The 129,848-nt window shown below is 38.8% G+C and overlaps 3 protein-coding genes, 1 long non-coding RNA gene and 1 pseudogene across 7 annotated transcripts; 4 read left to right on the forward strand and 1 right to left on the reverse strand.

Annotated features, from left to right (window-relative positions):
• Window positions 1-17,273: 17,273 nt before the first annotated feature.
• Window positions 17,274-72,447, reverse strand: LOC126611854 (DEAD-box ATP-dependent RNA helicase 20-like; annotated as a pseudogene).
• On the forward strand, window positions 69,034-70,725 carry LOC126609564 (uncharacterized). Its single transcript, XR_007618199.1, has 2 exons — window positions 69,034-69,701; window positions 70,162-70,725. It is a non-coding gene; the product is annotated as an uncharacterized LOC126609564 (long non-coding RNA).
• Window positions 72,448-81,691: 9,244 nt separating the features above from the next.
• On the forward strand, window positions 81,692-82,789 carry LOC126611855 (uncharacterized). Its single transcript, XM_050280186.1, has one exon. The coding sequence runs from the start codon at window positions 81,692-81,694 to the stop codon at window positions 82,787-82,789; it is 1,098 nt and encodes a 365-aa protein (XP_050136143.1).
• Window positions 82,790-103,538: 20,749 nt separating this feature from the next.
• On the forward strand, window positions 103,539-107,516 carry LOC126610850 (uncharacterized). Of its 3 annotated transcripts, none has more exons than XM_050278995.1 (6): window positions 103,539-103,559; window positions 103,682-103,822; window positions 103,939-104,013; window positions 104,108-104,203; window positions 104,603-104,679; window positions 107,207-107,516. In XM_050278995.1, exons 1-5 carry the CDS (start codon window positions 103,554-103,556, stop codon window positions 104,675-104,677), a joined length of 393 nt encoding a protein of 130 aa, XP_050134952.1. In that variant the 5' UTR covers window positions 103,539-103,553; the 3' UTR covers window positions 104,678-104,679; window positions 107,207-107,516. The 3 variants fall into 3 exon arrangements, with proteins under 3 accessions (XP_050134952.1, XP_050134953.1, XP_050134954.1); XM_050278996.1 differs by lacking the exon at window positions 107,207-107,516 and adding an exon at window positions 104,927-105,138; XM_050278997.1 differs by lacking the exons at window positions 103,539-103,559; window positions 107,207-107,516 and having other exon boundaries at window positions 103,581-103,822; window positions 104,113-104,203; window positions 104,603-104,892.
• Window positions 107,517-121,961: 14,445 nt separating this feature from the next.
• Window positions 121,962-123,532, forward strand: LOC126610851 (syntaxin-22-like). 2 transcript variants are annotated; one of them, XM_050278999.1, is made up of 4 exons: window positions 121,962-122,127; window positions 122,507-122,699; window positions 122,805-122,905; window positions 123,129-123,532. In XM_050278999.1, the coding sequence occupies exons 1-4, from the start codon at window positions 122,125-122,127 to the stop codon at window positions 123,192-123,194; spliced, it is 363 nt and encodes a 120-aa protein (XP_050134956.1). In that variant the 5' UTR covers window positions 121,962-122,124; the 3' UTR covers window positions 123,195-123,532. The 2 variants fall into 2 exon arrangements, with proteins under 2 accessions (XP_050134956.1, XP_050134955.1); XM_050278998.1 differs by lacking the exon at window positions 121,962-122,127 and adding an exon at window positions 122,295-122,367.
• The last annotated feature ends 6,316 nt before the right edge of the window (window positions 123,533-129,848 follow it).

Below are 129,848 nucleotides of genomic sequence, written 5' to 3' on the forward strand. Positions count from 1 at the left end.
ACCCACGCCACTGAATATTTCTCCGCCATTCTTCGTGTACCCAGCAACCATGGTAGTCCAAGAAGCCACATTGCGCTGCCCCACGATATCAAATAACCTCCGCGCTTTCCCCATGAGTCCCATCTTCCAACACCCACAAATCATGGCCGTCCAAGCAACCAAATCTTCTTCTTCCATCCGGTCAAAAATATCCCTTGCGTCCCTTACTAGCCCACATTTTGCATACATGAAGAAGCGCAGTTTGCACTATCTTGTTTCCCAAGAAACCACACTGCACAACCCTCGTGTGGACTTGTTTCCCTTCAAAAACAGCCAGGACACGAGCACAGGCATTGAGAACGGAAGAGAAGGTGAACCCAGATGGCAATACGCCAACCCGCTGCATTTGCGCATATAAAGTGATGGATTGACTAAACCGGTCGTGAAGGTATTTCGTTGAACAGGTTGTGGGCATAACGGAGATTGTTGCCCCAGGGAGTTGTAGGAGCCGCTGGAGCAACTGAACCAAGAGATGGTAATGGCGGTTGGGTCTCGTTGGGGTTTTGAGTAAGAGAGTGGGTTTGTTTCAATTGGTTTAAGGTATTGCTAACACAAAGATAGTGGGAGAGAATATTGGATTCCCAAGTCATGTCTATGCTAATAATTTGAACATTGTGAGTGGCATTCGATTGTCATGTGCCCAAAACTCTTTATTTTATTTTTATTTTTATTTTTATTTCAAAAAAAAGGGGACAACTGGTGGAAAGCCACAATTATCCCCTCTTTCGGGCTCAGAGAAGTTATGGGAATTTTAGTTTGTCCGTGGCTACAGTCAAGCAGAGTCACCAGCTCGGAGCGTCAAACTCGGGACCTCTCACATTTTTTTATTTATTGGAGTGCCGCAGTTCGTGTCGCAGTCTGCGCCCTTACCACTGGGTCACTTGATGTGGTTCCCAAACTCCAACACCTTCATTTGTGTCCTTTTTTGTTATAAAAAATGTGACTCTTACCACATATTTGTATCAGGGTAATGCTAGGGAGACTAAATCTTTAAAACCAAATTTGAAAACCAAATGATGTGGTTGTAGGTGATTGGATTATTAACTAAGCGTCAAGTAACGTGCTTGTTTCTTATTGGTGACACATCATTTGGCTTAAAAATTTGGTCTTTCTAGCATTACCCTTTGTACAATCTTTCAAATAGGGATGAGATCACATGCGTTTATGGAACCTACCTCTATTAAAGAGAACGTACAAATGATGGTACAAATATGTGGAATGAGTTAAATGGTAGGTGAACTACTTATAAAAAAGTTGGGTGCCAACAGAGCCACGCAAACCATCTCTATAGTACGATCCTTCGGTAATGCTAGAGTTAACTGTATCAAACTCACTATCAAAGAAAATTAAATTAAGACATCACACTTACAAATGTTAGTGATAGCATCTTACCATTTTACCACCTCACATTGTCGTCCATAATTTTCTCTCTTTCTTCAAGGGGGAAAAATGGAGGTTTGAAGATTCTCAATTTAAATATTTATTCACCAAAAATAAGAATTGTTTTTCTTAAAAGAAATAAATTTATTCATCAAAAAATATTTTTGTCAACCCTGTCACATTCACGCCCTTAATTCTAAGCTTGCATCGACAATATATAAACCAACTAAAAGCTGGTTTATAAGTTCTTTTAAAATGACAAAAAACGATTTTGGTGATTGCTTTTTGAACCAATTCTTAGTAAAAATGAAAGTGGATACTGAAAAAGCACTTGAAGTGTTTTTGGAAGCCATAAACATCTTCTTTAAAAGCGGTTTCAGCCATTTTAAAAATATTTCCAAACAAGCCCCATGTTCTCCATATCATTGTTCTTATTGGATCATATTATTTAATAATTCTTTTATATTTTATAAAACAGGTTTTTGAAAAAAAAAATATGGCTTATTTTTAGTTATGCTGAAACAATGGAGTACGAGAGGATGTCAATCATCCAAATTTGTGTAAAGTGCTGGGAAATATTGGTGCACTATTGCAAAAAGAGGATGCCAGCTTTATGACCAAAATGAAGATGATGATGAATCTTTATATTGTAAAACTAGTACTACTATTGAATGTGTCGTGTGCTTGAGAGGCTTGGAAAATGAAGAAATTGTGAGGTAGCTACCAAAATGCAAGCACATTTCCACTCACCTTTGTATTACAAGTGGCTTGACTACTCTCATTCCGGCTGCCCCATCCGCCGTACTCTCATCGACCGACTGCCTTCCGGCGATAACCTCGAATTTACACCTCGCAAGGATCAAGAGAATTCCATGGAGGTCACACTTACAGCAGTAGATAATATCAGAACCTCAATGCTATATCCCAATCATGTAAAATCATTTTTTTTCTTTGGCTAATTTCTCTCTTATATGAATCTCTTGTTAGCCCCTGCGAGAGTTGTTCTCTTGAATGTTTCCTAAGTGCCACTGGAGGCCGCAGAGAGGCCTAAGGCTCCTCAGATGAGTTGTATGTGTGATAGGCATGTCACTGTTAGCAGTTGGTTATTAATGTTAGAAACTTGCACCACAAGTAAAAGGACTTTTAATCAAGGGATTGTGCAATGATCGGTGGGGTACTGGGTCATTCTTGATCATTTTATTTGCGTTGCTTGTTTAGGACTCCAACATTTTCTTCCTGTACCAAATAACCACCTCTCTTTAGATTAAAAGTTGATCTTTATCTAGTAATTACAATTCTTATACAAGCTTTGGTTTTTTGAAATAAACGTTGAAAAGAGAATGACGTGGAAACTTAAAAAGGCACGGTATATAAAAGATTGGGCAAGTTACAGGCATTGTGATAACGCAAGTACTCCGACAATGACTTCCTAGTTAGCAAAAATGCAAAAGTGAGGGATTGCTCTAGTAGATAGATCATTTCTCCTTCATTTTGGATTAAAATTCTTTCCTCCTCCCCTTAAATAGTTTAGAATATTAATATCATTGCAATCGAAAATAGTAAAATATTTACCGAAGTTATTGAAATTAATTAGTCATAAACTATAGAAACTAATTCATGCACTAGACAAATGGTGGATTGCCCTAATAGTTAAAGAGTCTTCTTCTCCAACCGACTACATTCAAGTTCAAACTCCTCCTCTTCCTAATGTAAATTACAAGTAGTAGTATTGATGGTATTAAAAAAAAAAAACAAAATTATACATGCACCAGCGTTACCAACATTCATATCCTTGCAGTTACTTTGGAGATTCTTATTCTAAATATGTTTGGCTGAGAAGCTACAATAAAAATATGAAAATAGTGAGTTGACAGTTCCCTTCTATATATAGGTCGGCATCGACAAGAAATAAATAATCGGATATCAACGATCCATAATTTAATCTCCTCGAAAACTTTTGGGTTACTTAGACACTATATCAAATTCCACAAATGCTACTCTTATCACATTTTTTATACCATATTTGTACAACTTCTCTAATAAAGATGAGACTCACATGTGTTGGTGGGCTTACCTCTATTGGAGAGGTGATACTTTGTTATGAAAAATGTGATAAGTGTAACATTACTTTATAAACCCTTACAAAAGCATCCCTGTTATGGCATATTTAATCTGACAAGGGAGAAAGAGGCGCGGTAGAGAGTGAGAGTGAAGATATGTGTTGTAGTGAGGGTGTTAAGGGTGTGTTATTTCCCCTGCGTGGTGCTTTTATTTATAGTAATAAGAGAGGAGAAGAATCCTTATCCTCCAAGGAAATACAGTCCTAATAGGGAGGGAATAACCAGTAATCAAATATAATCTAGGATTTAGAAATCACACTTTAATATGTTATCTATAACACTCCCCTTTGAGTGTGTAAATACTCAAGTAGATTCGTCATCAGGTAGAGTTGAGGAAATCGACTCGTCGACACTAATTCTGGGAACACGCTAGTCTTAGACAAAGGAATTTTCATATGGAACTAAGTCTCACAAAAAACACAACAGCTATGGTAAAACTCGAAGCTGGACAAAAACCCATAATTTAAGGAAAAGTGCATGCGAAAATACAAAGTCAAATGAAACGTTTACGTCCCGTACATCAGGAATATGACCAACCCAGGATGGGTGTCTCGTCAAAACCTCATTAGGTAGCAAAAACCCAAAAGGAAAAATGTTCTAGGGAAAAATGGTACATTAAGATCAAGCGAGTATACTTCGGGATACTCCCCCTTAGTTTGACATATTTCCCAAGATAACTAACAATGTTACAACTCAGGAAGTTTTCGCATACCTTTTCCTTCATCAAGCTTATGAAACGTCATCTTTGGCATTGATTTGGTGAATAGGTCTGCCAGGTTGTCTTGGGAACAGATTTGCTTGACTTCAATCTTCTGATGCTCTTGTTGTTAATGTGAGAAGAAAAACTTCAGCGCAATGTCCTTGGTGTTGTCTCTTTTGATGTAACCTTTCTTGAGTTGTTTGATACATGCTACATTATCTTCATAGATTATCATAGGGATGTCGACGACGGGAAGAAGATCGCAAGTGCTTCAAATATAGCCCACAACTGCTCTCAGCCAGAAGCATTCTCGAGTAGCGTCATGTAAGTCGAGTACTTCGGCATGGTTCGAAAAAGTGGCAACTAAGGTCTATTTGGTTGACCTCCAAGGTATTGCGGTGCCTCCAACGTTAAAGATGTAACCCGTTTGAGAGTGCGCCTTGTGTGGGTCAGATAAGTACCCAGCGTCGGCATAACCAACAAGGCGGGAATTGACTCAAGAACCGAGGGGGTTGCGGCACCTCTCGAGGATTCGTAGGGATAGAACAAACCCAAATCCGTCTTACCCTTAAGGTAGCGGAAGATATCTTTAACACTAGTCCATTGTGTGCGTGTCGGTGCATTACTGTATCTAGCCAAAAGATTAACAGCGAAGGAGATGTCGAGTCTAGTGCATTAAGCTAAGTACAATAAAGCGCCTATCGCACTTAGATAGGGAACTTCAGGTTCCAAATCTCTTCTTCATCCTCATTCGAACCTATGGGATCTCGTTTTGCATCTAGCGATTGAACGACCATAGGAGTACTCGAAGGCTTTGCTTTATCCTCATTACAACGGCGCAAAACCTTCTGGGTGTAGTTCGATTCATGTACTAAGATTCCATTCGAACAATGCTCTATCTCAAGACCGGGACCGTATCGAGTTTTCTCAAGATCTTTCATCTCAAATTCCGACTTCAGGGGCACGACAATTTTCTTAAGCTCTTCAGGAGTTCCAATGAGATTTATGTCGTCGACATAAACTACAACAATCGTAAAATCGGAATACAACTTCTTAATGAACACGCATAGGCATAGTTCGTTGTTCACATATCCCTGACTTATCAATTACTTACTCAGACGGTTATACCACATTCACCTGGATTGCTTCAATTCGTAGAGTGAATGCTTCAACCGAATGGAGAGCGTGTTCCGTGGTTTAGAACTATTTGAACCAGTCAATGTAAGTCCTTCAGAAAACTTCATAGAGATTTCCATATCAAGATATCCATAGAGATACGCACCCACTTGTAGCCAACATACTTCACATATGAAGGAGTAAGAGCTACATGCCCAAACACCTTATGTTTCACAAGCTAATCGAGTTCGACTTGGATTGCTTTTCAAGTTTGACCAATCAATTCTACGTCGAGATTCATCAATGGAACGAGGTTCAATGTCATCGCTCAACATGATCTCAGTAGCTACTGCGTATGCTAATGTATCGTCAATTATCATCTCATTTCTACACCAAACATCATCCAAGCTAGCATAATGGACCGAAATCTCACGATTCTCGGGATGAGGATTTGTCTCTTCTAGAATTTCCTCATGCATTGGATAGAATGAGTAGGTAATGGTCGGATTCACGGTACGCTCAATAACTTGTGCTGTGGGTTTCCTTTTCCAAGGTTGTGAATCATTTGGACCAAGGGGTCTGCCATGCTTTTGGAAGGAACAAATGATTGGCTAGCCGTCAATGTACGTGGATCAGCCAAAGTAGCATCCCGGGCCTCCAAGAGGGAAGTGCGTCGTACATTTGGTACATTCATCTTTGTAGGCACATTTGCAGCTATTATATATGATCTCGTTACTCTTGCTAGATCATTGAAAGCATTTGGCATGCTCTGAGCTATGCTTTGAAAATCTAATATACGTCGCACTTTAGTTTCAGACTGAGTGGTGTAGGGATCTAAATGAGACAAAGTGGAAGTTATCCTCGATAGTTGGTGTCATTCTTCAGGAACGTTGACGTTCTAATCTCCCCCTAAGGATGTGAAGACTCTCTCATATAATTGACAATATGCGAAATGAGCAATAAAAAGATCGTTTGTCAAAGCATTGAATGATAGAAGGAGAATCATAACTGACATAGATTCCCATAATTCTTTAAGGTCCCATTTTTGTACATAAGGGTGGCCCAATCGGCACATAGTCCACACAACTAAAAACGAGGAGATGCGATATGTTGGGTTTGTATCTGGTAGCTAACTGAGTGAAACTATATGGTTGGGTCACGACGAGCCTCAGGCGAACCAACATGGCTGCGTGCAATATTACATGACCCCAAGTAGTGATTGGGAGCTTGGTACGTATGATCAACGATCGAGCAATTATTTGTAAGCACTTAATGAATGCCTCTGCTAGGCCTTTCTGGGTATGAACATGAGGTACTAGATGTTCAACTTCAACCCCAACCAACATGTAATAGTCATCGAAAGTTTTCGATGTGAATTCTCAAGCATTATCCAATCCAATAGATTTGATCGTATAATCAAGGTGGTGAGTCCTGAGCTTGATAACCTGAGCCAACAGTTTGGAGAAGGCAGCATTTCTTATGGACTACAAACACATGTGTGACTAACATGTGGAATCGTTAACCAATACCATAAAGTATCTAAATGTTCCAAAGGGAGGTTGAATCGATCTACAAATATCCCCCTGAATCTTTTGTAGAAAAATATGAGGATTCGAACGAATCTTATCATAAGAAGGCTTAATGATAATCTTTCCCATGGAGCAGGTTTGGCATGCGATACCTTTCTGAATCGAACCTAAACTTTAGGTAGAGGATGCCCATGTAAAGATTTGAGGATATGGCACATTACTGTTTGTCCAGGGTGTCCCAAACGATCATGCCAAAGTGTAATTTCGTGTGCAGTGCCTGAGGTTGAGTCGGCCACATAATGGCTTTCAATAGGGCATATGGTTGTAGTATACAAACCACTTGGGATCCACTTCATCTTCTCTATAATACGCTTCTGGCCATATTCGTAAGAAGCGATGCACATAAATTCAACTCTGATTTCTATATAGGTTTCAGCATGATAGTTATTGTCTCGAATCTTTTTAAAGCTCAACAACGTTCTTCTGGAAGGTGGAGAAAGTGACTCTTGATGGTCAAAATAGTGTCATTAGACAACATTATACGAGCTTTACCGTATCCTTTGATCAAATTGGATGGACCTGAGAGGGTTGTCAGAGGTGCATTCTTAGGCACGAAATTAGTGAAATAGATGTGTTCATGCAAAACGGTGTGTGTGGTTGCACTATCTGCCAAACAACTAACTTTCCCACTAGTCATGCCTAGAAATAAAATTAATGACATCGGTCACATGCATAAAAGTTTAAAAAACATATATCCATTCAATTCATTAAGTATTCGAGAAAGGTAATTCATAAACTTAGTATCCAAAATTAAAATAAAACACCAACAAATAATCCAAACATAAAGGAAAATTGCTCAAAACTCAAACCAAAAAACAAAAAAAAAAGGGGGGGGGGGCTTTCGGCCTCTTAGTGGAATTCAGCCCCAGGGGTCTAAAATTCAACTAAAAATGGTCCATGTCTAAGTAACTAATCTTCCATAAGGGTAACGGCCTCTTGAAAATTAGAAACCTCCATCTTTGTATCCTCCGGTTGCTCCACTTAACCAAAGTTTGATTCAAACTTCTTATGACGAGAATGATAATCAGCTACAACCTTCGGGAAAACGCGGCAAACAATGGACCAATAGTCATTTGAACGTGCGTACGCACCTCAAGTAGGGTTGGATACGAGTTCGTAGGAGAAATTTTGGGAAGACCTTGGAGACTTGGTGCAAGGAATTGCTCAGAAGGAGAAGTTATTTATAGGAGGAGATTTAAATGGACACGTGGGCAGGGAGACAGGCAACTATGGAGGTTTTCATGGTGGCCATGGTTTTGGGGAGAGAAACGAGGATGGGGAAGCTATCTTGGATTTTGCAATGGCATATGATCTCTTCTTAGCCAACACCTTCTTTAAGAAGAGAGAAGAACATGTGATCACCTACAAGAGTGGGTCGTCAAAAACACAAATAGATTTTCTTCTAATGAGGAAAGGGGATCGTATAACTTGTAAGGATTGCAAAGTTATACCAGGGGAGAGCTTGGCTAATCAACATCGCTTGTTGGTGATGGATGTACATATCAAAAGAGTGAGAAAAAATAACAAGACTTGGAAGTGCCCAAGGACTAGATGGTGGAATCTAAAAGGAGAAAAACAAGCCATTTTCAAAGAGAAAGTAATCACTCAAGGTGTGTGGGATAGAGAGGGGGAAGCTAGCCAAAGGTGGGATTCCATGGCTAGCTATATTCGAAAAGTAGCAAAAGAGGTATTAGTAGAGTCCAAGGGCTTTTCTCCACACCAAAAGGAATCTTGGTGATGGAATGAGGAGGTACAAACAAAGGTGAAGGCTAAGAAGGAATGTTGTAAAGCCTTATACAAGGATAGGACCGATGAAAATGGTGAAAGGTATAGAAGAGCGAAGCAAGAGGCGAAGAAAGTTGTGAGAGAAGATAAGTTAGCGGCTTATGACGATATGTATAAGCGACTAGATACCAAAGAATGAGAGTTTGATATCTATAAACTAGCTAGAGCAAGGGAAAAGAAGACAAGGGACCTAAACCAAGTGAGGTGCATCAAGGATGAGGATGGAAAGGTTCTTGCTACAGAGAACGCGGTCAAAGACAGATGGAGAGGTTATTTTCATAATCTTTTCAATGAAGGACCTGAAAGGAGTATTTCTTTAGGGGAGTTGAGTAACTCAGAAGAGTGTAGAAACTACTTATTTTACCGTCGAATCAGGAAGGAAGAAGTGGTTGTAGCTTTGAAGAAGATGAAGCATAGAAAAGCAGTGGGCCCAGACGATATACCGATTAAAGTGTGGAAAGCCTTGGAAGAGACAGGTATAGCATGGCTTACTGACCTTTTCAATAGGATTTTGAAAACAAAGAAGATGCCAAACGAGTGGCGAAAGAGCACTTTGGTGCCTATTTACAAGAATAAGGGCGACGTACAAAATTGCATGAACTATAGGGGTATTAAGCTAATGAGTCATACAATGAAGCTCTGGGAGAGAGTCATTGAGCATAGATGAGGCAAGAGACACGGGTTTCAGACAACCAATTTGGGTTCATGCCAGGGCGCTCAACCATGGAGGCAATCTATCTCTTACGAAGATTGATGGAAAGATATAGAGATGGGAAAAAGGATTTACACATGGTTTTTATAGATTTGGAAAAAGCGTATGATAGGGTCCCAAGAGACATTCTTTGAAGAATTTTAGAGAAGAAAGGAGTACGAGTAGCATATATCCAAGCTATAAATGATATGTATGAAGGAGCAAAGACTGCTGTAAGAACTCATGAAGGACAAACCGAAAGCTTCCCCATAACTGTAGGATTACATCAAGGCTCATCCTTAAGTCCTTACCTTTTTGCGTTGGTAATGGATGAGTTAATAGGACATATTCAAGATGATATTCCTTGGTGTATGCTTTTCGCAGATGATATAGTGTTGATAGATGAAACTCAGGAAGGGGTAAATGCGAAGCTTAACCTTTGGAGAGAAGTGTTGGAATCTAAAGGTCTTCGCCTAAGCCGATCAAAGGCAGAATATATGGAGTGCAAGTTCAGTGCAAATGGAGGCCAAAATGAATTAGGGGTGAGGATCGGAGATCAAGAAATACCAAAGAGCGACCGTTTTCGCTACCTAGGATCTATCTTGCAAAAGAACGGAGAATTAGATGGAGATCTCAACCATAGAATACAAGCTGGATGGATGAAGTGGAAGAGTGCATCCAGCGTGTTGTGTGATCGTTGTATGCCACTGAAGCTCAAGGGAAAATTTTATAGGACGTCAATAAGGCCGGCGATGCTGTATGGCACATAATGTTGGGCGGTGAAGCATCAACACGTATACAAAATGGGTGTAGCGGAGATGAGGATGCTTCGTTGGATGTGTGGGCACATGAGAAAGGATAAGATTAGGAATGAGGATATCCAAGGTAAAGTAGGAGTAGCCGAAATTGTAGGAAAGCTGAGAGAAAATCGGTTACGGTGGTTTGGACATGTGCAAAGAAGGCCTACTAACTCTTCGGTTAGAAGATGCGACTACGGGATAGAGGTTCAGGGTCGAAGGGGTAGAGGAAGACCTAGGAAAACTTTGGAAGAGACTCTAAGAAAAGACTTAGAGTACTTGAATCTAACGGAGGACATGACACAGGACCGAGCACAATGGCGTTCTAAGATTCATATAGCCGACCTCACTCAGTGACTTGGATTTTTCAAGTTTCCAACCGAGAAGTTTTCCTCACTCGAGAAATTAAGGGAACACTACCTCAACCTACATGCTCCACTCACAAAGCTTCAACATACAAGCTTCAACAAAAGAAAAATTCAAAGAACTTAGTGAAGAAGGCTTTGGTGTATTTAACACAATACGTTGAAATGAAACAAAGCTTATTTATTGATATCTTCGATAAGTTACAAATATGTACATATACATGAGTCAAAATAAACAAACAAGAGGGAGCCTTCACAAAGGTTGCTTAGGAGAAATCTCAGCAGTCGGTAGAGCCCCAGAAAGAGAAGGCATCGGAGGAGGATCATTCGGAGCCACAGTACTGGACAGAACCTTAGAAGGAGGAGGCATCAGAGGTTGATCATTTGGAGCTTCATTACGCGGTACAGTACCAGAAGACGAAGGCAATAAATGCCTTTGGAACAAACCCACAAACCTCTGATGATCATGTAAAATCTGACCATCAGATTCCTTCATCTGGTCAAGCTTCCCCTTCATGTTTGTAGCATAGTCATGTGCGACCCGGTGTAATTGTTTATTCTCATGCTTGAGCCCTCTAATCTCCTGTTTGAGACTCATCACTTAAGCCGCCAATGATTCAACTTGGCGGGTTCGAGCAAATAGGTGTTGGGCCATATTAGACACAGAACCTGCACACTGAACACTGAGAGCCAGAGAATCCTTAACAGCCAACTTATCAGACCGTTTGGAAAGTAGTATGTTATCTTTGGGAGTGAGAAGGTTCCTGGCCACCACCGCAGTGGTCATATCATTCTTCATCACGGAATCCCCAACGGTAAGAGGACCAATAAGGGATAAGAAGGATGGGCGCCATATGTTGTCTGGAGAAGGCGTGGCTGCCTCTTCAACAAGGTTCAAGTCAAAACGACGATCGGAGGGGCCAGACATTTTCAAAGGTGTTGAAGAGAAAAGAGGTCGGACAAATCAAGATCTTAGAAATGTAAGAATGGAGCTTCTACTGGTGGAGATTCAAGTGTGCTTTGGAACTTAATGCCAGCCTCTATAAAAATCTGCACTCAACGGAGCTTCAGAAATCGAAGAGGCACCTGCTCAGAAATCGAAAAGGCGTTTGCTTTCTCAAAAGTTGGGCTGCTCAGAGACCACGAGGGCCGATCTCAGAAATCGACGAGGCGTTTGCTTTCTCAAAAGCTGGGCTGCTCAAAGACCACGAAGGCCAATCGCAGAAATCGAAGATGCGCTTGCTTTCTCAAAAGCTGGGTTGCTCAAAGACCACGAGGGCCGATCTCAGAAATCGAAGATGCATCTATTTTTTCAGCCTTGTCAGCACCTGTCACATGCACACTCAACTTTGCGGAAATTACGGTCATTCTGTCGAAGATTTCTGGTGAAGTAGAAAGCACGTGAATGTTACTTTTCAATCATCCACTTTCCACACGCAACATCAGCTCACGGGTACCACAGATAACTTTTCCAAAGATCTCTGACAAAGTTTAGACACGTGAAACTTGCAGCTCCCATTACATCACTATGACCAAGAAGGGTAAAAGAATAGCAAAGAAACAGCACTAACAAAGTTTAGACACATAAATTTTGAAGATCTAGCTACCATATTATTACCTACAAGGGTACAGGAACAGGACCACTGCTGGATAATTGGAAAGTCCCTATGTGTCAGCCTCTGTGCTCCGTGGCAAGGTAGACTAGCAAACAGGCCCAACCTTTACTCACATTCGAAAAACACTCCCAACAAGATTGCTTGCTTCAAGATCGAAGAGGCACCGCCTTCTGAATCTCGAGAGCCAGACTCCCAACATGATTACTTTATAAAAAATCGAAGAGACACCGCCCTCTGAATCTCGAAAGCCAGACTCCTAGCAGGATTGCTTTCTCAAAAATCGAAGAGGCACCGTTCCCCGAATCTCGAGAGACAGATACCTGATAGGATTGCTTGTTCGAAAACCGAAGAGGCACCGCTTTCTGAACTTCGAGAGCCAGATCTCCTTGGATAAAGCTTGTCTGTAATCTTCACACGCAACATCAGTTTTCCAGATACCACAGACCACTGTTTCAAAGTGCTCTGACAGAGTTAAAACACATGAAGATGGCAGCTCCCACTACCGTGCTATGACCAAGCAGGGTAAAGGAATAACATTACTACTTGTTGTTAGGGAGACTCCTATATATGTCAACCTCCATCCTCAACGGACAGGCAGACCTGCAAAAATGCTCAACCTTTCCTCATATCTGAGAGGGCACTCCCAACGAAGCCTCTCAAAATACTCAGCTTTCTTTCCCCCCGAGAATACCTCTACAAACAAGCTACACCAGAGCAAGAATATCTCATATCATCAAGGTTAAAAGTAAGAGTATCTCATATCATGCTTTTTCCCTGTCTTTTCCTTTGGCCTTATTTTTACCTGCAAAACAAGGAGAAAGAGAGCAATCAGTCAGCACTTGGAATCAAGCTTCCAGTCAGGAACTGACTGCCTGGAACCCCTTACCTGATTACTTACCTGGCATTGCTCTCGAGTACTCATCTTCAACATCTTATGCTTCTAAAAAAGATACCACATCTCCCTGAGGAACAGATAGGGCAAGTGAGAAGGGTACAAGGAAGCATGTGGAGACAAGCGTAACAGAACACGTGCCAATACATCCACTACTTTGTCAACAGCAAAAGTATCTCATATCAGTAGGGTCGAACGTACTCTAGATTTGATGGACTTGTTTTGACCCTCAAATTCTTCAGTCGACCTTATACTCTGGAGGAAACCAGAAAACCCTCCAGCCCAGTTCAAGAATAAGCCTGTGGAAAGTTACTTCTTCAAAAGCAAAAATATCTCATATCACCTCTTCTCATTTTCTTCTCTTTATCCTTCATGCGGCCTGCAAGATAGGGAGAATGAGAACAATCAGCCGGAACTCGAAATCAAACTTCTGATCTGGGACTGATTGCTTGGAGCTCTGATTGCTTACCTTGTCTGTCACCTCTTTCAGCAAATCCCCTAGCTCGGCAACTTGAGGGACTCCTAATACATGGTTTGTATCGCGCTTGACCAAGCCTGAAACTAAAAGTAAGCTTCAAGTGAAATTGATACATTACCTTGTGCATCTACACCAGTTAAAGATACCACCCCTGGATGGAGGAAGAGTACTTCCAGAGAAGATGTCATATCTACCTATGAGACAGATAAGGCAAGTGAAGACGATACAAAACTTTGGTACTTAGAAGTTTCGTGATTACGAGATCATTCTCCCACAATATTTTCTAATGTCATTTGTACTAAATCATTCACTTGTACTCACTAAAGGAGAGCTTGAACCTATGTATTGTGTAAACTATTCACAATTAATGAGAACTCATCTACTCCGTGGACGTAGCCAATCTGGATGAACCATGTACATCTTGTGTTTGCTTTCCTGTCTCTATCCATTTACGTACTTATCTACACTAATGACCGGAGCAATCTAGCGAAGATCACAAACTTAATACTTTCTGTTATACCAAAGTCCTCACTGCTTTTGTGCATCAACAATCTGTAAGTCCTTACCTTTTTGCGTTGGTAATGGATGAGTTAACAGGACATATTTAAGATGATATTCCTTGGTGTATGCTTTTCGCAAACGATATAGTGTTGATAGATGAAACTCAGGAAGGGGTAAATGCGAAGCTTAACCTTTGCAGAGAAGTGTTGGAATCTAAAGGTCTTCGCCTAAGCCGATCAAAAACAGAATATATGGAGTGCAAGTTCAGTGCAAACGGAGGCCAAAATAAGTTAGGGGTGAGGATCGGAGATCAGGAAATACCAAAGAGCGACCGTTTTCGCTACCTAGGATCTATCTTGCAAAAGAATGGAGAATTTGATGGAGATCTCAACCATATAATACAAGCTGGATGGATAAAGTAGAAGAATACATCCGGCTTGTTGTGTGACCGTTGTAGGCCACTGAAGCTCAAGAGAAAATTTTATAGGACGGCAATAAGGCCGGTGATGCTGTATGGCACAGAATGTTGGGCGGTGAAGCATCAACACGTAGGTGTAGCGGAGATGAGGATGCTTCGTTGGATGTGTGGGCACATGAGAAATGATAAGATTAGGAATGAGGATATCCGAGGTAAAGTAGGAGTAGCCGAAATTGAAGGAAAGATGAGAGAAAATCGGTTACGGTGGTTTGGACATGTGCAAAGAAGGCCTACTGACGCTCCTGTTCGAATATGTGATTACGGGACAGAGGTTCAGGGCTGAAGGGCTAGAGGAAGACCTAGGAAAACTTTGGAAGAGACCCTAAGAAAAGACTTAGAGTACTTGGATTTAACGGAGGACATGACACAAAACCGAGCGCAATGGCGTTCTAGGATTCATATAGCCGACCCTACTTAGTGGGAAAAGGCTTTGTTGTTGTTGTTTTTTTTTAATATTGTAAAATTGTGTTTTCTATAGAGTGAAAGTCGAATAGGTGGGAATTATATATATATATATATATATATATATATATATATTATTTTATTTTTAGATTTTGGTGTCTCTTAGGGTTTTATTCTGGAGCTTGCAAGCCATTTTTGGGTCAGGTATATACTTTATCTCTTTGCTGTTAAATTTATTTTTGAAGGGTATTTTGATTGTTTGTGGTTCAAATTTTCCCTGAAAATTTAAAAAGAGGAATGGTCATGATTAATTTTTCCGTATTGAATGTCAAATTATCAGTGTGTAGATACAAAAAAATGATTTCAGTGTATGTAGGCAGGCAAGATAAAATTTCTATGTCAAATGGTGAAGTATCACGACTTGGTTTCCAGTTTTAATGTTCTTTTTATGTGTTGTCTTTGCTTTCATAGATCGATGCTTTATTATTGATAAAACAGATTTGGTTTTGCAGACCATAATTTTTAAGCAACAAAATTAAGCTGGAAATTAAATTGAGGTATGAATGCTTCCACTTATTCAAGTTATTCAATTGATCTCTTCTTTTACCATATTTTATTTTTGAATGTTGTTTGATAAAACTAATTTGGTTTTGTAGATTAAGATTTTTAAGCGAGAAAATCAAGTTGGAAATTCAATTGAAATTGTAATGAATTTGCAAATTTCTCAAGTATATCTTACATTCGTGGTTCCATATTCACTTTACCCATAACTATTGAATTTTGTCTCTTGACTGGATGGATTTTTATAGTTTCCAGGATCTACAGTTGCAATGTCTTTGACGGATAAAACACAGAGGACCCAACTACTCATATAATAAGTTAAAATTGCATATCATTTTTTTTGCTTCATGGAATTCATTATGTTTAATAGCATACGAATTATGTGATACCAATTGTTATCTTAGCAGTTTATGACAATTTGTAAAGCATGGATAAATGTGTAGAGGTTTGAATTTTACATATGAAAGTTTCATCTGTTATACTCTTTTACTATTTTTTGTTACACAATCAATCATTCATAGATAATGCTATTCAGAGTGGTTCAAAGAATTTCAAGAGTTTCATTCATCCAATTTATGTTCTTCATGAAAAAATTCTTTCAATAAGTTCAAACATCTTTAGGTGTAGATAACATTAACATTCTATAACAATAAATTATAGCTTTGAAACATTTTTTCATACTGTTTCTAATCCCGCAACAATGCGGACAATATTTCTACTGAATTTCTAAAGTACTACCAACCATCACTATTTGGGGTAGGGCAGCTAAACAAGTTTGGTGGCAAGAGAAGTGTCAGATCAAAGCAACAAAATTTATATAATACCCTAAGAAATCACATGAAAGCATCTAGTCTACGGGGTGTGCGTAGGACAGGAGGGCAACGTGCGGATCGGGTTTTGACGTGTCATCACTATACCCAAAATCGTTTATTTTCTTTGAACTCAAAACCGGAGAATCCCTGAACGGGTTTTTGCGTAATCCAACCCATCAGATGACAGATTTTTCATTGGGTAACAGTTTTCCCCATTATGGTATTTTTATATTTATTATATACTAATTAGATAGTGGATTTTACACAAAAATGAGATTAAATATACTACTACTAATACAATTGATATAAGGAAGTTTTAACGAAAAGTCTGTGGTACTGTTTACTTTAACGAAAAATCACATTTTTACATTAAAAAAATCAATCTTGATACTATTTATTATACTTTTTATTTTGTCTTTATCATTAAAACTCAAGCTATTTTCATTAGTTTTCCTTACTTATAATAAATATTATTAAATATTTATTACCAAGAAAATAATTACTGATAATTGATAAGCATATAATTTATACTAATAATGATATAATGCATATAATTACTAGCATGGACTTCCAAATTTAATAATACATGATTATTGATAACCAATTCTCTATAAAATAAATGTTTATATTCTTTTATTAGAAAATGAAAACGGTTTCGTTTCGGTTAAGAGTTCTGGGCGAATACCACAGTAACCATAACTGAATCTAAAATTGAATAATTTATCCATCGCATGTGTATATGACAAATGTGAATCTGAAACTGAATAATTTATCAAGCAAAGCCTAGGTTACTACATGATTTTGGAAAGGGGGATGTCGACTAGTAAATCAAATAAAGCCTTCAACTGTGACGAGATTGAAGAACGTAAATTTCTTTCTAAATAAAATTATAATAGTAATAATAGATGCAACTGTTGAGGCACAACCAAAAAAGAGTTCATTTCGAGTCTTTCACAAACTAAGAGAAATTCTATTGATACCTAGAACACGAGCGGCTACATCTGTTGCAATCATTATGGGGATCTTGCCAGCTTGAAACTCAGAGACAATCCGGACCCTTTCCGCTTGACTTTCGTTTTCATGAACCAAGACTGCATGCTGACCGTCCGTGCAAAGCTGCAGGGCGATCTGATCATGTGATTCACATCCTTTCTTTGTATCCATGAATATCACTATTCTGCTGTCATCCAATATACCACCTAGCAGCTCGACCAACCTGAAAATTTGAAATAAATCGGAGTTATATATAACCTCAAACAAACTGCACAAGATCAACCATTAGAATGTCCCATACTTGTTATATTTCTGATCTTCAGTAAGGACGTAAACAATTTGGTTGACCGGAGGTGTCACTTTTGAGAACTGGAGAAACTATTTGAACCTGTTGTACATCCAAAGATTAATATCAAATATGTATTGGGTATTGCACATAAAAAAATACGCCAAGAGTACTATTGCAATCACAAGATAGAATTAAAAGAACTTTATGTGACTACCAATTTCATCCAGTAACAACAATTAAAAAGGAATATGTGATGGAAAAGAAAATAGTAAGATATATTACTTTGCATGCGTTGTGAAGGAATAGTTTTGCCCGTTTATCAAGCTCTTTTGGCCAGCCAGTACACCAGAATGATTTTTGACAGTCTGAGCAAATCTGTATTCAACAAACCCATAGATAGCAATGGCAATTTCAACTAAACATAAACTTTGTTTGCCAGTCAAGTCAAGTCCAGTAAAGTCAAAATAAGCAGATGCGAACTGGCTCCATTAGGCAGACTGACATGCATGCAAACTTGACTTGACTTGACTGGCAAATTGGCAAACTTAACTTGATTCTTGACTTGACTGGCAAATTGGCAAACCGGTTCTTGATTCTTGATTCTTGATTCTTGATTCTGGCTGGCAAACTAGCTAGAGTTGAGAGTATGGAAAGAACCCGTCACTAAACGGACGAGATTAACATATCTCAATTGTATCAACAAACGAACAAAACAATTCCAAACAGGCCGACAACTCGTGTGGGCCTCAAAGACATCAACCAAAATGGGCGGCAAACAGCCCACAACCCGTTTTTCCTCTTTTTGCCCGTGTGGGCCAAAACAACAGCAAACAATTGTTTTTCTTTTACCTTCTCTTTTTGCATTTTTTATTTTTCTTATGTGCAAACAAACAATACCAACTAACAAATCTAAAATGAAAACACAAACAGCGGAAAATGATGGAAACAAAACTGATACAAACAAATTGATACCAACGAGAACGGATTGAACCCTAAGGATCGAACCCGCTCTGATACCAAGTTGAATATTAGAGTGCACAACGAACGAGATTAACAAAATAATAGAATTATTAAACTAACGAGAATGCCGGAACGACTACAAAACCCTAAGAAACTACATTGTGGCTAACTTGTTCTCAAATGAATAACAAGCATGCTATTTATCATAATCCTAAAAGGTAAGAAATCAAAACCCTAATGCTAACGGGCTAAGCCCAAAAAACCAAATATTCAAATAAACTAAAATCCTAATATTTTCCAACAGCGCACACTTACACACATGTGTGTAAGGGAATTTCAAAATGCTAAAGAGTTCATCTGACCCTTTAATGGAATCCAATAATCTTTTCCATTAAGGGTAACATGTCAAACCTGATGAAGAACCAAGTAAGGGTAATATGTCAAACCTGAGATAATATATTTCGTATTTGAGGCTCATGCGTACGTGTCTGATAGCATCCAATCAGCACCATCCAACACAAGGTATGTGACGCTTTTCAAGTTCGTACTTTTGCTCTTTAACAAAACAAGCAAGCTACGAAGTGTGTCGATTAAAATCCCACCTCCTGAGCAAAAAAATGAATTGCAATCAATAAGTAGAACAACAGTATACTCAAACAGGAAATCCCCTTAAAATCATCACCTACACAAAATTGCATGTTATCATAACCAATGCCTATAACAGGAAAAAAAAAAACCTAGCAAAACAATAGCAATCGATAGTAAAATGTAGTTTACCGCTACCACCACCTACCACAAGTCTGACCAGAATTTTCATGCTTAAGCAGGTACAAGCCGGATAAGACTTTAATGTTGTAAGCTGCAACAAATTTAGCACCCTCATGTTGGATTTGTTCAGCGCGCTGAGTTGTTGAAGCTAAAATCAATACTATTGGGCCATCTCCACCACGAGCTGAAGAAAAAAAATTATAAAATGGAAAACTTTATTCCTGACTTACTAACGTGCCTATCTTCTATTGGTCTATTAGAACACCCTATAGACCAATTGGCAGAATCCCGTCCTACATTTATCTTTATTTTATTTCCCTAAACGCCCTTACCGGCTAAGTGGAAATCCTACACGGATTTTAGGCGTGGACATATGAGTCCTTATTACTCTTTGTATCATGTCTTTCTAGGTAGTGTGTGTTCTTACGAACATGTGTGCCCGAATGAGGCATATATCGCACGATTTATGCATTTTTTTTTCTCTGATGAGGTGCAAAATGGTAATTTTGCATTCTCGTAGTAACATTACTGGTTTATCGAGATAACAGTTGGTTGTCAGTATTGCAGGCTGTAGATTGTGATATTGATGACCTATTTGTTGTGTTCGTTAAGCAAGTGGGTAAGTAGGCCTGTATTCGGTAATATTTTAATTAGGCATCGTGCCTAATTAGTTACTGTTTGGGTTTGACCCAAAGACACATACACACACACACACCTACTCTCGTAATGCTCACCATTATGATCATGTGGATGCAAGCGATACGGAATTCGAAGATACCACTCTGCTAAAGAGGCTACATAGGAAACGGAGAAACATGTAAGAAACTTGTATCTGTACTTCTTTCTTGATTAAATTCTGTTGTTTCGAATTTCGAGAATGAAATTTTCTTAAGGGAGGTAGATTGTGAAATTATCAGTAGTGGTGAAATTATCAAAATGCTCTTCAGATGTCACGTAGGTCTTCTACGTGGACCTCAAATTTTCCTTTCATTTTTCCAATCATATTTTACTATTTTCGAATAGTATTTATTTTCACGAACACGTGATCGCATACAGAATTCAATTCAAAGTTCTAACGAATAAGTTATGTTCGAAATTGTGTAAAAATATCCAAGATAAATTCAAAACTTGGAATTTCTTGTGCAGTGAAATCTGCCTTCGCGCAGAGATTTTTTTTATTGCATATGCTGACCACTTTGGTTGGTGTGTGCAAGTGGATCTTTAAAATAATGGTTTATTTGGATTTTGTAGAACCCACTTTTCCAACTATATCAGATACTATCATTACTTTCCATTATTAAATTAATTCCCACTTTCTTTTCACTTTTACCAGGGCCGGTCTAGAGATTTTTAAGGCCCAGGGCGACGTAAAAAAAAGTGCCCTAACTTCATGTAAGAAAATTATTTATTTTCACACATAAGACATCGAAAAAATGATACTTAGAAAAACACTTCAAACTCAATAATTTAGAAACACAGAAAGACTAATTTATTTTGTATTGAGAGAGGGAAACAAAAAAACTTCGGGCTTACAAGTAGATAGATGATGAGTTTTGATTTTCATCTGAACTTTGAATGTGTTTTTGAATAAATCGTGAGATGTTTTTTTTCTTATTTACTAACCTTGTCAATATGGGACTAAAAAATAATGATGTTTTCGAGTCTTTAATTGATATGTATTATTAATGAATGGCACTAAATTAAACATTTTGATGACACGTCATATAATTTGCAAATTTGGTTTACATATTATTCTTTGTTGAAGATTAGACTTGAATTAAAACGAATATTTAAAAATAACAACCCACATAGCTACTAGATAGTAACTAAAAATAAATTAACAACCAAACAAAAATTTGTAAAAAATAAACATGCACATAGCATTTCGAACTTAAGACCTCTTGTTAATTTTAAACAACAAAAATCAATGTTTCTAATTAAACTTCTTGATCTTATAACCAAATTTTATAAATTTATACTCTTATAAAAAGAAATTTGTAAAAAATGGAAAGTAAATAAGCACACATGGTGTTTTGAACCCAATACCTCCTCATTATTTTCAAATGACAAACCACCACTTCTAGTTAAATTTCTATGTCTCTGAACCAAATTTTATAAATTTATACTCTTATAAAAATAAAAATATATATAAATATACCATCCTAATAATTTTGGTGCCCCTAATTTTTTTGGGCCCTGGACGGTCGCCCTGCCTACACTGGGCCTGGGCCGGCCCTGACTTTTACATACTCACCTTTCTCTCTCATTTACAACCGGTTTCTCTCTCTCTCTCTCTCTGCTCAATTCCTTCACATCTCTCCTTCTCTTTATCTGACACACACAAGCCATTTCCCATCTCCCTCATGTCACTCCCTCTCTCTTTTCACTCATCTCCCTCACCTCTTAAACTCTCTCAAACCGTGGCTCTCTCTCTCACACACACATGCATCACTTCATTATTTTCTTTTTGGATAAAAGACTGTTTACTACCCTCATGTTTCATGGTTTTCAACATTTAGTACATCAATTTTTTTTCGTCCCAGAGTCATACCTAAAGTGTAAATTTTGGGATAGTCTCATACATTCGTTAGTCAAACTGTTAAGTCAGCCGTTAACTGTGACGTGGCGCCCATGTGGCCAATGATTGGGCGCCACGTGTCATCCACGTGGAAATTTAAAAAATATATATATAAATATTATAAAAAAAAAATAAAAAAAAAACTGAATCTGGGCAGATTCGGAAGAAGAAGAAGAAGGAGAAGGAAGAAGGAGGAAGAAGAAGGAAGAAGAAGAAGAAGAAGAAGAAGGAGAAGGAAGGAGGAAGAAGAAAAAAAAAGGAAAAAAACTGGGCAGATTCGAAGAAGAAGAAGAAGAAGAAGAAAGAGAAAGAAGAAGGAGGAAGAAGAAGGAAGGAGGAAGAAGAAAAAAAAACTGGGCAGATTTGAAGAAGAAGAAGAAGGAGTAAGAAGAAGGAAGAAGAAGAAGAAGGAAGAGGAAGAAGGAAGAAGAAAAAAAAAACTGGGCAGATTCGAAGAGGAAGAAGGAGAAGGAAGAAGAAGGAAGAAGAAGAAGGAAGGAGAAGGAAGGAGGAAGAAGAAGGAAGAAGGAAGAAGAAGAAGGAAGGAGAAGGAAGGAGGAAGAAGGAGGAAGAAGAAAAAAAAAACTGGGCAGATTCGAAGAAGAAGAAGAAGAAGAAGAAGGAGAAGGAAGAAGGAGGAAGAAGAAGGAAGGAGGAAGAAGAAAAAGAAAAAAAACTGGGCAAATTCGAAGAAGAAGAAGAAGGAGGAAGAAGAAGGAAGAAGAAGAAGAAGGAGAAGGAAGGAGGAAGAAGAAAAAAAAAACTGGGCAGATTCGAAGAAGAAGAAGAAGAAGAAGGAGGAAGGAAGAAGGAGGAAGAAGAAGGAAGGAGGAAGAAGAAAAAAAAACTGGGCAGATTCGAAGAAGAAGAAGGAGGAGGAAGAAGAAGGAGAAGGAAGGAGGAAGAAGAAAAAAAAAAAACTGGGTAGATTCGAAGAAGAAGAAGGAAGGAGGAAGAAGAAAAAAAAAAAATGAATTTGCTACCCAGATTCAGAGGAAGAAGAAGGAAGAAGAAGAAGAAGAAGAAGGAAAAGGACGGAGGAAGAAGAAAAAAAAAAAAAAAAAACGTTTTTTTTTAAATTTATTTATTTATTATTTTATAATATATATATATATATATTTTTTAAATTTCCACGTGGATGACACGTGGCCCCCAGTCATTGTCCACATGGGCGCCACGTCACTGTTAACGGCAGACTTAACAGTTTGACTAACGTATGTATGAGACTGTCCCAAAATTTACACTTTAGGTATGACTCTGGGACGAAAAAAACTTGATGTACTAAATGTTGAAAACCACGAAACATAAGGGTAGTAAACAGTCTTTTACCCTTTCTTTTTCCCCTCTCTCTCTCTTGATTAAATTCTGTTGTTTCGAATTTCAAGGACGAAATTTTTTTAAGAGAGGTAAATTATGACATTCTGTTTCGATATTTATCATATTTTATTCTCAATAATGATGAAATTATCAAAATACCCTTAAGATGCCATGTAAGCCTTTCACGTGGACCTCAAATTTTCCTTTTACTTTTCCAATTATATTTTACTATTTTCGAATGGTACTTATTTTCACGAACACGTAATCGCTTACCGAATTCAATTCGAAATTATAACGACGTTCGAAATTGTGTACAAATACCTTAGTTAAATTCAAAACTTGGAACTTCTCCTTGTGCAGTGTGCGCCACTGCATGGGTGTTTTGGGACACTAAAATCTGCCTTCGCGCAGAGTTTTTTTTTACTGCATGTGCTGACCACTTTGGTTGGTGTGTGCAAGTGGATCTTTAAAATAATGGTTTATTTGGGTTTTGGACAACCCAATTTCCGTCTCCATCAGATACTATCATTACTTTCCATTATTAAATTAATTCCCACTTTCTTTTCACTTTTACATACTCGCCTTTCTCTCCCCTTTACAAAGGTCAATTGTTTTCCCTTTCTTTTCATTTTTTTTGTTTGTATAATTACGGTTAAACTACGTCAATATTTTATATTAATTTTTTTTATAAAAATAATAAAACAAAAAGTAATAGTAATATAAAATGTTAAAATGATTTAACCGTGACCACACAAACAGAAAAAAATGAAAAGAAAGGGAAAACAATCGATCTTTGTAAAGGGGAGAGAAAGGTGAGTATGTAAAAGTGAAAAGAAAGTGGGAGTTAATTTAATAATGGAAAGTAATGATACATCAACATATTATATTAATTTTTTTTTATAAAAATAATAAAACAAAAAATAATAGTAATATAAAATGTTGAAATGGTTTAACCGTGATCACACAAACAGAAGGAGATGAGAAGAGTGGAAATGGGAGGGCAGACAATCCACCTCCTTACATCTGCTGTCCCGAAAATGGTGTCTCCTCTATGTCTCCTTGTTTATTTTTTTGATATGTGTCATACCATTAACTCTAATTTAACTCTGTTAACTTTTAATAAATTAAAAAATATATATAATAAAAGTAAAATCAGTTGACTGTTCATCTTCTAGATCTGTTCGTCTTCTCTCCTTCGCCATTTTCTTGTCTGTTCAAATACCCAATTGTGATCGACCCAGCCCGACAAACAAAAAATTTTATGTAAATTTTGGTTTGAAGAAGGAAGAAATCTGATCGATCGATATAAACCCGATTTGAATCGACTCGAAAACAAAAAACGTCGAGAGCTGAATTGATCGCAAGGTTCAATTCATTCATCCTATGCGGTTTCGTTGGTTCGAGATAGAAAGAGAGAGTGGAAATGAAGCTTGAACGGCGGTGAGAATTGCCGTGGACAACAACAATTGGTTGGGCTGTTGGGGTTACTGTTTTTGCTGGGAAAAAGATTGGAAGGAGCTGCAAACTTCCTATGTTGGGTTTTGGTGTGTTTATTGTTTTGGTTTTTTTTGTTGTGTTTATTGTTTTGGTTTTTTTTAATGGAAGAGGAGAGAAAAAAAAGAGGTTTCGCCAAGGATAAAGAGGATTGTTTCATGTTTGTTTGCTGAGAAAAGATTGGAGGAAGTTCCAGACTTCCATTGTGGTTATTGTTTTGTATTTCTTTAAAGGAATAAATTTTTGTTTTGAAATACATATTAGGAGAGAAGATGAACAGTCAATTGATTTTATTTTTATTATATATATTTTTTAATTTATTAAAAGTTAATAGAGTTAAATTAGAGTTAGTTGCATGACACATGTCAAAAAAATAAACAAGGAGACATAGAGGAGACATCATTTTCGGGACAGCAAATCCGCGGCCAATAATCCACCTCCTTACATACTTTTTCTATTCTTTCCTGTTTGTATGATCACGGTTAAACCATGTTAACATTTTGTATTGATTTTTTTATAAAAATAATAAAACAAAAATAATAAAAATATAAAATATTAATATGATTTAACCGTGACCATACAAACAAGAAAAAATAAAATAATATAGAAATGGAAGTGCATGCAACCCACCTCCCCCATTTACAACCGGTTTCTCTCTCTGTCTCACTGCTCAATTCCTTCACATCTCTCCTTCTCTTTAGCTGACACACACAAGCGCCATTTCCCATCTCCCTCACGTCACTCCCTCTCTCTTTTCACTCTTCTCCCTCACTTAAGCTCTCTCATACCGTAGCTCTCTCTCTCTCTCTGAAACATACATGCATCACTTCATTATTTTCTTTTTCCTCTCTCTCTCTCGCTCCCTCTTTTATTTTTGGAGAAATTAAGTTCTTATCGATCTTTTTTCTACTTTATTGATTAAAATCTTATTCCTTTTTAATTTTTGATCAAGATCCTTAGGTTAATAACATCATTAATTATTTCAATAATAAAATATTTTTTTTTTCTAAATATATTCATTTAATGTTAAAAATGTTACAATTCGTATATTTATATTTATGACTAAATTTTTTTCATATATTTTTAGTTTTAGTTTGTACCCATTTTTAATTTGTAATCTTTTTTAACTTGTATCAATTTTTTTTCAGTTTTAATTTGTACCCATATATTTTTTTTTTTGTGCTCATATTTTTTGAAGTTTATTTGTATTTGTACCCATTTTTTTTTATTTGTATTTTTTATTTTGCTAAATGTACCCATGCTAATTATATGTACCCATTCATGTAAAACTTTTTAATCTTAATATGTACTCATTCTTAAATATACCAATTTGTTATGTGTAAAATGTACCTTTTTTTTATATAAAATCTATTCAATTTTTTTCTAATCCATTTTTAAACTTATATAGGTACATTTTTTTTTCTTTGATTTTAAAATGTATCCATGTCAAGTTTAATCGAAGAAATTTACTAATGTTATTAAGCCTAATATATATATATATATATATATATATATATATATATGTATTTCTTTTTTTTGTGATTTTGAAGAATGTACTCATGTTTTGATACAATAGTTTTTTTGGTTAATTTCCCATGTATATATACATACACATAATAATATATTTATATTTTAATATTTCTAATCCCTTAAATTATGTTTTTTTAAATTTAAAATGTTATTTATATAAACAACTAAAATTTCTAATTTTTAATTTAAAAAATATAGTAACATACATAGAAATAAATTATCACATTAATTTCAGAGACCTCGATCAAAAATTAAAAACCAACAAAGTTTCAATTAAAGAACATTCATACCTAAAAACCGCATCCAAAGTCTTCCTTTTTTTTTTCCTCCCACCCCAACCCCCCCGGGGTAGCTCTCTCTCTCTCTCTGTTTTTATTTCTTCTTTCCTTCCCCCTTCCCCTTCACCCTTTACCCCACCCACAAAAAGCCCCCCCCCTCCTTCACCCTTTACCCCACCCACAAAAAGCCCTTCTTTTTTCCTTCCCCCTCCCCCCTCTGAAGATCCGAGAGCTTCGAGCTCTTACTCTCGATCTCAGCCCGATTATCCTCTGCATGTGCATGCATACCTTCCCCGACGACGAACTCCGGCGACCTCTGCGGCTTTCGAGCCATTTTCTGACCAAACCACTTTCATCTTGGTAAGCTTCAACTCTTTCTCAAGGTCTTCTTCAAGTTATAACAAGGTTTCATGCATGCATGTGTTTCAGTGCGTTTGAGGGATGAATATCTAACCCACCATTTTTCCGGCGAGTTTGTAGGACTTCCGTTCAAAACACGGCCAAATCTCTTTGGTTTGGTCGAGTTTGAAATCACAGAACTCCTTCCTTAGGTCCAGAGTACTATGTTCGAGTGAAACTCAAGTTTGGCCGAGAGCCCTATGCCATTTTCTGATCACCTCCGCCTAGCTTTTGGTCCCAAGAGGTATAAAAATGTTCTCCTCGTCCTATGCTTCGTGTTGATACCTTTTGTGCGTAAAGTGGTTGAGAAATGACATGGTTGTGTTATTTTAGAATTTTCTAACAAAAATCGAATTCTTGTGCAAACAAGGGAAAATTAAGTTTTAGTGCGCTAATTATTATTAGTTTAGTGATTAGTTTAATAACTTCCCGTATAGGAGATGATCACCCGGAGGAGTACTGCGAGCAGAATAGTTGGACGGTTAAAACCTATGTGTATCTGTGAGTCAGGCTTTTTGTTTTTACGTGTACACACACACACACACACGTATATGGAATTTTTCCCAACAACTGATTTAAAATAGTTACCAAATAAGTTTACAAAATAAAAATCAAAAATCAAAAACTAAAAATTAATAAGAGCAAGTCCATCGGAGTGGTTTTTGCCCAGCACCTTGTCCAAATAACAAGTTGAGGGCCAGGGAATTCACTCTAGCCCGTCGGGCTGCCTGGCACACAGCCCATGCCAGTCAACAGACCAGCCCATTTTTGATAGACCCAAGAGCCGACCTATTTGGTTGGTGCGTGGACTACACGCGCGCTTGGCAGCGAGTAGGAGACAAGCCGGCAGTCGCTGTCAGCCCACTTGTGCTGCAGCAACGTGGCTCTCTTAAAGCCATTGGATTTCCAACAGCTAGTTTTTCTAGACCATTGGATTTCCAACGGTAACAAAAATTTAAATTTAAATTTTAAACTGGACCATTCGATCATAGATCAACGATCCACGTTTTATCCATCCCCCTCCAAAAAAAAAGGGTCTAACAGTCAGATTTATGATCGTTGGCCATGTGGCAGATCCTGGGCTCTTGGATTTGAATATTTTTCAAATCCAACGGTTCAGATTAATGAACTACATTAAAATTAATTAAAAAAATATAAAAAAATACAGAATTTTTTTTTAAAATACAGTAAAATTTTAAAAAAGTTTTTTTTTTATTTTTATAAATACCTAACCCTCATCTTCCACCTTACACCACATTTCAATATTTTCTATACTTTCTACCAAAGCTTTCATATACTTTTTGTGTGAAAAAAATACCAAAAAACTTGTGGTTGAAGAATAAAGTGTATTTGATGAGTTTATGTAATTTCATTTTAGTGTGTTTTTTTTTATAGTTTATTTGATGAGTTTATGTAATTTTATTTTAGTGTGTTTTTTTTTAAGTTTATTTGACGAGTATATAATTTTATTTTATTGTATTTTTTTTTAAGTTTATTTGAAATTTTATCCGAAATTGGTTAAAAATCTTATCACTTAAAAAAAAAACACACCAAATAAATGCGTTGGGTGCCAACGCATTTTTTTAGGGGTGGAGATGCCTTGGCCTATTACTGTTCACTCCAGTCTATTACTGTTCACTTGAGTGGATAAATACGCTGGGTGTTGGCGCAAAGTCCTTAGGGGTGGACTTGCTCTAATGGACAGATTTATCAAACGACCCGTAAATGTTCATTATAATTCTTTAAGATTAGAAATTTAAGAATTCGTCTGAAAACTATTTTATTTTCATGTTTAAAAAAAATGAAAATTGAAGACCAAATTTTAAAAACTTTAAGAAAGTGGTTTCAGATTTTTTTTTTAATTGAAAATACTTATCAAATTTGATTTCAAATTTCAGTTATCAAGAAGGTAAAAATAAAAATTGAAAACAAGTGTTTATCAAATAACCCTTAAATATTTCTTTTTGAAACCCAAAAATATTGCAATAATTCAATTTCAAATTGTACAGTCACTTTTTCTACTATTGTTTGTCACTTATTCTTTACTTCAATAACTCCCTTCGAGATACATTATATAGAGTTACTAGTTCTGTATGTGATGGAATACATGATAATTAACAAAATGAGAATTCAAGTTTAATTAACAGAGTCGTTTGTACGAGCCAACATTGAAGCAAAAAAATCGAAAAATAATTAAGACCAATATTTTGTTAATTGAAAATTTGCTCTAAATAATTTTGGGATTATGATCAATAATTTAAATTTGGAAAAATTAGTATCCGGTCCCTAGTTTTTACTGTTCATTGACTAAGACCTTATTAGTTCTCAAATTTTGATTCAAGTCCCTAGCATTAATGTGATAATGAATTTACTTGTTTATTATATAATTTTTTAATATAAAAATTAGTAATTAATTTAGGGTTTAATACTCACACCTCTATTAAACTTCTAATTAATTTTCAATTCAAACATTTCCAAAATAATAAAAAATTAAATTAAATTAAGTTTGTACCTATTAGTTTTTTTTATATATAAAAAGATTCTCAATTTTTTAATCTTAAATGTACCCATTCATATAATTTTTCAATTTTTTTAATCTTAAATGTACCATTCTCAAATATATCAATTTTTTATATGTAAAATGTACCCTTTTTTTAATATAAAATCCATTCAAATTTTTTAATCCATGTTTAAACTTATATGGGTACATTCTTTTTCGTTGATTTGAGAATGTATCCATGTTTTGGTACAATAACTTTTTTTGTTAATTTTGGTTAATGTACCCATGCATATATGTATATACACACACACAATATAATAGAGAGTATAATTTATATTTTATTATTTTTAATCCCATAAATTATGGGTTTTATTTAAAATCTCATTAATATATACAATTACAAATTTCAATTTTTAATTTTTAATTAAAAAAATATAGTAACTTACATTATTACATTAATGTCAGGGACCTCAATCAAAAACTAAAAACTAACAAGATTTCAATCAAAGAATATTGATAGCTAGGGACCACATCCAAAGTGTCCCTTTAAATTTTTGGGTATTATGATCGTCCAACTAGAAGAGTTTAAATTCTTTCAAATGAACGATTTGAAAGCCTATTAGTCTCAACAACTTCTTGCAAAGTTGTTCATTCAAATCTTTGAACTCATAGATGCGGATCTGCAGCGTATGAACTTATCATTTTGCTTTGAAGTTTTATATTTTTTCTAAGAAGTAAAAGCTCATCCACGCCTACCTGACACCCGTTCCTCACTCCTCAACCTATATTACTACCATGCATTGCATGCACTTCCTTTTTCTGTTCCTTCTAGTTTTAAGGAAACCCGCGAGGCCACGTAGGCCACCATTAAAATCTGTAGAGCTGAATTATTTTCTATCGTTAGGTTGGGTTGGTGCCATAAATGGTCGAACCTGCAAAGAGCCTTTTTTCACCCAGCCTCGCTTACTCCAACCCTTATCAAACACATTGCAACTCCGCCTATTGGCTAATACTTTTCAATTCTTTTCCCACACAGTTGTGTTTGTACCTATGGATATATATTTCATGTAGTTATTATCCATTCATTTCACTAAAGGATTTGGGTCCCATCAGGATCCTAGAAATCCTCATATCGATTTTATCCGTTTATTGTACATTATCCGGTTAGAAATTATTTTGAATTTTTTTATTTAAAATTAAACACAAACAGTGTATAACGAAAATTGACCGACGATATATGATAATATATAGGATGTGAGGATCAGAGGATCCTCATCCCTAATTAAATACCACATACTAGAGTTCAACACCAACAAATCAAACACATTGAAACTTCAATTTAGTATCTAAACCATGTGTATATTAAATCATGGTGTATTTTCATTAATAAATGGTGGTGTACATATCAACACATTAACTCTTTATGCATGTGACCATTTATTGATCTGGAAATAATTCGCATGAACCATAAGGGCTGGTTTGGTATTGTTGAGCTTTGAAAAAAAACTGTTTCTGCTGTGTTGTGAGAATAAGCAGCTATAAAATAAAGCAGCAGAGTGTTGGTAAACTTTTTTGTAAAAATGATTTTCAAAAAAAAAAAAAGCAATATTATAGTTTTTGGTAAACTTTTATGTAAAACAGTTGTGTCTGTGTGAAATGATAAAAAAGATTATAATACTAGATATGCCATTAATTTAATTTTCTTAACAAATAAAGATGAATTACTAAATATTCTTATTTTTAAAAGAAAAATATTTATAAACTTTATCTTAAATATTAATTAGTATAAAAAATATTTATAAACTTATTTTAAGGGCATGTTTAATTATATAAAATAGGAATTCATAGGTTTTCATCATATGTACATATTTATTTAAAAAAAAAAAGAAACGAAAACGGTTTTTCAACTCCATTTTTCTCCCCTTGCATTCTTCCATTTCATTTTCTAGCATTTGAATTTAATATATCAAAACATAATAAAGGGACAGAAACGTGGTGAAACAAGGAAATGACAACAAAAGAAGAAAACAAGGATGTAAAAATCCCTACCCTTTGAAACTTACAGAAGAAGCATGCTCTTAATTGAACAAGTTAAAAACTGACCTTAAAAGAGAGCCAGTATTTGCCAATATCCAAACTTTCATTGATTCATCATTTATACGTACAAAATTAGTCAGTTTCACAAGAATAGTAAGACTTGTTCTTCATAGTTGAGTCTGCAGTTTTGCTCGTTGCTACACGTACACATTAGTTGTAATTATCAATAAAAGGAAAACTAATGAAAAAGATTTGAAAATTTTGAATTTTAATAATAAGGACAAAATAAAATGTAAAGTGAATAGTATCATGATTGATTTTTTAGTGTAAAGATATAATTTTTTGTTAAAATAAACAGTACTGCAAACTTTTTGTTAAAAGTCCCATCAATAAAAGAGATATTTTAAGTGTATTGAAAATATGGTTCGCTGTAATAAGTGTACCAATACTTTTTATCTAAAAATTTGAAGAATAAAATTCTAAGTAATTGTATTATTACATTGATCGCACTGGTCTATGTTTTCGACACATTAAAATATTTCTTTATTTTTCAATTTTTTAAGAAAAGCAAAGGATAGGGTGATCATTACGATGAACCTAAACCCACCATATATGCAGGAACTTTCGTCTTTCAAACATCAGTTTTCATTGACATAAGCAACAATGAGGAGAGAGTGAGAAACCCAACAGTGAAGAAAGAGATTCTCAAATCAAATTTAAAAAACTAGGTTAGAACTGAAACAAAACTGTCCTAAGCAGCCACAGTGCTTTTGCTTTAAGTTGAAACGGAAAGGGGAACTTGGGCGAGAACTCGAATACTCTCAAAGATGCTGAAACTATGGATCGAAGAGATCCGAGATTCCTTCCTCCTTTGAGAAGCATACAAGACGTCAGTATTTTTTAAGGAAAACTAATGAAAAGAATTTGAAAATTTTAAGTTTTAACGATAAGAACAAAATAAAGGGTAAAGTGAATGATACCATGATTGATTTTTTAATGTAAAAAATATGATTTTTCGTTAAAATAAACGGTACCGGAAGATTTTAGTTAAAATTTCCTATTTTTTAACGACAATTGTTTTGATTTTTAACCAAGGATATGAAAGTTTATGGGGTAAACTCACTTTCTGTCCCACTTTTTTTACTTATTCTCCAATATCGTCCTAACACGCGTATAGGTTGTTAGGTCATCTCTAGCCGAGAGCAAGTCAGAGTGCTTGTTTTAGTCTTTTGGCCCTCCAAGATATTAATATTTTATTTGCCTCCATCTTCAACGAAGGGCCAAGGGACCATAGGGCTCGTTTTAGAGATGATCTATGTATTGTTCATTAAAATATTAATATCTTTGAGATCCAGAGGGCTAAAACGAGCCCTTCGACCAGCTCTCAGTTAGAGATGACCTAATAATCTATACGCGTGTGTTTGGGCCCAAAATAACAGTTTGGGCCGAGTGTAGGGTCATTCTCGGCCCGGGAGGCCTTGCGGCAAGAATACCACGGATCGTTCAGTATGTGGGCCTCCAAACCTAGGTCGGCTAAGGTCATAACGCAAGAGGTCGAATCCTAGTGCAATAAGGAGTCTCGGCAGGACCCGGAAGCGAATCCGGCTCAGGTAAAGGACTAGGTTCACAGTCCTAATAAAGGTAGAACTGGTCGAGTTGATGCTGATCAGGGAAAGGAAACCTAGTCCGAGTAGGTTTTTAACTCGACTTTGAGGGGAGCCATTGCTATAAATAGAAGAGGTTGCACATCATCCCAGCCCCCTGCAAATCAATACAAAATTGCCCTGCGCAAACTCTCACAACTTGTGATTTTTCTTTTTCCTTTTTCGCTGACACATCTTCCGTTGGCATCAACAGCACTGTGGAAGCAACCGGTGATATCTTAAGTCGGCATAGATAGCTCTGTCACCGTAGAGTCAGTCGGTCTCGCAGTATCTTCCGTTGGCATCAACAGCACTGCGGCGAGAACGATTGATTACCTATCCAAGTCTCGGTCGAGAAGGGTTTCTAAATCCTTATTGGTCGAGGTCATCTCATTAGCCTTCTCGGCGAAGTGAGGTGTTACAGTTATTACATTCGGCACATTGAAAGCCGAATTTGATATCGAACTTCGTAAGAATAGTAACCTTGTCTTCAGGTTCGAGAGCCCAAGAGGCCGAGACGTGTTCCTTTCTCGACCGCAATCGCAAGACGCAGAAGTCAGTAGCGCGACCCAACGCAACATCAACAAATTTACTCCTCGACCGAGCTCGGCCGACGAGTTGGCACGCCCCGCATTCACCGAAGGACGTAGTTAGCTCATTAATTACTCGGCCTGCGCGCCACGTAGGCTTTGTAATTTCTAGGGTCAACATTTTGGTACGCCCAGTGGGACCCAGTGCTAAACTACGAAGTTCATGCCAATTGAAACACGATCGGTAAAAAAGAAAACAGATATGGGAAAGTCGACAGCCGATTTGCCGAGTCAGAGCATATGACAGAGTGTGCCACAGGCGCAGAATCCCCTTAGCACTACGACACCTGAGTCCACGAGCGCGACTCGCCGAGAGAGAGAAGTTAATCTCGGTGGTCAACTTCGTGGTTTAGAAATCCCTAACAGAAACACATGCGTTCTCAATGAAGGGATAGTGGAGGAGTGTGACGAGGATGGTGGTGAAGGATCTGACCCACCAACGAGGTCGTTTCTCCGAAAGCGACTAGACGAGCAGTCTCGGTCAGTCGAGCAGACGTTCAGTCGAGGCATTGACAAGCTGTATGACGCGATACTCAGTTCCAATGATCGACAAACCAGGCTGCTCGAAATGCTAGTTAGTAAAGTTGGTGGCAGCAGGCCTTTCGAGCTTCCCCAACAGTGTCCACCAGGAAATAACCCGGTACCGATTGTACTGGCCGAGCCTATTCTTGCTCCACTCAAACCAATTAACCTGGAAAAAGGAGGAGGGTCGAATAGTAGGTCAGACGGAACCGACCAGAGGATCGAAGCAACACCTGTTGATATGACCGAAGTTCAGCGGATGATCGACTCGGCCATGAAGAAAGGGCCGAAGTTTCCCAAGTTTATTCACCCGTACCCAGCTTACGTAGAAACGTTTGGATGCCCGAAGGGTTTCAAGATCCCAGATTTTAGTCTTTTTGTCGGTGAATCGTCCCTGTCTTCGTTGGAACATGTGGCTCGTTTCACCGCGCAATGCGGAAATGTTAATAGTGATTTCCATAAGTTACGGCTGTTCAACTTTTCATTGACCGGCTCGGCATTTGCCTGGTACATCAATCTTCCTCCTAATTCCGTCCAAAACTGGGAGGAGTTGGTCGAGAAATTCCACGAGCAGTTTTATCGACCGAGGATGGAGATGTCAGTCTCTTCATTAGCACGGATGGCTCAAGCATCTGATGAGTCACCAATGGATTATCTTACCAGGTTCAAATCAGCTAGGAATTGGTGCCGAGTGCCTTTACCCGAAGTCGAATTTGTCAGGCTTGCTTTGAACGGCCTCGACGTTGAATACAAAAAGAAATTCTTGGGGGCAAATTTTCGGGATATGTACGAATTAGCCTAACATGTCGAGCAGTATGATTATTTGCTCCGCGAGGAAAAGACTTCGAAGACTCCAACTCGGGGAACGATTTACAAGAACCCTACTGTCAATTATGCATCAACCGAGGATGAATGCGTTAGTGTGGATGCGGCTGAGATAGTGATAGATAAGCCATACATTTGCAAGGCATTGACTCAGGTTGATTCTAGAGAAGCCAAAAGTCGCTCGGCCACTGAAGGAACATCGAAACCGTCAAAGGTTTATACTTTTGATATTACCAAGGCTGACACAATTTTTGACCAACTGTTATCAGCAAGAATCATTAAGCTTCGGCCTGGTCATAACATTCCTAAGGCCGAAGAGCTTAAAGGAAAGGTGTATTGCAAATACCACAATTCGAGCAAACACACGACAAACAATTGCGTCGTATTTCGCGATAACGTCCAAAGCTGGATTGATAATGGCAAACTGAAGTTTCCCGAGAAGAGGATGAGTGTTGATACTGATCCGTTCCCTACGGCAACAGTAAATATGGTCGACGCGTACCTACCCAAGGACAAAGGGAAAGGCAAGGCCAAAGTGGTTGAGACGCAACGCCCACAGAATCAGAATTTTCGGCCACGGTTCATGGTCGATTTTCGTTCAAACAAACCACCTACGGCTTTAACGGGGCCCGCTATTGTCAAACCTATGATGGATTATAGCACCAATGAAGACAGTAGGACGGCGGTTTTGTGCAGGAAATGTAGAGCGAAGGTCGATAGTGAACCAGAGGAGAAGCCCTCTTCGCAACCTGTGGCCGTAACTCGGCAAAAGGTAGCCAATGAAGGCCAACATCACGGGGTTTTTGAGAGGCTCGGTCCTAAAGTACGGATGGAAGAGACACCCCCGGTCAGGCGGCGCCTCGATTTTGATGCTTCATTTTATGACGATGATTACTATAAGCGTAATTCTAGCAGTTCAGGATCATCGCGGAGCCAAAAGACCTTCAAGCCTCCCGAGCCTAGAGATCAACGTTGGTATACATACCATTATTCGAAGGGCATCTACACCGCGTTGTCCAAATCTCAGAAACGCCGGCATCAACGGATAAATTGCATGGCTCGCCGACGAGCAGCCCAAGAAACTTCGGCCCCTAAGTGGCTGCCGAAGGACACAGTTGCCACTGATGAGGAGCGACCACCTCCAGCAATTGTGACAGGGTTGGCTCAAGGGAAACGGCTTGTCGATCAAGATGTCGAGACCATGTTTGAAGAAGCTGATAAACGGATCAAACTTCTCATTCGACCAGGGGAAATGAAGGCACGCTTTGAACATTTCAGGTAAGAGGTCGAAAGCAAATTATCCCCGCCAGTTATACAAGAACCTTTGGTCAAAATTCGACGGAATTTGCATCCCCCGTTCCTTGGGGAGTCTTTGGAATATATGCGAGAATTTCATAAGAAACATTCGGCCAACGATCTGTATGGTTTGCCGAAGGCATGTCAGGACACCATTGATCTTGTCCTGACTTGTCCGGATGCTGAGCGGATCATCCAGAAGACCTCAGATCCAGGATTGAAAGCAAGGTTCCAGCACATACGAGAAGCTCGTGTCTTTGGATTTGAAGTCGACCCGTACACCGATATCGATGTCACCGACCTTCCTTTCTCGCTGGAGGACCTTCAGTATTTACGATATCACTTTGAAGTATTTTCAGCGGTTTCTCTCTTCGGCCTTACGACCAATGAAATCGCACGTATTGCCCATCTGGATGCTTATCTCGACACTAGGGATGCTCGGCTACATTACCAGGAGCAGGTTCAGGTCCTGATCCCAAGTTCATTGTCAATCTCAACCTTACCTGAGGCGGTCACGCAGAACCAACAAGTCGCCGAAGCAGCTCCACCAAGTGACGTCATTGAAGAAGGGACAGAAGAGTCTCGTTGTCCGACTCTGACGACAACTGAGTCCGTAGTCGCCGACCAACCGAATGAGGGGGGTCTTGACCAGATGGGCCCTTCAGTCCTGGATAATATGGAAATCAGTATGGTCCATGTGTTACCTGCCGATTTTCAATCAAGCACGGCTCAACCAAATTTCCTTGATGGAGATGTGGTTGCCGAGGAACCCGGCCATGTTGATTTTGTATCGATTGCTGAAGGCGAGTCAACAGCAAAAGATGATAGTCTAAAGGCCGCTTTGGCAGAATTGTTCCCTCGTACATCGTCGGCCAAGCTTCACCATTTGAAGCCACTGTATGTGACGGCCCACATCGAGGGATATCCAGTTTCTAAAGTTTTTGTCGACTGTGGAGCTACCGTTAATATCATGCCTCTGAACATCATGAAGGCCTTGCGCCGTTCAAATGACGAGCTTATTCCGTCAGGAATCACAATGAGTAGTTTTGTCGGTGACAAATCCCATACCAAAGGAGTACTACCGTTAACTGTAAATATTGCCGGTCGCACCCATATGACCGCCTTTTTCGTGGTTGATTCCAAAACCGAGTATAATGCACTGCTCGGCCGAGATTGGATTCATCAAACCAGTTGTATTCCTTCATCATTGTACCAAGTGCTTGTCTTTTGGGACGGTAAATCGGTCACTGTTCATCCGGCCGATAGCCAGCCCTTCGAAGCTAACATGATCCAAGCACGGTATTATGACGATCACGTCGGCTACATTACTTTGCAAGGCTTCAATGAAGAGGGACGGCCGACTCGGATTTCCGTTCAGAAAGCTATCGAGGTTGGCGCCGAGACTGTCCAGCAGGATTCGGCGAGACTCGGATTAGCTAACTTCCTCCCCGAAGCCGATGTTTGACACCGATCGAGAAGCACGCAGGGCCGCGGTTTCATTTACTATGGAACGACTGCTGGCCCATTGGTATACGATATCTAAACAACCAAATTCGGGCGTCAACCTCGTCGAGTTCCTTGCTGAGGGAGATAATGGGCCTGTATTATCTTTTGATAAAATTCGAGCCGCCCCGGCCGAGCTCGAAGATCATCGGCCCCTTGTTAAGGACCCTTTGGAAGAGATTAATGTTGGGACGGCCGATGACCCACGGCTTTTGTTTATTAGTGCGTTACTTCCCCAACGAATGAAAGACGAGTTTCGTACCTTGCTTACGGAATTCAAAGATTGTTTTGCTTGGAGTTATCATGAAATGCCCGGCTTAGATCGTACTCTGGTCGAGCATGAATTACGCATTAAGCCCGGATTTAAACCTTTCCGTCAGCCACCTCGTCGATTCTCGACCGAAGTACAACTCAGTGTCAAGGACGAACTAGTTCGGCTTTTGAAAGCCGGATTCATTCGGACAGCTCGATATGTCAAATAGTTGGCAAATATCGTTCCTGTATTAAAGAAAAATGGGGCACTGCGCATCTGTACCGATTTTCGCAATCTGAATCTGGCAACTCCCAAAGATGAGTATACAATGCCGATTTCAGATCTGTTAATCGATGCCGCGGCAAATCACGCGATCTTATCCTTTATGGATGGACATGCCGGGTACAACCAAATATTTATTGTCGAAGCCGATGTGCACAAAACTGCTTTCCGTTGCCCGGGGGCACTCGACACTTACGAATGGGTTGTCATGCCATTCGGCCTCAAGAATGCCGGCGCCACGTACCAACGGGCGATGAACACCATCTTCCATGATTTAATTGGTACCATCGTCGAAGTTTACATCGACGATGTTGTCGTCAAATCTAAACGCCGACGGACACATCTGGACGATCTCCGACAGGCTTTCCTTCGCATGCGTCAGCACAACCTCAAGATGAACCCTGCCAAGTGTGCATTCGGTGTATCGACCGGGAATTTTCTTGGTTTCCTCGTACATCATCGTGGGATTGAAGTTGATGAGAATAAGGCACGTGCAATCATCAGTGCTCCACCACCGACTACGAAGAAACAGCTGCAGTCCTTACTCGGCAAGATAAATTTTCTCCGCCGATTTATAGCTAACTTGGCAGGAAAAATGAAAGCGTTTTCCACGCTTTTGAAACTTAAGGACTCGGAAACATTTGCGTGGACGACCGAGCATCAGGCGGCATTCACACAAATCAAAGTCTCCCTCATAACGCCGCTTGTTCTTGTTCCACCTCGGCGCGGTAAACCCCTCAAACTATATATTTCGGCGGCTGAAGAGTCCATCGGTTGCCTCCTTGCCCAAGACAATGATGCCGGGCGAGAGCAGGCTATTTTTTACCTCAGTCGAAATCTTAATCCACCGGAAATCAATTATTCCGCCGTGGAGAAGCTCTGTCTTGCCGTGTTCTTCGCCGCCTCTAAACTCCGGCATTACATGCTTCCGTCGGTCACACAAGTCATTGCCCAGACCGACGTCATCCGGTACATGCTTACCCGGTCGATCGTAAAAGGGAGAATTGGGAAGTGGACGATGGCGTTGTCCGAGTTTAGCCTACAATACGTGCCTCAGAAAGCTGTCAAAGGCCAAGCATTGGCCGATTTCTTGGCTCACCATCCTTCCCCCTATGGTTTTGGGGACACCGATGTCGAAATCGGCATAGTTGAGGCACGCGACAACTATTGGACGATGTACTTTGACGGGTCCAGTACTTCATCCTCGGCCGGCGTTGGAGTTGTCATTCAATCTCCTAATCATGATCGTTGGTATTTTTCGCTTAAGTTGGATTTTGACTGCACCAATAATCAGGCCGAATATGAAGCCTTAATCATCGACCTTGGCCTCCTTCATGACTTGCGGGTCACCCGTGCCTTCGTCCTCGGTGACTCTGAACTTGTGATCAACCAACTTAATGGATCTTTTCGATGCATGAGTTGTACCCTGGCACCCTACCATATGGTTGCCAGCTATTTGGCCTAGTCCTTTGACGGTATTACATTCGAGCATGTTTCCCGGATCCATAATACCGACGCAGATGAGTTGGCTCAAATTGCCTCTGGCGCACAACTCCTGGGGGGCAAGCTAGGCCGAGAAATACCGGTGCTACGACAATTATACCCGGCCTTGGTCAACCAGCAAATCCTCCGGCGCGACGATGTAATACGCACTCGAGTCATGTCTTTACCTTCGTTGTTAGACCGACAAGATACTATAGAGGTTTGCATCGTCGAGGCAACACCAGATGATTGGAGAAAACCCATTATGCAGTACCTTGACAATCCCAGTGGAAAACATAGTCGCAAGACACGAGTTCACGCCACAAACTATGTCACGTACCAGAACGAGTTATATCGAAAAGGGGAGGATGGATTACTACTGCTATACCTCGGCCCCCAAGAGGGTGCTCGGGCGATCTTGGAAGTCCATGAAGGGGTTTGCGGAGCTCATCAATCCGGACGGAAAATGCGATGGCTACTTCGACGACACGGCTATTTTTGGCTGAGAATACTGAAAGATTGTATCGAGTTTGCACGAGAATGCATACAGTGCCAAATCCATGGGCCTATACAAAGGGTCCCGGCCGAGTCACTACATTCGGTCATTAAGCCATGGCCGTTTAGAGGATGGGCCATGGACGTAATCGGCAAAATCACGCCGACTTCTGGAGCTGCTAAGCATGCATGGATAATAGTTGCAACTGATTACTTTACTAAGTGGGTCGAAGCAAAGTCATATGCCGAGTTAACATCTAAAGAGGTTTGCGACTTCGTAGAGGAACACATTGTGACCCGGTTCGGTGTACCGGAAACGATCATAACCGACAATGGAACAATCTTCACAGCCGAAAGGTTTAAAGAATACACGGCAAATTTGAAAATTCGGCTGGAACAGTCCACACCGTATTATCCACAGGCGAATGGGCAGGCCGAGGCAAGTAATAAAGTGTTGATCGGCATCCTCGAAAAAATAATAAAGGAAAGGCCTGGCATGTGGCATTTGAAGTTGAACGAGGCATTGTGGGCATACCGAACGTCGCCCCGGTCGGCGACTGCGACAACCCCGTACGCATTAACCTACGGGCACGATGCAGTGCTACCAGTCGAGTTGAGCATAAATTCGTTGCGATTAATTGAACAAAGTAGTTTGTTTAGCGCCGAATATAATCAGTCCATGAGACAGGAGCTAGAAGATTTGGAAGAAGCGCGACTTGACGCTTATAACTTGTGGCGCAAAAACAGATTGCCGAGCGAGCCTATAATCAAAAGGTATGACAGAAAACATTCAGCGAGGATGAGTTAGTGTGGCAAACGGTGTTGCCCGTAGGACTAAAAGATCCTAGGTTCGGCAAGTGGTCGCCGAATTGGGAAGGGCCGTTCATTGTGCATAAAGTATACGGAAAAGGGGCGTATCATCTTAAAGACCGAACCGGTGTAGTTCACAGATTACCGATCAATGGGAAGTTTTTAAAGAAATACTATCCGGTCACATGGGAAATGCGAGAATAAACAAACTTATTTCATTAAGATTGATGAGCAAGTACAAGCTAAGTTAGTCAGGTTAAAACTAAGTACATTTAAGGGGAAGAAGGTAGAAGAGTGCTAAGCAGGGCCTTTAACTCCAACCACCGCACGTCGGCCATGATCATTTCAGCTTGCCGATTCTTCTTATCCAGCTTCAACCGCTCGACCTGCTTTATTGTAGCCGCGTACTCAGTGAGGCAATCCTTTCCACCCGACTCAAAGTCTTTAGCAAGCTCCGAAGCAATGGCCGACCGACGTTTTGCCAGTTCGGCCATCTGACGGTCGAGCTCGGCTAGTACTTCTCATTTTGCCCTCAGATCATCGATTTTCGGGCGGAGAGTGTCTTGAACGGCCGTGGCAGCCTGTAGATCCTGTTCGGCCTTTAGAACGGTCTGGAAGACACTAAATGTCTCCCGAACCTGCTCCAAGGCAGACGACGCCCGAACGATGGCCTCTCCACTTAGGCGACCGTCGGCCCCAAGATCGTTCAGACATACGCCAAGCCGATCAAGACCATTGCGCTCTAGCACTTGCTACGCGGAGAGCGACAGAACTTCGCGCAGCTGGGTTAAAGCGTTTGGATCGGTAGCTTCAGTCGGAGTGGCCGAAGGACCGGACCCTGCAGTTGTGCTGGAGATGAGGGCTTTGAATTCGACCACCCACGAAGCCTGCACGTACAAATAAGGTTAGGCTTAAAGGAAGTCATGACAAGAATAGCAAGAAGGTTTCATTTTTTTGACCTGCCGAGAGGAGACCTCGGCCATGTCCCCAGGATCGTTGCTCGAACCTAAAGAACTCAATGGCCGAGCCCAGTGTCTCAGATTGCTTCTCAATTCACGCGGCCGATGGAGGTTATCTACGTTTGATGGCCACTGAGGCGGCCAAGAAATATAGATAACGCCCTTCGACGCGTAGAATTGGCGGTGAAAAGAATGTAAGGGCACCTGACATTTAGTATTGTCCTCGTTTAGAATTCTAAAGTAGAAAAGCAATCAAGGAAAGACGTAAGAAGATACTTACGAAGGCCGAAGTAGCCTCTTACGGAGGAATGTGGAAGCCCTGGTCTTGAGGATGAATGGGCGAGTCCGCCGTTGCCTCAGGTTCCTCGAGCGGGCGTTTGCCCCGGTCGGCTGCAGATGGGCCGACTGGAACAGCCGTTTCGGAGGAGGCAGGGACATCCTGGTCCTGAGAAGGAGCGAGGGGTTCGGCCACCGCCGTCGGTTCCTCGACCGGGCGCTTGCCACGATCATCCGTGGAGGGGCCCGCTTGAGCCACCATCTCGGACCTTGGGAGAGGTTGTCGACGAGAGTAAGGACGGTCTGCTAGCTGGACCTCGTCGCTCCCCTCACTCTCTTCCAGAATGAAGACCGAGGGTTTTGGATTTTCAGGGGCTGTTCCCTCGGTCGTAGAAACCACCCTTTTTGGAGCTGATGCTTCCTCGACGGAGGGAGGCACAACTGGTGTACCAGTTCCAGAGATAGGCCGCGTTCGAACTGTCGCTGCGGCCGGGGCAGGCTGTTTTTCGACCGAGGATTGAACAACGGTAGGAGGAGGGGAAACACTGGGAGTCGTCACCCCTGTAGTTTGACTGGAGATTACGTGGATCTCCCGTGCGCCCTTCTTTGCCAGCTGTTTTACCCGCTTGGCAGGCGGCGGAGGTTCGATGACCGGATCGGCCTCTGGGCGAGGTCGTTTGGTCAGCACTGCCCGACCAGCAGCTTTATCCCTTTTAACCACGGCCGATTTTTTCTCGACAGTGGTCGCGGCAACAGCCTCCGCTTTTCTCGAAGGCCGACTACCTAAAAGGATAAAAACAATTCAGTAAGGCAAATCAATATGTAAGGTTGAAAAAAAAAAAAAAAAAAAAAAAAAAAAAAGAAATAAAGCAACTACCTTGGGGTTGGGGGGCAGAAGACTTTTTAGGTCGACCACCAAAAAGTGTGTCCACAATGGTATCGACCGAGACCCCGAAAAACCGTTGGGTATAACTGTCCCACCAATCACCGAAGGTGTCGGTGCAAAGGGTTTCTGGAGTGGCCGGTCGAAGGCGAAATTTCTGGCACCGTTCCTGGAACTCCTTCTTGGCGTCGGCGCACTCCTTCTCTGAGGAGCCAGGTTCGCGTCAACGACTTAGGACGGACCGAGAGGAGAGAAGGGGGACTGGGCTACCTTGGAGGTAGCCAAGCTGCCGAGCAAGGAAGTTGGGATGATACACTTCCCACCCCGCTCGTTTTCCATCGCAACCGAGGGGGAGGTCGCGAGCAAGCACGAACGACCCCCAAGACTGACGAAGGTCGGCGTCTTCATCTGCGCTCCACGCCGATATAGGTAGCCTGACCGAGGAAGGATATGCCCGACGACGACATATCAGGAACTCATCATTGGAGAGATCGTCGAGGGCGAAAAAGAATTTAAATATTTCTTCGGCTCGGTGAGGGGGTATTGGTCGAGAAGCCAGCTGAGGTCCAAGTGCCTCTGTGGGTGAGAAATCGACGATTGCTGGCTGAAGGGAGGCGAAGTACACTTGGAGCCAGAGTTGAAAGACCCAGAGAGGACCATGGTATGGGTCAATTTTGTGCAGGGTCGTCTCAGCCAGGCAACGGAAGAGATTGGCCAAGATGTTGGGGCCAAGTGCCAGGACATGACCGCTAGCCAGGGCCTCGGCCACTGGCATATTCTCGACCAGGCATTTGTTCGATTTGGTACAACAAATGTACTTGTTGTACCAGTAGAAAAGGAAAGTTTCATGTTCCCCTTCCCGCAGGGCCTCTTCTCCTCGGCCAGCGAAATGGAGATAAAGGGTGTTGTAGTTGAAGAAGTTCTTGTGGAGTTTCTGAACGTCTTCTTTTAAGGGGATATGACCCTCACGGCTCAACGTCTCAAAAGCTCGTCGGTCGAAGAACGTCTTCAGGTCGAGATTCGACCGATATCCGGAGAGGGCAGCATCGATGGGGATTCCAGTTGCTGAAGTCCCCAAGATGGCAGTGACATCAAGAATGGTGGGGCCGATAGGACCAAGGGGGAGAACCATGGTGTTGGTGGCCGAACACCAGAAGCATATGGCGGCTAGGAGAAGCTCCTTGTCGAGAACGATGTCCATAGACGAAAGAAGGATGGCGTCGTAAAGGCCGAGGACTTTCCATTGCTCGCCGAAGAGCTTCTCCATTCGAACGACCCAGGCTGCCCAGGTTGTAGTGGTCGAAGGCCAGGAGCCTTGGGGTTTCGATGCCTCCCATCTTGACCATTCAAACCCTTGGAACAAGGGTGACAAGCAGTGTTCCTGAAGAAGTTCGGTGATAGTTCATGTCACTTTCAAACCGTATAGTCTTGATCGAGCTCCGATCAAGAATCTTCTGATGCTGGTCACATTCCTTGGAAAGCTTGGAGATGAAGGACGCCATTGTAAGAAGGAAGCACGGTGTAAAAGGGTTTTCTGGGTAGGGAGATTTGAAGACGAAGACTTGAAAAAGAAAGGTACTGGAAAATAAGAGCGAGAGTTTTTCAGAAAGTTTTGGGAGCGTAAAGTGCGAATGAGAGATTTTCAGTATTTATAGGCTTTTGGCAGGAAGGGTAATCGTTTGAAATTCAAAACAAAGGGGCAAAATCGACTGAAAGAATCGCTAATCATGATGAACATTTGGGAAATGCAGTTGAGAAGACCGAAGGTTTCAGATGTTGGGGGCGCACGATTGCGTGTGACGGCGAAATTAATGGCGGAAGACGTTTCGACGCCTGCACGATGACAAGTGGGCTCACGAACTGAGAAAGTGGCTCGCGGATTGAGATAGTGGTCATAATGTCGACGGTTCAGGCAGCCGCACGCCTTGGACGTCATCATTGGGGTTGGCCGTATTAAAGGACGCCACGTGGCAAGTTTGGTTAGCAGGATCAAGATCGTGCAATCGTGTTCAATAAATGCGCCTTGGAACTCGAGCATTAGGGTTCTGAGTGACAGATTCGCTTCTTCAAGGCCGAAACTCGGCCAAAGAATTCAGGCCGAGGACCTCAGAAGCGAGGGGGCAATGTTTGGGCCCAAAATAACAGTTTGGGCCGAGTGTAGGGTCATTCTCGGCCCGGGAGGCCTTGCGGCAAGAATACCACGGATCGTTCAGTATGTGGGCCTCCAAACCTAGGTCGGCTAAGGTCATAATGCAAGAGGTCGAATCCTAGTGCAATAAGGAGTCTCGGCAGGACCCGGAAGCGAATCCGGCTCAGGTAAAGGACTAGGTTCACAGTCCTAATAAAGGTAGGACTGGTCGAGTTGATGCTGATCAGGGAAAGGAAACCTAGTCCGAGTAGGTTTTTAACTCGACTTTGAGGGGAGCCATTGCTATAAATAGAAGAGGTTGCACATCATCCCAGCCCCCTGCAAATCAATACAAAATTGCCCTGCGCAAACTCTCACAACTTGTGATTTTTCTTTTTCCTTTTTCGCTGACACATCTTCCGTTGGCATCAACAGCACTGTGGAAGCAACCGGTGATATCTTAAGTCGGCATAGATAGCTCTGTCACCGTAGAGTCAGTCGGTCTCGCAGTATCTTCCGTTGGCATCAACAGCACTGCGGCGAGAACGATTGATTACCTATCCAAGTCTCGGTCGAGAAGGGTTTCTAAATCCTTATTGGTCGAGGTCATCTCATCAGCCTTCTCGGCGAAGTGAGGTGTTACAGTTATTACATTCGGCACATTGAAAGCCAAATTTGATATCGAACTTTGTAAGAATAGTAACCTTGTCTTCAGGTTCGAGAGCCCAAGAGGCCGAGACGTGTTCCTTTCTCGGCCGCAATCGCAAGACGCAGAAGTCAGTAGCGCGACCCAACGCAACATCAACAAATTTACTCCTCGGCCGAGCTCGGCCGACGAGTTGGCACGCCCCGCATTCACCGAAGGACGTAGTTAGCTCATTAATTACTCGGCCTGCGCGCCACGTAGGCTTTGTAATTTCTAGGGTCAACAGCGTGTTAGAGGACGGTATTGGAGAATAAGGTTAAAAAGTGGGACAAAGTGAGTTTACCCCATAAACTTTCATATCGTTGGTTAAAAATCAAAACAGTTGTTAAAAAATAAAGAATTTTAACAAAACACTTCCGGTACTGTTTGTTTTAACGAAAAATCACATTTTTACACTAAAAAGTCAATACAGGTATCATTCACTTTATCATTTATTTTGTTCTTATCTTAAAAATTTCAAACCCATTTCATTAGTTTTTCTTAAAAAATACTGACGTTTTGTATGCTTCTCAAAGGAGAAGGGAATCCCGGATCTCTTCGATGAATAGTTTTAGCATCTTTGAGAGTAGGTTCGGGTTCTCAACTCAAAGCAAAAGCTTTGTGGCTGTTTAGGACAGTTTTGTTCCGGTTCCAACCTAGTTTTTTTATATTTGATTTGAGAATCTCCTTCTTCACTGCTGGGTTTCTCACTCTCTCCCCTCATTGTTGCCTATGTTAGTGAAAACTGGTTTTTGAAAGACGGGAGCTCATGCATCTATAGTGGGTTTAGGTTTATCATAAAGATCATCCTACCCTTTGCTTTTCTTAAAAAATTGAAAAATAAAGAAATATTTTAATGTATCGAAAACATAGACTAATGCGATCAATGTAATAATACAATTACTTAGAATTTTATTCTTCAAATTTCTATATAAGTATTGGTACAGTTATTATAGCAAACCATATTTTCAATACGCTTAAATTATTCTTTTATTGATGGGAGTTTTAACGAAAAGTTCGTGTTATTGTTCATTTTAAAGAAAAATTATATTTTTACACTAAAAAATCAATCTTGATATTATTCACTTTACATTTTATTTTGTCATTTTTATTAAAACTCAAAATGTTCAAATTATTTTCATTAGTTTTCCTTTTATTGATAGTTACAACTAACGTGTACGTGTAGCAATAAACAAAGTTGCAGACTCAACTACGAAGAACAAGTCTTACCATTCTTGTGAACCTGACTAATTTTGTATGTATGAATCAATGAAAGTTTGGATATTGGCAAATACTGGCTCTCTTTTTAAGGTCAGTTTTTAACTTGTTCAATTAAAGGCATGCTTCGTTTGTAAGTTTCAAACGGTAGGGATTTTTACACCTGTGTTTTCTTCTTTTGTTGTCACTTCCATGTTTCTATCACGTTTCTGTTCCTTTATTCTGTATTGATATATTAAATTCAAAGGAAAACTAATGAAAATGACTTTAAAACTTTGAGTTTTAATGATAAGGGCAAAATAAAAAGTAAAGTGAATAGTATCAGGATTGACTTTTTAGTGTAAAAATGTGGTTTTTCGTTAAAGTGAACAGTACCGGGTGCTTTTCGTTAAAGTTCCATAAATTCAAAGGCTAGAAAAGAAATGGAGGAATGCAAATGGAGTTGAAAAATCGCTTCCGTTTCTTTTTTTTTTTTTAATAAATATGTACATATGATGATAACCTATGAATTCCTATTTTATATAATTAAACATGCTCTTAAAATAAGTGTATAAATATTTTTCATACTAATTAATATTTAAGATAAAGTTTATAAATATTTTTCTTTTAAAAATAAAGTATATTTAGTAATTCATCTTTATTTGTTAAGAAAATTAAATCAATGACATTATACTCTTTTTGGTCATTTAACACAGTAACTGCTGTTTTACATAAAAGTTTACCAGACACTATAATACTGTTTTTTTTTTCAAAAGCACTTTTACAAAAAAGTTTACTAAACACTCTGTCGCTTATTCTCACAGCACAGCAGAAGTAGTTTTTTTTCGTTAAGTACTGTTTGTGTTTAATTTTAAATAAAAAAATTCAAAATAAATTACTGCATAATGTACAATAAACGAATAAAATCAATATGAGGATTTCTAAGATCCTGATAGGACCTAAATCCTTTAGCGAAATGCATGGATAATGACTACATGAAATATATATCTAAGGAAAACTAATGAAAAGGGCTTGAAAACTTTGAGTTTTAATGATAAGGACAAAATAAAGAGTAAAGTGAATAGTACCAGGATTGACTTTTTAGTGTAAAAATGTGGTTTTTCATTAAAGTGAACAGTACCGGGTGCTTTTCGTTAAAATTCCCATATATCTATAGGTACAAACACAGTTGTGAGGGAAAAGAGTTGAAAAGTATTAGCCAATAGGCGGAGTTGCAATGTGTTTGATAACGGTTGGAGTAAGCGGGGCTGGGTGAAAGAAGGCTCTTTGCAGGTTCGACCTGTCATGGCGCCAACCCAACCTAACGACAGAAAATAATTCAGATTTTGCAGGTGGCTTGCGTAGCCTAGCGGGTTTTCTTGAAACTAAAGGGTGCGTTTGGTACGCAGACGGAACGGAACGGAACGGGACGGGACGGGACGGAACGGGACGGGACGGGACGGAACGAAGGTGTAATTTTTGAAAAAGACATGGGGTATATTTGTCTTAAAATGGTAAAACATTGCGTTCCACAAACGTGGAACAAACCTGTTCCAGGGGGGGAGGTGGAACGCAAAAACACTCAAAATCTGTCCCGTGGAACAGCCCGTTCCACCCATTTTTGGCGCACCAAACGCGGGACGGAACGCCTCGTCCCGTTCCGTCCCGTCCCGTCCCACGTACCAAACGCACCCAAAAGGAACAGAAAAAGGAAGGGCATGCAATGCATGGTAGTACTAAAGCCTGAGTGGGGAACGGGTGTCAGGTAGGCGTGGAGGAGCTTTTACTTCTTAGAAAAAATATAAAACTTCAGAGAAAAATGCTAGGTTCATACGCTGTAGATCCGCGTCTATGAGTTGAAATATTTGAATGAACAACTTTGCAAGAAGTTGGAATTAATAGGCTTTCAAATCGTTCATTTGAAAGAATTTAAACTTTTCTGGTTGGATGATCATAATGCCCAAAAATTTAAAAATTTTATCATAATCCCAAAATTATTTAGAGCAAAACTTCAATTAACAAAATATTGGTCTTAATTATTTTTCGATTTTTTTGCTTCAATGTTGGCTCGTACAAACGACTCTGTTAATTAAACTTGGATTATCATTTTCTTAATTATCATGTATTCCAACACATATAGAACTAGTACTTCTATGTAATGTATCTCGGAGCAAGTTATTGAAGTAAAGAATAAATGACAAACAATGGTAGAAAAAGTGATTGTACAATTTGAAGTTGAATTACTGCAATATTTTTGGGTTTCGAAGAGAAATATTTATGGGTTATTTGATAAGCACTTGTTTTCAGTTTTTATTTTTACCTTCTTGATAACTGGAATTTGAAATCAAATATGATTAGTACTTTTAATTAAATAAAATCTGAAACCACTTTCTTACGTTTTTAAAATTTGGTCTTCAATTTTCAATTTTTTAAAACATGAAAATAAAATAGTTATCAGACGAATTCTTAAATTTCTAATCTTTAAGGATTATAATGAACATTTAGGGGTCGTTTGATAAATCCGTTCATTATTAGTTTTTGGTTTTTATTTTTTAAACTTGTTTGATAACTATTTTAAATCAATGGTAAGTAGAGACAATATTGTGGAGGAGTTTTCAGTTTTTTTTTTTTAAAGTGGAAATTATAGCAATGGTTCCTCAATTTTAATCTAATTGGAGTAATGATCCCTCAACTAAAAATCTATGACCATTGGTCCCTTAACTTCTCAAAATAAGCAGCTATGGTCATTTTTGTCGATTCCGTTAGAACTTCCGTCAAAATGAGTTACGTCCCACATGGTGAGGCTTAATCAAGGGGCAAATATGAAAAACAAAATGAGAAAAATTGTAGTAGTGGTCCCTCAACTTTAACCCACTTGAAGAAATGGTCTTTCTGTGAACACAAAAATTTCCTGAAACGAAAGAGACAAGAACAACGTGCACAAAATAATATTTGTATTTGATGATTTTGGGTTACAATCTCTCTTTATTTTGATCCTCTGATTCGATCTCCGTAAGGTATTGATTTGTGGATGTTTCGTTGATCCAAGGGCCGTCGAGGCTTGATCTTGGATGAACTATTGGAAGTTTCTTCAAGGGGCCGTGGGCTTGATCTTTGAAGGTTGATTTGAGCGGATCTTCAAGGAGCTGTTGGGGCTTGATCTTGAGGATGAGTGTTTCTTCAAGGGCCGTTAAGGCTTGATCTTGAATAACGGTGATGAACGGATCTTCAAGGGCTTTTGGGCTTGATCTTGAAGAACGGATGGATGTGTGGATTTGTTGATGTTGTTGATCCAAGGGCCGTTGGGGCTTGATCTTGGAAGAACGATGAACGAAGAAAACTTTCTTCAAGAGCCGTCGGGGCTTGATCTTGGAAGAACGATGAACGAAGAACGAATAACACTTTCTTCAAGGGCCGTCGGGGCTTGATCTTGAAGTGGTGATTGTTAATCCAAGGGTCGTCGGGGCTTGATCTTGGAAGAATGATGAACGAAGAACAAAGAACGCTTTCTTGATTCTTCGGGAACCTGGATGCTTGAGAGCTTCGGAGTTTTAGAGTTTCAGAGCTTCAAGGTTTTTTGCCTAATATGAATTCCTCCCCCAAATGAATGAAATTGGCTTCTATTTATAGAATTTTCCAAGGCCTAATTTTGAATATAATATTCCAGATGAAATAAGTCGTTTCTGCCAGGTGTTGACACGTGTCCTGTTTGATGACTTTTCCGATGATTCTCGATTTTTTGTTTAGACACACGCTACGTGTAAAATTTATGTAATACATGAGCACTGAAACTTTGATTTATCGGTCAACATTTATTTACCGAAATTTCGATGTCTACAAATGCCCCCACTTCAAGGCGCGTCGTATACATGTGCTTGTCATGTGTAGGAGATGTGTTTTGAAGTCCCTTATTGTAGATGTCGCTCCAAGGGCCGTTGGGGCTTGATCTTGAATTGGGCTGGAAATTTCTTCAAGGGCCGTTGAGGCTTGATCTTGAATTGGGTTGGAGATTTCTTCAAGGGCCGTCGAGGCTTGATCTTGAAGGTTGAAATTGGACCACAAGGAGCTTCATGTGGTAGATGATCTTTGGCTTTGGTAGTGGATGAATTGGCATGTATTTTGTTGCACTTGTTGACTTTCCACAGCTTTGATCTTGAACTGGATTTGATTCAAATATGGTGGACGCTTGATCTTGAATTAGACTTGTGATTTCCTCAAGGGCCGTCGAGGCTTGATCTTGAATTTGGCTGGAAGCTTCTTCAAGGGCCGTTGAGGCTTGATTCTTGAAGGTTGACTCGAACACATGGCAAGCAGGCACGAAGTGAAGGGGACGACTTGTTGCCTTGTTCAATCTTTCTAATTCACACCTGAGCAGTTTGGTCAACGGTATGATCTTCAAGATTGATGAGTTCTTCTTCCAGTTGGTGACTTGATCTTTAAGGATTTGATTCAAGGGTGGTGAATCGGCACGTGCAGCCCACAACGCCTAGCGAGTCGACCCAAGAATTTGAGGGTCAAAACGAGTCCACTACCCAGAATGATTGCAACCTTGATGATATAAGATACTTTTGATTTTGAAGAAGTAGCAGATGAATCAGCACGTGCTTTGTTGCACTTGTCTCCACATGCTTCAAGGTATCATTTTATTTCCTTTATCTGTTCCTCAGGCAGATGTGGCATCTTCTCGAGTTCCTCATCTCAGACTCCTTCTGCTGAGTTGACTGTGCAGGCTGCATTCTTCTCTGCTTGTTTCTTCTGCACGTTGTCTCCACGTGCTGCAAGGTATCATTTTCACTTGCCTTATCTGTTATTCAGGCAGATGTGGCAGCTTTTTTTGGAAGTACAGCAGCAGTGGGAGACGAGTACTCGAGAGCAGTGTTAGGTAGGCAATCAGTGAAGGGTTCCAAGCAGTCGGTTCCTTACCCGAGTTTGAGTGGAGGTTCTGGCATATTGTTTTCTTTATCCTTGTCTTTGTAGGTAAGAACAAGGACAAAGGAAAGGACAGGGAAAAAGCATGATATGAGATACTCTTGCTTTCTACCCTGGTGATATGAGATACTTTTTCTTTGGAGTCATTTGCTTGCAGAGGTACCCCAAGGAATAAGGAACACTGAGTGACTCGAGAGGCTTCGTTGGGAAAGCATTTTTGGAGATGAAGAAAGGTTCTGTATGTCTGCCTTGCTATGGAGGGTGAAGGTGGACAGTTATAGGAAGTCCTTTAATCCCTGTAGAGGTACTATTCTTTCACTCGTGTCGGCAACCATTGAGTGATTGATCAGTATGGCTTCACGTGCTTTCTTCTTTATCAGAAATCTTCGACAAATTGTCCGTAATTTCCGCCAAGCTGAGTGTGCATGTGACAGGTGTTGACGAGGCTGAAAAAGACTGGCGCCTCTTCGATATCTGGGATCGGCGCTTCGACAAATTGCCCGTGATTTCCGCAAAGCTGAGTTTGCGTGTGACGGGTGCTGACGCGTCTGGAAAAGCAAGATGCCTCTCCGATTTCTGAGCTTGCCTTTTCGATTTTTGAATTGGCCTCTTCAAATTCTGAGCTCGCCTCTTCGATCTCTGAAATCCCGTCGAGTGCTGATTTTTTGTAGAGGCATGCAGTTCGTTTCAAAGCACATTTGAATTTTTTGCTTGTAGAGACTCCCTTCTTGCACTTCTTCAACACTTTGAAAATGTTTGAACCCTCCGACCGTCGTTTTGACTTGAATCTTGGTGAAGAGGCAGTCTCGCCTTCTCCAGACAACATATGGCGCCCATCCTTCATATCCCCTACTGGTCCTCTTACCGTCGGGGACTCGGTGATGAAGAATGATACGACCGCTGCGGTGGTGGCCTGGAACCTTGTCACTCCCAAAGATAACAGACTGCTTTCCAAACGATCTGATGAGTTGGCTGTTAAGGATTCTCTGGCTCTCAGTGTGCAGTGTGCAGGTTCTGTGTCTAATATGGCCCAACGCCTATTTGCTCGAACCCGTCAAGTTGAATCATTGGCGGCTGAAGTGATGAGTCTCAAACAGGAGATTAGAGGGCTCAAGCATGAGAATAAACAGTTACACAGGCTTGCGCATAACTATGCTACAAACATGAAGAGGAAGATTGACCAGATGCAAGAATCCGATGGTCAGATTTTACTTGATCATCAGAGGTTTGTGGGTTTGTTCCAACAGCATTTGCCTTCGTCTTCTGGGGCTGTACCGTGTAATAAAGCTCCAAATGATCAACCTCCGGCTCCTCTTCTTCCCGGAGTTCCGCCGAGTGATAAGGCGCCATCTGATCAATGAAGGCCCCCTTATATTTGCTGCTTGCACATTTGTAAAAATTTTTTTTTTTGTTTGCATGTAGAATGCAATGTTATGTAATCTTTCCAGAGAAATAAATAAAATGGATTTTACTTCTCTCAATGCATTTTTTTTTAATTATGCACCACCTACTATTTTTTTTTATATATTTTTCTTTTCAGATGGTGCAATCCGCACCATCCCTTTCTTTTTTTTTTATTTCTTTTTTTATTTATTTATTTTTTATTAAATCATGCACCACCCACTATTTATTTTTATATATATTTTTGTTTTCAGATGGTGCAATTCGCACCATTCCACCTATTATTTATATATTATTTTTTTATTATTTTTTTTCTCTTTTTCATATGGTGCAATCCGCACCATCCCACCTATCATTTCTTATATATTATTTTTTTATTTTTTTATTTTATATTTTTTATTCTTTTTCATATGGTGCAATCCGCACCATCCCACCTATTATTTCTTATATATTATTTTTTTTCATATGGTGCAATCCGCACCATTCCTGAAATCGTCCCATCACCATCACTATTTGCGTCCTTTCAAGCCATATATATATATATATATATATATATATATGTATGTATGTGGAAGTTTTGAACGTCCTGTTCCCATTATTGTGTACACATTATATATATTTGTATATGGAACTTGGTTGCCGTGTCTTATATATATATATGCACACACACCCATATACGCACACACATATAATACCATATAATGTGTCTATTTTTATGCACAGTGTGTTTGTGCCCTCACTGATGGATTTCTTTGCTGTGATGCCGGGAATCCTTAATTTTAAAAAAAAAGGCAGAGCATTATGCTGGGACCCTCATGAAGCTTTCAGAGGTGTGATTGTTGGTGGCGGAGTGAGCAAGTTGCCTAGTGCTTGTGCCAGAGACTGCAACGGAGTTTCGCTGTGTAGTGCCTTTTGATTACAGTTTTCCCTCGGTGGTGCGCTGTCGTGTGGTGCTGTGCAAGAGACTGCAGCGGGGCTTCGCTGTGTAATGCCTTTTGGTCACAGTTTTCTTTTGGCGATGACATCGCCATGCGGTGCAGGAAACTGTTTGCGTAGTCACTGCGCGGTTGCGTAGTGCGATTGTGTGACATTTTGGTTTCTTTGCTACTGTAACGTGCTTTGAAGGACCGTCTTGTAGCTGCCCACTTTGCCGTGCCTATTCAAGCTTTGTGGCTGACTTTTCCGTTGCAGTCATGGTGTTTCTTAAGTGCTTTAAAAACAACACCATCACCATTCTTGCGAAGGAAGGCGATCCACAAGATAGTAGAACGACATTGAAGCTTTATGCGCCACTGACTGGCCCTAAGGCACTTGTTCTTCCCATAAAAGACAACTCCATGCATATTAAGTCGTGGTCTTCTGAGGTATCTTGGGAGCTGGTAGACTCCGTTCGACCAACTACAAAAAGGAAGGTGTGCAGATCGAGGATTCTTATCTTGAACTCTTCGCACCATGATCGTGCCAACCCTTTGGTTAAGTCTAAGCTTCTTGGTGATCGTATCCGTAGCGAAGCTATAGCTTGGAATAGCACCCTGTCGACTACTGGAGGAGCCGCCTTCGTTGAGTTTTATTGGGAATGGCTTGAAGATGTCTTGAGCCGCTCCAAAGATGTACTTACCAACACATGCCTTTATCATGCTGTATACACATCTTTGTTTAGTTATGATCGCCATCCTTCCGTCATTCGTGCATTCTTTGAGCATTGGTGTTCAGCGACTAACACGCTTCACACGGCTCGAGGGGAGATGTCTATTTCACTTAGGGATCTCCACAAGCTAGGGGGTCTGCCCATCCAGGGAAAATTTTATAACGAGGTTGTTCCTAGTGTGGAGGAGTTTTCTTGTCGCAACAGTCGAGGATTGCTTACGAGCTGCCGCTATTTGTTCTGGGAGTACCATAAGCTTTTCCAAGAGGCCCCCGGTAAGTCAGGCGTGAAGATTTCTTCGTGGATCCGGTTTTGGTATTGGGATGCCGTGAAGTACAAGAGGCCTTCGAAAAAAAATGGTCGTAACAAAACAACCAGGCCTAAGGGAGATTCTGATCCGTCAGGCGTCATTGGTCTAGCTGGGCGCCGTACCCCTAACGAGTTAAGGACATTTGAGGATCTCGGCGTGGCGTTAGAGCACTTGGAAGAATCTTACTTAGCTGCATTCTTAGCTTGTTGGCTTTGTAAGTTTGTCTTCCCTAAAGACGATGTCAACTTGATTCATCCTGGAGTCTTCAAAGTTGTTAGCAAGATGGCTGCAGGCGAATCTTTTAGCCTTGCTATACCGGTCTTAGCCAATATTTACGACGACTTAAGAGTTGTTTCGGACTTGGCAAGCACTGAAGATCGTGATGCGGTATTTCCTTACCATTATGTGTACGGTTGGTTGGGTGAGTACTTTGGTACTCATTTTTCTTCGTCAACTTTAGACAAGTCTGGGCCTTCCGTAGTCAAGCTAGGACCTTTGATGATGAAGTATTCTGGCGTGTTTTCTGCGAAGAGTCTCGACGATGGATCGCCTGGCGAGGTTTGGCACGGTGCGGCGAGACGACCGATGTATGTTTCTTTGCGGCAAGAAGACCGATGTATTATTCAGCCGTACAGTCCTCACTGCTTTAGTAGGCAATTTGGTTTTGTCCAAAATGTGCCAGGCACGTTGAGGGAGAAAGCTCGATCAGAATCCTTGCAATCCGTGTATATGCATTGGGAGTCGTGTACCCGTGCATGTACAAATGCTTCTATCACCCTGCCGACCAAGGACGAGTTCAAGAGTAATCCAATAACCCGTGTTTACGTACATTGGTGGTCAAAGGTATATTATGAGAATTTAGGGACGGCAAGTGGTACCAATTCTTCCCATTCACATCATGATGCGTTAAAAGAGGGTTGTTCTGTGGTTCCTACACAGTTGGTACCTTTTGATTGTGCGAGTGTCACTCCTTTGGGAGATAGACTTGTAGCTTTAGCTCTTCAACGCCCATGCTTGTCTCCTCAACATTCGGATGCTTCTGAAGAGGCAGGAGATGAAGGTGACTAACACGAAGATGGATTTATTTTGCAGCAGCGTCAACAAGTTTCAAACAAGCGACCACTTGAGGATGCTCAGGCTGATAGTGATGTCAATTTTTGTCATAAGAAGAAAGAAGTGTTTAGACCTCCTCAATTCGATGACCGTGCGCCATTTGAGAGAGATGTATGTACTTTATTTTCTCTCATGATTTCTTCTGCTTTTATGATTTTGGCTTTTGTTTCTAACATCTTTCTTTGTTGTCTTTAGGTTGGGCCTTCCCGTCATTTTGATTTGGCAACTGCAGATGTTTATTCCTATATGGAGATGCTATTTGTAGGCAGCCTACCTACAGACAGGGAGATCGGGGATCCGCCTGGTGTAGAGCTTGTTCCAAATCCGCCGAACTTCCCGAGTTTGCCATGTGTAGGTGGAGGTATGCAAGAACCTGTCATGCGTCCAACACCTTTGCCAGCTAGCTCTGAGATCTCTTTGAGAGGGCCGAACCTTAGCGGTACTAAGCGACTCATCCATCGCATCAGTCTTGGTGCGGCAATGGAGATCAAGGGTCATATTGAAGCGAGGATTTCTAAGTGTCCACTGGAAGACCTTACGTTGCTCAATGAGGATTTGTTGAAGTTTATTTCTGTGATTGACAACCTTAATGTTGATTCCTCATCCTTGAAGATCAAGATTGCCGAACTTATGTCTGCCTCGACTGAGTATTCTTCCTTGCGTGCTATTTCCTTAGAGAAGTTGAGTCCAGATGTTAGAGCTCATCAGCTAGCAACGATAAACTCGTCACTGGCTCAAGTCCGGTCTTTTCAGCAAGCTATTTCAGGAAATTATCAAGTCACGGAGACTTCTTTAACTTCTGTCCAGGGGCGTTTAGATGCATTGGTGCGAGAGCGGGAGCAGTTGGTAATCGAAGCATTGCAACTTGAAAGTGTTCTTGCGGAGCAGGGAACTGCACTTTCTCAGTACCAAGAGGAGATTTCACGCCTAGAACGAGAAAAAGGCATGGCTATGGAGTTGCCCATCTTGTCTCCCACCGAGGTAGAGACTTTGAAGACTTTGGAAGGCTCGCTTGAAGAGCGCCTTCGTAGTTTTAAGGACATAGTTTTCAAGTAGTACCTTATGTTTTTTTTTTTTAATAATAAGGCTTTGGAGCCGACTCATTCTTCTAAAGAAATAAAGCACTTATGTTCTTGAATTTGCTTTTCAATCTTCAAAGTGTTATATATATATATATATTTTTAGATGGTGTGACTGTACTTGAAGTTTTCATGCTTCAAGTTGCCTACGTACCCTCTGTTGAGGAGGGATCAAGTCATAACGTAGTTCAAATGAGTGATGAATTTAACAGTGATTTTGATGATGATTTTACTGTACACAGTTTTGCTCTTGCGGGCCAGGAGCTTTGGTTCATGCAGTTTAGGCTCGTGCGAACAAAGAGCATGAGTTGTCGCCTTTCAGGGGTAGTAGCGCTTCAAGAATCTGCCATTGATAGGGCCGATCTTCAAGCCGTCTTCCGCCATGATTAAGTAGGCGCCATTGGTGTAGACTTCTTGGATTACGTATGGTCCATCCCATTTTGACATGAACTTGCTCTTTGTCTTGTGAGTTGTGATGATAGGCCTACGTAATGAAAGGACGAGATATCCCATTTGAAAAGAACGAGGGAAAACTTTCTTGTTGAAGGCCTTGGAGAGTCGTGCTTGATAACACTCCAAGTGTTGCTGGGCTTCGAGTCTTTTCTCATCCAGCGCTTCCAGCTCTTGAAGGCATAACTTTGCATTTTCTTCGTCAATCAAGCCTTCTTGTATAACCATCCTTAACGAGGGGATTTGACTTTCGAGCGGTAGAACAGCTTCCACGCCATATACGAGAGAATAAGGTGTAGCTTGGGTAGGCGTTCTATATGTCGTCCTGTATGCCCAAAGTGCTTCGCCTATTCTTTCATGCCAGTCTTTCTTTGTTCTGCCAATTACCTTCTTCAGGAGGTTGCACAATGTCTTGTTAAATGCTTCTGCAAGACCGTTGGCCAGAGCATGATACATGGAGGATTTGTGCTACTTGAACTTGTATTTCTCGCAGAGCTCGTCCACGACTCGGTTGGAGAACTGTTTTCCGTTGTCAGTGACAATGTAGCGAGGCACACCATATCGGTGGATGATATGTTCCTTGATGAAACGGACGACAGTTTCCTTCTTGACTTCCTTCAGGGGTATGGCTTTAGCCCACTTGGAGAAGTAATCTGTTGCAGCCAGGATGTAAGCTTCTCCTGCAGATGACTTTGGCACAATTGGTCTTACTACGTCTAATCCTTATGCATCGAATGGCCATGAAGTAGCTGTAGGGTGTCATGGTTCAGGCGGTTGATGTATGAAGTTGGCGTGAAATTGGCAGGCTTGGCACATTTTGGCGTGTTCTAGACAGTCTTTTACCATGCTTGGCCAGTAGTAACCCATTCTTTTGAGCTGGAAATGAAGTTTTGGTCCGGACTGATGCGCTCCACATATTCCTGAGTGTGCTTCTTCCATGGCTTGATTGGCTTCTTCCTCGCCTAAGCATCTCAGAAGTACTCCTTCAAAAGATCACCGGTAGAGTGTCCCTTTGTAATAGAGGAAGCGATGCGCTCGTCGACGTACTTCAGAGCAGTGTTTTGGATCATCTGGGAGTATTCCATGCTCCAAGTAGTTGATCAGCGGCTGTCTCCATTCTTCAACGTTGACCGGAAGTATGGAAATAACATTTGTATCACTTAGTACCATTTCAGTGACATGCGGGATTACCCATCTTTGGCAGACTGGCACGTTTGTGGCTTCGCCTTCTCCTAACGTTATGCTCGAGGCTAGGTTGGTGAGAGCGTCTGCCATTTGATTCTCTTTTCTTGGCACGTGTTCTAGTGTTACGGCCTCAAATCTTTGTAGCAATTACGTTGCCAGCCGGAAGTATGGGACGAGATCATCTTTCCTAACCTCATATTCAGTCAAGAGTTGATTGATTATGAGCTTGGAGTCGCCATATATCTCAAGGGCTATGATTTCCATGTTGATTGCCATTTGGAGCCCGATGATCAGTGTTTGGTACTCAGCGACGTTGTTGGAGCATAATTCGCTTAGTTGGAATGAATAAGGTAGTATTTGCCTTTGTGGCGACATGAATACTACTCCTGCCCCCGCTCCGTCTGCTCGTGCAGATCCGTCGAAGAACATCGTCCATGTCGGGAATATGTCGATGTAGAACACCTCTTCGTCAGGCAAGTCGTCTAAGATTTTCCAATCGGTTGGGATTGGATGGTCGGCAAGGAAGTCTGCTAGCGTTTGTCCCTTGACGACTTTAGCTGGGACGTAGATGATGTCGTATTGATTGAGAAGCAATGCCCATTTAGCTAGTCGTCCTGTCAAAACTGGCTTGGACATGACATATTTGACCGAGTCAACTTTAGCAACCAAGTGGATGGTGTAAGCATGCATGTAATGTCTGAGCTTTTGGATGGCAAACATCAAGGCAAGGCACATTTTTTCTATTGGGGAGTAGTTCAACTCAGCGCCGGTGAGCGTTCGACTGAAGTAATAGAGCGCTTCTTCTTTCTGGGATTCGTTTTCTTGTGCCAAGAGTGCTCCAACTGAACTTTCCTGAGCAGCGATGTACAATATGAGCGGTTTCCCTGGTACAGGTGCCCCCAGGACAGGTGGACTTGATAAATACTTCTTTATGCTTTCAAAAGCATTGTTGCATGCTTTGTCCCATACGAATGGAACATTTTTCTTCATGAGTCGACTGAACGGTTGACAATGCCCTGCAAGGTTGGAGATGAAGCGTCTGATGAAGGCTAGCCGTCCTTGTAGACTTTTCAACTCGTGCAGGTTTCTTGGCTCGAGCATGGTTTGAATGGCCTTGATCTTTGATTGGTCCACTTCAATGCACGATGCTTGACAATGAAGCCGAGGAACTTTCCAGATGTGACGCCAAATGCACATTTTAACGGGTTCATCTTGAGGTTGTATTTTCGTAACCTTTCGAACACTACTCGCAAATCCTTCAAGTGATCTGGTCTTTTCTTTGTCTTAACCACCACATCGTCTACATAGCATTCTACATTCTTATGTAGCATGTCATTGAAGATCTTCTGCATTGCGCGTTGATATGTAGCTTCAGCATTCTTCAGGCCAAAGGGCATCACCTTGTAGCAGTAGATACCTTTTGGAGTGCGGAAGGCTGTTAGTTCCTCATCTTCAAGAGCCATACGAATTTGATTGTATCCAGAGGAGCCGTCCATGAATGATAATGCCTCATGGTCAGTGGTCGCGTCCACCATGATTTCAATGATTGGCAAGGGGAAGTCCTCCTTTGGGCAAGCATCATTGAGGTCTCGGAAGTCTACGCAAACACGTATTTGTCCAGATTTCATAAGAACTATGACGATGTTAGAGATCCACTTAGGGTATTGCACCTCTCGAATGAAGCCTGCTTCGATCAACTTGTCAATCTCAGCCTCGATTTGTGGGATGAGCTCAGATCGATAGCGTCTTTGAGTTTACTTTATTGGTCGCGTTCCAGGCTTGACTGCAAGATGATGCATAGCAATGATAGGGTCGAGGCCGGGCATTTCCTTGTAGGTCCAAGCAAAGATGTCCTTGTACTCTAATAGCAGCTAGTAATACTTCTCTATCTCGTCTGCACTTAGTAATGCACTTACAAAGATAGGCTTTGGTTCCTCACTTGTGCCTAAGTTGAGTTCTTTGAGATCGTCAACTGTGGCTTGCCCCCCATCTTCGAGTTGTGACGGTGCTGCAATGACATCTTCCTCGAGGATTTCATCTTCTTCACCTTCTTGGATTGTGATGTGGAAGACGTCTTGGGCCTCTTCTTCGGTGTTGACCTCTCGAGCTTGTTGGCATGAAGATTGTCCAGTGTGGATGATGGTGCGCCTTTTCACTTTCAGTGATCCAACTGTGTTAACCTCCAAAATTGCTTGGCGCTTCATTCTTGAAGGAATGGAACTTCGAACGTCATCCTTTTCTGCCAGACGATCGATCTTTTCTACTTCAGGTGTTGTCTTTCTCCTTTTGGAAGGCTCTTTGGCTTCTCCAAGTCTTTCCATAACTGACTGTCGTGGAGGAAAGCTAGTCGTATTGCTTTGCTTCTTAGGTTTCGATAACCTTTTGAAAACAGAGCTTTGAGATACTGACGTGTTAAGCCTTTTGAAGACGAAAGTTCTGTTTTGACCGCCAATGAGTTTAGGTGCCGAAACTCTGGTCCTTGAACGATTCATTCTATCGAATACTGACGTCTGAGGGGCAGTTCGAGGCTCCTTTTATCTTGTATAATGCTCACGTTGATGTGTTGAGCGCTAGCATTTTTTGCCTTGCTGGAAATCTTCACCGGTGCATTTGGTGTGAAGCCAAGTCCAACTTTGTTGTTGTTGACCCCGTAACCATGCTCCTCCAACTTCTTCTGAGTTTTAGTAAGATCACGTTCGTTGTCTTTGATGGTGTTCAAATCATTCTTTCCCAAATTTGCAGATGAGGTGAAGTTGTACCCAGCTTTCGACATGAGTTTGTAGGCGTTTGGATCAAAACCTTCTTCGGTCCTCTTGGTTGGGAGAAAGCTTGGTTCTACCCCCTTTGGCAGGCCTTTTATGAAGCCTTGTGATGGCCTTGCAACCTTAATGTCGCTTAGCTGTGTCAGAGGCAAAACTGCATTTGTTTTGAGCAACTTTACATTATCCATGTGCCGCTGTGCATTGCAGTTTCAAACGGGGATTGACCATTCTTTCTTCTCGACGTTGGGATGTATAGGAAAACGGGTATGTTTGGTCCATTTGAGGGCGTCCTATTCCCTCTGGTTGTTGCAGGTTTAGCAAGCTCATCGTCGTTTTTGCTTGAAGATGGCATAGCTTCTTCTTCTTGCTTCTTGGGCACGGCTTGCCACTCCTGTTTTTTAGGTGTTGCTTTGCCCATGGATTTGATCTCTTTTGGAAGAGTTTCGGGCACCATGTCTTCATCCATGTAGAACTTGGCGTCTGCGAAATGTGATTCGGCTTCGGTGAATGGCTTGGTGTCGCCATAGATCACCTTTACTCCTTCTCGGTAAAATTTTAAGCATTGGTGAAGGGTGGACGGTACTACTCCATTCGCATGGATCCAAGGCCTTCCTAAGAGCAAACTATAAGAAGTTCTTGCATCAATCACGTGGAATATTGTGCTTGACTTGAGTTCACCAATGGTCATCTCTACTCAGATCATGCCCATCGCTCTTTTTCCTCCTTGGTTAAAACCTTGGATTAGTAGACGGCTTAGGGATAGTTCATCCACCTTGATGCCGATTGTGGTCATTGTTGACTTTGGCATGATATTTATGGCTGATCCGCCATCCACAAGCATGCGGTTGACTTTGTGCTCCCTTACGTAACCAGAGATGAAGAGAGGTCGGTTGTGAGGCTTGGATCCAAGCAGCAAGTCTTCGTGGGTGAAGTGGATTGCGTCCTTGGCGGCACAGCATGTGGCACATTCATGTGGTCGAAGCTTCAAGCTTTCGTTCTTACTTTCTTGCACTTCATGGTCGTCGGAACTTGCCAAGACCGCTGCCAGTGCTTTTCGCATCTTTTTTGGCAACCGGAGCGCTCCCTCGATGCTAAAGTGTGTTGGCAGACCTTCTTCAGTTGTATGAGTCTTTTCCCCCTCAGTGGTGATAGCTTTTCCTTTTGAGGGTTCTTCCATTTCTACTTCGACCATGTGACATGCAGTGATAGTGCACTGTTGGAAGAAGTCATCCGGGAAGTATTCGTGCAAGGAGACGGGAATACGTGGCTCTTGCTCCATAGGTTCCCCAGCATATGTTGACTTAGCAGCTCTTATACTTCTTTTAGGCTTCCTATTGTTGCGACGGCGATGCTTTCTCGCTTGCTCCCCCTTTAGCTTTATAGCTTGTGGTCTTGGCTTCCTCGTCTTCTTATAGGTCACCAATGTCCACCCTTCTTCATCATCGATAGGTGCATCCTGGTCGTTTGCCCCCAATGATGGTTGTGCAGAAGGTGCCGTGTAGCTTGTGCATTGATAGGAATGGTCGGGTATTTCTTGAAGAGGCACGGGATCAAAGGATCCGAACACGATTGTAGTGGTATGCGTTGCGGCTGTGTCTTCTAGGTCGAGCTCAATCCGCCCTTGTTGTGCCAACTTCATGATGAGTTCTTTTAGGATGAAATATTTGCCCACATGATGACCCACGATACGATGGTACTTGCAGTACTTGGGATCGTTGGTACGATTCATCTATTCAGGGCGTTTGCATTCAGGCAACTCAATCACCTTCTTCTCCAGCAAGTCGTCCAGCATTGCATCCATGTCGGAGTCCAGAAAAGGGTATACCTTCTGCTCCAGTTCCCTCAAAGTGTTTTTGTACCTATCTTGGGTGTGGGAAGGCTCACTTCTTTTTATCTCCTTTGCTTTGTTATTGAAGGAGATTTTGACGGGTGCGGACGAGGTCTTGATAGGGGTTGTATTGGTGGTAAAACCTTTATTGGCGGGCTTTTTTCCATGATTGTCTGCTCTTGAAGTAAACACCTTATCCCTTTTGAAATCGATGATTGGCTCCTTCTTTCCATGGTGGGCGATGCTCAGTTCCATGTATTGTAAACCCCATTGCATGCCCTGGATGCACATCTCAATTGAAGAAATCTCGGAAAGCTTGTCCTTACAATCGAGGCTTAGATTACGCCATCGGTTTATGTAGTCCATGACTGTTTCCTCCCTCTATTGCTTCGTGCTCGTCAGCTCTAGCATGCTCACAGTGCGGTGGGTACTGTAGAAGCGGTTAAGGAATTCCCTTTCCAACTGTTCCCAGCTGTTGATGGATTCGGGCTCCAGGTCCGTGTACCACTCAAAGGCGTTTCCTTTTAACGAGCGCACAAACTGCTTGGTTAGGTAATCTCCCTCTGTCCCTGCATTGTTGCAGGTTTTGACGAAATGTGCGACATGTTGCTTCGGGTTTCCCTTTCCGTCAAATTGCATAAACTTCAGCGGTTAATAGCCCTTCGGCATCTTTAAGGCGTCGATCTTCCTGGAGTAAGGCTTCGAGTACAACATGGAGGCATGTGAGCTCCCTTCGTACTGCGCCTTGACGGTGCTGGCGATCATCTCCTGCAACTGCTTGATGGAGAGAGATCCCATGAGCGTTGTTGTTGGGTCGAGCTTCAGCTTTTCTTCAGCTTTCTCCACTATAGGCTCATCTTCTTCATCGTCTTCCTTCTTTAGAGGATCAATCTTCGGGTTGGGTTTCTCGCCATCCTGCGCCTCTAGTCGGTTGACAAGTGCTGCAATTTGCAAGTCTTTTTCTTCCACAGTTCAGGTTAGCCTTGCGATTGCTTCATTCATCTGAGCCAGCTGCTCATCGATTGAAGTTGCTCCAGTGGTCATAACTTGCATGGTTGAACTGCCGCTTGATTCGGCATCAGAAAGCATGGATTCGGAGTACTTCCTTGGGCTCTCCTCCCCTGGTGCCCTTAGTGGGGCTAAGGTGATTATAGGCTCGTACCTTGGGTGCTCTTGTTCCCTTGGCAGAGTGGATGCAGAGGTGAAGGAGGTGGCAAAAGTAGCTCTTGTCTTGCTTCGAGTCGTGATGCCCAAAGTGACACCACTTGTGACGAGGACGCTCTTGTTCTTTGCGCCGGTTACGGGAACAGTTTGAGCCTTCCTTGATGCCATTACTTTTGGAAGTGTGTTTAAATTTTTTTGAACGGGGAAAGAGATGAGAGGTAAAGATTGTCCCACTGGGCGTGCCAAATTTGTGAACACGAAAATTTCCTGAAACGAAAGAGACAAGAACAACGTGCACAAAATAATATTTGTAGTTGATGATTTTGGGTTACAATCTCTCTCTATTTTGATCCTCTGATTCGATCTCCGTAAGGTATTGATTTGTGGATGTTTCGTTGATCCAAGGGCCGTCGAGGCTTGATCTTGGATGAACTGTTGGACGTTTCTTCAAGGGGCCGTGGGCTTGATCTTTGAAGGTGGATTTGAGCGGATCTTCAATGAGCCGTTGGGGCTTGATCTTGAGGATGAGTGTTTCTTCAAGAGCCGTTAAGGCTTGATCTTGAATAACGGTGATGAACGGATCTTCAAGGGCTTTTGGGCTTGATCTTGAAGAACGGTTGGATGTGTGGATTTGTTGATGTTGTTGATCCAAGGGCCGTCGGGGCTTGATCTTGGAAGAACGATGAACGAAGAACGAAGAACACTTTCCTCAAGAGCCGTCGGGGCTTGATCTTGAGTTGGTGATTGTTGATCCAAGGGCCGTCGGGGCTTGATCTTGGAAGAATGATGAACGAAGAACGAAGAACACTTTCTTCAAGGGTCATCGGGGCTTGATCTTGAATTGGTGATTGTTAATCCAAGGGCCGTCGGGGCTTGATCCTGGAAGAACGATGAACGAAGAACGAAGAACGCTTTCTTGATTCTTCGGGAACCTGGATGCTTGAGAGCTTCGGAGTTTTAGAGTTTCAGAGCTTCAACGTTTTTTGCCTAATATGAATTCCTCCCCCAAATGAATGAAATTGGCTTCTATTTATAGAATTTTCCAAGGCCTAATTTTGAATATAATATTCCAGATGAAATAAGTCGTTTCTGCCAGGTGTTGACACGTGTCATGTTTGATGACTTTTCCGATGATTCTCGATTTTTTGTTTAGACACATGCTACGTGTAAAATTTATGTAATACATGAGCGCTGAAACTTTGATTTATCGGTCAACATTTATTTACCGAAATTTCGATGTCTACACTTTCAACTTTAACCAATTGGAGAAATGATTCCTCAAATTTAACCCAATTGTAGCAATGGTCATTTCAACATGACTCATTTTGACGGAATTCTAACTAAGTTGAAGAAAATGATCATAGTTGTTAATAATCATGCATTCTTAAAATGAAAATTAATTAATGAGTAGGGATGGCAATGGGGCGAATTGAGTTCGGATGTGCCACTTAGTATTACGGTCTAGTGATATTCCTCTTCACTTGTAAGTGAGAGGTTTTAGGTTTAATTCACGCCAAAATCGACAGAAACATTTTTTTTTTAAATAAAAACCGACAGAAAAAATTCATTACTGTCGGTTATAACCAACAGAAACAAAATGGCGGCAAAATTCCCTTTGAAAATTTTAAATTTTCCCTTAAAATTTTAAATTCCCCCCAGAATTTTGTTACGATTTTAAAAAATAAAATAATAATTGTTTGGTTTAATAAATAAATAAATAATATGTATTTAAATAGAATATGTTTTTAAAAATTGAATAAATAATTGTTTGGTTTAATAGATAATTTTTACACTTTTGGTTTAATAGAGAATAATGCATGTAAAATATGTGATAAAGAAACAAAAAAAGAATTGTACAATGAAAATGTCATCACACAAACTAAATATTGTCTAATCAATACTTGAAAAACATAAATAAATATTGTCTAATGAATAAATTTGATATTCAATTTAAAATATTTACAGTTATACTTAATGGAAGTATAACATTAACTCTAAGTGTTTGTTTAATTTACCGTTTTCATGCGATACGCATTCTACGGAGTGTTTTTCAACGATCCAACCGTCAAATTTGTTTGTACACACTCTGAGATCGCATACGTAAAAAATCACAAAAAACAAACATTAAGAGATTAGGTAACAAAACAAAAGTTTTCAACGGTTATAAACGAAAAATCACAATTTAACGGTTACTTTAGCTCCGATTTTGATGATTTTTTACAGCTACACTCCTCGACCCTATAAGAATGCATTGAACGAATTCGATCTTCAATTTAAAATATTTACACTAGTGGATAAATCTTATTTTATACTTAACGGAAGTATAAGATTAACTCTAAGTATTTGTTTAATCTACCGTTTTGATGCGATACGCATTCTACGAAGTGTTTTTCAACGATCGAACCGTCAAACTTATTTGTACATACTTCAAGATTGCATACGTAAAAAATCGTAAAAAACAAACATTCACAGATTACGTAACAGAACAAAAGTTTTCGACGGTTATAAACAAAAAATCACAATTTAATGGTTATTTTAGCTCCGATTTTAATGATTTTTTACTGCTACACTCCTCGACCCTATAAGAATGCAATGAATGAATTTGATCTTCAATTTAAAATATTTACACTAGTGGATACCACAAAATCTTATTTTATACTTAATGGAAGTATAACATTAACTCTTAAGTGTTTATTTAATCTACCGTTTTGATGTGATACATATTCTACGAAACTTTTTTCAATGATCTAACCATCAAATTTGTTTGTACACACTTTGAGATCACATACGTAAAAAATCACAAAAACAAACGTTCAGAGATTAGGTAACAAAACAAAAGTTTTCGACGGTTATAAACGAAAATCACAATTTAACGGTTATTTTAGCTTCGATTTTGATGATTTTTTGCTGCTACACTCTTCGATCCTATAAGAATGCAATGAATGAATTCGATCTTCAATTTAAAATATTTACACTAGTGGATAAATCTTATTTTATACTTAATGGAAGTATAACATTAACTCTTAAGTGTTTGTTAAATCTATCAATTTGGTAGGATATACATTCTACGAAACTAGTTTCAACAATCCAACCGTCAAATATCTTCTTATATACTATCAGATAGCATGTGTAAAAAATCACAAAAAATATAATATTTAAAACATGTGTTTATTTATTTTTAATCAATATAATATTTTAAAATAATAAAATCAGACATGATAGAGTACACCAGATGTTCATGTGTGTTTATGTGCCAAACAATGTGCATTGTGACGCATTGGAAAAAATTGTTTAAATTTCTTTGTATCTTGTTGTTTGCCTGTGAGGGAGCATAATCCTTATTACAAAAATGATAGAGCTTTAGATTGTAGTCCGTTGTTATTATTCTCTCAGAAAATTTATGGCTTGTGGGAATTGGGTTCATTAGACTTTAGGGTCATGAGTGAAAAAAAAATTTAAAATATGTGTTTATATATTTATTTTTAATCAATATAACATTTTAAAATAATAAAATTTTCATTTATGTCGGTTATAACCGCCAGAATACTAAAATAATAACTGCCATAAAGTAAAATAATAAAATAGTCAATTTATGTCGGTTATAACCACTACCATTAACTTAAAAACCGCCAGAATATGTAAAAAATATTAAAAAAAAAAGATTCAAAAATACCGCCAGTAAATATCTACCAGTATTTTCTTGATATCCGCCAGTAAATATCCGCCAGGAATTTATATCGGATATAACCGACAGGATTTTTCTAATATCCGCCAGTAATTAAATAATGTGTCAGATACAATTTATCCGACAAAATTTTCTAATATCCGCAACTATCATCCACCACCTAAAGCTAATATTGTAGTAGTGATATGGTGTACGGACTCGACCCCTTCTTCTCGTTCAGAGCCATAAGTGCTTCCATTATCATCTGAAAGTATGGAGGATGAGCGGTGGTTTTGGTTTTGGGTTTTGAAGACCTGCATGGTTTCAAAAATTGGGGATATGAAATTCGAAAGAAATTAAGGATTTGAGAGAAATTTGGGGACAATGGGAGAGAATTGTTCAGAAATAGGGGGGATTAGTTCTTTCTCTTGATACCTCTTCCAGGTGCAACCAAAGACGAAGTCCCACATGGCGGAGCAGTGGCAATGCCTACAAGCCTACTTGTATGCGACACCACAGGTTCAGTGCTTGCATCATCTTCTTTGCACTGCTTCTTCAACCTTGTAAAATCTTCTAGAGAATAATGCGATGTAAGGGCTGATGATCTAGAATTGCATGACTTCGATGTCACATCTTCCGCCTGTGATGTCACATTTTCCAATGGATCTGGGTACGGGTCAGCCTCACCGCCTTTCATCTTCTTCCTCATCAATTCAGAGTAACAAACTACCAATATCCGTCACATTTCAGAGTTGTTCAGAAATAGGGGGATTGTTTCTTTCTCTGTTTATTGCTTCAAATGACAGAAAATACCCATGTTCTTTCTTTCCGGGTTTTCTTGAATCTGCTGTGAAAAGATCCAAGCATTTTCATGAAGGTAAAACCGAATTCTTCTCTGGGTTGTTGATTATTACTTGTCTGCGAATTTGATCAGTGCTCAAGATCAGTGTTTATGATATTTAGCTTGGTGCTGTGACTGCACCTGCTTCGCTTGCTGTTGCGAATTTCTGCGATTCTGTATCTGTGATGTGGGAGGGATTGGTGATTGCAGAAGGAAGTTGTTTTTGTTGTTTTTTTTTTTTTTTTTTTTTTTTTTTTTTTTTTTTGTAATTTTTGAAGATTTGTGATGAAATTTCTTGTTGTTTCTGGGTCTCAGGAGTGTCAATCTCCTTGGTTGATTTAGTTTCTTGGAGTGTCATTTTTCTTGGTTAATTTTGGTGTTAGTCTTTGGGAAGATTTAGGAAGATCTCAGGAGTGTCATTCTCCTTGGTTGATTTGGTTTCTTGGACTGTCATTCTCCTTAGTTGATTTGGTGCCAGTCTATGTGTATTGTGCAGAGCATTTTCAGCTGCAACATAAATTTCAGCAAGCCTCATGGGTTGATCAATTGAGCTCTTAGAAATTTCTGGTGAAGAGTTAAGATTATATAAGGGATTGGAGAGAATGGAGTTTCTTGCGGCTTCTTTGAAGGGCAAGTGGGAGATTATGATCAGAAGCAGAGGTTTGGGTAACTTTGAAAGAGAATAAGAGATTTCTTGTGGCGCAATTTTCGAGGGGAGAGGCGGTTATTGGCACCCAGTGGTATTCATTTGTTTAGGTTCTTGCAGCATTGAAGACATCTTGGTCTTGCAGTTTCATATCAGTTTCAGAACTCTAGCTAGTTCAAACTTCACTTGGCTACACCAAGTTCAGTTTGAAGGGGGAGTAATAACAGAAATGTTTAGTATAATAACAGAAATGCCACATGGCACTATTATAGTAGTGGAGTTTGTTAGTATAATTAGATATTGTAATTGAGATACATGGCTATAAAAAGGATTGTATAGCTATCATTTCCTTAAGTTCATTTGTATACATTTTCTCTAATCAATCAATATAATCTTGTTTGTTTCTCTCTACCATTTCTTTATCTTCCTCTGTACCAATTCTTCATCATTGCAATGTAGTTAATATGAAGGAATAGTTTTGCCCGTTTATCAACCTCTTCTGGCCAGCTAGCACCCCATAATGATTTTTGACAGTCTAAGCGGATCTGCATTCAACAAACCCATAGATGGCAATGACAATTCAACTGAACTTAAACTTTGATATATAAACACACGCGCACAAATATGTACACGCGCACACATATGTACACACGTACACACTGTGTGTGTAAGGGAATTTAAAAATGCTAAAGAGTTCATCTGACCCTTTAAAAGGAATCCAATTATCTTTTCCATTAAGGGTAACATGTCAAACCTGATGAAGAACCAAGTAAGGGTAATATGTTAAACCTGAGATAATATATTTCGAATTTGAGGCTCATGCGTGTCTGATAGCAACCAATCAGCACCATCCAACACAAGGTATGTGACGCTTTTCAAGTTCGTACTTTTGCTCTTTAACAAAACAAGCAAGCTACTAAGTGTGTCGATTAAAATCCCACCTCCTGAGCCAACATATTAATTGCAATCAATAAGTAGAATAACTCTATACTCAAACAAGAAATCCCCTTAAAATCATCACCTACACAAAATTGTATGTTACCATAACCAATGCCTGTAACAGAAAAAAAAAAAAAAAAAGTAGCAAAACAATAGTGATAGATAGTAAAATGTAGTTCACCGCCACCACCACCTACCACAAGTCTAACCAGAATTTTCATGCTTAAGCAGGTACAAGCATAAGACTTTAATGTTGTAAGCTGCAGCAAATTTAGCACCCATATGTTGGATTTGTTCAGGACGTTGAGTTGTTGGAGCTAAAATCAATACTATTGGGCCATCTCCACCACCAGCTGAAGAAAAATTATAAAATGTAAAACTTTATTCCTGATGCATATATAACCAAATATATGATTCAAAGAACTAGGATTTGATTATCTTAAGGATAACTAACATATATAATGCTCACATCGTTTTGGTTGGGAGTTTACATGGAGAATTGCAGGGATCAGATACACTAGCATCTTCCCGGATCCTGGTTGAGCAATACCAATGAGGTCACGGTCCTCCAAATCCATTGGCCATACTTGAGCTTGAATTGGTGTAGGTCGAACAAATCCAGCTTTTGAAAATTCTTGTATAAAATGTTATGTGATGATAAAGAGAACTGAACAATTCAATACATATATGTTTATACATTCAAATGGAAATGTATGTTTATTATATTATATAACAAGTTACATTGTTTAATACAAGAAAAAATAATAATAGCTACCTGGAAACTGATCGAAAGTCCTGATGGGGTTCGGAACATCATCCCAGCCTACAACACGGATTCCCCTCCGTAGCCTATACTCCTCGACCTCGTTGGGCGCATAAGAGGTTCCATCAGTAGTAATTTCCCTCTTGTGGTGGTCCTGCGTTTCAGGCGTGCCGCCTTGAGCAGTAATTTTCTTCCACTGGCTCCTATACTCCTTGCCCTCACCGGCCATGTTTGAGGAGCCTTGAGCGGCATCAACACCATAATGATGTGCTAGGGTTACTGAATTGGGGTCATTGGAGCGCTTCGCCATATTCAAGATAGTTAATCTAGGGTTACTGAGTTTTTTATTTATTTTTTTTATTTTTTTATTTTTTATTTTAAACAAAAGGGGTACTGAGTTTTGAATTTTGGTACCAATCACGATCACGGTCGAATTTTTAAGGAGCATTTTGATACATGTAAGGCTTTTAGAGATTTGATCAAACTGCTATTATACACTTTTAATTAATTTACAAATTAAATCTACTATGTACCAAACTCCTAAAATCTTGCAAAAGAAGATATTTTAATTTATGTTCCACTAGCCTTTCTACACTCGCCTTGTGTGTGCAAAAGACCTTTTTTACATCACGGCGTGCTATACGTGGCATACAAAGGTTCTTTTTGCTCTTCTACATTTGTGCATACATAAAGAAGGGCCTTTATTATATCACGGGTAAGACTCTAGGTGTAAGCTCTTCTACAAAATCTTGGTAGAGTGTGTCCTTTATAACAAGAGATTTTTAGGTGTATATGGAATATAGACACATACGTTATTGTTTGGGCCCGAAATGACAATTTGGGCCGAGGGTAACAAATGGGCCAAGATTCTTGGTCTAGACGTCGTCCGGGGGCAATGGGCCAGCTGGACATTGGGAGTTGTTTAGTTAATTTCCTGGTCGAGTCCTTTTGCGATAAGGGTTAATTCGGATAAAGACGAAGGTTGAATCCTTATACCACCAGGGGTGTTAAAGCTGAAGACATCGATAGTCGGGGAATGAATCTGGTTCATTATGAAGATAGGTTCAAAGTCCTGATTGAATTAGGATTAGCCGAGTCTTAGTTAGATTAGGATGAAGACTCCTAATCTGTGTGAAGTTCTAACTCGGCTAAAAGTAGGTTTATTCCTATAAATACAGAGGTAATGGCAACGCTAAGGCCTCTCCAATTGAACACACAAACAGCCCTGCACAAACTCGCTCTATGCGAAACCTCTCAACAACCTTGAGAAATCTATCATTTTTCCCTTTTCTCACCAACACATCTTCAGTTTGGAAAACAACACTGTGAAGGCAATCGGTAACATCTTCAGTTTGGAAAGTAGCACTGTTGCCGTAGAATCAGCCGTCCACGGAACACCTTCAGTTTGGAAAACAGCACTGCGTCGAGGCCAACTGATTACCTATCCAAGTCTCGGTCAAGAAGGATTTTCAAATCCTTGTTGGCAGAGGTCATCTCATTAGCCTTCTCGGTGAAGTGAGGTGTTACAGATTACTAGGCTCGGCACATTGAACGCCGAGTTGTTTTATGATTGGATACTCACAAGTAAGTTTCAGAGTTCAGCATTCTGACAGCCGAACCACATTCATTATCAAGACATACATCTCTTTTGAGTACTTGTGCCCGTATAGTCTGGTGCCAGTTCGGCGTGCTTATACTCTTATGAATATAATCACTGTGACTGAACCCGACTTCGACGATCCGTGAACTTCGCAAGACTAGCAGCCTTGTCTTCAGGCTCTAGAACTCGAAGGCCAGGACGTGTTCCTTCCTCGGCCGCAGTCGCAAGATCAAGAAGTCAGCAGTGCACTCAATGCCACATCCACATATTTTACTCCTCGGTCGACGAGTTGGCACGCCTCGCACACAACCGAATGACATAGTTAGCTTATTGATTACTCGGCTTGCGTGCCACATAGGCTTGGTAGTTTTTAGGGTCAACAGTTATATGTTATTATACAAGTTAAGGGATACTTGAAAAATAATTCTCAACATTGGTATATAATATATGGCATAGCATCCTATATTTCTAACACATTAAAAACCCTCTCTTTTATAACATCTGGAGGTTTCTCAAACCAAATTATAGAATCATCATCATATAACCTTAACTTGACGAGGCAATGAACCGCTCACTTACAATTTCGCCAAATATACAAAATACTACAGAGTAGGATTCTCTTCCATTCTATTTTCATTCCCTTCTCTCCCCTCCCCTCACACATTGTTTTTTGTCTTATTGTTTATAAAAAAAAAATCCATGTAAGATGTTGACCACGTAACCGTTTAAGTAGGAGAGGAGGAAATGGGTAAAAAGATTAGTAGGGGAGAGAGTCCTCCTCCAAATACTACACTCTTGTAACTCGGAAGCCAGCTACTTAATATCAGAAGCAACAAAACCCATAATTGAAAGGTCATTTGCACCTCCATTGCAGGCAGCCACAGCCTCTAAAGAGTCAGATTGCACCTGTAACAGATTGCATCCGATCATCCTTGCCAGTTGCAAACCTCTTCAAATTGCAAGCAGCTCCACATGTACTACAGATGAAATCCCTGTTTTTTCTTTTTTTTTTCCTTGTTTTATAAGAAAAGGATTTGGTAATTTCCAAGCACTTATAATACCCAAACACAAAGATTGCGACCTTTTTTTCATAACGACTTGTAGTTTAAGTAGTTAACAATATTTATTAGTCTCGTAGTGAGATATTTAATAAATAAAACCTTCTAACACTATCTAGTTAAAAAAACGATTAATATGAAAGACTTGGTTGAATGATATTTTCAAAATCTAATCAATCAAGAAAATCTAATGCAGATTCATTGGTTGAAGGTTACAAAATTGTGAAATCCCAAGTTTCTTTTTTACAAATCTATCATTTGACAAAAAAAAAAAAATCTTTTTTACGTTATTTGATTTAGTTCTGTCATGAAACACATTTTTACAATCTTACTTTACGTTATACTCAAACTCATTACATTTGTGATAGTGAAAATATAATTTCTTTTTATAAATAGAGAGAATGACATCTTCATACTTGAAGTTCTGACATTAACAAAGAAAATACCACTAAATCAAAATATTAATTTGTATTTTATCATTCAATTTCATTTCATATCAATCAACATTAGATCTTAAAAGTATGGTTAATTTTCTTCTTTTTGAAATTAATGGTTGATCTTTTTGAAATGCTTTTAAAATAACTAAAAGCTCTTTTGTTCTTAAAATTTTTGGAACCAATTCTTAGTAAAATGACAAAAAGCCTTTTATTGCTTTATGCAAGAAGCACATAACAATTACTTCTTGTAGGAAGTATTTTAAACGCTATTTTAAAAATATATCAAGTCATTTTGGTATTGTCGTGTGTTTCAATTTCTTTCACTTGACTATGCGTGATGGACTCGGAATACTTATGCAGTGACCTCCTCGTTGAAGATGATAGTGTTAGATGCTAGATAGAAAACTAAATTTATGTGATCTTTCCCACTTTACTGAATCTAAAAGCAAGTTCCTTTTCAGTCTTCACTGTTATAATAGTTTTAGATTGCAGTGACCAAATTTTATGTCATCTGGCAATTGATATTTTGGTTTAAATTTTGAGGGAGTTGGTTGATTATGTTGTTGTTGCTTAAACCAGTTATGTTGAGAAAGATCAATCTACAAATAACGGGGCTAGGAACTTGCATGAATGATTTCACTCACCACCGGCGAAAACATTGCCAAGAAGGCTGTTTTTGCAGTTCGTGGGATTCTGCTCAGTTCTAGCATATCCTGTTTTTTGCGGCACCAATGTCGGAGATAAAAGAGCCTGAAGTCATTCGATAAAATTTTGTATGTCGGTCTTTGTTTGTTTCCATTTTGTGTTTTCGATTTGTACGTGAAATTTAGGTCATAATTTGGGATGCAAAGGTTATGTTGAGCTTCTTATTGGAAAATTATATGAGTCTCATATGTGATTTTTGTTTGGAAATTGAAGCATTCAGGACCGTAAAGCTTCCCAGCGGTGTCAAGATTCTAGGTACAGATTGTGCAGATTAATTCATGCGACTCCAAATGAATGGTTTTGGGGGCATTTGAGCTCTGAATGTTGAAAATCGGTACATCGGCATTCTCTTTGTATAAAATGTCATATAAATGTATATTCAATGGAGATGTATGTTTATTATATTATATAACAAGTTAACTTGTTTAATACAAGAAAAAATAAAAGGACTTGGATTGTCTGCCCTCCTAGTTGTGGTGCCCTTCCATGCCCTCCTATTTTGTGCGGTCACGGTTAAGCCACGTTAATATTTTATATTTTTATTATTTTTTGTCTTATTATCTTATTAAAAAATTAATATAAAATATTGACGTGGCTTAACCGTGACCGCACAAAATAGGAGGGCATGGAAGAGCACCATAACTAAGAGGGCAGACAATCCAAGTCCAAAATAAAAAGTATGTACTCGCAAACCAAGTGTCATCGAAAGTCCTGATGCAGTTTGAAACGTCATCACAAGTTTAATTACAACATATGGCCCTCAATATTAGGTGCATAAATCTCTATATTTGCCCCTATTTTTAATTAACAGATGCAAATGTTTCGGCCTCTGCTTGTTCATTTTATGGTTCCACCAATATTAATATCTGATTTTTTTTTTTCAACAAAGACTGTATGAAAGATGTGGTAATTAATTAGTCAAGTAGTGTGGGTTTAGTTCTCAGACCTTCCATAATGCAAAGTCTGCAGCCTTCTTGAATCAACATAATGGGATGGTGACACGCTCCGATCCCGATGTCTGGAGGATAGCGGGATGGCCACGTGCTGACTAACACCTAAGGGTGATGCAAGTCATTTAATGAATGCATATGCCGAGAACATGAGAAACATGCATAAAAAATTTGCGCGAACTACGTAATGTAATATTCAGATAAACCTTACCAAAATAATATAATAATATTCAGCTGTCAATAAAATGATAGTGATAATGCATGACATGTTCAGAGCATACATCTAATTCAGAATACAAGCGGAAGGTATAACAGAAGGTGCTATTCAAAGTGATGTCAAGAGCAGAGGATGACACAAAATCACTGGTAAGGCAATGCCTCGTAACTCGGATCGTATGCTCGTTCCTAGGTCTTGAGGGGGCGCAAAACAAAATATGAGTGGACCAAGTTGATATATAAATAGTACTAAAACAGTTATTCAACAATGTATTGACCCCAAGTTTATGAAAACTCAATAGCATAATAAGTAATAGGTTTTCCGAAAACTCTAGCATGCCATAAAACTTTAAAAAAAAATTATATATAGTGTGCTTAATAGTGGTATCATAATCGCCCGAAGGCCCTACATCACCCAACCGAAGCCATATATAAATATCTTCCGATCGAAGCCATCTACCAACGCCCGGCCGAAGCCATCTACAAATGCCTGGCCTACGCCATATATAAGTATCTTCTGCCCGTAGGTACATAGTGACCACTAGATAAGCACAAAACCATTGAACATAATATTTCCAAAATATATCTCATCGGAGCTCAATAGCTCAAACATCATATCATAAATCATATTTACAAATATCTCAGTAAATGTAAATCTAGTAAAACATGATATATCATAAAGCGTAAATCCAATTTACTCATAAACATTTCATAAAACATAGTCATAAAATCATGTTTTTCATGTATGCATTTCTAATAGTAAAATATGAATTTTAGAAGGGGTCCACTCATAGATAATCCGTAGTCGAAAAGCCGTGCAAAATAGGAAGGACGGAAACGCCAGTAACAAACGCACCTAAGCACATAAAATGTCCAATTAATAAAACTTTACCATAACAATTGAATTTTAGAAAACGGATGTTATAAACGGATTCAGGACGTTGAAAAACATACAGGGGAACCTCGGGCACCCTCACACGCAGCCACGAGGCGGTGGCCCGAATGGCCATGCGCTGTCGCACGCGCAGATTTAGGTTGTCAGAAAGTTGGTTGAAAAAGTTAATTGCACCGCCGTGGACAGCGGCGGATACGCATGTGCTCCACGCATCGGCCAAGACAGCGCCCACGTGCAGGCCCACGCACAAACCCATGCGCCAACTGGGTTCTAGGATGTTTCTAGGTTTGGGCCGAAGGCTGGGTTGGGTAGGGTTTCATTTAGATTTGGGCTTGTTTCTGGGCTAGGTTCCATGGCCCAAAGACCTGGTTTGGATTTTTAGATTAATGGGTTTGGGCTTGGGTTCGAATGAGGTATTGGGCTTGGTAGCCCAGCCCAAAGGTTTTGGCTAGTTCCTGGGATGGGTTTGGATCCAAGTTTGAAGGTTTGGGTCGGGTCGACCCGATTTGATGCCATGGTTTGACCAGTTTCTGGGCAAGGTTTCAAACGCCTATAACTTCTTCGATACTCAACCAAATCGAGTGATTCAAAAACAAAAGTTGTGGTACTCACTGTGGTTTGGCCAGAAAACGCCTCGAAAGTGGAGGTGCTCGCCGAAAAACTAGGAAAAGCTACTGCAAGCTTTTTTTTGTGTTTAACACGTATGTATAACTTAAAACAAGCTTCGATCTAACCTTAAAACACATCCCAAGGATTTCTAGAAGCTTACCAACGTCGAAAAAGTCTCGAAAGTCACCGGAGCTTGTCGGAGGAGTGTGCATCGTGACTGCCACGGTGGAGTACCAACTTGGCCTGGGGTTTTCAAGATCACAAGTCCAAGTGGTGGTGGTTTTGTTGCCTTTCAGGTGGAGCTCAGAGATTAAGGGGAGAGTTTGCAGAGAAAGAGAGAGTTATAAAAAGAAAGTAAGAAAATCTAAAAATATAGGGAGGGTATCTGGATAGGGTAAGGCTAAGGGGACAAGAACCCCAAGTGGGTCCCCTTGGTTTGCACTTTAAGAGCATAAAAGACGAAACACAAAATATCCGAAAAACGTTCGACGTTAGAACTTAAATCTTCGTTATAAATTTGAACTCGAATCTATTTGTGCCTACGTGTTTGTGGCGATAAGTACGATAAGAATAAATTAATCAAATTCAAACTACGCGTTTCAATGAGACAGTCAACGAAAGTCCACTCAAGGGTAATTTGGTAATTTCATAAATCCATTAATATGAAAATACAACAAAGTTTGGGACATGGTTTCACAAATGGAGTAGTCGAGGTGGCTAAGAGATGCATAGGCACAATTTCACAAATGGAGTAGTCAAGGTGGCTAAGAGATGCATAGGCGCGTTGGAGCTTCTTCGGGTTCAAGATGGAGTGCTAGATTGGCGGAGGAGAAAGGCATGGTTGTGAAGAATCTTGACTAACTTTAACTTGCAACATTCTAAGGGACACTAGTGGCTCGTTCACTAAACTGCAATAAAAATTGGATGAATTGAACTAATGAGGAATTGGAATGAAGAGGAGTCAGAATTGGATTCATGTTCAAGTTGTTTATTAAAACCTTATGGAATCGAAATAAAATTGGTAAAGATTCCATATAAACGGTTTACTAATTCATTATTAGAATAGAAATGAAAATCAGTATAAGTACTAAAATGCCTTAGTTAAAATAAATTCTTTTTATATACTAATTTTTTGGTTAAATTCTATATACTAACTAATATGAAGAAAAAAAATAAATTAAATGCCTTTATTCATTAAATACTAAACATACTTTGAATGTTGACGCCAAAAGGCTTGGTTACAGCTCGGGGACCAAAATACTAGGTATTTTCATCAGAAGGCAAGCCGCAGACGGAGGAGAAATGAGCTACACGGGTTGTTCGATGAGGCGGGGGTTTGGCATAATGATAAGACTGGTATGGAGAAGATTATTGTTGACTATTTCTCAAAGTTATTTGATTCTGTGGGGGAGATAAATGCGGAGGATATTTTGGCTGCGGTTAAGCCGAAGGTGACGGCATAAATGAATTTAGACCTTATTAGGCCGATCTCGAACGAGGAAATTAAGGTGGCCCTTTTCCAAATGCATCCGTCTAAGGCGCTAGGCCCTGATGGGATGTCACCTGGATTTTATCAAAAGCATTGGGAGGTAGTCAGCAATGATGTGTGTGATGGGGTTATGTACCTTTTTTCATCTGGGAACATGCTCCAAAAAATTAATTATACGCATGTTACGCTGATACCGAAGAAGAGTGACCCTACTTCCATGTCTCAATTGCGTCCGATCAGTTTATGCAATGTGCTTTACAAGATTTGTTCAAAGGTTCTCACCAACAGATTGAAGTTTATATTACCAGAGGTGGTGTCGCCGTCCCAAAGTGCTTTCATTCCTGGGAGATTAATTTCTGATAATTGTTTGGTAGCTGCAGAGATTGCTCATTATATGCATAGGAAGAATAATGGGTGGAACGGGGTGATGGCGTTGAAATTGGATATCAGTAAAGCTTATGATCGTATTGAGTGGAGGTTTTTGGAGCAAATGTTACAGAAATTAGGTTTTGCCGAGGAATGGATTAATTGGATTATGATGTGTATTACTACAGTTTCCTATTCCTTTAAGCTCAATGGGGAACCTGTGGGGTTTGTTAAACCAAAACGCGGTATACGGCAAGGTGACCCGTTATCTCCGTTTTTATTTGTGTTATGTGCTGAGGGTTTGTCGGCGTTGCTTGATTCTTGGGAAGCACAAGGGCGCATTCAAGGCGTTAAGATTTGTAAGAAGGCCCCTAGTGTTCATCATCTTCTGTTTGCGGATGACAACTTCATCTTTCTTAGGAGTACGCTTCAGGAATGCTTACAGGTAAAAGGATTGTTACGATATTATGAACAAGCGTCTGGGCAGGCTGTGAATCTTACAAAAAGTAGTGTGGCTTTTAGTAGCAACCTCACGGTGTTTGATGCGCAGTTGCTTGCTGATTGTCTTGGAATGGAAAGAGTGGATTTTCATGAACGGTATCTTGGTCTTCCTGTACTGGTGGGTCGGTCCAAGAAAGCAACCTTTGCCTATATTAAGGATCGGCTTTGGAAGAAGTTGAATGGATGTCGGGGATTATTGTTAAGTAGTGCGGGTAAAGAAATTTTGATAAAATCAGTTGCTCAAGCAATTCCATTGTATACGATGCAGACATTCTTGTTGCCCAAAACATTTTGTGATGAGCCCAATCAAATGGTAGCTCAGTTTTGGTGGGGTAGTGCAATGGGCAAGAGGCGGATTCATTGTATGTCATGGAAAAAAATGTGTAACCCGAAGAGTGAGGGTGGCTTGGGATTTAAGGATTTGTATGCATTTAATTTGGCGTTACTGGCTAAGCAAGTGTGGAGATTACTTCAATATCCTAATTCATTGGTTGCTCGGATTTTTAAAGCTAAATAATATCCCTACACAGATTTTTTGCAAGCTCATGTTTCTCCTAATTCCTCTCATTGTTGGAGAAGTGTGGCAGCTTCAAGATTGATTATTCAAAAGGGGGCTCGGTGGAGGGTGGGTGACGGGTTCAGTATCAATGTGTGGGGGGATAGCTGGTGCCTAGGGACAATTTTTTTAAGGTTTTGAGTCCAATACCATATGGTGTCCATCCTTCACTGACCGTGGCTTCTTTGATGGTGGATAACGAGGGACTACGTTGGAATACTAATCTTATCCAAAGCTGGTTTATGAAGGAGGATGTGTGTTTTATTTTAAGTATACCATTGAGTCTGTTTCACCCAATGGATTCATTGATCTCGACTAAAGAGTCGAACGGTAATTTTACAACGAAGAGTGCTTATTTTGTGGCACGTACTTGTCATGGGTTGGGTGGAGAGGAGTCGACTGGTTCCACACCAAATGAGGACAAGAAATTTATGTGGAAAGCTTTGTGGCGTGCAAAGGTACCGGGGAAAGTTAAACTTTGTGTTTGGCGGGGGTGTATGAATGCTATTCCATCGATGGTGAATTTGAAGACTCGTCGTGTTATTCTGGAGGATATTTGTGGTTTTTGTCATAAAGAGGCCGAAACAGTTGAGCATGCTTTGTTGCAATGCCCACGTTCAGCTGCCATTTGGTTTGGTAGTCCTTTGGGTATTCACACATTTCAGGGGATTGAGGATGGTTTCAGTGGGTGGTTGATTAATATGGCTAAACAGGTTTCTTCGGAAAGTTTTGAATTGCTTCTGGTGTTAGTGTGGAGTGTGTGGAAGGTTCGCAATGATGTGTTATGGAACGAAATTGTTTGTTCTCCAATGGATGTTCATCTTAAAGCTCAGACGTGGTTAGCAGAATTTAAGAAATGGAATGTAGCTAAAGCACCGGCGGTCTTGGTTCGGGAGGTTAACTGGAAACATCCAGATTTTGGGTGGATAAAGTGTAATTTTGATGCGGCTTGGGAGGAGAATAGTGCATGCGGAGGCTGTGGGGTTGTAATTCGTAACGCAACAGGGGGTTTCATGGCTGCTCTAGTGAGTAGGGAGAAGGGTATTGGCTTGGCAATGCATGCTGAAGCTGCTGCAGCAAAGACAGCAGCTATGTTTCTGCAGCAATGGAGTGAGGCTAAGGTTCATTTAGATGGTGATGCGTTATTGGTGGTTGCTGCTATTCAGAATAAAGGATCGGCATTACACGGTCATCTGGGGAACCTGTTTCAGGACACAAGACGGCTTTTGCAGCGTTTTGAGCATTGGAGGGTTTCTTTCGGACCGAGAGAGTCCAATAGAGTGGCACATCGTCTTGCAAGGTGGAGTCTTATGCTAAATCATCCTATTTCCTGGTTCGAAGAACCTCCTGATGTTATTAATGATTTGTTAATTGAGGATAGCCTTCAAATTTAATTGGTGCGGGACACTCCTTTTTCCTTCGATAGGGTTGAAAGCCCCGACAAGGTTTTTATTGAGGCCCATTGTTAGCACCCTATCCTCATTTATGTACGCATTTCTCTATTCAATCAATATCGTACTTTTTCAAAAAAAAAAAAATACTAAACATACTTAAATTTTTTTTTTAATATTATTTTAATTATTGTTATTTTATTGTTAAACTTCATATTAAACTGGGCAACGGTTAGGGTTTAGGAATAAGTGAGGGTATAATAGGAAGGAAAAATTCATTCCAGTTCTCCCCAAAACCAAGAATTCAAATACCACCTAAACGTAAGCAATCCAATTCTTCTAAATTTTGGAGTTAAATTCAACATTCAAAGTCCCACAACTTGCTGATTCCCAACGTTCGTCAAACATTGAAGTATCAAAGTTCTGTTGTCCAAACAAAGTCTACAATAGTTAGTTTAGGTCATATTTGTTACTATGTCTAATACATAGTCATTGGGTTTTCCAACTCTCATATCCAAAAACAACCATATATTACATAATTTAAGGTCCATAATGCAAAGTCTACAGCCTTCTTGAATCAACATAATGGGATGAAGTAGTTGAGGCAGCCGAGAGAGGCATAGGCGTGTTGGAGCGTCTTCAGGTTCAAGATGGGGTGCTGGATTGGTGGAGATCGTGGCGGTGGAGAAAGGCGTGGTTGTGAAGAATCTTGACTAACTTTGACTTACAACATTCTAAGGGACACTAGTGGCTCTTTCACTAAACTGTAATTAAAATTGGAAGAATTGAACTAATGAAGAGTTGGAATAAATAGGAGTCAGAAATAGATACATGTTGAAGTTGTTTATTAAAACCTTATGGAATCGAAATAAAATTGGTATAGATTCCATATAAATGGTAAAGTACTAAAATGCCTTAGTTAAAATAAATTTATTTTATATACTAATTTTTTGTTAAATTCTATATACTAACTAATATGAAGAAAAAAAAAATTAAATGCCTCTATTCATTAAATACTAAACACACTTAAAATTTATTTTTTAATATTATTTTTGACACACCCCGACCGGAGTTGAGATGTGATGGGCCGTCATGTGAGGGTGACGTAGCCAAGTGCACAACATAAGTGATGGTAATAATAAGAAAATGCGAATAAATAAATAAAAAACTAAACTAAACTTATTTAACTAGAGATAATATGTAAGTGTGTGAAAGTGATCAAGTACCAGATACACACATATCAAAGCATAGGTAAACGAAAGTGCAGTCAAACTAACTAAGTACTAATTATACAAACAGGGAAAGGATCCCTACTTTTATTTATGGAAATGTCAGAACCACCGTGTAGTCCTCATGTTGCATCCCATTTGATTGTAACATCCCACATCGACCAACGGAGAGGGGGTGATGTGCCTTATTTGTACATGCCCACCTTCATATAGCACAAGGCCTTTTGGGAACTCACTGGATTCAGATTCCATCAGAACTCCAAAGTTAAGCGAGTCTGAATGAGAGCAATCCGAGGATGGGTGACCCACCTGGAAGCTCTCGTATGAGTTCCAAGAAACAAAATAGTGAAGGAATTGTAAGCCCAAAACGGACAATATCGTGTTACGGCGAAGCCGGGACTGGGATGTGACAGAATGGTATCAGAGCCACTCTGCCGTGTGGTGCGAATGTGTCAACGAAGACGTCGGGCCCCTAATGGGGGTGGATTATAACATCCCACATCGACCAACGAAGAAGGAGTGATGTGCCTTATATGTACATGCCCACCTCTATATAGCACGAGGCTTTTTGGGAACTCATTGGCTTCAGATTCCATTGGAACTCCAACGTTAAGTGAGTCTGGGCGAGAACAATCCCAGGATGGGAGACCCACTGGGAAGTTCTCGTGTGAGTTCTTAGAAACAAAAATGTGAGGGAATGGTAAGTCCAAAGCGGACAATATAGTACTACGGTGGAGCCGAGACTGGGATGTGACAATTTTAATTATTGTTATTTTATTGTTAAATTTCATATTAAACTGGGCAACGGTTAGGTTTAGGAATAAGTGAGGGTATAATAGAGAGGAAAAGTTCATTCCAATTCTCCCAAAAACTAAGAATTCAAATACCACCTAAACGTAGGCAATCCAATTCCTCTAAATTTTGGAGTTGAATTCAAAATTCAAAGTCCCGCAACTTGTTGATTCCCACACTAGTAGGAAAAATGATTTGTGCGACAGACTTTTGCATGACAAAGCAAAATCCGCCAGGCAAGGATGTTTTGCACAACGAAAAAAAAATATTTTATCGCGTAGCTTGGTGAACTTTGCGCGACGAACAACTTCATCGTGCAACAGTGTTTACACGACGAAAAATAGATGTTCGTCGTGCAAAGCCAGCAAGAAAACGCGAGTGATTTTTTTTTTTTGCGCGAAATAAATGCACAACGAAGATTTTCCCGCATAACCTTTGTGTGACAAAGTCTTCGTCATGCAAAGCTTGTTCAGTTTTTGGGGCAGAGCGATGTGAATCAGAGGAATCTACACTGTAGTTAGTGCGGGTCTTTGCGCGAGAAAGCCTTCATCGGGCAAAGGCCCTAACCTTTCTATAAATATGCGCTTCTGCTATCCTTATTCTTCACAATTCTTTTCGTGCTAGGATGAAGGATAAAAACAAGGATCAAAGCGTGCCTGCCACCAATCCGTATGATTTGAGGCAACATGTGGAGTTCGCACATGCGATTGGTGTAGCCATGCGGAATAATTGTCCTACTGCTAAGTGGCATTCTTGGAAATATGTGCTCGAGAATGTGAAGAAGGTGGTGATGGATGAATTATTCGTAAGTATACTGTTGATGTGCCAATAATTAATTTTGTGAAATTTTTTGTTATATGTTGGAATTAATTATTTGCATATATGTATAACAATGTAAGTATACTCTTGATGATGATACGAACGGAGAGTTGATGAAGTTGATAAAGGCGGCGTTGAAGAGAGGTTACAAGCGGTGGCGTTATGACGTCGAGCGAAATGGAGGCCCATCGAAATAGTAGTTTTAAATTTATGTTTTTGAGGACAATATTTAAATTTAAGGTTTCTTTTATAAGTTAGGCATTTGGACTTAATTAATTAGGTTTTAATTCATGTTTGGTTTTTTAAATAATTGAATGAAATATAATATCAATTTATTTAAGGTTTTAATTATTTTTAGAATAAATATTATAACTGAAAAATTGTTTGTAATTAGGAAGTTTACCTAAACATAGATATCTATGTTTATGTAAACTTCATAATTACAATTGATCACGTTCGTCGCGCAAATGGCATTCAGTTTTAGATCGGCGCATTTGGTGCATTTGAATCAGAGAAATCAATACCGTATTTAGTGCAGATGTTTGCGCGACAAACTCTTCGTCGCACAAAGTCCCTAACCTTCCTATAAATATGCGCTTCTGCTCTCCTTATTCTTCACACTTTGTAGTGACAAGCCTTCGGCTTACATGGGCCAAGAAGGGGCCCCACTCTAACAACATCGATATTGTCCTCAACTTTACCACCTGCCAAATCCGTTAGGTGTGGGGTTTTACCACAAAATACCTCTGTATTAGTTATAGTAAGGTAATCATATTTAAAACTACTATTGTTGACTTCCCCTGCCGATGTAGGACTACCAACACCTCCGGGACCCGTCGATCTAAAAAATTTCAACATGGTATCAGAGCCCACAATTACGGGCCCGTGCAAGCCAAAGGCTTGTCACCAGAAAGTGTGGGCTTGAAAACAAGCTTGAACTCTTAACATAAAGTCGGCATCTGAGTTCTTAAGAGGCACTTCCTAAAAAAGATTGAAAACAAGTTTGGACTTCATTGGAGCCAACCTCTGAGTTTCAATTGCCGATTTATGGATCTCTACGTGTGAACCACTAAATGAGGTTACACGTGAGGGGGCGTCTTGGCAGTCCCAAATCAGTGGGGGAAGTCAACAAGGGTGGCTTTAAATATGATTACCACATTCTAACTAATATCGAGGTTTTTTATGATAAAACTCCACACTTGACGGATAGGCAGGTGATAAAGTTGAGAACAATATCGGTGTTATTAGAGCGGGTGCCGCTTGGCAGTCCCATATCGATGAGGGAAGTCAACAAGGCTGACTTTAAAAATATGATTACCCCACTCTAACTAATATCGAGGCCTTTTGTGATAAAAATTGGGCATGTGATAAAATTGGGGACATTATCGATGTTGCTAAGGCAGGGCCTCGCGGGCCTGCCGATCCAAAAATCCAACAATTACAACATTCGTCCCTCTTTACTACTAGGTGTGGAAATCTTCATTTTTCCCTTTGTCTTTAATTAATAGATGCAAACGTTTTGGCCTTTACTTGTTCTTAATTTTGTGGCGCTGCCAATATTAATTTCCAAATATATCAGAAATTTGAAGGAGGAAAAAATATTAACAACGATTGTATGAAAGATGTGGTAATTAATCAAGTGGGTTTAGTTCTCAGACATTTCTTAATGCAAAGTCTGCAGGATTACGCCTTCTTGAACCAACAGCAATGCATTCATCAGCCCTAGCCTGGTCCAAAAATCATTTCTATACTTAAAAATTAACATATTTTTTGCAATTTATCAAGAAAAATATATTTTTGTTTGCAGGGAATCATAATGCAAATGGATGTTATTGGATTTGATGGCGGCTGTGGATAATGGGATGGAGTGGTCGAGGCAGCCGAGGGAGGTATAGGCGCGTTGGAGCTTCTTCAAGTTCAAGATGGGGTTGGTGGACTGGTGGAGATCATAATGGAGAAGTCAAAATTAGATTCATGTTGAGGTTGTTTAGTAAAACTTTATGGAGTTGAAATAGAATTTGTATAGTTTTTATATAAACTGTTTACTAATTAACCTGGAATGAAAATTTATATAAGTATTAAAATGCCCTTAGTTGAATTAAATTTATTTTATGTACTACTTATCTAAATCCTATATACTAATTAATATGAAGAAAAAAAAATTAAATGCCTCTATACATTAAATATTAAGAGTGAGATTAAGTCCACCTCATTGTCATATCACTCCACCCACTTTAAAATATAAATGTCAATGACAAATATCTCCTCTTATAAAATAATATTTAAGGACTTACACAATGGGGTGTGTTATCCACACATCCCTTTTTACATCTCACACACCCTTATTAATTATGTTCATTGATCTTCTTCAATTCATCCGATCCGACGGCCGAAAACATAAAAGGTGTGGGAGGTAAAAAATGGTGTGTGGATATCACACCCCTTACACAATAACCACTAACCTTTTGCCATATCAGCGTTAGTTGAAATAGAAGAAAAGAAAAAGAAAAAAAATATTAAAAACCCACCCTACTCTGCAAACCCAACCAGTCTACACCCGCACACCTCCCTCACGGTGGCGTCGAAGCCAGCTCCTCCCTCATCAAATACCCTTTCTCTCATGATGGGTTGCAGCCTTAATCTAATTATGTGGAGATGGATGGTTGTGAGGCTACGACTGTGCTGCGAAGGGTGGCATGAGATAAGGCATGGATGTTGGGGCAGCTGAAATTTGGGTATTTATCAAATTTAGCCAAATATTAACCTTTAATTTTAAAAATATCAGTTTTTTAAAAACTTTCAAATATATTCAAAATATCATTTAAATAGACACAAATATCCTTAAACTTTAAAAATATTAAGTTGTTGATTAAAAAATTCTTGTGCTATAATCAAGTGTTACTTTCACTAATATTCTTCTCATTTTTTTAAAAGAAATTAGATCTTCATCCCTTTTTTTTCTACTCTATTGATTAAAAGGAAAACTAACGAATAGTAAAAAATAAAAAAATAAAAAATTAGTTTTAATGAAAAATGACAAATAATGGTGTAGTGAATAGTACCAGGAAAAGATAAAATTTGTGGTTTTTGGTTAAAAGTGAACAGTACTATGAGTGTTTCGTTAAAACCTTATTCTTTTTTAAATTTTGATCAAGGTCCTTAGGTTTTAATAAACGTCATTAATTATTTTAATATGAAAATATTTTTTATTTCTAAATATATTCATTTAGTGTTAGAAATGTTACATTTGGTAATTGCTAAATTTTTGTCATATATTTTTACTTTTAGTTTGTTCCCATTTTTAATTTGCAACCCTTTTGCAATTTGTACCAATTTTCTTTTTAGTTTGAATTTATACCCATATATTAATTCCTTTTTGTGCCCATATTTTAAAAGATTTATTTGTATCTGTACCCATATTTTTTTAATTTTGCTAAATGTGCCCACGCTAATTTTTAAAGATTTTAAAAAATATTATTTAAATTTGTTTAAATTTCATAATTTGTGGAACATTAAATGCATAAATGTATGAGTTAAATCTCTTAAAAGATGTTAAGGATCTCAATCAAAATATTTAAACTAACAAAATTTCAGTCTAAAAATTAGGTTGATTAGGAGTCGGAACCAAAATGATCATTTTTTTATTTTCTTTGTCAAACAAAGACCATAGGTTTCTCTTAATTTTATTTTTTGATAAATAATCAAATATTGCTCAGATTATTTTTAATATTGCTCGGATTATTAGTACAATAATTGACAATTTCCTAACCAACATAAGAAGAATAAAATCATAAAGAATGAAAATTTTCTATTCCGTAAACCCTAATTTTTCTAATATGCACTAAATTAATACTAGCTTTGCCTCTAACTGATTCGCAAATACTATAATATTTATCGATCTTCCATTGACACAAGAAACTTAATTTTTCTAACATGTGCTAAAGAGTTTCTATTCCGTAAAATTTTAAAAATTATTATTGCATTTTCTAAGAACAGCAGATCCGTCGATTCACTACCATAGTCAATGGTAACCTTCAAAACATAATCCGAACACGAAAAAACACCCTTAATAATGCAAAGGTGTGGAAAACTAAATATGAAACACATATAATCCAAAGGAAAGTTGAGATAACCTACATTACAAAGATTGACAATTTGTTCTTCAATAAATATTCAAGCGAAGGAAAAAACTACAAAAGCAAAGAGAAAACGTAGATGAGAAAAAATGAAAGAAAAACCATCTACACTGAATTTCATTTAGGGATGCACAAGTCTCCACCAGTAGCCGATGCCTTCGATATTTCTCCACCATTTCTTAGGTTTTATCGCCAAAAATTTCCATCTAATAAGGTTTTGGTTTTTTAGTTTATTTGGTTTTAAAGTTTGAAGACATTTATATCTATTTAAGTGATATTTTGGATATATTTAAAATTTTATATAAAAACTAACATTTTTTGAAATTAAGAGCTAATATTTGTTCAATTTGTTAAAGACTGATTTGAAAAAAGAAAAAGGAAAAAAAAAATGAATGCACAGAGAAGATGAGAGAAGAATGGTTGCTCTTCCTCTCTGCAAAATTCACAGAGGGATATTCTATTTCATTAATGCCTCACTCTCACACACACAATGTGCAAAAGAGGAATATTATAGTTAACAAGAGCTGAGCTGGATCAACACATCAGAAAAGTTGATCTCAGCCGTTCATTACCTAATAACTAGGATCATCACACATGGCACTCATGGCCTTACATCTTTTGACTTCACACTTGGCAGATATGCTCAAGAGAATACACAATTAAACTCATCTTATTTCACTAATATTAATCAGCTATAGACTTATAATTCAACACTCCCCTTTTAGTCTTGAGCTGATTTCACTCCAAGCATATTTCTGAGATAGTTGAACCGATCCTTAGCCAAAGGTTTTGTGAAAATATATGCTAACTGCTCTTCAGTAGGACAGTACACCAAGTTAATAATTCCTTCCTGGAGTGCATCCTTAATGAAATGATACCTTCTATCTATGTGCTTAGTCTTCTGGTGAAACACAGAATTCTTGGTGATTGCAATTGCAGAGGTGTTGTCACACTGCAATGGAGTTGCTTCGGTTTGAAGTTCTCCAAAATCTTCCAATACAAATCTGAGCCAGATTGCTTGTGCAATGGCATCGGATGCCCTTATGTACTCTGCTTCTGCAGTAGATAATGCCACGCAGCTTTGCTTGACTGAAGCCCAAGAAAAAACTCCACTTCCAAAAGAAAATGCATATCCAGATGTACTTTTACTATCATCTAGTGATCCACCCCAGTCACTGTCGTAATAACCAATCAACATTGCCTTCTTGCCTTTTGTGTATTCTAAACCATAGTTTATAGTCCCCTTGACGTATCTGAGCACACGTTTGGCAGTTCCAAAATGTTTGCTAGTAGGACAATGCATAAATCTAGCAAGTAGACTATATGCATACATGATGTCCGGCCTAGTAGTTGTGAGATATAGAAGACTCCCCACAATGCTTCTGTATAATTCTTCACTTACTGCTCCACTTCCATCATCTTTGGTTAACTTCTCAGTTGCCACAAGTGGTGTGATCACAGACTTGCACTCATTTAGATTGAACTTGTTTAGCAAAGAACTTTCATATTTCTTCTTGTGAGTGAAAATGCTAGAGTTGGTCTGAATTATCCCCATTCCAAGGAAATGATGGAGAAGACCCAAATATGTCATTTCATATTTCTTTTTCATATCTTCCTTGAATTCTTCAAGCATCAGTCTATCACTACCAGTATAAACTATGTCATCCACATAGATAAAAACAATCAAGATGTCCTCTCCCCTTGTTTTGGTGTACAGAGTTAGTTCACTCAAACTTTTCTCAAAACCACATTGAGAGAAATATGTGTCAATTTCTCCATACCAGGCCTTTAGTGCCTGTTTTAACCCATAAAGAGCTTTGTACAACCTGTAAACTTTATCTTCCTTTCCTTTGACCACAAATCATTCAGGCTGATCTACATAAACTTCTTCTTCCAATACACCATTCAGAAATGCTGATTTTACATCAAGCTGATACAATTTCCAGCTCTTATGTGCTGCCAAGGCTACAAGTGTCCTGATAGTATCCAATCTAGCCACTAGAGCATAAGTTTCATTGTAGTTTAGCCCTGGCTTTTGAACATAACCCTTTGCAACTAGCCTAGCTTCGTTTTTTAAAACTGAACCATCAAGATTTAACTTGGTTTTGTAGACCCATTTAACTCCAATAATCGGTTTTTCTGTTGGTCTATCCACAAGCTTTCAGGTGTCATTCTTCTCAATCATGGCTAATTCATCTTCCATTGCTTTTAACCAGGATTCATCTTGCATTGCTTCTTCATACTTCTCTGAATCCATGATGCAGAGATTGCATTGAGCCAATACTTCATCTAGTTTCTCTATTTCAATGGAGTGTGGTCATATGCTTGTGTGTTTCTTTCATCTTGACTTGTGTTGCTGGGAGACTTGCTTGAGGGAGACAAGGTGAGTTGAAGGTTTGAATTTTCTGCATTAACATTCCTTCCATGATTCTGTGATGCAGGAGTAGTTTGTGGCAGAAAAGAACTTTCATTATCTTCAGGACTAAAGCTGTCATATACAAATTTTCCTTCAGTGAGAGGCATCACAGCTTGTCCAGAATTTCTTTTCCACCCCAGGTTGTTTCCTCATCAAACACAATGTCCCTGGACAAAATAAGTTTCTTGGTAACTGGATCAAACACTCTATAGCCCTTTTCACAGGTTGCATAACCAACAAATATGCCTTTAACACTTTTGGGTTCAAGCTTGTGTCTAACTTCTTTTGGAACATGAGCATAGCATAAAGCACCTAATATTCTCAAATGAGCAATACCAGGTTTTCTTCTAGAATAGGCTTCAAAGGGGGTGATATTGTCAAATGCCTTTGTGGGACATCTATTTAATAGATACACAGCTGTATGCACTGCCTCAGCCCATAAATAGTATGGCATTCCTTTCTCATGTAGCATCGACCTTGCCATTTCAACCACTGTCCTGTTTTTTCTTTCTACAACTCCATTCTGTTGTGGAGTGTAAGATGGAGTAAGCTGCCTCTGTATTCCTTCATTTTCATAGAATTGCACAAATTCAGTTGACATGAACTCTCCCCCTCGATCACTTCGCAAACTTTTTACTTTAAAACCACATTGTAGTTCAGACATAACCTTGAATTTTCTAAAACAACAGAATGATTCAAACTTGTGCTTTAGAAAATATACCCACACCATTCTGGTACAATCATCTATCAGCATCATGAAGTATTTATTTCCAGCCATTGACTCAATCTTCATTGGACCACATAGATCAACATGAACAACTTCAAGTGGGACATTTGCTCTCAGTGCTTGATTCTTTGGGAATTCATCTATGTGTTGCTTTCCATACTGACAACCTTCACATACACCACTGTGACTTTCAAGCTGTGGCAAACCATGTACCATATTATTATCTCTCAATTGCTTAAGACCACCAAAATGTAGGTGTCCAAATCGTCTGTGCCAAACCCAAGCAAAATGATTCACACTAGCTCTCAGTGCAATTTGATTTTCAGGTAGAAAAGACAAATGATAGCATCTATTTCCTTTCTTCTTCACTTTAATGACTAACAATCCAGGGAAGGGCCATCAAATACATTGCACATTCCTCCTCCAAATAACAAGAAATATCCATGTTCATCCATTTAACCAACACTGAGTAAGTTCTTCTTTAATCCAAGAAGATACATGACTTCTCTGACATACTTTCTGCCCTTATTAGTATCAATAGCCAAAGAACCCATTCCTTCAATATTTACAAGGTCTCCAGTAGGCATTTGAACTATGCCTGCAATGTTATTTCTCACATCAACAAGAAGATTCACATTTCCTGTCATATGATTGCTACATCCACTGTCAATATACCATTCTCCATTCACTTTAGCCTCAGTAATTGCATTATTTGCATAAAACAGATTTCCTGACACTTCTGCTTGATTTGCATTATTAGCCTTCTGCACTATTTTTCCTGCAATACACTCTCTAGCCCAATGCCCAAATTTATCACAGCTATAGCATTTTGGTTTGCCCTTGTGTCTACATTCACCAAAATGAAACTTAGAGCACACCTTGCACTGAGGTTTTATGACTTCTTAATTCATTGATTGAGAGGGATTCACATTTTGAGGTGTGTTTGTAAAAGATCTCTGTTGAAACTTGGATTTTGACTCCCATTTCTTTCCCTTAGAGTTCCAATTTCTAGGAGATTTTCCTGAGTAAGTGCTACCTCTATTTTGCCCCTTTTGACTCACAGAGAGTGAAGAGAAAGCTCTCTCTGTTGTATCAACAGTATGTAAGCCAAACCGTTGTTCTTGACTTTTCAAGATTGCTATAACCTTCTGCAATTCTACAGTCTCCAAGCTCTTTGTATTCTCAATAACTAGACATATGGGATCATATGGTTTACTAAGGCTAATTAAAACTTTCTGAACTAATCTCTCATTAGAAAGAATTTCTCCAAACGTTTTCATTTGGTTTATCAAATCATTTAGCCTAGTAAGATACGCAGACAGGGTTTCATCATCACGCATTCTAGCATACTCAAATTCACGTCTCAGATTTTGTAATTTCACAGATCGTACCTAATCACCACCATGATACTCTCCATTTAACAAATCCCATGCCATCTTCGTTGATTCGGCATTGGCGATTCGAGGGAAGATTTGATCCGAGACTGCGTTCTGAATGATTCCCAGAGCCTTTGCATCTTGCATATATGCTGCGACAGTTTTTTCATCATCTTCTTCCTCTGAGCTTCCTTCAGCCTTCTTCTTCTTTTGTGAATCTAAGATTGTAATCCCTTTTTCAACTAATTTCCATAACCCATGAGATTTGAAGATCGTCACCATCTTGATTCTCCAGAACTCGTAGTTCTCACCGGAGAAGATCGGAGTTCTCACCTCAGAACTTCCAGATCTAGCCATCTCTTGACTTAGATGTAATGATCACAAATCGAAATCGGGTTCTATGAAATTCCGGCAACTTCACCTGAACTGAAACGAGCTTGAGTATAGCTCGATTTCTTCAACGTCAATGACGTTAGCTTCACAGTTTACGCCCAGATCTCAAATGATCAAACTAGGCTCTGAGGCCATGTTCAATTTCTTAAAGACTGATTTGAAAAAAGAAAAAGGAAAAAAAAATGAATGCACAGAGAAGATGTGAGAAGAATGGTTGCTCTTCCTCTCTGCAAAATTCACAGAGGGATATTCTATTTCATTAAAGCCTCACTCTCACACACACAACGTGCAAAAGAGGAATATTATAGTTAACAAGAGCTGAGCTGGATCAACACATCAGAAAAGTTGATCTCAACCGTTCATTACCTAATAACTAGAATCATCACACATGGCACTCATGGCCTTACATCTTTTGACTTCACACTTGGCAGATATGCTCAAGAGAATACACAATTAAACTCATCTTATTTCACTAATATTAATCAGCTATAGACTTATAAAAACTCCTAAAATATTTAAAAGTTTATATAAAAACTGATATTTAAAAGGAAAACGCCACCCAAGAAAACTGAAATCCTAGCGAGGTAACTAGCTCTACTCTTGTTTTCTGTTAGTTTCTCGAATTTGAGAAACCCTATGTTGGAACCGAAGGGAAAACAGTCCTAAAGTAGCCATTGAGCTTTTGGTTTGAGTTGATTCGGAAAGGGAAACCATAGGCAGGAATCCCATATGAGATAAAAAGATCGAAGAAGTAGTACCCAATTGAGAGAGTAATATTATTAATAATTTTAATTTCTTTTATGCAGGAAAAAGTATTTGGAGAAAATGGAAGGGTTTCAGTTGACGAAAGAGTGGCAAGAATGTATGGATGCAGTGTGGAGACGCAACAGAAAGGCTAAAAGCATAGATTGGAGAAAAGAGGGGATTCTTCCTCCCGTTCAGAAGCATACTAAGACGTAAGTTTTTTTTTCGTTATTTTTTCTTAAGCAATTTATAACAAGCTAAATTGGAATCCCCTTAGAAATTAAAATGGAAGAGTTTGGATATGTGCAAAGATTCTAGTGAAGAAAATATTTGAAAATTTGACATTGAAGTTTGTTACGGTGAATAACCTTGGATTAGATTGATAGTGTTTACCGTATTTGTTTTTGTTGTTTAGAGATTTGAGTTTATAGGCACTTGATTAGCATATATGGTTGAATTTTGGAGTAAAAAATTCATGTAAAAAATTTATTGTACTGGAATATATTCGTTTTAGGCTTATTAAATTTTGAACTTCACATGTAATTTACACACTCTCTCTCATCCAAAAATTCTTTTACACAAGTATATTTCAGTACCATAAATTTTTAACAAGAATTTTCTACTCCAAGATTATTCACCGCATCAAACTTCAATGTCAAATTTTCAAATATTTTCTCACTAGAATCTTTGCACATATCCAAACTCATCCACTTTAATTTCTAAGGGAATTCCAATTTAGCTAGTTATAAATTGCAAAAGAAAAAATAATGAAAAAAAGACTTACATCTTAGTATGCTTCTGAGGAGGAAGAATCCCCTATTTTCTCTAGTCTACACTTTTAGCCTTTCTGTTGCATATCCACACTGCATCCATACATTCTTGCCACCTTTTCGTCAACTAAAACCCTTCCACTTTCTCCAAATACATTTTCCTGCATAAAAGAAATTAAAAATATTAATAATATTTCTCTCTCAAATAGGTACTCCTTCTCCAGTCTTTTTATCTCATTTGGGATTCCGGCCTATGGTTCCCCTTTTCGAATCAACTCAAACCAAAAGCTCAATGGTTATTTTAGGACTGTTTTCCCTTTGGTTCCAACATAGAATTTTTCAAATTCCAGAAACTTAGAGAATACAGGAGTAGAGCTAGTTACCTCGTGAGGATTTCAATTTTTTTGGGCGGCGTTTTCCTTTTTCTGGATATATTTAAAAGTTTATACAAAAACTAATATTCGACTCCCTCTCTAGTGTCATGCATTTTTTTGCCACTTGCCTCAACATCTATTGCTTGGTAAAACTTCTTTTCATAAGTCGTGGGGTCAACAGCCTCAAAAGTTAGATAAGCCATACTAGCAAAAAAACACGAGGTAGTGAATTGGTATGCCTCCACCACTCTCACAAAATGCGCTTGGAAGCCCTAAAAAAAGAAAGCCATGCAGAGTATTATATTAAGGGTTATTTAGATATAAGTCCATGCAACACTTATTTTCTTGACAAAAACCCATCTCGTTTTAAACATCCAAATAAAACCCAAATTTGAAATAAACTGCCATGTAAACAAATAAATACCTATTATTTTCAAAATATTTACAATTGTGCCACAACACCCTAATTATGTTGATGAATTTAATTATCCACCATAATTATGGCTAATAAGTGCTTTATTATTACAAAAGTATCTATTTTATACTTATTTTGCATGTATACATTAGGCACATTTTGTTATTATTATATCTATGTAAAATAAATTACTTATATTTTTAGGTAGAATATAGGTAATTAATTAACTTTGAATCAATTGGCTGAAAACATCCTTTTATTTTGTAGGTAAATAATTTTGCATGTATTATTACATATATTAGCACATTTGTTATTATTATGTGTTGTTTGCAATCAATCAACATTCATTTATTCTGTAGGTAAATTACAAAAGTATCTACTTTATACTTGTCATACCATCATTTGTTCCATTTCATATTTTTGTTTGACAATCATTGTAGATAAATTATTTTGCATGTATACATTAGGCACATTTTGTTATATATTATCATGTGTTGTTTGCAATCAATCAACATTTTTATTTATTCTGTAGGTAAATTATTTTGCATGTATTATTACATATGTTAGGCACATTTTGATATTATTATTATTATTAATATTATTATTATTATTATTATTATTATTATATGTGTGTGTGTATGCAAATAACTTAACTTTTGAATGAAACAGTATTTATTTTATTTTGTAGGTAAATTATTTTGTATGTATTGTTTTACCTGGATCTTATATTGTTATTTTATATATGTAAAATATCGGTAATTTTGAATAAAACAACATTTGTATATTTGTGAAAAATACTAATTTACCTGTTACAATTATTTGAAAAGGATAAAAAATGCTCATTTTTACATAAATGTGAAAACAACTATATAAGGAATCAAAACTCTAATATCATGTAATTTTTGTTATTGATATGCATTGAAATCATGACACTAAAAATTTTCTTTTCGAAATCTGCATAAACATTTCAAAAAGTTTAATTGAGTGAAATAATATAAAATAAATGTAGATAACAAGTAATAGACCCAGAGTCAATGATATTAGGGGTAATTTAGACATCTAAAAATACCAATTTTGCCAAGTCATACTTAATTATGGATATTGCTTAGTTGGAGCCTAGTCATTGGGTTTTTATTAGAAAATTTTACAATTGTAGGTTTTAGTTAATGAAAATTGAATTCCAAGGGGTATTCACTCGTAAAACAGAACATGCTAACGTAAGGAATAGAGCAGTAACTATTACAAATTCGGATCAGAACCTTTACTTTCCTGATTTCCTCCAGGGCGCAACGTGCATGTTTTTCAGCATTTGGGTAAGGCAGATACATTGGAGAGAAAAGACCATATCCAGTCTGTTTAAATAAAGGCAAGCGGAACAAAGTCAGCAACATATAGACCTTATTTTTTGGTCCTATATGCAAATGCAATTGTGTAGTACACTATGTATTAGCACATGTTCTTATATGCATATGCAAATGCAAATGCAAATATGGTGCATGCCATTATTTAATGTTCTTATATGCAAATGCACAGTTAAGTAATAAGCTGCAGCCAAGTAGCGCGCTCACACATATTCACACATACCATTTTGTTGTTAGCCTCCCAGCGCCACGTACGATGTATGTAGGTTCCTGGAAGACATCAATTCAAAATTGCATAAATCCAAAAAAGAAATGAATTACATGTGAAGTTCAAAAGTAGGCATAAAAAAACTGAATATGTGTTTTAGGTCTGCGTTTTTCTCTGTTTAATTGTCGTAATTACGTTTATTTTCAGCGATATACATCTCTAACAGTGTTTGTGGTTGCGTATCAACGCACTACTTTATGTGTGTAAGAGGGCCTGCACCACCTATACTCTCGTTAGAGAATATAGCCCAGGGTGTTTTTGATGAGCGTGCTATAAAGGCCTGGATAGAAGTTACTAAGAAAGATAGAGAAGATGCGCTTGTACAAATGGAGAAGATGCTACAAGATTGCGACGTTAGCATAGTGGCCGCACTTCACTATGCATCCAGGTTCGAACTCCCTTTTGAGAATGACGGGTCATTTGGAAAACAAGCACCAGTAGGATCGTTGGTGAGTTTCTATTTAAATCTCTCTATTTTTGTTATAATTACATTTTTGTACTAACTACAACAAATTAAATTAATATTTTAATTTTGCGAGGGATACGCTACATAAATTCATGATTCATAATTATAGGAAAATTGAGGGTGCTGATGAAGTAACTATAAAACACATGCTAAAGCAATTCTCACGAAGCTTATCTGTCAGATGCAGTATCCGAATACAAACCCTAAGTTTATTTTCTTAAATTCAGTTTAAAGTTTAAACTTTTTAGATAAATATTTTAATGCCTAAAATAAAATCGCACATGCATCATGGTAGCTATAACATTATCCTGGGCATCCCGCCTATCTTCTATACACTAGTTTTGTAGCACTACCACAAACCCGCATAAAGTTGTCTGATTTTTCATTACACTACCCAAGCTGCTACTATTGAAAGCGCTTGATAGGATTTTTAACATCTATGTAAATAAGGTCAAAAACACATGAAATACTTGCAAGAATATAATGATGTTGTAATATAGATGCTCATGTAAGGTCGTTCTCCTCAATGACTATTTGGATAACTTATGTTGAAACAATTCCTAATTAACTACTTAAAATTAAAAATACAGAAAAGGGATTTTAAAATTGGGTAATATTAAAAACGAATTTTAATTAAAAACTAATCTGACAAAAGAAAAGAGTTTTAAATACCAATTTATAAAAGCACTAGGGTTCCACCATCACCTAGCAATCCTATGTATTTTAACCAACTACTTATGATTTACACATGCCACTTTGAAGGTTAGGTTTTCCTAATTTATATTCTACTTGGAACCTCCAACATAGAATATATATCTAACATGCAACCTGTCCGGACGTTCGAATCAAATCTGAACATGAAAGACTTATTATGCTTTATGAAAACCCTTTGAAAAACCATGTAAAACGTAATGTTCATCTTAAGTGAAATTACATTTATTAATCACAAGAAGTTAGCGTCAATTTCAGGGAACCTTCCGACCAAAATTGCATCAAATCTCTTTTCTAAAGATCCTAATGGTGATTAGGCATTAAGACAATTAGATAGTTTTAATTACGGTAATTAATAATTCAAAGTATGCATGTAATCAATCATAAGCAATTAAATAAAAATCACATATTCATGCTAAGGCTCAAGGATTTGCCCTAGCAAAATGGATTAGTTACGCATATTCATAATTGAAATCATAGAGAATATTATTAGAATAAAAGGAATGAAAACACCTTAAAGTAGAAAATCTCCAAGAACCCTAACAAAGTTCTCTGTCTCCAAAGTTGAATAAAGGAAGCGTAACCCTAAAACTAGGAACGGCAAAGCAATATATTTGCTAAGCCATCGCACAAATCCTAAAACATAAGTCTCTTATTCCAACTAGGAAACTAATTAATAAATAAAAGTAACTTAGAAAATAAAGTTTTAATTATGCTAACAAAGTTCTCTGTCTCCAAAGTTGAATAAAGGAAGCGTAACCCTAAAACTAGGAACGGCAAAGCAATATATTTGCTAAGCCATCGCACAAATCCTAAAACATAAGTCTCTTATTCCAACTAGGAAACTAATTAATAAATAAAAGTAACTTAGAAAATAAAGTTTTAATTATGCTAGGAGAATCTGCCAAGTACTTGTCCAGCCACGTTTTAACCTCAAATATCCTCCAAATCCGGCCTATGATAGCTTGTTTTGAAGATCAGGACGTTCTGAACACATCTCCAGAAGGCCATGAACCCATCCGAAATCATCTTGGACTCCAAAAACGCAATTTAAGCCCAAAACGTCACTATTTCAGCATTGCACATCGCTCCTTTATTTTATTGCCAGAAAATAACCGCTTGATGGAAAAATCTGATATTTTGATACAATTAAGCCAAGTGACTCACGAACATCCTCCAACTAGAATTACTCCAAAATTCATCCATTTGGCAACATTTTGCTCCAGAGGAAGTAGAAAGTCCTATATTAAAAATACAATTCAAAGTATCAAAATTCTTCCAAAATATTAACCAAAATATATTAAGAATAGGGTTAAATATATCATATAAAATCTACTCATCAAAATACCCCCAAACTTAGCTTTTTGCTTGTCCTCAAGCAAAACAAATCTAGAAAACAAAAGAAAAACTTAACAAACTAAAAACTTAGATGAAATTTAGCTAAACAAAATTCTCACTTTCAAGTTGCAATCCATAGAAAACGTTAAAAATCAGAAAATCTTTTCAAAAGTTCCAACTAATCCCACCACAGAGTCTAAGTCATTTAGAATCAATTAGAAAAAGAATTCACAACCTTCCTTCAGTGTAAGGTGAACCAACATAGTTAAAGAGACTCGACTAAAATTCTTACCTCTCATCCCTTTATTCATACTTCACACACTAACTTCACATATATTTTTTTCCTTTCTCTTTTCGACTTTTTCATAATAATATTTTGCCCTTTTTTTTTTTTTCCAGTAACAGTAGTGGTCGTGCAATGTCGGTTCCCTTAAGCTTTCGATCCAACTCATGTAACGAACTTTAGGTCAATGACTCTCAAACCACTAGGGCTTTAGGGCACTAAGTGTAGAACACCCCTAAGGATGCTCTCCTTAATTGTCTCAAGCCCAGAGCCTGCATCTCCTCGACCACAGAGCCGAACGGCTCTCCCTCTCTCATTTCAAACCAGAGACAGATCGTCTGCCCTCCTTGTGGTGCCATTTCATGCTCTCCTATATGTGCGGTCATGGTTAAGTCACGTTAATATTTTTTATTTTTATTATTTTTTATTTTATTATCTCTATTAAAAAATTAATATAAAATATTAACGTAAGTTAACTGTGACCACACAAAATAGAAGAGCATGCACAATGCACAGGAGGCAGATCTGCCTCCTTTCAAACCAACCCGTGAAGAAAGAAAATTAATAATTAAGATTCCCAATGTAACCCGTGAAGAAAGATAATTAATAATTAAGATTCCCAATGTAACAGGTCCCCATGTCTATTACTCCAAACCTTCAACCACTTGAGAGATGTCTTTAAAATCCGAAAATGCTCTCATTTCTCCAACATCAAGCTCAGCAACATGCACACCTCCCTCCAAAATCTGCATCCCCTCTCTACAACCAAAAACCCAACGACAATCACACCCATGGAAGAAAAAAGCGATAATATCGGCGAAATATCGCCGATATTATCGATTTTTTGGAAGTTCGATATTTTTTTAACTATCCAAACGATTTTGTTAAAATATCACAATTTTATCGATAATATCGATAATATCATGATATTTTTGAAATTATCGATAATATCACAACATAATACTAAAAAATACTTAAATATGTTGAGAAAACTCAACACATACTTCACTTGATCATAGCCCAAAGGCCGAACAAGCTATGCTTCTCCCAGCAGGGGAATGTGGGTTTTATAGGACTTCATGATTGCTCACTGCCCTCGCATGAGCGATGTGGGACTCGCCCAATGGGAGAGAAAATCAGAATTTCGGCCGAAAATTTACACCCACTTTAAACGGTCATAACTTTGTCAAAACTCAACTAAATCAAGCAAGACAAAAACGAAAGTTGTAGCCCTCGAAGAGACGAAGAGAATGGTACCTCACACGACGTCTGACTCGTCGTGGTTTGGCCGGAAAATTCCTCGAAAGTCACTGCGGTCGCCGGAAACTGGGTAAGATTCAAATGAGTATAATTTTTTCAATACTCAACGAAATTGAGTGAAACAAAAAGGAAAGTTGTACTACTCGACGAGACGAAGAGATTGATACCTTGTACGCCGGCCAACTCACCGTGGTTTGACCGGACGAATTATAAAACAATTGACACACTCTTGGCTTCCAAAATTCAATTCTTTTACTTTATATAAACTTGAAAAAACATAATCGGCATCCAAATTAAAGTTTAGTCTTATTCAACCTATTGATTTTCAATCGTTAATTGATATACTATAATTTGGAACTTCAACGCCTAGACGCATGCTTATGTGTAAGAAATTTAAAGTGTCAAATTCGGCACATTATTCTTCATCATTTTATTCAATTCCTTTTTTTTTTTTTAATATCCTAAGTAAAACCTCCCAATATTGTACTAATTAATTATATATAAATGATTATGGTGTGTTTAAACTTCTTTCATTAATTACTACATATTTTCTACACTCACAATGTTTGCCAGCTCGCTATATAATCAACTTAAATCAGTTAAATCCATCATGCAATGCATTTCCTTTCAATTTTTTGTGATAAACTAATAGATAATTGACTAAATAAACATCCTGCAAAGTTTCATTAAAAATTTCCAAGTTTTTCTTACAATTTCCGTGGTTTCCATGTAATTTTTATCGATATCGATACTATCCCGATATTTCCATCGATATTTCCGTGTTTTCGGACTACCGATATTTCCGATATTACCGATATTTTCTTCCTTGATCACACCTCAGTGTCACTATAATCCAGCCGTGGCGAAGTAAGCATGAAAACTGAGATGCATGAAAGTAAATTCCTCCTCCATGTGTTAATTTTTTTTTTTTTTTTTTTTTTTAGTTTCTTTCGTTTCAGATTTATGTGGTAAACTAACACATGCATGTGTTTCCATCTGTGTGAGGACCCCCGATAGTTGCAAATCCGAGACAAACAACATGAGAAAAACACCCTGAGTCGCCAGCTCTTCTCAACCAAACCGTGTGTCTCCCAAGCCTCAACCCATCACGGATTCAAGTTCCATTCATGCAGATCGAAACCTTTCACACATGCAACGGTAATCATCTCCCACTTGGTTCAATATACATATCTCTCAGCTTGCTAAAAATCTTTGAGAGCTATGTTTCGTGATGAGTCTGGGTAGAAGCTTACACTGATTTTCTTCCGTATTAGGTACCCGAGATGCACAAAGAGACGGAAAAGACTGACTCGAATAGTCCCCAAACTCACGGATCTGCAAAGTTGGAGGTTAAAACCGTTACCCTTGTGATTGATTGAACTGTGAACTGGTATTTTGTTAAGAAAACTAGTACTGTGACTAAAAAATGACACTCAAATCCAGTGTAGAACCGAGAGAAAACACCCCCTGAGCTGCCGATCCAGTGGTCCCAGAAGGCTGAATAAACGGCAAATGCCTCGGCCTCTGCAAATCAGGAAGGTAAAGATCTTGTTCTTCTGCTTTCACTCAGCTCAACATGTACAGATTCAACTACATTTCATTTATAATGCCATATTGACCGTGTATATACTCCCAGAATGACTTTATACGAACTGAAAACATACAAGCGCTTGAAAAACTTGGATCTCGAAACTGGTAACAACTGCGGACTAGAACACATTTGCTCCCAGAAAAGAATGAAATAAGCCCTGGATCAGAACTGAGAACATACATGTAGACCATGTGAACTGGAACCTTTTTGAGGACATAATGAAAAACCCATCCCGGACTGGAATAATGAAATACTATTCAACTCCAATGCATGAGTAATATATCTGCTGAAAAATAGTTATGGTTTCAAACTCATGAATCTGGTGATTTTTGTTTTGATCTGTATAGGAACTCCAGTTTGGCCCCTGCACAGAGGTAGAAGACATGATCAGCTCGGACATCTCAGGTCCGATGTCTATATGAATGTAAGATTAATTCTAGACTTTGTTTGGGTCCTGATCTGTATAGATGTTCGTTCTATGTCCCTGCATGTACTCATATTGGTACTCTGTGTAGGGATATGCGGATCCCTCATATTGGTACTCATATTTGTGTTAGCCATTCCTGTTATGTTTCTGCATAGTATAGTGATTAGAGTTTTTTAATGAGAAGAATTTGAAAGACCAATGTAGATGGAAGTCACATTTGCACTATTGGGTCGAAACTATGCAGTTGGTTTGGGATACAGAGCAACAATTGTGAAGTTAGAGCTCCATGAGGTCCATTTTTAGTGTGGTGCAATTGTAACTTTGGATCAGGATAGTCTGCTCTCCCCTATCTCATCTCCTTTTCTATTTGAACGGTCATAGTTAAGTCATGTAATTATTTTATATTGAATTTTTATTTATAGAGATAATAAAACAAAAAGTATTGAAACTATAAAATGTTGAAATGATTTAACCGTGATCGTTCAAATAGGAGGGCATGCAAAAGGGATGGAACAAAGGAGGGCAGACAATCCATTTAAATGTAAAGTTCATCAATTTAACCAAGAACATCAAATAGCGATGAGACATAAAATGATATAATTTTAAATTTTCACGTTTGACATGATTGAAAGCTACATAAAATAAAATTGTGTATAAATAAAATTTTATGTCTTCCCAAAAGAAATTGATGTGGGTAAAAGAAAAACAAATAAAACATTGACACTTCATTTTAGGTGTATAGATTTTGAGGAAATTATAAACTCAACTTATCAACACAAGCATATGTTTTTTTGTGTAAATAAACACTTACTTTCTGATGTATAATGATTTACTTAAATCGGTGTAGTACGTCTAACCCCAATCTAGGTCTCATCTAGGTCTATAGGTACTAGGCTCTAGCTTGCTACTCAACTAGTGCTTAGCATGCTTTAATTAGGAGTTATCAAAATTCTAGATCTGCTAATGTGTATTTAGTGTTACTCTCTGTTAAATGAATATTAAATCATATAATTATTATTGTTCAACAGTTATTCATTGTTGGTTGGTGTATGAAATTTAATTATGTGGACTGGATGGAGACTTCTAAGTGCACACCCACTATATATGTCAGCTCATCTTCTAGTAAAATTAGGTTTCACTGAAATACCCAGCAATGAAGAGGGAGTTAGATCTCTCACCAAACATTCAACCTCTCCCCTCTCACCTTTCAATGTTTCAAACTTTCAACCTCTTCTCCCTTCTCATCCTTTAACATTCCAAGCCCTTCTTTTTTACTTGTTTTCTCTAAATTTTTAAACCCACATTTCAGATTTGACTTTTGCCTTCTCTTACAGTTGTAAGTGCAACTTAAGAGGGAAAATGTCGCCGAAAAAAATCCAATCTAAGAAGACAGGTAAATAGCTTTACCCTTTTTGTTTTTTGGTGTGAAAAGCGAAGGTTACAATATCTACATTCCACACAATGTATATGATGGTATGATATTCTTTGTAATATTAAAGAAGGCATAAAAAAATTTGGACATTTTTTAGAGATCTGGATTTATATGGGTGAAAAGTGCAAAATTACATTTGAGAAGTCGAAGATTAACAATATATTTGCATGCCCGAATCATATCCAAATAAATAAATAATTGGAAGCCCAAGGTTCACATGTAATTTTGCACTTTTCACTCATACAGACCCAGAACTCGAAAAAATGTTCAGTTTTTTTATGCATTCTTTAATATTACAGAAAATATCATAACATAATATGCATTGTGTAGATATTGTAACCTACGCTTTTCACACCAAAAAGATATAAAAAACAAAAGAGTAAAATTATTTATCTATCCTCTTGGATTAGATCTTATTCTTTGGTATTATCCCTCTCAAGTTGCACTTACAACCGTAAGAGAAGGCAAAAGTTAGATCTGAAATGTAAGGTTAGAAATTTAGAGAAAGCAAGTAAAAAAAGAGGGCATGAAATGTTGAAGGGTAAGAGGGGAGAAGAGATTGAAAGATTGAAACATTGAAGGGTGAGAGGGAAGAGGTTGAATATTTGGTGAGATCTACCTCTCTCTTTACGGCTGGGTATTTCAGTTAAACTTGATTTTAGTAAAAGATGAGCTCTGACATATATAGTAGTTGTGCACTGAGAAGTCTTCATCCAGTCCACATAATTAAACTTTATACACCAACCAACTATGAATAACTGTTGAGCAACAAAAATTATATGATTCATTGTTCATTCAACGGAAGGTAACATTAAATACACATTAGCATATTCCGAATTTTGATATCGGGTTCAACATACTAGACCGATTTACACATAAAAATGAAGTGCCAACGTTTGATAAGTGTTTATCCCCGCATCAATTTTTTTTGTTTTGGAAAGAAATAAAATTTTATTTATACACAAGACTAGTTAATAATGTAATTAAACTTGCTATTCAAAATTTGAAATGAAGTGCTAATGTTTGATTTGTTGGTGTTTAATTGTGATGGTATTTGGTGAAATGCACTGATAAAATAACACAATTGTGTAGGAAAGCGGAGGCACCTATCATGGCACCAACCTAACGGGTTTCCATGAAGGACTGAAAAAGAAAGGCCATGCATTGTATTACCATTTCTGTGAGGATGGCTGCAAAAATTGAGAAATTTGCCGCTCTGTCAAAAATAAGACAAAGAAAATTTAATTTTTAAGTATGCAATTATCCAACAGAGCATACCAAACCGCATTTAAGATGCACCGAAAAATATCTCGCAGAAGTAACTGAAATTTTTAGCTCTATTGGAGTTACAATTGGAGACATATAGTATCATTATACAAATGGTTGAAAATTTAATATTTAAGTATGCAAGTGGTTGTATTATTATCAAACAAAGTATACCAAACCACATTTAAGACGCACCGAGAAATATCTTGCAGAAATAACTTTGAACTTTTTTAAGGTTTTTGTCCCATCAAAATTTATTTCAGTCATTTTTCCCAAAACCAACGTACAAGGACAAAATCCCACTTCATCTACTGTTCTACAATGTAAAAGGGTGTGAATCCTCTTTTGAGAAGTAAAAAGGGAAAGAATCTTTTGTGGATCGAAATACGAAAACTATTGTTATTTTATGTAGCCTTAAGTTTCCCATGTTGAAATCGAAATTTTAAAATTATCAGTTTATGTATTATCGCTATTTGATGTTCTTGGTTAAATTGATGAAGTTACAGGACTTGGATTGTCTGTCTTCCTTCATTTTTCATGCCCTTCTATTTGAACGGTTACGGTTAAGCCACATTAATATTTTATCTTTAACGTCTCAAGGTGGCAGCTCGGAAATGATGGGGGAGACTTGGCAAGGGCTGAATGTCCAGGAACGCTGCTTGATGATACAGCGTGCAGTATATGCTGAGGTGGAGCCACATGAGGGTTCTAGTATGAACACTCGTGTGCTGGCCCATGTCGAAGCTGAGTTGGTGGATGAGCAGCATCCGAGTGCGGCTCAGGAAGCGGGCATTGTAGCTCGGGGTGGTGGCGGCTGGCCCTCAACAGCCGCAAGGCTGCCATGAATTATCTATTCTGGAACTGCCATGGTCTGGGGTCGGACACGGCAGTTCGAGCTCTTCATGGGCTTATACGACACAACAGACCCTCTATGATTTTCTTATCTAAGACTAAAATGAAGAGTCATAGACTAGATGGATTGCGGAGACGTATGCGGTTTTCGCATGATTTTAATGTGGACCCAATCGGAAAGGCTGGGGTTTTGAGATTATGGTGGGAAGATTCTTTGGAGGTGCACATAGTTTTTTCGTCAAGGTCAGTGATTGATTCTATTGTAAGGGTTGATGGCGTCCATCAGTGGATGCGGGTCACTGGTGTCTATGGTACAGCGTACTCTGGTGAAAAAGCTGAATTTTGGGCTTGGATGCAATCTCATTTTTCTCCTTCGGATGTTCCTTGGCTCTGTGGTGGTGATTTCAATGAATTCATTTGGGATTTTGAGAAGTCCGGAGGAGTGGCGGTTAATTACAATCGGCCTCGGTTTTTGGAGGACTTTATGAATGCTGCTGAGTTGTTTGATCTGGAGTTCAAGGGCCCTGCCTTTACGTGGAGGGGTTTTAGGCGTGGGGAGTGGGTGGAAGAACGCTTAGACAGGGGTCTTATTAATGGGCTGTGGCAGGAGGTTTGGCCCAAGTCGTTGGCCTTGCATGGACCTGTCCAGGGATCTGATCACTGTCCTCTGATTATTAAGTTGGAGTTAGATAGGCCAAAACGGAGGAAGTTGTTTCGTTTTGAGGCTTTCTGGGCTAAGGATGATGATTGTAAATTGTTGGTTAGTGAGTGCTGGGCTCGGCGGGAGGAGGCAGGGGCTCCGGTTCATTGGGTGTCTAAAATTAATGATTGTAGGTCTCGCCTTATTCGCTGGAGCCGCAATAAATTCAAAAAGCGCGGCCAGCAAATAGAGGACCTCACCCAGCAACTCGGGGTGCTTCAGGAGAATTGGGGTCCAAATTTTACTGCAATTCAGGAGAAGTCTAGACTAATTGATGACCTTCGCGCTCAGGAGGAAAGTTATTGGCATCAACGATCTCGTGTTCAGTGGTTACGTGAGGGTGATGCAAATACTAAATTCTTCCATCAATCAACTTTACAACGTCGCAGACAGAACAAGATCTTTACTTTGAATGATGGAGAAGGGCAGTGGGTGGAGCATCCCCGTAGGGTCCGGGAGTTAGTTGAGGATCATTTTCGTTCCTTATTTCAGTCGGGGGGTCCAAGGAATTGGGGTTCTATTTTGGATTGCCTTCATCAGGATGTTTCTGAAGCAATGAATCTAGAGCTAATTGTGCCGGCGTCTGAGCAGGAAGTTATGGAGGCAGCGCTACATATGGGAAGCCTTAAAGCTCCTGGGCCGGATGGTTTCCAAGGGATTTTTTATCAATCCTTTTGGGAGCAGCTGCAGGATGATGTTAACAGCTTGATCAAATCATTGATGCACGATACGGCCAGCCCGCGTACGCTCAATGCTACCCACGTGGTTCTAATTCCTAAGGTATCTCATCCAGAAACGGTTTCGCAATTTCGACCCATCAATCTTTGCAATTACTCTTACAAGGTTCTATCCAAAGTTCTTGCAAATCGGTTAAAGGGTGTTCTGTCGCACATTATTTCTCCTTCCCAGAATGCCTTTGTGGCTGGTCGGATGATTCACGATAATGTTAGCATAGCTCATGAGCTTTTTCAATTCTTAAAAGGGCGCAAGGCTAGAAACAAGTTTGAGATGGGTATTAAGCTGGATATGCAGAAAGCCTATGATCGTGTGGAATGGGACTTCCTTGAGGCTATCATGGCTTGGATGGGATTTTGCAGTGAATGGAGGCATCTCATTATGAGTTGTGTGTCTTCGGTGCAGTTGGCTGTCCTCCTTAATTGACAACCCGGCAAGCAGTTTACTCCTTCTAGGGGTCTAAGGCAGGGTGATCCTCTTTCCCCATATCTGTTCCTGATGGTTGGAGAGGTCCTTTCTTGTCTAATACAAGAGGCGGTGGATTCGAAGATGTTGGACGGAGTGATGATTGGGGCTTCGGGGCCCGTCATTTCTCATATGTTTTTTACGGATGATACTCTTCTTTTTCTAAAGGCAAATGCTAAAAATTGTCGGAACCTGGTAGACATTCTTGGGAGGTACTGTGAGGCTTCTGGTCAGCAAGTTAATCTGCAAAAATCGAGTGTTTACTTTGGGGCGAACATTTCTATGCAAGTTTCCAATGAGTTGGTTAATGTTCTTGGCATATCGGCGGTTGCTAATCCTGGTGCTTATTTAGGTGTTCCAGCTATTTGGGGGCGGTCCAAAAAACGCGGTCTTGCCTATATTAAAGGAAAAATTTTGGGAAAGTTGCAAGGTTGGAAGCAATGTACTTTATCCCGAGCTGGGAAAGAAGTCTTGATTAAGGCAGTTGTTCAAGCTATTCCTGCCTACCCGATGCACATTTTTAAATTTCCAGCAATTGTCTGTCAGGAATTGGATGCTTTGGTGGCGGGTTTCTGGTGGGATAGTCTTGGGGACAGGCGGAAGACATATTGGGTTTCTAAGGCTGTTCTTGGTCTTCCGAAGACGATGGGAGGTTTGGGTTTTCGGAATTTCAGTGAATTTAATGACGCTTTGTTGGCTAAGCAGTGTTGGCGGTTGATCACTGATCCGAATTCCCTCTGGGCTCGAGTCCTTAAGGCTCGTTATTTTCCGCACTGTTCCTTTTGGGATGCCAAAAAAGGCGGGAGAGCTTCTTGGGCTTGGAGTAGTATTTTGGTTGGTCGAGAGGTTTTAAGGAATGGTTCTCATTGGCAAATCATGAGTGGTGCGGATGTGCGTGTCTGGGATGACCGCTGGCTCCCATCCTTACCTGCGGGGCATCCGTTACCGCTTGGAGAGGTTGCGGTTACTCCCAGCTTACGGGTTCAGTCTCTTATTCGGCCTGAATCGCATGCGTGGGATATTAGTTTTTTGCAGGAGTTTATTTCGGATGTGGATCAACGGGCTATCAGTCTTACCCCTCTTGGTGATCTTAGTCGGAAGGATCATCTGGTTTGGGATGTGAGCAAGAATGGGCAGTACTCAGTTCGTTCGGGCTATCATTGGCTGCAGTCTAGGTCTGTAGGGTCCCGGGATCATCGCCAGCTTGGTGCTCGTTTAGTTCCGAGGCAGTTGTAGCGCGTGGTCTAGCAATTGAGAGGGCCTCATAAGCTCCACCATTTCTTTTGGTTATCCTTGCACAATGCTCTGCCCACTAGTGCGGTGCTTTTCCGTCGACGTTCTTCCCCTTCCCCAGTGTGCCCCATTTGTCTCTGCCAGGATGAATCTGTGGAACATTTATTCCTCCAGTGTCCGTGGGTAGCAGCTATTTGGTTTGGTGGTGCTCTTAATTATCGTGTGGCTAGGGATGGTATTCCTTCGTGGGCGAGCTGGTTGCAGGCTGTGTTCTCTCTTTATCTGGGGTCCTCGGCTGATGTGCAATGGGTTCATTCTTATGTTACGTTCACTTGTTGGAGTATTTGGAAAGCTCGGTGCAACTTTGTTTTTAATCAGGTTCCCATTAATCCTATTTCTGTTTTGCGGGAGGTTGCCCTTGTTGTCGGGTCTTACTGGGAGGCCGGGGGTTTTTCGAAGGTCGGGAGATTGGTGGTTCCAGCTCGGCAGGTTTTGGTTTCTCGGTGGATCCCTCCAACATCTCCTTTCATTAAAATCAATGTTGATGCTAGCTGGTCTAAGGAGTCTAAAATGGGTTTTGTTAGGGTGGTCCTGCGTGCGGATTGAGGGACTTTTGTGGCGGCTGCAAGGTATGCTATTTTGTCCCCTAATGTTGCTGCGGCTGGAGCTTTTGCGTTATTGCGTGGCTGTGAATTGGGTTCCTCAATGGGTTGTAGCTCGGTCATTTTGGAATCGGATTCCCGTGAATCCATTTCTTGTCTCTCTGGCGCTTTGGATTCTGACAGTTGGGAGGCTTTTCCTATCTTGGCAAGGGTCAAGCAATTGTGTGAAGCTTTCCAGTTCTGTCGCTGGTCTTGGGTTCCAAGATCAGCCAACTCTTCGGCGGATTATCTTGCGTCGGTTGGCTGTCCAGAGATGTGTGATCGGGTTTGGGTTGACAGACCCCCATCTTCGTTGGTGCATGTTTTGAATAAGGATGGGCTTCCTTGTCCGCCGTGAGTTGTTGTTGCGGTGGTTGGGGAGACACTCAACCTGGTTGCAATGTCTGCTTGTTTGTATCCCCTTCCATCGTTTTCTTTCTGTTTGTGCCTGTTTGGTGTTCGCCATTCGTTGGCTCTCCTGCTGTTTTCGGCTTTGGCCTTGGTTTTCTTCCAAAAAAAAAAAAAACAAAATTACAACAATTAAACGGAATACAGTAAGCATTATCATCTCTCTTAATTAGTTTTCCCAGCCACCAATCTTTATATAAAATTTGAAGTTATACGTAAGTGTAAGTCAGATGGTATGCTAGCACATGTATAGATAGATCTACAGCTATCTCCATTCGAATGGTTTAGAGGGTCGAAATTAGCCTGAAAATCGTCTCCAATCGACGGCTAACCCAGAGGGCTTGTGGGCCCCACGTAATTTGAAAGGGCTGGCCTCATGCAGCCAGCCTAGGACTGGCCAGAAAATCAGAGTAATCATGTTGGTTATAACCGACAAGATTGCTTAAAAAAAATTTGAATCCAACGGTGAGCTGATGCCAGTTACCGTTGCATTCAAATTATTATTATTTTTTTTTGGGCAAATTTTTTTAAAAAAATTCCTAAAAATTCTAATTTTTTTCCTATAAATACCTAAACTATTCATTCACCATTCCTCACAAAAATTTCACCATTTCAATTCTCATATTTTCTTTCATCTTTCAAAAATCTATCCTTCAATTCTCATATTTTCTTTCCTTTTTCAATTCTCACAAAATTTAAGTTGTACTAGTTTTTAAATTTAAATAATAAATTATGTTTGGCCTTATGAACCTTTGGCTCTTGGTTGGGGACAGTTTTTTGTAACAGGGCTAAAATGAGCCATATGGCCCCTTGGCCCTTGGTTGGAGATGGAAGCAAATATGGTAATGTACTGTTCATTAAAATATTAATATCTTTGATGACCAGAGAGCTAAAACGAGCCATCTGACTAGCTCTTGGTTAGAGATGGCTTAACAACCTATATGCGTGTTAGAGGACGGTATATGGAGAATAAGTGAAAAATGTGGGACAAAAAGTGAGTTTACCCCAAAAACTTTCATATCGTTGGTTAAAAGTCAAAACAATTGTTGTTAACAAATAGCGAATTTTAACGAAAAATTTTCGCTACTGTTTATTTTAACGAAAAATCACATTTTTACTCTAAAAAGTAAATCCAAGTACCATTCACTTTACCATTTATTTTGTTCATCGTTAAAACTTAAAATTTTCAAACCATTTTCATTAGTTTTAATTAAAAAATACTGACGTCTTGTATGCTTCTCAAAGGAGGAAGGAATCTCGGATCTCTTCAATCCATAGAGTCATCATCTTTGAGAGTAGGTTAGGATTCTCGGCTAGGTTCCTCTTTCCGTTTCAACTCAAAGCAAAAGCTATATGGCTGTTTAGGACAGTTTTGTTTCTGTTCCAACCTAGTTTTTTATATTTGATTTGAGAATCTTTTTCTTCACTGCTGGGTTTCTCACTCTCTCTCCTCACTGTTGCTTATGTCAGTGAAAACTGGTTTATGAAAGACGGGAGCTCCTCCATATATAGTTCGCTTAGGTTTATCAAAGATCACCCTACCCTTTGTTTTTCTTAAAAATTTGAAAAATAAAGAAATATTTTAATGTGTCGAAAACATAGACTAGTGCGATCAATGTAATAATACAATTATTTAGAATTTTATTCGTCAAATTTCTAGATAATAGTATTGGTACACTTATTATAGCGAACCATATTTTCAATACACTTAAAATATCTCTTTTATTGATGGGAGTTTTAACGAAAAATTATATTTTTACACTAAAAAGTCAATCCTGGTATTATTCACTTTACTCTTTATATTGTCCTTATTATTAAAATTCAAAGTTTGCAAATCCTTTTCATCAGTTTTCCTTTTATTAATAGTTACAACTAACGTGTATGTGTAGCAATGAGCAGAGCTGCAGACTCAACTACGAAGAACAAGTCTTACTATTATTGTGAACCTGACTAATTTTGTACGCATGAATGATGAATCAATGAAATTTGGATATTGGCAAATACTGGCTCTCTTTTTAAGGTCAGTTTTTAACTTGTTCAATTAAGGGCATGCTCCTTTTAAAAAAACAATATTTGGCTGCTAAAAATTCAGTAGTCATTCCTACTTTCACCCAATCAGATTTGGACACGTGTTCAATTTGTGTTTATAATTTCAGTTATTTGGACACGTGTCTAAATTTGATTGGTTGAAAGTAGGAATGGCTGCTGAATTTTCAGGAGCCAAGTATTGTTTTTTTATTTTAGGGATACTTTGGATGCGGTCCCTAATCCTTAACATTCTTTGATTAAAACCTTATTTGTATTCAAAGTTTGATCAAGGTCCCTTGACTTTGTACACCTCATTATATTAGGGGTGTGCTATCCACACCCCATTTTACTTCTCACACACCCCTTGATAATTTATGTCTGTTGATCTTCTTCAGTTCATCCGATCCGACGGTCGAAAATAAAAAAGGTGTGTAAGAAGTAAAATGAAATGTGTGGATATCACACCCCTTATATTACTATTAATATTTATATTTTTATAGTTTTGATATTTTATGAGATTTATAATCCTATAAATTTAAAATTCCTCATTATAATACTATTAGAAACGGTTACAATAAAAAAATTCAAACATTTTAATTGAATAAGAAGTAATAAATGACAAAAGAATGTATCCATAGTATTAAAAAAATTGTTACAAAAATAATTTGGTACATTTCACATATAACAAAGTTGTGCAACCCGTCCCAAATTTTAGAGTTTATAAATTTTAAAATGTGAATTTACGAAAATACCCTAGAGGCGAGGGTATTGATTTTCGTTGACCGCTAGTTCATAACGCGTATGAACTATTACTTTACTGTATTCCAAAAGTATTTGGCGGTGCGAATGCGTAGACGCACGCAAAAAAAAAAAAAAAAAAGAATTCGGAACTACAACAGAGGTTTACGAGACTATAAATTCGGAAAGTACGTGGTAAGGACTGTTATTTATTATTTTATTCATTTCTCATAAAATACCACTATATTTTTTAATAGTTTGTTGTTAGGAATTTGGGGGAAAAAGAAGAAGGAAACGGGGAGGAAGGATAATCGAGGAAAGAAAAGGGATTGGGCAAGGATGCCCAATCAGAAAAAGAGGGACATGAGGAAAGAATTAGAAGAGGAGGGAAGAAAGTCTGCCCAATGAGAAGAGAGGAAAGGATGGGAAAGGAAAGAGGAGAAATGGAGAGGATTGGCCGGATCTCTTGAACCCGCACCCAAGCCAGTTTCAAAACCAGTGGAATTCTGGCGGTTCCAAGCCGTTTTTCAGACGAATTTCATCCCATTTTCACCTGTAATCATCACCATACCTCTTCTCTTTCATTCTTCTATCAAGATTCGATGGAAATTGGGTCAAATCCGTGACATTTGGCGATGGTGACACCGACGGGTCTTGTGTCGATTCTCCCATTTCTGAAGCAATCTCTTCCAATTGTCACCACCAATAGACTTCCCTTGAGGCTTAGAACAATGCCCAACCATTGGTTGGAGCGTCGGAGTCGAATTAGGGACGAATTAAGAACAACCATTTCTAGGGTTCCCAGCGGATTTGAGGAAAATTGGAGCCCTTCCGGGCCAAATTGGCCTTGGTCACAGGTACGAAAGTTACTCTACTCATTGAGATCTTCATTCCTGTAATTTTTAGTAATTTTTAGAAATAGTTCAGTTTTTAGGATAGCCAGGGCGGTTGACCGCCACCCGCGGTGGTGCGTGGCTAGGGGGTCGTTGATGTTATTATTAGGCTAACTAGATACTTTGAGTTCAGTTTTGGTAATTGTATGATGTAGGTTGATTGTTAGAATCTAAATTCTCTACGTTACGTTAATATGTCGTTATATGATTCGACGATCCGACCGTTGGATCGTCACCAAACTTTAATATGTTATAGTACGTAATATTTGAGAACCACAGATACTTACGGATCTGGAATCCAACTTACGGATCTTCCCGAATTGGATTTTTCAGTTCATAAAATAAAATGTTTACCGCCACTTGATTTTGGGCAATTGGTGGAGATCCGATCGTTGGATCATAATGAAACCTTAGGATGTTTTTCTAGAAGTTTAATGTGAGTCTTTGGAAGCAACGGATTGGAAATCCGTGATGTAGATCTTCCGAATTGAATTACGTAGGATGCATTTTATGTAAATTTTGTATTTTATCTGTCAGAACTCTGAGATGTGATTTGATAATTAGTCATAGGCGACGATGGTTTATGATGTCTCGACATGCGTGCTAGGAGTTCGTGGCACGGACCTTAGGTGAGTAAGTCTTTTCCTTTCTATCGTATATTATATATATATATATGATTGACAATTCCATAAACGGTCAGAAATTGAGTGTTGCATATAATTACTATTAATGCTTTGAAGTGCTAATGTGAACTACGAATGGCTTGATCCCTGATTAGGGTACGTAGGTAGTCTAACGAGACATTAGATGCAGCCATACCATAAATGAAACTAAATAATTGAGACAATAGCCTTGTTTGAGAAATTGAGCAATATGAAGGAATTTGGTGAAAAATGTGAGATTTAACCTTACGTCTCGGTGATTAAATGTTGATTATAAATCAATGTGTGAAGAAACGAGAAATTGTGATTTTACGTTTTATAAATGCCATGCCATAATTAGTTTATATTTTAGTATATAATTTGGTAAAAATCTGCATAGTGTTGCACACAAAACGGAGGTCAAGGTAAGTTCAAGTGAGTATTTAATGTCGGTATGATTGAATAATAATTAGTGATGAACAGATGTGAGTAGAGCTCATAAACCTGCACCCCGGTGTTAGTGCTCCCACCTGTGGCCAAGGAACAATCCTTCACGTGATGTTCACCTCCTGCACCTTACGCTCACCTTGGTTCAAGGTAGGTGCACATGTCTGTCGTACAGACCACTATAAGTGGTTCCGACTTATAGGTGACCCGCGATTATTCGCACAGTCTTCACGTGATCGTAGCACTTGAGCATATTTATTTACGCCCAGTCCTGTCGTACAAACCACCTTAGGTGATTCCGACTTGTGTGTAGGTATACTTGATGAGATATGGATAAGTCGTACATGTCACTATAGGTGACTCCCGACTTATGAGCTAGCATATGTGATGAGATATGGATAAATGGATAAGTCGTACTGGTCACTATAGGTGACTCCCGACTTATGAGCTAGCATATATGATGAGATATGGATAAGTTGTACAGATCACTAGAGGTGACTCTCGACTAATGAGATAGTATATGTGATGAGATATGGATAAGTCGTACAGGTCACTATAGGTGACTCCGACTTGCGTGCTAGTATGAGTTATTAATCACTTGATTATTGATATTGCTGATGAGATGTTGTGTTGTGGTATATTTATGGTTTACTGTTGATATACTTTTGGCTTCACATTGATACGTGGTATGATTTTCTGGAAACTATACAGTTGTTGCAGTGAAGGGTTATAATACTTTAGATGGTTTCTATTAAAATTTCATTTCTAGGGCCACTCACCCTTGTTTTGTTTTCACCCTCTAGTTTTATTAGCTGAGCTTTCTTATCATCGAAGATTCGTGGCAAGTCTTGGTATTAGAGATTACCTTCGATGGTATGATTTTCAATCCACTCTATTGTACTTTACTTATGCTCTGACGTCACATGTGAAATGAGTTCATTTCTGCTCTCGGCGCACTTTTGTATTTAGGCATTCTTAGGTTTAAATTTATTCATATTTTTCCACATCATCATACTTTATGGCTTCACCCTCCAGGTGTCGGTCAACACAGCTCGATTCGGAGTCCTAGTGGACATCCCGGGTCGGGGTGTGTCAAAAGTGGTACATTAATAAAGAAGAATGGGTACATTATAAATAAATTAGGGTACAAATAAAAGATTAAAAATTATGAGTACAAATGAATTTTTAAAAATATAGGCGCTAAAAGAAATTAATACATGGGTACAAAATAAAACTAAAAAGAAAATACTACAAATTAAAAAAAATTGTTGCAAATTAAAAGTGGGTACAAACTAAAAATATAGATATATGATACAAAGTTTAGGCATAAAACATAAATATACCATATGTAATTTTTCTATCATTGATTAAATATACAATATCATGTGATAATATACACATGGGTACAAACACAAATAAAACTTCAAAAATTATGGGCACAAAAAGAAACTAATATATGAGTACAAATTAAAACTGAAAAGAAAATTGGTACAAATTAAAAAATATTTTCAAACTAAAAATAGGTACAAACTAAAAATAAAAATATATGATAGGAAATTTAGCCTTAAATATAAATATACTAATTGTAACATTTTTAACACTAAAGGAATATATTTAAAAATAAAAATATTTTATTATTCAAATAATTAATGATGTTATTAATACGCAAGGACCTTGATCAAAAATTCAAAATGAATAGGGTTTTAATCAATGAAGTAATAAAAAAAATGATGTGAACCTAATTTTCCCTTTATTTTATGTATAACAATGGAATTGATGTTTGAGAGTAAATACATATCAAAATTAACAAGGTATTTCGAGAGCTTGTGACTTCAACTTGTAAAAGCATTTGCTATATCTTCCAAACTTTTTTGGGTGAAGTGTCGATTTAGTCATTGAACTATCACCTCAGTGAAAATTAGGTTCCTGAATTAATTTTTTTGGTAAAATAAGTCCCTAAATTCATTAGAATGTGCTAATTTCATCCCTACTATTATATTCAAAACTATTTTATCCAATTTTTCGTCAACTTAAGTCACTTGACACACTTTAAAGTGTAATACCATCATTTTCTCGTCTATAAGTACTTAACATTTCATATAGGTTGCGAATTTAATATCTAATTTACCCTCAAAAGTTAACTTACACTATTTGTTTATGAAAAACTGCCAATTTCTCCTCCAAAGATAACTCCATACACTATTTCTTTATGAAAAACTACCAATCTACCCTCCAATGTGTATCACATGCAAGTAACGTGACTTAACTTGACGAAAAATTCAATATAGTAGCTTCAAATATAACATTAGAGATGTAATTGGCATATTTTTATAATTCAAGGACTAATTTTTCTGAAAATATAGTTTATGGACCTAATTTTCACTAAGGTGATAATTTAGGGACTAAATTGGCTGTTTACCCAACTTTTTTTTGGTGGGAAAGACTAACAAGCATTACAAATTTACAATCTCTTGATGAAATAAAAATTATGAATTAAATCACAAGATTACGCCCATCTCCAACCGACTTAGCCAAAGGGTCATATGGCTAAAATTAACTCACAATGACACGAAAATCATCTCTAACCGAGGGCTAAGCCAAAGGACTTGTGAGCCCTACCAAGTCAAAATCCCAAATCAGGCCAGCGGGCTGGTCATTTCGAGCCAACTAGCCTTCCAGCGTCATAATGTCAAGCTTGACATTTTGCCAGCCCTTCAGCTCAGCCCATTTGAATGCCAACGGCTACCTGGCGTTAGCATGACACCAACTAGCAATGGCTAACTAACGTCAGGTTACCATTGGAATTTGATTTTTTTTTTTTTGACGAATTTCTTATTTTTTTTCTATAAATACATAAGTCATTCCTACACCATTTCTGACATACTTTTCATTTTAGCGTTGCTCACTTTAGCGACACGTGTCATTCGAAATTCTATCAAAAAATTATCGAGATTACATAAAGATAGAAATCTGGAGAGTTACTCACGTTAGCGACATGTATCACTTGAAATCCTATCCAAAAAATTATTGAGATTATATAAAAATAAGAAATTCGGAGCCTTGTTCATTTAGCGACAAGTAACACTCAAAATATGTTTGAAATCTTTATTTTAATATGGTAGTTTAATTTAATTAACCATATTAATTCAATTAAAATAATAAATTATGTTTGACATATAACTCTTTAGCCCCCTCAGTTGGTGATGATTTTTGTCAAGGGGCTATGTTTGGCCTATGACCATTTAACCCCCTCAATTGGAGATGATATAAAATATGGTATGACATTGTTTATTAAAATATAATTTATTACTGAGTTATAGGGCTAAAGAAACCCTTTGGCCCTCCTTCGATTAGAGATGATCTAATTTCGTAAATTAGAGAATATTACAACCAACACGGAGCAATTAAACTTGCCCAACAATAATATTGCAAGTGTGAAAAAAACACGAGACCAAGTTGAACTTTGTAAATTGCAAAACATCTCGATACAATCCTTCTAAGTTACATTCACCTATAGTGAATAACTAGCTCATAACCAATAATATGCAGGTTTGATATTGAGGTGATTGTAAAAAAAGTGGGTATGAAAAAAAATTGGGGGAGTTTTTGATGTTTGGTAAGCACTTCAAACCAACTTTATTTCAAAGTTTTAGATAGAAAAAAGTTAAAAATGCAAAGCTGCAAAAAGCAGCTTCAGAAAACAGCTTATTGTGAAGGCCTAATCGGATAAATGATCCCCGTGGTCATAAGGTATTCGAATGATAGCCCCTGTGGTAAAAAAATTCGAATTTAAACCCCTGTGGTCTAAGTCTGTTAGGATTTATGCCATTCTGTTAAATAATGCTGACGTGGCTGCCACATATATGTCACGTGGCTGCCAAATGTCTGCCACGTGGCAAAATAATATTTTTTTATTTTTTTTAAAAAAACCTGAATTTTTACAACAAAAAAAAACAAAAAAAAACAAAAACAAAAAACCCAGAACCTCCCCCCACCCTCCGCCCGTTCCCCCCCCCCCCCCCGCCATTCTTCTCCTTCTTCCTTCTTCTTCTTCTTCCCGCCGGTCTCCCCGCGCGACTCCTCCCTCTCCCTCTTCCTCTTCCTCTTCCTCTTCCTCTTCCTCTTCCTCTTCCTCTTCTTCTTCTTCTTCTTCTTCTTCTTCCTCTTCTTCTTCTTCTTCTTCTTCTTCTTCTTCTTCTTCCCGCCGGTCTCCCCGGGAATCTTCTTCTTCTTCTTCCTCCCGCCGGTCTCCCCGCGCGACTCCTCCCTCTCCCTCTTCCTTCTTCTTCTTCTTCTTCTTCTTCTTCTTCTTCTTCTTCTTCTTCTTCTTCTTCTTCTTCCCGCCGAAGACCAGCTCCCCCCCCCCCCGCCGGAGCCCTCTCCCCGCGCCCTCCTCCCTCTCCCTCTTCCCTCTTCTTCTTCTTGCAGATCTGCATTTTTTTTTTTTTTGTAAAAATTCAGGTTTTTAAAAAAAAAATTAAAAATTATTATTTTTGCCACGTGGCAGACATTTGGCAGCCACATGGCATATATGTGTCAACCACGTCAGCATTATTTAACAGAAGGGCATAAATCCTAACAGACTTAAACCACAGGGGTTTAAATCCTAACAGACTTAGATCACAGGGGTTTAAATCCGAATTTTTTTACCACAGGGGCTATCATCCGAATACCTTATGACCACGGGGACCATTTATCCAATTAGGCCTATTGTGAAAACACGGAGCTACAGTAAATTCTATTAATGAAAATTTCAAATTGCCAACGTTGCCCTCGTTTCTCTCTGCCTTCTCTCTATCGCACGCCCTCCTTTCGCAGAACATTCAGCACTCCCTATTCTTCTCTGGTGCCTGCAGATGCACCTCTTCCTTCTCCTCCTTTTCCTCTCTCTCTGTCGGTCTCAGCGCCACAGACACCGCCGCCGCCTTCCCTCATTCTCTCGCCATCGCCTTCCCTCCTTCATATGGTAAGCTTCTCTTCTCTAAAATTTTGTTATTTATTTGTTTGGATTTTTTAATTTGGGGATGGGGAGAGTGAGTGAAAGAGGGGTGGGAAGAGCAAAGGGATGAGTGTATGGGTGTCGGGAAAACTGAGGATGGAGAAAACAAGAGAATTTGAGAGAGAAGTAAGAAAAATTGATTACTTCTCTATTCATTTTCCTTGACTGAATCTTGATGCATGTTAAGCGTGAGAAGTGATAATGCATGTTTGTTCCCTAAATCTTGTTTTGGATTAAAGAGTTATTTGTGTTTTTGTTGTGCTTGGTTGGGGAAAAAGTTTAGGAAAATTTGGAATTGTTTCGATTGGTATTGGATTTGAGTGTATCGCTTCTTTTCTGATACAAGGTTGAAACCCTCATCCATGCAGTTGAGAAAATTGCCAAGTTGAAGATTCCCCTGCTGATTGGTATTGCATTCAATGAAGCCATTATTGAAGAAAGAAAGCAAGGGATCCAAGAAATTCAACAACAGATCAGTGAAGTTAATGAGATTTTCAAAGATCTAGCTGTACTGGTCCATGATAAAGGAGCTATAATCAGTTAGTCCAGTTTCTGTTCATTGTTTCTCAGAAATTGAATTTGTGAGTCACTTGTACTTTGTGTGCCCTACTTTGAACGATGCTGTATGTACATGTGTGTTTCAGATGATATTGGTTCTAACATTGAGAACTCCCATGCCGCAACTGTGCAAGCTACCTCCCACCTTGTGAAAGCATCCAAGACCCAAAGATCTAATTCATCTCTGGTAATTTTCTTTTCCTTCAACACGAGTTTGTTCAACCCGATTCCTGTTTTCTCTTGTTTTGTGTATTCAACTCCAAGATAAGTTGCTATTCAAAATTTTTAACCAAAGGATGCGATATATTGGCTGGATTGATATACATAGTTGGTTAATTTTTTTAGTTCAGCTATTATACATAAAGCATTGGATTCATAGAGGTTGCTAATTATTTGTGCTATTTGGGCAGACTTGTTTTCTGTTGGTGATATTTGGAGTCATCCTCATCATTGTGATTATAGTTGTGGTGGCTTGAGCTGTGATCAAAAGGAATTATATATAAAGTATTTGAAGTGGTTGGTGGTGGTGTTTCCTTGCAAGAAGAGCTCATCTCGGTGTCTCCTCTCCTCTCCTCTCCTTCAACCTTGAACTGGGTCTGATGCTAATGCCAAACGGCTCAGACTCACCTATTGGTATTGGAGTGGTTGGCATCCTGGACAGTTACTATGTATTAAGCATTAAGCATAGAACAGTGGGGTATAGAACCTGAACCCTATCCAAGACTAGAAGCATTAAGCATAGAACAAGCAAACAGATGTATTTATCATTTTTTCCGTAAACTAATGATATATTTTCTCTTTTTTTCTTTTGTAAGTTTCAAAGGGTAGGGATTTTTACACCTGTGTTTTCTTCTTTTGTTGTCATTTCCTTGTTTCTATCAGGTTTCTGTCCCTTTATTTTGTTTTGATATATTAAATTCAAAGGCTAGAAAAAGAAATGGAGGAATGCAAGGGGAGAAAAATGGAGTTGAAAAATCGCTTCTGTTTCCTTTTTTTTTAACAAAAAAAAAAAAAAGATATGTACATATGATGAAAACCTATGAATTCCTATTTTATATAATTGAACATGCCCTTAAAATAAGTTTATAAATATTTTTCATACTAATTAATATTTAAGATAAAGTTTATAAATATTTTTTTTTAAAATAAAGTATATTTAGTAATTCATCTTTATTTGTTAAGAAAATTAAATTAATGGCATATCTAGTATTATACTCTTTTTTTCATTTCACAGTCACATCTGTTTTATATAAAAATTTATCAAACACTATAATACTGTATTTTTTTTCAAAAGCACTTTTACAAAAAAGTTTACCAAACACTTTGCTGCTTTATTTTACAGCTGCTTATTCTCACAACGTAGCAGAAACAGTTTTTTTTTCAAAGTACAGCAATACCAAACCAACCCTTAATATGGTTCATGCGAATGATTTCCAGATCAATAAATGGTCACATGCATAAAGAGTTAATGTGTTTATATGTTAATCCTTGTACACCACCGTTTGTTAATGAAAATTCACTATCGCTTTTTATCGAAATAAGTGAAGAGTAAAGCTACATACACCATGATTTATTATACACATGGTTTAGATACTAAATTGAAGTTTCAATGTGTTTGATTTGTTGGTGTTTAACTCTAGTGTGTGGTATTTAATTAGGGATGAGGGTCCTCTTTGGATCCTCTGATCCTCACATCCTATCTGTTTATCATATATCGTGCGGTCAGTTTTCGTTAAGTACTGTTTGTGTTTAATTTTAAATAAAAAAAATTAAAATAATTTCTAACTGCATAATGTATAATAAACGGATAAAATCGAGGATTTCTAGGATCTTGATGGGATCCAAATCCTTTAGTGAAATGCATGGATAATGACTACATGAAATATATATCTGTAGGTGCAAACACAATTGTGTGGGAAAAGAGTTGAAAAGTATTAGCCAATAGGCGGAGTTGCAATGTGTTTGATAAGGGTTCGAGTAAGCGGAGCTGAGTGAAAGAAGGCTCTTTGTAGGTTCGACCAGTCATGGCACCAACCCAACCTAACGACAAAAAATAATTCAGCTCTACAGATTTTGCAGGTGGCCTGCGTGGCCTAGCTCGGGTTTCCTTGAAACTAGTGTTGAGGTAAAAAATAAATAAAAAAAAAAGAGGTTGTTCCCTAATTCAGGGAAAATGGGAACGTGAGTGGCAAACAAATCAATGATAAAGATTATTTTAAGGAAATCTACACTATCCATTGTAAAATAAAAATAAATTTTAATTTTATAATGAGAAACAGTTCCTCCATTTTCCTAGACGTGCAAAAGAAGTTGGTGAAAAACTACCCACTTTCTCACCCCACTCTTCCCGTCACCCTAAGTCTATAAAAGGGGGAGAAGACACAGAAGGAAGGGGAGGAGGAACTCTGCAGAAATTGAGAGATAGAAAAGCGTAGTGAAGACGACAAAGAAGGAGAGGCAAAGCAAGAGAGCAAAGGCAAAAGAGAAACAAACGCATTTAAAGGTATAAATCTATCCTTCTAAATCTTTCTTTGTATGGTTTCTCTCGGCTTTGCAGGAAAAAAAAAAGCAATTTGTTTCTTCAACCTCTCCCATCCCTAGTCCCATGAATTTCTTCAGGGTGGTCTAAACCACCCCGTGAAGTTCCAATCAATCTGAGTGGTCCGCTCCCCGCTGTTGCCGTCAATCCCATGAATTTCTTCGGGGTGGTCTAAACCACCCCGTGAAGTTCCAACCAGGTCTAGTTGATCACCGCACTGCAGCAACACCACCGCTCTTCAACTGTCGTCTTCGTCAGTCCTCCGGAAGAAGCCCAAGGGTAGTGCAATCCGTGATCCGAAGGTGATGAACCGGGCGATGCAGTTGGGCACGCGGGTCTAGACCATCAACAAATTTGACAGAGGCTCAAATAAGGAGGTTGCAGCGGTGGTCAGTATAAAGAAGATTAAGAAGGCAACATTTACATCACCACTTCTGATGTCAAACGAAAGACAAAGCCAAGGATGGCACCGGTGGCTTCAACGCCGCCATTACACGACCACCGCATAAATCTAAGCATGATGATCCAGGTGGCAAGCAAATGGATTTGTACGGACAATTATTGCCGTCGTTAGTCACGGACAACGAGAAAGAAGTGGCCGCAGAAGAGTTCTTTTTTTTTTGGACCAAACAAGCGTCTCATGGCAACCAAGAGTCGTAGAAAAGGGACGATGCGCATGGATGCATAAAAGGCTTGCTGGAAATGAATGTTTCTCTTTGTTTTTGTTGATCACCCTCAACGTGATGACAGTAGAAGGATTAATTGAAGGAAACCAATATAGCATGGGGTTCGAAAAGTCTGTTTAAAGGTCAAAAGGAGGCTCCCAAAAATCTACTGCACAAGGGGCTCCCTGTTTTCCTATCGAGTTCGTAGCAAGAACAAAGAACACTATTGCCTTCCTCATATAATGATCGCTACTCTAAATATTAAAACATGTTGCTGCTCTTCGGTGCAATTTTTTTTAAAAGTCTCTGGAGCTTATAGGGATGCCACGCATGTGATTCCCTAGAAAAAAAAGGAGAAAATATTATTAGAAAATCGTAAGAGATGGCAATCATGATCGTCATCACCATGAGGAAAGCCACTTACGTGGCATTGAAATTAAAGAGTTCAAATAAAAGGACTTTCTCTGCCCTCTCATTTCGGTGCCCTTCTCGTGCCCTCCTGTTTGTGTGGTCACGGTTAAGCCACGTCAACATTTTATATTACTATTTTTTTTTTGTCTTATTATTTTTATAAAAAAACAATATAAAATGTTGGCGTGGATTAACCGTGGCCACACAAAACAGGAGAGCACGGAAAGGGCACCGAAATAGTAGGGCAGAGAATCCAAGTCCCAAATAAAAAAGGCCTTCCTCTTTAATTTTAATTTAATGCACCAAAAGGCAAAACATTTCTTTATCCTCTGTGTTTCTCTGCACAAAGAAGGGAAAATATATATGATGAGTTTAAAAACTCTAAAAGGAAAAGTGCTTAAGAGCCCTGCTTCTATGAAAATGAAGAAGTCTTTTGCTTGAAATATGTGAAGAAGAAAGAGAGATGGGCAATTACCTTTATTCCAAACTTTACGAGTGTTTCTCTGCACAAAGTTGAAAACTCTAAAGGAAAAGTGTTTAAGAGCTGAAGAAGTCTTCTACTTAAAATATGTGAAGAAGAAAGAAAGATGGGCAATTACCTTTATTCCAAACTTTAAGTGTGTCTCTCTGCACAAAGAAGGGAAAATATATACGATGAGTTTAAAAACTCTAAAGGAAAAGTACTCCAGATACTTTTATAAAGTTGCTTGCTTTTTTCTGACACCACGTGAAGTTCTGCTTCGACTTAGAAATCCAAATCTACAAGGAAAAGAAACGGGAAGCCTGGAATGTTCCTAAATTAATTAGGAATTGATGCTTACAAGGAAACCAAAAGGAAGAAAATAAGTCATTTCAAATACTTTGCTTCAAAAAAAGAAACAAGTGTCGGTATTTAATTCTTAATTAGACTTCTCAAAAGTCTTGGATCCAAAACAAAGAAATGGAGAAAGAAAAAAGGTACAGCAAAAGAAGAAAACAAACTTGATGTGCCGATCACATGGGCACTACGAACATGATCCCTTTCCATCAAGATGTTATGCATAAATCAAGAAGCATGACGACAAAATGGCAAAGGCACCATGACAAGACAAATCCAAGCTAACCCGTTGTCAAATACAAATACAAATGGATAAGGAGACGATGTCGATCACTTCAAACATCGTGGACACAAGTCTTCTCAAAGTACAAAACTCGATGGGCGTATCATCTCAAATTAGTGGATTTGCACTACGTCAAAAATGAATCAAGCTCTTGTTAAAATTCTTGAAGTAGTCAAATGGCACGAAGCCACGACAAATGTCAAATGAAAAATCAAATATCAAATGGCACAAAGCCGCGACAAAATTTCAAATGGCACGAAGCTGTATCAAGTATCAAAAGGCACGAAACGGTAACAAGACTTAAAAGGCATCAATTGCTCCAATGGCTTAAAGTCCTCGCCCACATGAGCTAAAACTGCACAAGGTATTAATGCTCCAATAGTTTAAAGTCATTGCCCGCATGAGCTAAAACTGCACAAGGCATCAAATGCTCCAATGGCTTAAAGTCCTCGCCCGCATGAGCTAAAACTGCACAATGCATCAGTTGCTCCTTGCCTGCACGAGCTAAAACTGCACAAGGCATCAAACTCCAAACAAAACACACAAGCAACTATGAGTGACTTGATCCCTCAATGCGGGTACGCAGTCAATCTAGGGCTCTACCTAGACGCAGTCACAAAATCAAATAAACACCCAAGTCCCCAAGTTATGATTTATTCATATTAGAATCAAAGGGTATTCCTTTCCAAAGGAAGGGTTGTAATTAATAGGCGCGTAGCCTAGAATGGGTCAAACTCGAATTAATAAAACCCTTTTCAAAAAATGAAAGAAGGTGAAATTGTGTCGAGTGAATTATTTATTTACATATTGTGTACAATTTTTGCTCAACAATTAGAAGGAACAGAAAAAGGAAGGGCATGCAATGCATGGTAGTACTATAGCCTGAGGAGTGGGGAACGGGTGTCAGGTAGACGTGGAGAAGCTTTTATTCTTAGAAAAAATATAAAACTTCAAAGCAAAATGCTAGGTTCATACGCTGCAGATCCGCATCTATGAGTTGAAAGATTTGAATGAACAATGTTGATGCACAAAATCAATGAGGACTTTGGTACAACAGAAAGTGTTAAGTTTATGACCTTTGCTAGATTGCTCCGATCACTAGTGTGGATAAGTATGTAAATGGATAGAGACAGGGAAACAAACACAAGATGTACGTGGTTCACCCAGATTGGCTACGTCCACGGAGTAGAGGAGCTCTCATTAATTGTGAAGGGTTTACACAAGTACATAGGTTCAAGCTCTCCTTTAATGAGTACTAGTGAATGATTTAGTACAAATGATATTAGGAAATATTGTGAGATAATGATCTCTTTTTATAGAAGAGAGTTTCTAACTTTGTTTTGACATTGACATGTGTCATGTTGTGATTGGCTTCTGATGTTGACACGTGTCGACATCAGAAGTCAATCATAGCGCTATGATTGACTTCTGATGTCGACACGTGTCGCACTGTGATTGGCCTCCTGGTTCGAGGGAAACTCTTTTTGGTCCTTGACGGTGTAACGTTGACCGATGCTCAGTAGTTTCGGGATTGGTCAAGTATGGTACAAGCAAACAACTTTGCAAGAAGTTGTTGGGATTAATAGACTTTCAAATCGTTCATTTGAAAGAATTTAAACTCTTTTGGTTTGATGATCATAATGCCCAAAAACTTAAATTACTGATCATAATCCCAAAATTATTTAGAGCAAAACTTCAATTAACAAAATATTGGTCTTAATTATTTTTCGATTTTTTTGCTTCAATGTTGGCTCGTACAAACGACTCTGTTAATTAAACTTGGATTCTCATTTTCTTAATTATCATGTATTCCATCACATATAGAACTAGTACCTCTATGTAATGTATGTCGGAGGGAGTTATTGAAGTAAAGAATAAATGACAAACAATGGTAGAAAAAGTGACTGTACAATTTGAAGTTGAATTACTGCAATATTTTTGGGTTTCAAAAAGAAATATTTAAGGGTTATTTGATAAACACTTGTTTTTGTTGCAGTCCTATTAGATTAGGAATGTGATTGTGTAAATCCTAGTAGATATGAGAATGTGTCTTATATTCCTATTAGGAATAAATTACCTATTAAATGTTGTAATTCTAAAGGGAAAGGTTTTTACCTATCATACTACTATAAATAAAGGCACAAAGGGGTGGAATAACGCACACCCACAATAGCTCTTCTCTCTACTATTGCCACACCTTTCTCTCTCTCTCTCTCTATAGCCTCCATAATTGTTCAGTAAATTATGCCTACAACACGTTATCAGCACGCTCTTGACACTGCGCTAAAGAGAGTTTATTCCTCAATCAGGGGAGTATTACGTTTTAATCATTCTTTTTATGATTAATTTATTATTTTATTGAATTGATCTACATGCTATTGATTCAATTTAATTTTTCTTTGTTGAACGTGATAC

This window comes from Malus sylvestris, chromosome 17, assembly GCF_916048215.2.
Source record: "Malus sylvestris chromosome 17, drMalSylv7.2, whole genome shotgun sequence".
In the NCBI taxonomy this organism is placed as follows: domain Eukaryota; kingdom Viridiplantae; phylum Streptophyta; class Magnoliopsida; order Rosales; family Rosaceae; genus Malus; species Malus sylvestris.

Excerpts from the sequence above, each read along its gene's own strand:
- LOC126611855 (XM_050280186.1), top strand. The coding sequence starts at position 81,692 with ATGGATTCATTGATCTCGACTAAAGAGTCGAACGGTAATTTTACAACG.
- LOC126610850 (XM_050278995.1), top strand. Across the intron at positions 103,823-103,938 it reads AACCTTTCACACATGCAACG|GTACCCGAGATGCACAAAGA; the intron begins GTAATCATCTCC and ends CTTCCGTATTAG. Across the intron at positions 104,204-104,602 it reads GGCCTCTGCAAATCAGGAAG|GAACTCCAGTTTGGCCCCTG; the intron begins GTAAAGATCTTG and ends TGATCTGTATAG.
- LOC126610851 (XM_050278998.1), top strand. Across the intron at positions 122,700-122,804 it reads TGATAAAGGAGCTATAATCA|ATGATATTGGTTCTAACATT; the intron begins GTTAGTCCAGTT and ends TGTGTGTTTCAG. Across the intron at positions 122,906-123,128 it reads AAAGATCTAATTCATCTCTG|ACTTGTTTTCTGTTGGTGAT; the intron begins GTAATTTTCTTT and ends CTATTTGGGCAG.